The 102,601-nt window shown below is 33.0% G+C and overlaps 5 protein-coding genes and 1 long non-coding RNA gene across 20 annotated transcripts; 3 read left to right on the top strand and 3 right to left on the bottom strand.

The window, feature by feature from the left end:
• Positions 1 to 11,949: 11,949 nt before the first annotated feature.
• On the top strand, positions 11,950 to 13,652 carry LOC117151316 (mitochondrial import inner membrane translocase subunit Tim17-A-like). Its single transcript, XM_033319242.1, has 3 exons — positions 11,950 to 12,299; positions 12,885 to 13,170; positions 13,453 to 13,652. Exons 1-3 carry the CDS (start codon positions 12,207 to 12,209, stop codon positions 13,650 to 13,652), a joined length of 579 nt encoding a protein of 192 aa, XP_033175133.1. The 5' UTR covers positions 11,950 to 12,206.
• Positions 13,653 to 23,103: 9,451 nt separating this feature from the next.
• Positions 23,104 to 51,913, top strand: LOC117151314 (SKI family transcriptional corepressor 2). Of its 2 annotated transcripts, none has more exons than XM_033319235.1 (7): positions 23,104 to 23,548; positions 30,245 to 30,344; positions 31,006 to 31,298; positions 31,658 to 32,250; positions 33,572 to 33,897; positions 48,994 to 49,123; positions 51,691 to 51,913. In XM_033319235.1, exons 2-7 carry the CDS (start codon positions 30,249 to 30,251, stop codon positions 51,789 to 51,791), a joined length of 1,539 nt encoding a protein of 512 aa, XP_033175126.1. In that variant the 5' UTR covers positions 23,104 to 23,548; positions 30,245 to 30,248; the 3' UTR covers positions 51,792 to 51,913. The 2 variants fall into 2 exon arrangements, with proteins under 2 accessions (XP_033175126.1, XP_033175125.1); XM_033319234.1 differs by having other exon boundaries at positions 30,997 to 31,298.
• A 9,624-nt stretch (positions 51,914 to 61,537) lies between these two features.
• LOC100749237 (endophilin-A) lies at positions 61,538 to 89,659 on the bottom strand. Of its 11 annotated transcripts, none has more exons than XM_012382112.3 (14): positions 89,556 to 89,659; positions 81,042 to 81,139; positions 70,109 to 70,177; positions 69,619 to 69,835; positions 69,237 to 69,370; positions 69,010 to 69,076; positions 67,994 to 68,059; positions 67,310 to 67,410; positions 67,033 to 67,136; positions 66,372 to 66,490; positions 65,490 to 65,582; positions 65,383 to 65,391; positions 64,668 to 64,783; positions 61,538 to 64,255 (listed from the first exon to the last, which is right to left on the bottom strand). In XM_012382112.3, the coding sequence occupies exons 2-14, from the start codon at positions 81,084 to 81,086 to the stop codon at positions 64,136 to 64,138; spliced, it is 1,260 nt and encodes a 419-aa protein (XP_012237535.1). In that variant the 5' UTR covers positions 81,087 to 81,139; positions 89,556 to 89,659; the 3' UTR covers positions 61,538 to 64,135. The 11 variants fall into 11 exon arrangements, with proteins under 11 accessions (XP_012237535.1, XP_012237536.1, XP_024221392.1 ...); XM_012382113.3 differs by lacking the exon at positions 89,556 to 89,659 and adding an exon at positions 84,221 to 84,812; XM_024365624.2 differs by lacking the exon at positions 89,556 to 89,659 and adding an exon at positions 84,221 to 84,812 and having other exon boundaries at positions 67,310 to 67,395.
• A 577-nt stretch (positions 89,660 to 90,236) lies between these two features.
• LOC100748448 (importin-11) lies at positions 90,237 to 95,181 on the bottom strand. Of its 4 annotated transcripts, XM_003487172.4 has the most exons (18): positions 94,970 to 95,181; positions 94,752 to 94,878; positions 94,448 to 94,548; positions 94,244 to 94,357; positions 93,756 to 94,162; positions 93,409 to 93,672; positions 93,179 to 93,334; positions 93,052 to 93,092; positions 92,765 to 92,947; positions 92,580 to 92,691; positions 92,287 to 92,507; positions 92,039 to 92,203; positions 91,701 to 91,893; positions 91,390 to 91,627; positions 91,212 to 91,308; positions 90,853 to 91,130; positions 90,627 to 90,768; positions 90,412 to 90,516 (listed from the first exon to the last, which is right to left on the bottom strand). In XM_003487172.4, exons 2-18 carry the CDS (start codon positions 94,872 to 94,874, stop codon positions 90,412 to 90,414), a joined length of 2,940 nt encoding a protein of 979 aa, XP_003487220.1. In that variant the 5' UTR covers positions 94,875 to 94,878; positions 94,970 to 95,181. The 4 variants fall into 4 exon arrangements, with proteins under 4 accessions (XP_024221390.1, XP_024221389.1, XP_012237510.1 ...); XM_024365622.1 differs by lacking the exon at positions 94,970 to 95,181 and having other exon boundaries at positions 90,237 to 90,516; positions 94,244 to 94,346; XM_024365621.1 differs by lacking the exon at positions 94,970 to 95,181 and having other exon boundaries at positions 90,237 to 90,516; positions 94,752 to 94,874.
• Positions 95,182 to 95,602: 421 nt separating this feature from the next.
• Positions 95,603 to 101,053, top strand: LOC100741660 (40S ribosomal protein S6). Its single transcript, XM_003487115.4, has 5 exons — positions 95,603 to 95,751; positions 98,621 to 98,825; positions 98,940 to 99,085; positions 100,491 to 100,691; positions 100,792 to 101,053. Exons 1-5 carry the CDS (start codon positions 95,746 to 95,748, stop codon positions 100,987 to 100,989), a joined length of 756 nt encoding a protein of 251 aa, XP_003487163.1. The 5' UTR covers positions 95,603 to 95,745; the 3' UTR covers positions 100,990 to 101,053.
• A 117-nt stretch (positions 101,054 to 101,170) lies between these two features.
• Positions 101,171 to 101,691, bottom strand: LOC112212282. Its single transcript, XR_002946097.2, has 2 exons — positions 101,426 to 101,691; positions 101,171 to 101,380 (listed from the first exon to the last, which is right to left on the bottom strand). It is a non-coding gene; the product is annotated as an uncharacterized LOC112212282 (long non-coding RNA).
• Positions 101,692 to 102,601: the final 910 nt, after the last annotated feature.

The following is a 102,601-nucleotide window of genomic DNA, read 5'->3' as shown; positions in this document are numbered from 1 at the left end:
CGGCGCGACTCGCCGATGCTGCCCGGTTCTCTTATCTTTCGATACGAAGCTCGATATCATTGCCGGCGATCGAAGTCCAGCTGGAGAGACGAGACGATGTGTTTTGAGTAGCAAAGGACCCAAGTATGGGGTAAGTATACTTCCGGTTATTACACTGTCCTCCTTTGTTCCTTATTACATACCGCCGTTCTGACTGGTGACACTCTTGACACGAAATTCACTCAAGACAGCCGTCAAGATTTATTTGATATTATTATGGTCCAAAACAAAGAAAGAATTTCAACAGGAACCACGCATATTATTTCATTGATAAAGTCGTAAGTTGGAATAATGTCTTGTTAATGATAAAAGAAGGAAGAAAGAAACTATAATTAGCTTTGTAGCGGCATGATTAATTCATGTAATAGATATTGTAGCCAGTACTGTACCATGAATATTTTACACATTTTAGCGCACTGTACGCGTTCCCTGCAATTTTGCGATTTAAAATTTTTCATAAATTCGTAAAAATCCGCGGTCTAGTTACGATATATTGTGCGGATGAGCAACGAAGTTTTGTTGTACGATTATGTCGTGGGAAAGGTTTCGGTTTGGATGAAATTATGTGAGTGACTGGTATTGTGATAGATTTTTACTATACAAGGAATGTAGGTTGTAGCATGAAACTAATGTACGATGTGATTCTATCGTTATTGCGAATTAAAGAAAACTACAGGTGTAAAACAAATATAATTGCTTCAACTAAGTTCATAAAAATATGAATTTGTATAAATTTCCACAGTCTGATTATAATTTTCGACTTGTCGAAATTTGTCAACTTTCTACATTTGCTATGAAAAACTACCGAATATTATCGTAATTATAATCAGCTACATAAAATTGTAATAAATGTTTTTATATGGTTCTTAAAACTGTAGTAGAAACTAAGGTAGTTTCTAAACCAAGAACATTTCTTATAGGTACGGAAGTACCTACCTGTTCAGAAACACTTTCTTCCTTTCACACGTTGTTACTTCCGTTCCTTTAGAACGGATCTGAACACGTAACATTCTTTACTTATGTATTAATCTTCATACTCAACTAGGGAGTGTTTCATTACATAATTCTTACTAATGGCAAAGGTACTTTGTTTCTTTCCTCCGTAATTGTAACAAAAAGTCGAGTCTGTAAGTAATCACTCGAAGTTGATTTTGCTGCGTAATATTGTAATAATATATTTGCACCATGTAATATTAATGTAAATTAACAAATGAATTGCGAAAATATTAAATAATAAATAGTAATAATTATAGTAAATAAGCTGTTGCGAATGAGTATATGACGACTGCAATGTAGTCTTCTATTTTTGTTATTTCATGTTCATTACGAAGACATTTGATAAATACAATTATGATTACATAATTTGTTTCGTACCTAAGTGAAAAACTGATAGATCTAGAATTTGATGAATACGATTACGTATGTGTTTCCCATACTTAATGTTAGTTAAAATTTGGTGGGTATCACTTTTGGAATATAATATAAAGCGAAGAATCTATTTGGATGATAACTTTTCACACCACTGTACGTAGAGATAACAACGATTCCATATTATATGAAATGTATTCGTATATTTATGATTGCTGAATATCCGAGAGGGTACCTACTTGTATACCGTGACGAACAAATTTTAATCAATTCCCGTATTTCCAGCAGAGAAATCATTGCTTCATAACTTCGACCAAACTTCCAACTTCCAAATCACCTATTTAGTCACTGTGTTAGGTACCTAATTCAAAAAGGGGAGGGCCACTTTTCAGAATTCCCTCCACTTACCCGTAGCAACGAACACGGTCCCTCATTCACAGAGTCTTTTTCGTCTTTACATACGAACGCTACAACAAAAGACACAGAACTAGAGAGAGAGAGAGAGAGAGAGAAAGAAAAAGAGAGAGAGGCGCAGAAAGAGAGAGAAAAATGAACCGGTACGCGCATTTATATGGAGGCGCCGCCCTGCAACTATTTGTAAGCATCCGCCATGCTGGTTTCATATCTGCCGTTTCGGCTTGCACAAAAACACTATTTTTCACGAGCGGCCCAGCTGCAATATGGCGCGTTTACAGAACACGCTGACACGGCGTGCATCGACTCCGATTGCAATTGTTGCGTTTCATTGCAAATAACAGTTTCGCGCCCCTCCGCGACCCTCGTTTCACCCTTCTGCCCCCTTCACTGCCCCCTACCTCTTCATGATTCGTTGATATCGCCCCTACTACTGTCGCGTTCCCGCGTTCTTCCGTTTCCATGTATCGTCCACGGAAATACCGACTCGTGTCAATTGGAAGCAGCATATGCATCGAATGAAATCGGAATTTAACGAAGAATGGTCATTCGTTCAAACAGCGAACTGTCACCGTTTACCTTCGCGACAAAACCTACTTCACGAAAGGAAGAATTTGTTAACAAATCCAACATCCCATTTATCTCATCCCGATGTTCCAGTAACTCTATATTAGGACCGATCAGATACGGTTGTGAAATAGGAGTCATTCAAGTGTCCTTATTGCTATTTTCGCGGCAAAAAAACTCGTTCGGATAAAATCTCAAGGCAGTAGCCAAGGAAACAGTATCATTTGTCGTGAAGAAAGCAACGGTGGCCACACGAAACCTGCTGTCAAAACACAATAAAACGAGAGACGATCCACGAAAGAAGATCGCCGCTCGATTTTTGCCCTTGCTTCAGCTCCAACTCGCGCGATACGTATGTGAACAATTCTTATGCGCGCGCGCGCGTGTATGTGTTAGCTAAGTGTAGATATAGCAAGCATCGGCTGAATGTATATAGATACCGGTCCATTGTGTAGCGTGGCTAAAATGCTCTTCTCGCGGCGAATAATGGCGATAATTGTGACGAAATGGAGCGTCATTGTGGGAAAAAAGGTACTGTAACGATCGAGGCCGGGTAAGTGGCAGATGTATGGCGCTCGATTGACAGCTTCTCCCATTTCTTTCCTCGCGGTTGTTGCCGATTCGTGTTCTTCCTTTAATTTATTTTTTCCCCATGGAGTATATTGGTACTTTTCTAGACAGAGCATATTAGGGCGATATTTAAGTAAGCATTCTTTCGATAAGTATTTCTACTTATTTCGAAATAAGCGTATGTTGGAACTATTGCAAATCAGATACGAATAACATAATACAGAATACAAATATTAAAAAGGTTCAAACATTGAGCTCACGAAAATTTCGGCATAAAATTACATTAGACATTACGAAGCTTTCTTTTCCTTAATAAAACTAAAAGCGAATAAATTGTGTAACATTTTAATAATATGTACCTTGATGCGTCAGAAAATTTCGTAATCTAATGTCTTTGTTGTAATATTTTATATTTCAAGGATGTATTTAACTGACTGCATAAGAATGTCGTTCTCCTTTATAGTGCTATAATACAAGTATCATAAATACCTATTTTTCTCTTCATCTTGGACAATTTCCAAATAAATCACACAATTATATCATTTAAAATCTGGAATATAATGGAACACGATTTGGGACAATGAATTTTATCGTTCGATAGTGAGCTATTTGTAACTTCGTTAAACCACGTAAGTCGTTAATCTCTGCTTTGCCAATACTCTAGGTATGTAATCCAGGGGCAGAACAGATAGATACTGAGTAACTTCGATGGCAAGGTTAATAAATGTCGTGGTAGAGAGGCGACCAAGCAACTTCGAGGCATGGGCGGTCGAGTTTCGTGTAGCCGGACTGCACAAGGTATCTGTTAGTTTTGATGCTTCAAAATACACTCCTAATCGGTTTTCAAACTCCGTCTAAACGCTCGCGAAAACGTAGGATCCGATAAACCAAACTTGAAGATTTCCAGGCAACGGAAACGAGCTTTTGAAATCGTTGAGAATCCAAATAACAACGCGTGAATTAAATTCAATACATAGTATCGTACTTAGAATTGAAAGTATAGTTAGTGTATTATTCTAACTAAACTACGAATTTTTACTACGAATTCGTGTTTCTGTGAATAAAAGAAATGGAATGTAAATAATACTAAACTTTAAATAGTTTACATACCATTGCGATACCAGTCAGATTGGCTAACAGAACGCATCAAACTCACGAAACAGTTATATGTATTTGTTGGAAAATTAGAAAATATTATAGATGAATTATGTTTTCATGATTCGTTCAACTTGATATTTTCTACGGTAAAGCAAGTATACCAGCAATTTTATTAAAAAGTGTTTGTTCAAAGTTTCACTAAAAACGGGAGATGTTCTAGCACTTTTGAATGTCTCGAGGCAAGCAGATATTTCACAAAGCTATACTAGGTACAACTTCCTCCTTAAACTCCCATTTTCCATCTCATCCTCCTCGCAACCCATTCAATTCTCCCGAACAATATTCCAATTCCCTTTAACGTCTTATAACTACAGATATTATTTCCCATACAACCACCATCCTCCCTTCGCATAATTAACTTCACCTCCTCTCACATCCTCCATTCCGTTGAAAATCCTACTCTGAACCAAATCGAGCGACACCAGCAACATTTCTGCGGCTGCACGCGTGCTCAGACACGGCTCAGGAGTAGCACCACGCATCCATTAAATTCACTCCAGCACACCACGCAAAGAGAAAGAGCATTTAACAACGGTGCTTTATGCATATTCTAACGAGCTTGCAATCAACTGGTACTAAACATTAGCAGGGCTTCTGGCCTCGTCCCCCGTGACGCCCTTTATAACGAGAGAGAGAGAGAGAGAGCCATCCTAGAAAATGAAGAACCATATAGAGAATACAGGATGTTTCAGTATTGATGATACAGATATAAGACAGGGGTAGTTCTATATAAAAGGTAAGTCGAAGATGTAGAATAGTTTTTTTCACTTGACGTTTCGTTTTCGAGAAAATCAAGTTTGAAAGCATACTTAGACTCGACTAGTTCCGGACTGGATAGAAATGAATAATTGAGAAGAGGTTACTCTTCCGGTGAAAGTAAGTCTAACAAGGTAGAATCAAACGTTTCATAGGACGCTTCGTTTACGAAGAGAATGAAATTTGAAAATTAATCAGGTATAATTCTGTGTCAATTCTTAGCTAAACACGTCCAAACTCTATTATCTTGAAAATGAAGCCCCAAACGGGAGAATGTTACTCCACGTTTTTCGCCTATTTTGGCATTTAGAACAACCTCCTGCCAATTAGTCAAATTTACTCAATTTTCAGCCTCGCGGCACAGGGCAGGTGAACTTTACATTTACATATACATTTACATTGCACACATACCCATACAACGATCCGTTCGTCTCTCTTGTCTTTCCGCACCTAACAAGCTCTCGTCGATTATGCACTATTACCCATATCCAAATTCCCTTGCACTAAATAAATTTTCAAATTCGATTTTCTCGACAACGAAGCACCGTATGAAGAAATTGTATTCTATGTCTTCGGTGTATTTCTTCACGTTGAGTTGGCCCCTTGTCGATTCTACGACGATTACTGGAACACCCTGTGTACCGAAGAGAAAAGGAAGAGAGAAAACGGTACAAGAGGCGAAGAGAAACACGATAGAATCTTGTGGAGAAGAGAGAAGGTCCATTAGCTTTGACGCTGGCTCTCAAAGGGATGCTACCGTTTTAGTGACGTGTACCATCCTGTTTCCTAAGCATCCCTTTTACATTGCGCGACGTTATTGCACCGAGATAGGAAAATATCGTTTCAGGGAACGCTGCGCTCGCTGTCTCGCTCTCTGCTTAAATATTCATAATTTATAAACTCTATCGTGCTAGTCCCGTCGGGGGCTTCCCTGTTTCCCAGCATGAGATTTCACGAGATTCTTGGATCTTCTTTCGGGGATAATGTAGGTAAATGGTTATGTGGCAAATTGTGACAAGTTGTATGGGAGTTTAATGGATTTTGAAGTGTTTTACCCGTAACACGTTATATCTAATGTATACGTGGTATATATATGGGTGTGTGTGTTACATGCTATATTATACATATATCAACCGCGGATTTTTATGCATTTAGAGAAAATTTGGAGGTAGAAAAATGCACATGTTGTGCAAAGATACATCAAATATTTGAAGTATAGTACCGTTTATAGGACTTAGCACGTGAAATAATGCCTTACACAACTTAAAAATATGAATTTACATAAATCTGTAATCTAATTATACACATCGGAACGTATCTGCCGCTTTGTAACGAATCCTTCTATAATATCATTTTTAATTTCTGCAGCCCAACCCAATCTCCGAAAGAAATTTCATCTGTTAAAATCCTTTAACCCTTCAACGATCAATACAGATATTTACCAAACATCTTGAAGAAAGCGAAACTGCCAGCACGTGTACTCGAAAAATCCCGAAAGAAACGCTATTAACATCGATTAGTAGTTCGTTTTCAAGGCGTGAAACTGTCGAGAGTGAAGCACTCGAGAACACGGAGTACCCTCGAGAAGGCGATGACGCGCGCAACGATGAAATAACGAATCGCCACTTGAAAGCGGAAGCGAAGGAAGAAGGGAATCGCTCCACGGGATGCCATTTCTGTTTACATCTGTGGCCTTTCGAGATTTAACGAGACGTGATAGACGTGATAGAGTTTTCGAGGGTGAATGCTTCAAGGAAAGAATAAAGTTTCTGGTCAAATTTAAACGTTACACTCAAAATATTTGGAAAATGATTATTTAATGATATGGAGAAAGCCTTCTCAAACTTTGCAAAATTCGAAAATTATTATTTCAAATTACGATAATACGTGAAGGTTTTCGCTATCAAGTCAATCGATAGAGGTATCCTATATAAAATTGCACGCTCTCAGTCGAATCACACACAAGAGGAGTGTCATAACCATCTTTCGCCGACCAAATTACGAAGATAAAAGAGTAAAATTTTCATAATCAGTCGTATTGTTGCCTCTGTAACATCCTTACAGTGACAATTCGAACAACGCGTTTTTCAAATTATCCCACTTTCTGAATCGAACGTCGGATAAACATAAATATGTATAAAGTTTCGAAAGTATTCTATATATGAAAACTATTTCTCAAATACAGCACTGTCAGAGGTGAAAATGCACGATACAAGTGTTGATGGCTTCCACAGTTCACCAGGCTGCACATAGTACTATACCAACATTACAATTCAAAGACCGCTTCCTCGACAATCAGCCCAACGCCATAGAACTCAAACGTTCGAAGAGGCCACAAAAGTATGGCAAATTCGAGAGTCATCGGAACGCGTGCAGCGCAAATTAAGTATCGGGCCACAGGCCCTTTGTGGTTCGAAAAGGAGGCGCGTAAGGGACACGGGCGAAGAGAATGGAGGGGAAGGACAGAAGAAGGTGGCCGGTTCCTCTTTTCACGCGGCAACTCCACGCCCATCGTTTCACGCGACAATGGTCAGTGTCCCGCGACAAAGGCTAAACACCCAAAATATTGCCGAAAATCCTACTATTCCCTCCGATGAACATTGCCATACTAACAGAAAGAGTAGACGGGTGCAGCGGTCCGGCTAAATATCTCGAAATTTAATCTGTTCCCCTTCCTCTAATCCTGTTACACGGCCAAGCGGTCACGTTTCAGTGGACATCATCGACAACGAAATCAAGAAGGTTCGAGAGATCTCGAGGACTTCCGCTTGGGCTCTGGCGCGCTCCCGCGCGAAAATTTTGATTTAAACGTGGTCAGAGGTGTTGGTTTGCCCCCCTTTTTGGATTTTAACTGATTCAAATTTTAAGTTTCTCGGATCAGCGGAAACAAAGCGTAAAAAGGGTTCCAAAAAACTTCATCGATCGTTAATAACATAAATAAAATTTGTTCCTTCTTATTTGCAAATTTAATATGATTAGCTCGCGGATGTTTATACATTTCTGGAAAACTAAAAGGTGCGAAATTATATAGAATATTGCAAGTACAGCGACAAGCGTAATATTTGAAGGCTTAAGTTTGTATAAAAACGTGCGTTATCTAAGAAATGGTTAAAACCATCGTACGATATCTTCCACATACTAATTCTAAATAACCACGCAACAAAATCTCTTATTAAATTGAAAAAATTCTCCTAGTAGCGTGCAATCCTAGCAATTTCTAATTATCCCGAAATTATTTCCAAGACTATCCGCAAGAAACTAATACTCATCTGTAGAGTAGCAATCATTTTCAATTTGAAGACGACGGTAATTTGCTTTCATTTCCAAGCATGACACATTCATCTTTACATGAGGTTGTTGCTCCGCAGAGGAAACCCATAACCATCCACAACTAATTTTAAAAAAAGCCAGCGACCATTTAGCGACTACTTTTCACTGTGTCGAAATGTTTGTCAATAGTAATTTATTGCAAAATACGTACAAAAAGGCTACAGCGAATCATTAAGTTTCTCTTTTGAATTCGTTTTTAGTTTACGCTCATTTCGAAGAAATTTAATAGATATAATATTGATTACGCAATTTGTTTCATAAAAAAGAAAAATTTACTTTATAGACTTAGAACCTTAAGCAACACAGTTTTGTACTTAGCTTCCATATTATCTTCATTTCAAATAAAATGTGCGTAGCCCTGATTCTGTGAAACGAAGAGCTGCTTATTCGAAAGAATCATGACACCGTCGGCGTAGATACACGTTATTATTAGTGGACCAGGCCCAAGAACACAATGGCATTCAGAACGATCTGAAACATAGACAGGGTTGTGGACGGCTGTTGCAACAAGTCGAGTGTTTTCCTAGGTTCTCTAAATACGGACCATAGCAGAGGCTTCAGTTAGTGAACCGTGTCAACGTACATAGCCAAAGTCTGTAGAAAATAACAATTTCATGGCCCGCCACGAGCTTCACGTAACATTGTTAAAAATAATGCTAATTAACAATCGTTTTTTAAAGATGTAGGTCGTTAAAAATAAACGATATCAATTGACAGTCACTCTCGAAATAGAGCCTGTTCGAAGTAATATTAATCTCAAGACACGAATTATTTCTACTAACAGCGTTTGATAACAGAACTCGACATATTATTACAGTCGACATAAATACTAGGATGGACGATTAGCTATCAAAAAGATCGATGCAAGGGATTTGAAAAAATCACGGTTCTTTCCGATCGACAATCAGGAATACAAGATCAAAGCCACTCTACCGTCATGGTTAACGTCCAAATGTCGCCAACGTCAGCGAAGTTTCGAATGAATATTTTAGGGTAACCGCTGTCGATGGGATCCCGTTGATGTTGCAACCCTCCCGATGTTGTTCCCGCAAAGAGCATTTGTGTAATCTATCAGTACGTCCAGGAGTTTCGGGGATGAAACCCCTTTGTCGTTCGTGCGAGGTGCTTAAGCGGTTGGTTAAGTTAGAAATGGGGTGCCGTGTCTCCACACACGTAAATCACGAAGCGAATTATTGTTTCACATGATTTCCCATCGATTCCTTAATTAAACGTCTCTCTGTTATGTTATAATTAATATCACAATATTAATATTTACGGTAAAACCTTTAAATCTTATGTCAAGATCTTTATCACGGAGAGTCTAGAGCACAGAACAGAATTATATTTTAGTAATCAAACGTAAATTATTACAATCATCGATAATGTAACGATACTATTTATAGGATTGATATAGGTCTCAGTAAAAAAAGTTTGCGTTTTCTATTATTCTCGATATCTTCATCGATAACCTCGTTGCTCGTCCACACAAATCCACCAGTCATTTAATCGCTAATACTTCATGTTATACCTAATACTTCAATCTCATATTCCATTACAAAGAATACTATGCGTGGTTTGGCCGCACCCCGCGATACGACCGTTTACACGTACATATTTAACGTTACGTCGCGACTCGTCACAAGGACCCCTTTCAGTTTCCATTATGGAGAACGATTAACAAAACAGGGGATCCCCTTTGTTGCCGACTCCGGCCACGGAGACAACCACCACGCCACGCGACAGCTGTCCGATAATATCGATGTCTCTCGATCTTGATATCCCGATGTCTACTGCAAATTATTATTCCTTATTGTCATATAGATTCCTTTGTTCGTTATCCCTTATAGATTCTTATTGTTAGCTTCATCCTTTTTCGGAATTCGTTGGTTGTTTCGCGATTTTTCATTTCTGTTGTGAAATGGAATATTCTTATATTCGTTTGCACATAAGAATTTGTATACTTTTGTACGAAAAGTATTGAAACTGAACTAGGAATTTTTATAAAAAGAACAGTAGATAGTACTAGTATGTATAGCGATCGGATAACAGGATGCGTGTAATATTTACGTTTTTCTCGCAAAAGATAAGAAAAAGAAAAATAAACGAAAGTAAGTGAATTGAAATATTTGTATAAATTTATCTTATTACATAGAAATAATTCGAAAATGCATTTCTATGCGAGCATTCCGATGCAAAGTTATGATTGAAGAGCAGCGGTACAAATGACGTCAAAATACGAAAAATTCGTGGAAACAGTTGGCATGTGAAGGTTGGTGGTAAGGTGCTTATGCTCTTCAGGTTGGTGTTTCGTACAAAAGTGTAGGGTAGGTAGACTTTACGCAGAAGCGGATTGGATTAGGATTTGGCAGAAAGGGTAGCAGAGGAGGAGGTCGAACCCAATTTGCATGCCATAAACCACGTCGGCTCGTGAGATTCAATTTGAAAAAGAGTAGCGGAAAGCCTGGCCATGCACGCGCACATGTACTGCGTTTTCCTTCTTCGGACAATCCTTATTCTATATATCTACTTGAAATTGTAGCGAAATTTTGAATTGTGAAACGATTAAATTAATTGGGTGTTTCAAATAGATAAGTTTTGCGTATGTACTGTATGTATATGTACTATGCTTTTTTCACGTATCTTCAGATAATTTTAAATGATCTTCTTCGGTCTTTACCGAAATTAAAACGAATTAATTGTTGGTCAATATTAACTATAGCTCATACATATCTCGTTTTATCGTTGAAAGAGAAAGTCCAGTCAAATTACGTTAATAAGTTAAGGACAATATTACGAGTCAAGAATAATTATTTACGAAAGCAACTGGAGGGAAGCGACACCGAAAAGAATACTTATACGTACAGATGTACGAACATGTGTTTCGCGGCGTTAAATACGCGGTAACACTCGATGGATTTATTCAGTCTGTCATTGGACCCCGTGGCGACATGAAACTGCACACTTATTTCTCGTGTTACACCCACGTACCATTGGGTAATCATCGTATAATAGCCGAATAATCATTTGTACGAGAAGGGTCGCCACGATGAACGCTAGTCGGATAAATAAGAACCGAGGCCGGAGGCTAAGAGACCAATATGGCCACCTTAAACGCGCAACCCCGAGTGTCTAACCCCACTGAGATGTTTATTATTCACTTAGGATGCTCACGTATTATTTGTTCCCTGCTGAGCTTTTACCAAACTTAACCCCTTCGTTGAGAAAGCCAAGTTCTACCGAACAAGTGTTACGTGAAAATATTATGGCTCATAAAAGTATTTGGGCACTTGTTATCAGATAGCGGATTTTTACGCATTTGTACTTAATGTTGCAGGAATACATAGAATATGCAAAACTATATAAAACATTCAAAGTATAGGTAACGCTTGTTATAACGTTTAATGGATAAAACAAATTTCATCTGCTTATCATGGGAAGTTTTACGATGACTACAAAAGATGTCGACACGTCGTTGTATTTATTGTAACATTTACGTACTAATTAATTAGGTCGAAGTATATTAAATTCCATATTGTTTGGTAGAACTTTCATATAACAAAGAAAGATTTTATGAAAATGAAATATAGGACCTGATGCTGTCTACGTATCTTCAACTCTACATTAACATGTATATAATATTAATATATAATATAATAATATTATTATTATCATTATTATTATATTAATATTATATATATATATGTATATGCAAATTAATAGCCGGTAGAAATCGATAACATTCATTAATAGTTTCAAGTGATTTACGATAGTAGCCTAACTTCACGATAATCTTGTAAAAATATTTTACAATTATATTAATACTCTTTTTACAACCATTATAAGAAGACTTGTGAATAGACTTTGATTTATAATACGTAGCGTTACAGACGTAATCAAGGTAAAACCATGAGCGATAAATTTATGAAGAAATATTGTTAAGAATAGTACTGATCGGTTATGCTTACCATTATTGTCTCAAAGACAACTTGTAAGTAATTGACAACATGGAATATAATCGTGAACCGTGTCCCTGGAGAATAGTGGACGATTGCGGAGGTGCCTTCACCATGGGCGCCATTTGTGGCACACTTTTTCAAGTAAGTCATTTATACATATACAGTTGCTCACTGACTATTTGAACGCTTACCACAGGATTCTTGTGTGTGTATATTATGCGTGTGGTATATAATATATCCTGAAATTTCATTAACAGTATTATGAGTCATTACTGACGTGATTATTAGCAGAATTTAAAACCAGTTTGAAAATGTAATGTAAAAATGAATGAAAATATATTTAAGGACAGTAGAAAAGAAAAGAAAGAAAAGGTAAAAGAGGAATTATAAAACATTACAAACACGAAAGAGGAGGAGGGATAACGCAATGCTTTTTTGTTTATATTTTCCTTGTCTTTCGCTCCATTTGATGAAATTCTAAAAATATAAACTACACATTTCTAGATACAAGTATACTATTATTTTCGTTTAAAGAATCAAAGCACGCATCGATTAATCTATACAAAACCTTGTATAAATCTATTTAAAAGAATAACTGCAACCTTAAAATCTTTAAAGCGCGGTCGCTTCTAGAATGGATATATGTGTTACTTTTGTTCATTTAATTTTGTCCAATGATGCATGCAGTATACCAACTGAGAGCTAATCATTTTTCTCTTCAAGCAGAGCGCCATCGGTTTCCGAAACGCACCATCGGGATTCCAACGACGTCTCCACGGCGGCCTAACGACAGTAAAAAACCGTGTTCCTCAAATCTCCGGCAACTTTGCTGTTTGGGGCGGCCTTTTCTCTGCTATCGAGTGCACCTTGATCCGCTGTCGTCGTAAAGAAGACCCGTGGAATTCCATATTAAGCGGAGCGCTGACTGGAGGCGTTTTAGCCGCAAGAACCGGATTTGTATCGATGATAGGCAGCGCTACCGTTGGTGGCATCTTCTTAGCTCTCGTTGAAGGCAAGCATCGCAATCATTATAATCTAAATTAGCCATTAACGGTCGAAAATTACCGTAGTGGGAACATCACACTTATACCGTAGAGAAAGAAACACTCCGCTCGAAAGAAATACAAAGTATTTCATTTTCATTTCTATCTATCTATCATCTTTACGGTAGCTTAGCCGATATTCTGCCACTTAAACCGCTATTTTCCATTTAAACGAAAATTGACATTTATTCGATGATGTTCTCGTAAAAATTGTAAAAATAATCGTTACGTTTTATCTCTGATTCCGAAAGGATTCGGAATAATGGCGACGCGACTTCACGCAGATTCTTTCGCTCAACACATGCAGATGTACGAAATGGAGAATCTTCCGGAGTTCACCGGACTTGCGCCGAAAGCGAGGATAAGTTTCACTGGCGCGCCGATTAACGTGGATGTGCCGATGCAGATGAATGGTAATAGCGTGGAGGTTGATATGATCAAAGGTAGATGAGAACTTTTCTTAAGCTTCTTTATTTTCTATTGTATTTTTTAAGAGTGTTTTTAGAGGTTTGGCAGTGAGGTATAGTGGTTATGTATTTGTACAAATTGTATTTGCATCTTGCGAAAGAAATTCTTTGTGATTTTCGAAGCGTTTACAGCGGCGAGGAATATTTCGTTTAAGTTTTAACGCGGGAAATTTTGTTAGAAAGTAAGTTTTGTGAGAAACGATTTATATAGTTTTTAGAAGAAATTACTCATCCATTATCTGCGCGTGGCTGCTAAAAGTATGTGATATTTGTTTGTAACTGTATCTAGATTTTTATCTATTGTTATGTAATAAACTATTGAAGCAACTATAAAGTATTTTCTATTATAAAGTATTAGTGGCCAATTAAAAATATCAGCTAAAATTTCAACACGAGACAGCTTTAAATACAAACTCCAAAAATCTCTGTTCCCATCTTCCCACTCGAAAGAAACAAACCAGCGTCATTCTCTCTACCTTACACCTATTTGATTAAAGAACGAGCGTAGATTCCCAGATCGGCCGCGATAATCCAATTCCGAATTATCCATGGCTCGAATAGGGCAGCTTTCACGCGCGTGCACCGATGCATCGCGATCGTCATCCAGTTGAACACGCTACAATAACGATCGACGAAATTTCATATTGTTCGATGCTCGCCCCGTATAAATACCCAACCATGAGAGGACCTAACCTAACTCCTGGATTGAGGACCCTTTTTCAAAGGCGTGAAAAATCGTTCAAAAGCATAGGAGTGGCCTTTGGTCGTTTTGAGTACTTTTGAAAAAGACTACTTATATCGCTTAAACTGGCCTCGACCGAAACACACAGTTTTGAGTTGCTTCGAAAAAGACTGTTTAACAACGAACGCGTGTACGGGACCCTTTTCAAGCAAAATTTCTCAGTGAACGGTCGCTGACTATGCTGACTCAATCGAAAAAGGGTTGGAAGGATCGGTTGAGCCTCTGGTAATCCATGGCTTACACGAGCTTGAGTGTAAATATTGATTCCAATCGGTGTCGACGACAATGGGGCTGGAAGAGGCATCGTTCAGAACGGTTTATGATAGTCGAAGAGCGAGCCGCTGTCAAAACAGTCATTACCACCTTGCAATAAACGATCTAGACCTTTTCCGATTTATCTTACCAGATCTGTATTCATTGATGGCAAAGAAGAGATGTCGAAGATAATGTAGTAATGTAGACAATTACAAGGAACGCACAGTTCTGATTGGTCTTTCTTTCTACAAATGGATATAACACACTTGTTTCAAAATTCGAAAAACATATTTCTCAGGTTATCGTTATGAGAATGTGTAGAAACATTCCTCTAGCAATGATGGAATTGTTATTCCTTTACCTTGTTAATTCGGCCGGTAAAAGGTGGTTATGATACTGTTCCTGATTCGAGAAACACTGTCAAATTTTGTGTCAAATATGCAATCAGCGTAAAGAGAACACAGAAAAAATATGTACAATATTTTTAAAAACATTTATTTTGTACTTTTATTAACCCCTAATGCGTTCATTCTTAACAAACTTCATAATTAGGAAATTAAGTGTGTATTATTGTAGATACATCTCTTGACCAAGTACTAAGAACAAATCACTTACATCTTATGGTACTTATCGACTGAGCTCGATAAAGCATAAAAGTCTACGAATGTAAAATAATTTTTTTTTAATTCAATTTATTTAAAATATCGTTAAATTGTAAAATATAAAATAAATGTAATTGATGTGTTTAATTTGTGAGTACAAATGTATTATGCAAATGTCACCATTAAGTTACCGTTAGATACAATAGATATTTACCAATATGCGATAAACTAGCTTCTGGTACTTACCGACCAAACAGGTATCACCATTAACAAAATTAGTCAATGTTTTGACTGTACAGCACAACTTAACTATTTAATTATAAATTTATAATATTCACGCTAATAATTTATAACACTTAAGCCATTAATTTATAAAGTTTAAATAATCAATTTATAACATCTATACTATTAATTTATAACAATTAAGCTATTAACTGATAATTCGTCGTGGGACGCCGTGTAATATTGTAAGAATATCGTGGGTTGCATACCATACAAGACTTTAGTTTTAATTCAAACCACTAAATCGGTAATGTCGCATTTGACATAAAAACGGTAAGAGAGTCAGGTAATCCCTAAAATGTTGGGGGCGAAAGAGCATTACATGTCGCTCCTATTTTGTTCTTAATCAGTGGCACTAATTTACGTATCATTTTTTTTAAATTGACTGATCACAAACGAAATCTGAATTATCTACACTCAATCAATAAGACGCATTTTTTCCTTCGGTCGATAAATTCAGAAGTATTATATACAACTATTGGTAAATTATCTTGTATCAGCAATAAATTAAATATGTATCATATTCAAATTATCAACATCATTGCTAGTTGCTCTCGTCTTAAACGGTAGGTAACTCCATAACATGAAAATGTATCATCTCATGACAAAGAATTTTGTAAAAAAAGGACAGGAGGCCATCGCATCAATATCAATCAATTTGAGACAATGAAAGAAAAACTCTGCAGCGTCATATTGATTAGAAGTTAACGAAGAGCTTCATATATTTAATTTCTAAATATTATGTGTATCGAAAATTACACCATATCTTATTTTTAATAAAACGAATGTTTCTGAGAAGCGTTTGTAAAGTATAATTTATATTTCAAAATCTGTTTCAATATAACGTAGAGAAAAACATTTTTTTTATATTAAATATTTCTATCAATTTTCATATCTAATATAATACTCTATAAATAAATTTTTGCATTTATGACAAAAAAAATAAAAATTTTTTAATTCCACAAATTAATATTATTCTAATGACAAATAATACACATCAATTTATATATGTCACATACTAAAAAAAAAATAAAAAAAAATAAAAAGATATTAAGCAAATTCAAAGAATCCAAAGAGCATTAACAAAATATTCAAAGAAACCTATAATACATATGTATTGTAGAAGAAAATAACAAATTCCCCTGACAGGCATATTTATTTGATATTTCTCCGAAAACGTGTATAAATGAGCGCATAATAAAGCCATTATTGAGACGTTTATGTCCATGCCTCAACTCGACACGTTTTCGAGACGTCGTCGAAAACGGATCGAACAAAAGCCTGGCTCAATCTCTTTATACTTATGCCAGGACACGTGCCCCACATAATTTACCACCGATGGTTATATTCTATTGTACACGATACCTATTATAGCCTTTACGAGCAACCACGAACAAAACCTTGAAATAGTAAATACCTAGCCTAGTTGCGGCTAACTATTTTCCCAAACTCTCCTTCTATCCTATATTATTTTCAGGTATGATAAAACGTACACGTAGCAAATGCAATTACAGTATTTATTAAATTATTATGAATTTTAACGTACTCTATTATTATATTTAGCTTAATGATTGTTATGAATGATTAAATGAGAACATGAATGAACTTACGTCAATTGTCGTGTAGAGATGTTATATCAGTGATGACCACACTATGGCCTTCACATGAAATTACTTTTTACAAAATTTGGTATGCATTAGATCAGATCAATAGCACAGTATCACGCAGTTTAAACTACGTAACTTAATTCTTTGTTATCATACTGCAAAGATATTACTCGTTTCTACTCGCAAATTCACAAATCTTCTACTAATAAATAATTTAAAAAGCTATTATTATCATAATAGATACAAATAAAAGAAGTTCATTTCTAATAGCTCTAATTTCTCAGAGATTTTTTTTTAATATACCAAATTAGCGATGAGTCTTTTTTCTCTAGAAAGAGACATTGAAGTACTTGTATGTGAAAATATGTGATTAATTTAAAAGATATTTTTAGTTTTTCTATTGTGCTTTCTTCGTGTTTCATACAATACTACGTTTTAAAAAATTTAGATTGAAATATAAGTAAAATTTAAATTACTAAAAGTAAATATTAATGTTAAATGCGAAGTCTTCTCTTTTCTCTTCTATAGAATATTATTACCTCCATTTTATATTTTTTTTGGTGTACTTTTCCTTAAATTTTATTACATACTTTTCGAACAACCTAATACATATCCTATACTTTTTTCTTTAATATTCTTTAATCGAAATGAAACAGGTTTTCTATATAAATAGCTTTTTTAACAGGCCCGAAAAGGAAGAAACCTGCTGTACGGATATAAAATTCATATTTTAAGAAGAAGGAAATGTTTGCAGTGATTCGCTAGTCGACGGTTGATTCGCACGCGTGGAAAACGTTTAAAACGAGATCAGAAGTTTGTTTACGATCGTTTGAGTGGCGAGCTCTCTTGAGGTTCGAGTGTTCATAGGGTGGAAAGGGTCATCGTGTATTTTGCCACGTTGTAAGGGGTTGCGAAAGGAACAGGGTTTGTTGGCACAGTTAACACTTAACCGAGGGTTGCCTCCCTGTGTTCTCCTATTACGCACCTTTCCGAATTGGATATTTTGAAATTACGCAATTATACGCAACCTAACCATAATTAGTAAACTGCTAATAGTTTAAATTAGTCAAAATATTAACACTCACATTATTTATTAGTGCCATTTAAGTCAGATTTACATAGATATTATTTGAAATATCTATTATGTGCAACGACCTTTGTACACATTCATATTTTCATGAACACAACTAAAGAAGTTGGAATCCAGGAAGGCGAGTTAATTAGTCGCCAGAATTATCAATTTCTTGGATTAGTTTAACTTGGACATCTTTTTGACTCCAATAACCGTACTCTACTCTGTACGATATAACAAACTTTTACCGCTATCAATATTAGTATAAAAAAAAGAACAGAACTTATAAAGAACTTCTATCTATCAAAAAATGTAAAAAGAAAGATAAGACAAAGAAAGTATCATCTTGTAAACCCTAATCATTATATGCAATCTGGCCCACGGAAGAGAGAGAAATTCGCGATCGTGGAAACAGACGAATAATCGCGAATCGATTTCAGAGGAGGAAGAGTGCTGACCACGATGATACCTTATACGATTGCTTCGGAATTGTTTCAGATTGCTATTCGAGCAGCAAACACGTTCAGTTCAGACAAGCAGGTTTGGCTTTCAAGCTCGAAGGGTAGTTTCATTGGGAAGGAACGGAAGGGGGTTATAATCTGTATTATCCGTGGACTATTAGTGTCGAGAGGATCGGGGGTGCGCGGATTACACTTATTACAGTAGATACGCCGAATAACATTATGCATAACGCTTTGCGCGCAACGAACCTCTGCTGTCTCCCCTTTAATTAAAATCTCGCTTCCTGTTAAGACGTATTCTATCGTATGCTGTAGACCTTTCGCGTTAGTTCCACGTTGCAGAGATTCCTCTCTATTTTCTCGACCTCGTGGATTTCTTGGATTTGGCTTTTTCGATTTGTAAGATGGAAATATATGAATATGCGAGAGGCATTTTTTATCTTGCGGAGATATACCTTAATCAGGGATATTTAAATCTTTAAGAATAAGGTAACAAAATGATAATTAATAAAGATCGAACTGTGTCAGACAATTACATACAAGCGGAAAGGAGGTGATTCTAGGCGAGAAAAGAAGTCGAAAATATAGAATAAAAATTTTTCGTTTGAGGCTTTGTTTTCGAGAAAATCGACTTTGAATTTTCGCTCAGTACGCGTGCACTTTATCACGTCTCATTATAACGGATCTCACTGTAGATTTTAAAAAAAAATTTAAAAAAAAATTTTTTAAATTTTTATTCTACATTTTCGACTTCTTTTTTCGCGTAGAATCACCCCCTTTCCGCTTGTACCACCAGTTACCAACCACCCTGTATAATTTATACTTTTACTTTATATTATATTCATATTATATATAATATATATTTTTATTTATATATTGTGTATATATATATATATATATATATAATTTATAACGGTTATATGGCAAATTTCAAGAGTTGCAGAATTGGCATCCTGATTCAAATGATTTTGGTCAGGAATGACTTAAAAATCGCTAAAATTTTGTCTGTTACTGGTAGCCGTTATGAATGACAGAAATTACTTTAACCACGGGTAACGGCTATCGGCGGTCGAAAAATTCTTCATTTCCATCGATAATGGAATTAAATAGAAATTAATTTTTGTTCAATAACTTTTTGCGAAAAAATTTAAAAAATAACTATTGTTCTTAGTTTCTGATTACAAGCGAAAGTGAAGAAATCAAAGAGAATGCAAGGGATTTCGCGGATAAATCGATCAATTGGCGGTAATAGGATTCTTCAGGGGCGTGACAGTGGACGTGGGAGACACCCTTGCCTCCTCTAGTCGTGTAACAACTGTTGGACTATTAAACTAATTGACTGTGCAGTATGCCAGCGTGCCCGCAGCGATACTTGCACGGTTACACGATTGAAATGGTGTCTCTAGTCGTCGACGTTTCCCATATGTAACAAGGCGTTTTGACTATGAAACCTGCGTGTCTCGTGACGTCGTACAACCCTCGTGCAGAAATTAGCCACGCATCGTCGCCTCCGAACAAACGATCTTGAAATCGAAACTCGTTATGCTAATGCCGTATCGCAAGTACGACATACAAGTAGACGAGAACAAAATTGTGAATGACGTAGCTTTACTATATTTTTAGAGTCATCTTTTTAAAGATCTTAGACTTTCGAAGAGTTTATCGGAGAAAAATGCAGACTTTTGTTTTTTAACGCAGAGACGGTGATTTTGTAATCTTGATATTTATTCGTTTCTCTTTCTTTTTCCTTTTGCTTATTTGTAATATTTTTAATATCGATTAATGATCAATTAATTTGACTTCTGGGACGCTCAAATATAGAAACTTTATAATTTCGAAACTTTTCTTTCGTCGACCCTTAGATCGTGAAATATTCAAATTTTTGTCAATATTCATCTCGAAACTAAAGCAAGATTTTAACATAAAATGTCAAAAGAGGGTTAATCGCTCAATTATAGGTACAAATATCTTTCACAGACGATGAAATTATACCGAATTAATCTTCTGTTTTGTGAAACATAGATACTTACTGGTAAACGTGTAGAGGCTAGTCTACCACAAACTAGGTCCCGGACAAAAGAAGATGGAACGGTTAACTGTAGCCCTTGGTGGCCTATCGGTACTGAAAGGATCGCTTTGATGAGGCTGTGTGTCGGGTATTAAAGCCAGCTTCTTGTACCAGCTAAACGTGCGGCTGATTTGTACGAGACACGAGGCTTTCAGAGGGTTTCACGATACCGATCAAATCCGGCTGGATGCTGTTAAAAACCAATCGCGATACCGAAGATAAGTGGTAGTCGTGAGTAATTCGCTGTTGCTCGGATACGTTTTTAAGGATACAAAGCGTTAATGGTGGTTTATGGTCTGCACTGTTGGTGCGTAATTATAGCTACACGTTTGATTTGCCACTGTACTTTCCTTTTTCCATTATTTAAAACCGTAGGAATCGTTTTCACGGGTTATTAGCGACCTAAGAGAATGAAAATTTATGATTGTAGAGTGGTAGATTACGAATTTGTATGAAAATGCGAAAATCCATAGAACGAATGTGTTGTGCAAAAATATATAAAATATCTAAAGTATGAGAAAATGTTTGCATAGATGCCCAGCTTGTGTCCCGATTTTCCTACACTTATCCAACATTTACCTTATTTAATGCAAGTATACACATTTTTCGCACACGTGATAAAAGCATTTAAACGATCAATTAGCCCCAATATTAATAACTCTCAGTATCCAGTCCATCTTTAGCATTTATTATATGCTATCTATACCGCATATCAATTTTTCACCTAATACAACTTCTATATACATGTTCAGACTGGCTTCAAATTTTACTAATGCAATCATGACAGTCGCGTCTCGTTATAATGCTAATGAAATTTCAAAATGTTCCACGTAATACGCACAGTGCACACATTACAGTTTTCCGTGATAAGTTTACGAATACTTTATCGAACCACTGTATAAGTAGGTATTAAAAACTGAATAAAAAGAAAAACAAGAATCACGGAAAAGAATAGAAAAAAGGTCAGTGCGCATCTTTGCGAGTAACTGGCGTGATCCCTCTAACGAAATATCGTTTAACGAACCGCAAAGAGGCTGGTGCAGTTTATACCCCAGTTGGTCATTAGAATTTTTCCTACCCCTACGTGTAATAAATATTGTTGCGGACCCCTGCCAATTATATTATTCTTTCTCGCTCTGACACGCGTCCTTTCACGCTCGACACGCCTAGAAAGAGAGACGAGAGCGACGATGTACGAACATAAGGTCGCGTCTCAGTTTCACATCCCCCTTGGTTTCTCTCAACCAGCCCTGTGCATTCGAGTGTCCTGAAATCCGTGACTGCATTATTTTATTAATGTCACCAGTGACGTTACGGTGAACACACTGGGTATAGTCGATGGTTAAAAAATGATATTCCGTTATGATTGCTCCGACTAAGCGTGAAAGGTTGCTCGTGCTCTGTATACGGGCATCTGAGAGCAGCAAGAGAAATACGATTTTCGTATTTATTTTTTGAAGATAGACTTTTACGCAATTAAACCATGGATATTTACATAATTCCATATTTTAATAGACATGCATTGAATATTATAACGAGTATTTTATTTTAGATATTTCACATATTTTTGTATATTTTCTGCTTTTAAATTTCTTACCGCGGCCAGTAATGTGAGTCGGTTTAATGCGAGTTTATACTTCTATGAAGTTAGTTAAAAAACCGTAACCCAAGTATAAAATTGCTTTACATATTAGATATTACAACGAGCACTGTATTTTAGGTATTTTACATACACACTTTCGTATACTACATGTATATACTGCGTATTTTTGCGTTTTAAATGCTACTCATAAATGTATAAACGTTTGCAGTTTAATAATCACAAAACCAAATTTTTTCAAAATTATAACTCTTGCAAAAAATCAGAAAAACCATTCCAACACAAATCTCGTTTGATCATTTTTAAAAAGAATTTATCATTTTGGAAAACACCGTCTCCTTGAGTGCACGTTTATCGTGTCTCCCTCACTCATTCAGGAGTCCTTTCTGTGTGCGTGGCTCGAGTTCGAGTATGATCATAATGTTCGGTAAGTACGTGTTTGTAGTTACCCCTGAGGCGAGCCAGCCACCCCCGTCGGCCAAGTTACCCCAAGCTCCGCCTTCATCCCCGTTATCGTCGCTATGGGGTTGGTTGTTACGCGACGAGCTCATTCGGGGGCGGTTCTTCGCTACCCTCTTCTATCTCTGTCTTTTACGTTCAACCAACCCTTGTATCTTTCTCCCCTTTTCCCTACGTGCGACGAAGGAACGAGTTACAGCGAAGGAAAGAGACGACGAGAACGTTTCGGAAAGTGTAGCGAAACGTTGGACGCGGCCAGTCGCTCGTAGTCATCCCTAACGCGCTCCTTGATCTTCCGCGTCCGTTCCACTTTTTCGTGGGATCTCCGTTTCTTCGTGGTTCAGCGAGGTGAAAAGAGGAATATTTTCAACAGATCGAATTATTACAGGAACGAACCTAGGAAATTTTCGTGGTGATCCCTAAAGCCTTCTTCGATCTTCCGCGACGTTGCGTTTTATCGTGGAACTTATATTCCCTTATGGTTTGACGAGCTGGTCAGAAACATATTAGTAGATTTAGTTACTATGAAGAAACACATATCAGTAAGTTAGAAATTGTTATGTAGATTCGTGTGAACGCGACATTTCCAAATACAACGATTTGACAAATTGGAAGAGAGAGAAATAGGAAAAGAGGGTTGATTTTTGATTGCGGGATTTTCGTGGCCGGATTATACGTGACCCAGGATCAGTGATCGACGAAGGAGGAGATTTAGAAGGCTTGATTAAACAGGTATTTCTTTAATTGATTGAGTTTTTAGTGGACACAAGTATATGTTAATAGACTGCAGATTTTCATACGCTTATGAGAAATATAATTCTATTATTTTCCTTGCGTGATCTTTTTATTATTAAAAGAATGTCTCTGGTTTCAAAAAAATATAATAGAATCATTATTGATGTTGATTGATATTGATGATGAGAAATTCTTTTAGTTACTGACACAAGAGTGCGATTGGAATAGGAAAATTCGCGGACCACTGTAAAATTAAAAGTTCAGTAGTGCACAGAATGCACATAGAATGCAAAAATGTATAAAATCCAAACTGGGATATTCGTTACGATATTTGACAACTGAAATAAGTCTATTTTAAATTCATAAAAATTTAAATTTGCATGAATATCCGCATTTTATATATGGGAGATTGGTGATAGTGTGGAAGGAGTTGATTGTACAGAACTCAAGTGTGAGATGCACGTGTTTTGAATGGAGTTTCGTTGGGTTGATTTGTATTTGGCTCGGTTTTGTTACGATTTGTGGATATTTGTCGGTTTTGACAGAGTGAGTCGATTAGTTAACGAAAATTATCAAATTTTTCTCAAATTACAAAACGGGAAACTAAAAACTAAAAACTAAAACCGGTTAGCTTTGGTTTATTTAATAATTTTTATATTCGCAAACCTCGCGTGCTTCCTATAACGATTTTTGCAAATCAATTTAGTTAAATTCCTACAAAACCCACAAAAAAAATATTTTTCACAAATGTGAAGAATATTTGACTATTTCCTTTAGAACTAATTAAGTCAAATTCTTCCAAAGTTTGGTAAAACGTGTACCTTTTCTATGACTTTTAGAGAAGTCTAATTAAATTGATTTACTAAAATTGTCATAAGAAACAGGTGAGATACATACGTTTGGAAATGTGGAAATGATTAACCAAACCAAAGCTGTCGGGTTTTAGTTTCTCCTTTTTCGCAATTATTCAAAATATGTAAATGCTGTTGGCAAAACTAATATCAACACCTATGGCGATTAAATATGATTTGTATTTCAAACTATTTTATTTTCATTATATTTTGGATACTTTTTATAAATTGAAAGTAAAAAGATTGTACCTTCTGACATTCAATACTTTCAAACTAAATCAAAAACATCATTAACACAAAATATGAAAAATCAAAATCTCATTCACGGTATAAACACTATTTATCAAATATAATACTGGTAATCGTTAAATAAGACTCAACTCAAAGGATACTCAAAGCACTATAAAAATCTGCAGTTGAATATTTTCAAGGCCGTTTTTGAATAAATTGATACCAACTATGCGTTATTGTAAAATTTCGATCTTTTTGTTTTCCTTTAACAACAGTTCTAACCAACTCAAAGAATACGCAAAGCGTTATAAAAATCTGTAGCCTGACACTTCACGGCTGTTTCTAAGTAAATTGATAGCCGATTCACGAGTCGGGGGTAAACTGGTCCCGCGGGACATCGAGGGCTTACATCCAGCAGAAAGGGGGCTTGGTTTCCCCGTAGTACGTTGCATAGTCAAGCAAACACCATAAACTGTTTGCCCAGAGATTAGCCGTGCATCGCTTTGGATTTAACTCGCGAAAGATCTTGAAAACAACAACCTGTTTTAGAGGGTCCGAATTAATATTAGTCGAACGCCTTCGGGGCTCAGGTGACCCAGGGAAAAAGTTTCGCCAATATTACAAGCATCTGGGAGCAATTTCACGAGTTACTAAAGTTCCGCCGTGTTCCAGTAATTTTTCGCTTGGCTACTCGTAAACGATTGCTTCTTTTTTCGTCGAGACATCGAACCATCTGCATCGTCGAGAAATATGTCCGCCATCTTCTCGTGTGCATACCAATCATGCTTTTCGTTCGATTTATATACGAACAGCAAATACAGGAAAGAACATAATAAGTTCACCTTTTATGATTCTTTTGAACTTTAACTAAGATAATTACTTGTTAGGGTCATAAATCTTCTAAAAATAAACGATAAATCTATCAAATTTTACGTACCAAGATATAGTTATATAATTTTCAGATATCAGGGATATATTTAATATAACGTCTTTATAGCATTTTTATGGATAAAAGATAATGCACTAAAAGTCGAGGCAAATTTCCTCTAACAGATATTTAACCGTTGTTAGATGGTTGCAAAGATTACGGGCTGGTTGTTTCATTCTCTTTAAAAACTATAGGGGGCAACTTTTAAATATCTAAAATTTGTGAGTGTCCAGTTATCTGAACTTCGTTCTTTTCTCTCCTATTATTCTCGTATTTTTCATTAGGTACGCGGAATATAACAGGCGGCACTTGTTTAAATTACGTAATCCTCTTGGGAGATTGTCGAAGCAACGAGTCATCGTTTGACGTCTGTAAAGAGGAATTAAAATGCATCCCGTTTAGGATAACGTAAATATTTCTGACTACAAAAGAGACGCAATTTGTTACGCTGCTGCGACGGGTCAATCCTTCAATTGTAGCGAGCTGTTCTTTGAATCTTAATATAAATGTTTTTATACCAACGAATGAATTGCAAAGGAAACCTGATGTAAGACAAAAACAGTCTCGTGCTCGTGTTAAAATAAAAGCATTTAATATTGAATTGAAATATATAATTAATAATCTAGTGGTTATGTCGACTGATTTAAACATTTTATATTTGTTTGCTGATTACGTTTTACGAATTTTTAATTTGAAACTGCCGTTTGTCTGCGAGCTTATTAATTACTGCTAGCTTTTTCGTCTTTATTCGATAAAATCGTATACTTATGCTACTTACCAGTAACATACTATTATTATAGGCTAATAAAGTAGATAGATTGTTACATAAACTATATATACAGGCAATCAGCGAATATTCGAGAAAGAGATTTTGTTTTATCATTAATTTGAGCACTATGTTTGAGCTTTTGAATTCTATTTCAGTTATTTTATGTTCATCGTAAACGTATTCTATAAATACAATAAATACGATTTTGATTCATTATTCTCTAATCATCTACATACAAGACCTTATTTTATCCTTATTTTGCTATCACGTATTTACTATCTATCATCTATCTGACTATTAACCATATATACCTATTATCTGTTATAAATGTTTATCTAATTGCCTAATTTACCTACTTAACTGCATATCCTCTCTCTTTATTTGCACTTTCATTTTCCTTTTTTCCCAATTTCCTCACCCACAGCTCTGCACTTTCCGACTTCGTTTATTATCTCTTCTATATTAATTGCTCCCTTTCTAATTCCCTACTGGCCTAAGGAGCCTACATGCCACAAATTAAACAGTTATAGACCCAGAGCCGTAAGTACACGCTTCCGTACAGGTTTCCCACACAGCAACGAGGATACGATCTCACTATTTTCTTGTACCATGTCATAGCCAGTGAAAAATCTCTTTCTCCTCTGTTTACCTCTTTCCATCATATATACGTTTGTTTGTAACTGTATGGAATAATGTTTCCCGTTTCCACGGAAAAATAAGCACGCAAAAGCAGAGTGCACGTGAGACAAATGGACACGATACAAGATAAGGGATGGTTGTATGCAGTGGAGGGTAGTAGTCGGCGAACGAAGTCGCGAGGATAAGCGTACCCGCGGGCTCGCGGATTATTTAAATGCAAACACAATGTTGTACCGAGGCGCATTGTTCCCCTCTCGGTTATTTTACAATTCAATCTGCGATCCTCGGGCTTCTGGAGGCGGCGCGGCGGCAGGCTTCCGAGGGTCCAGAGACGGGCTCGGGGTAAGCTTGTTCGTTCATTGTAACGTTGTTAAATCTCTGCGCTTCCATTATGAGTACATCGTGCTCTCATTTCGTCTATCCACCTTCTCTCTCTCTCTCTCTCTCTCTCTCTTTCACTTTTGCCTCTGCAACCTCTTGCTATACCTTTCGACTCCTATCCTTGTACTCTTGTCTTATTTCTATCTCTATCCTGATTTTTTTGTTAGAATGCAATCGCGGTCTCGATCACGGTTTCATTGTGCAGAAATTATTATTATTTCTTTAGAAATCTTATTGGTTAGGTAACGAAGTGTATTTGCATACGCATACACTGTAGTTCATAAATATTAGAAGAGTTTTTGGTTTCATATAAAGTGCGATAATTCATTATAAACAAAATGGTTAACGAATCGCGATTTGTTGCATTCGTGCAAGGTAGCGACGTACAAATTTATAAAAGCTAAGAGTCGCAAGAGAAAGTCGATAAATGAGAAAACTGAGAAATGTTTGATCAAAATCTCAATTGAAATTTGGAATACGTATAATGACGACCGTATAAATCAATTGTGGGCACTTTTAGTGATATCGTCAAACACAGGTCTTAATTATTTCAGGTCCTTATTTTATTTCTACCATATTTTTATCTTGTGCTTCTATTCAGAAGTTCGAAATTGCTTACATTAGAAATATTTGCAAAATCGTGGAAATCTTGGAACTAACCTATCGAGCGTAACTTATATCGATCAATTTGAAAAGGTAGACAACGATTCTTTTTATCCAAGAACTTCCGCTTGTTCAATCTCATCGGATATAATTTCTGCCGCCAACAAAAAACCTACAGCAAGACTCGCTTCTCTTGATCGCGATTCAATTAGCTAATGAACGTGCCGCTAAGTAGGGAGAACAAACGCCACGACCATTAGTAGAACGTACGCGGCCGTTTCTAGTTTGTACTAATTGTAAGTAGCGAGTAATTAATGCGGTCGATTCGAGTCCGATCTGTCGAACCGCTGACCAACGGCATCCGGGTCTTCTCTATAGAGAAGAGGGGATTGCAATCGTGGAGGGTTGCAACGTTTCCAACCGTGCAGGTGAACTGAAGAGAGGGAGGTAGCTGAACTGGAAGTAGGGGGTTGTTCCGGCTCGGATACTGGCATTGTTTCACGGTGGATGAGAATTTAATTTGCGCGACGGAGAGAGACAACCTCTGCCATCATGCTAGAAAAGGTACAAGTAATACTGTGTGTGCGTGTATATATATATGTATATGTACATGAAGAACAGAAGGAAAGAACGAGGAAGATGGTAAAAATAGAGTGAAATACAGACACAACATACATATCCACGGACCAAAATGGAAGAAAAGGACAAATATAGAGAACAGAAGAAAAGAAAGAGGGAAAAGAAAGAAACATAGACAAAGAGCAGTATATATCTCGTATATAGAGGACAGGAAGAAAGACAGAGGAAGAGAGTTGAGGGCTGGATGGGTGCTGGCTTGTTTAAGCGTGGGTGGGGGTGTCAAATTGAATTACCCCCTCGTTCTACGGTCCCCGGGGACGTTTGCTGGAGCACTGGCGCTCTCTGTGCTTCTACGTCAGGGCTATGCCCGCTTGTAAATGGGTTTTATCTGCGTGCACCGTTGTACGTGTAGCCGTATACACACTATACCTTCATGGAGGCGTTTTCAATTAAAATCAACATCGAGGGTTCCTTCCATCTCTCTCTAGTTTCTATAGCATTCTGGTTGTCGTTGGTTTACTCTCTCGTTTCTGTCTGTTGGTTGAATCGATCATTCCTTCTCTTTCTATCCTGACTGCGCAAAATCAGATCGTTCCCTCTATTTCTCTTTTTTCTTTGTTATATCTACATCGCGTCTCCCTGGTTGCTTCTCTCTCTCTCTCTGTCTCTGTTTTTATTTTTGGAATCCTTTTTTCACCGGTTTATTTGGTAGGCGGACGGCTTCTCATGAAAAATTCACGGGCTCAATGAAATCTTCGCCGCGCGTTAAACTAATGGAAAGAGGCTCTGCTGGTAGCACTCGAGCACTTATTTCAGATCTCCATCTTCTGAGTGAGAGAAAAGAGTGTAAGAGGATAAGGAACCCGATGCGACCCGTTCTCCCATCGTATTTTCTTCTTCCTCTTCTGTACTTTTTATATTTTGTCACTGATTTCTTTTTGACGAGGCCACCTTTGCTTGGAGATAAAGCAGTGTTTGAAGAATTCTGAATTTCGTACATCGCGACGGAAAAGTTTGTCACGTATAGGTATTGGCAATGGGGAAGTTGTAGGAAATAACTGAAAGAATGCGATGATGTACTTTTTTATGTATTTAATTAATAAAAGTAGAGTTGATCGATTTGGCTTCTGCGAGACTCAATTACGATCGTGTATCAATACGATTTCAAACATAGCGTATTTCATTTTTCGTGATAATAACCACAACATAAAAAATTGTTAGATGAACTTATTATTATAAGACGCAATGTAGTGTTATTAACAGGTTAGACAGCCACAAAATAGTCACAACATGACAAAAATAATTTCATCAAACTAAATTGCATTTAATGATGTTCATTGGTCAATCGTTTCGATGTCAGATGATCAATAGAGCGTAATAAATATAATTACAATGGAAACACAAAACGGAAACAACTAAAGCGCAATAATATCATACAATAATGCCAACAATACAGAACAATAATAACATACGCCGTTTCATATTACATTTTTCCATTGAATAATAGTATTATTACATTCATATTGAAAAATATTACAGAATTTAAACCGATCGGTGTAATTCGAAAAGCATTCATTAGCGTGTACGTATATACATGTATGAGAGACAAAGAGAAAATAATTTATCAAGTGGGCTTTGCGAGATGAGTGCCTGTAAAAACTGAACTCGATTGTTATTTCAGGAATATTCTTCTGTTTTTATTTTTGTTGCAGTAGAATGGATGGGCCGGCGGTATTATCGATGCCGCCGATAACCGCGCCCCAAAAATCAGCACAATCGCCGCAGCCACAGTCGCATTCGAAATCCAATCAGGTATCGCATGTGTTTTTATATTATGGGATTTTACTTTTTAATTGTTTCCGGTGAACATTCCGCGATCACGAATTATCCGCGTTTATTTGAAGATAAAACGCATTATTTCTTTGGCGGTGGGAAGGTTTTAGTATTATTTTTGAACAATTTTTCCGAAGCCAAGGGAATTATTATTGTATATTATTTATTTGGATAGGGCAGATAAAACGCGATATTCCGAAACAAAGTAACGTTATTTCTTTGTCTCAGCGTTAGCCAATTAATTGTAAGTTGTCATTATATGAGATTTCGATTATATGTGAAATTGTAGAAATTAAAATATAGTGAAATTTCTGCGAAATCAAGGGAATTATTATTACATATTATTATATGGTATTATTTATTGGGATAGGGAAAATGAAACACTTTACAAACGAAATAACATTGCATATTTCTTTATTGTCGTGTTTGTCTCGCTCAATGTTGGCTAATTAATTGTAAATTATTATTATACAAGGATCGTATATAGAATTATAAAGATTCAAATAAAATCTGAAGATACATTTACTTTGGTTTATAATTTTCATCTTGTTTACTTCTTTCTTTGTAGTTCATATCTCGTATAGTATCGTTCTTAACATCGAAGAACCACGTTGTGAACCTAAACCATCAGGAGTTGCAGGTGGGCACTGTATCTCTCTATGGCATTCACATCGTGTCCCTGGTGATCGAGGGTCAAGAAAGGCTATGTTTGGCTCAGATAAGCAACACGTTGCTGAAACAGTTCAGTTACAACGAGATTCACAATCGCAGGGTAGCTTTGGGCATCACCTGCGTGCAATGCACTCCCGTCCAGTTAGAAATCCTCCGTCGAGCCGGCGCTATGCCCGTTTCCTCCAGAAGATGCGGCATGATTACGCGAAGGGAAGCCGAGCGTCTCTGCAAATCGTTCCTCGGCGACAATGCGCCGCCTAGGTTGGTTTACTTTTATCAAGCTATCTCACAAAATTGTTAGGAATCATATTGTTTCACTCCATAGAATGTGTTTTAACATGTAAAGGTGCCTCCTTTGACATAAAAACATATAATATAATAAATTCCTTAACTTAACGTATAAAGATTTTCAACGCTAGAACTATCAAATTCGACAAAGCAACGAATTTCAGAGTTCCTTTTTTTACGGCTATTGAAAATATGCACAATTTTAAACCTACCTAAACCTAATCATTTTGGTACATATCGAACTATAAATTTTCTTCTAACACATAGAATCTAAATTTCTCACATTTAGAATCGCCGCATCGCGAGTTCAAAGACACTCTGTTTTCTTCAAGATTACCAGAAGACTTCGCTTTCTCGGTGCACCACGAATGCGCCTGGGGCTGTCGAGGCGCGTTTCTACCAGCTCGCTATAACAGTTCGCGTGCGAAATGCATCAAGTGCGCCTACTGTGGCCTCTTCTTCTCCCCCAACAAGTTCATCTTCCATTCACACCGAATCGGCCCATCGGACAAATACGTGCAACCGGACGCGGCGAATTTCAATTCCTGGCGTCGTCACATGAAACTTTCCGGAAATCCGCCGGACGAGGTGGTGCACGCGTGGGAGGATGTGAAAGCAATGTTCAACGGCGGCACTAGAAAGCGATTGCTTAATAATCCAACGTCAAGGGAATCGCCAAGTCCTGCAAAGCAGCCGAGATCATCGCCTACGGCGCAAATTCCGACCCTCGTGCCGTCGCCCACGCATCCACGTGTCCCTCCATTTCCAGAATTACCTCTACCGTTGTCTAGAAGCTTGGTGATGGACTATGTGTGGCATCAACATCAACAGGCTGCCGCTGTTGCTGCCGCCAAAACACCCGGTTTTCCATTTTCACCCTACGCTCTCCCGTGGCTCGCTAAGAGAGGACCAGTGCTCTTTCCTGGTGAGTTCGTGATATCTTGGAGATTTGCTTTTTGGCATTGATAATGCATTTGATCTATTATCTTCGGTGCATTTAATTGCGCGTTTTAACGATATATTTCATTACACTTGATATATTTGACTGGTGTATTTCTGTGGAATATTTTAATTTGACATATTTTACTAGAACGTGTATATTTTATTATATTTAAATTAGCCCAAATTCTTCTATTCTATTAAATTCTAGAAATTTGCGTTTCTATAGTTAATAACGCAGTTTAGGCAGATTGTAATGCGTAATATGGCAGATTACACGCGTCGCGAGCAGAAATTACATTGCGGAGGCAGAGTTCATTAGTATAATTACAGGGAATATGTGAATGTGAAGAGTGCTACGAAAATTATTAATCGGTGCAACGATCATGTTCCCACGCGTGTAAGGTAATGGTCTTTGATAATAATTATTAATGCACGTTCCACTATGCAGTCATACATATGTGTATTCGCGCGATCGATTTAACATGGCTATTTCCATTTTCTTGTCAGAGTTAGTATTAATCACTTAAAATTGTTTTAACTAATAGCAGACAAAATTTCTCGTGCAAAGAGAACCGACCATTAATTCGAGTGGCGTGCAAAAGTTACCAGTGATACTAACGAATTTTAGCCGTAAATGCACAAGCTATTTAGAGGATTAGCTTAACCGTTGCTGCGAACAAATATCGTTAGTTAATGTTTTGAATTCATTGCCAGGATTACTCACAATATATGTGCAACTGTACCTATCTATTTGCCTAGTATATTTTGTGTGTATCTATTTCTATGAAATGTCATATAAAAGAAGCGCTGCTTCCTTGAGACGCTTTATACACATTTGAAGAACGTGGAAGGGAGAAAAGTTATTGAGTTTTTAATTTTTACGTAGAAGAACTTTTCATATAAGAATTGGAAAATTCAATTATGCATTCAGATGGCATGTTAGTAAAATTGTATTGTTATTTGATTTTCGAAGTTTTTATTTTTAAATATTTACTTTTGCCATTATTTTTTAATAATATTACATTTTGATTTTTTATACATCTTTATGGATTTATCGTCAAATGTTTTTCTTCATCTTTTTCTCTACATTATTCTACTACATTAATTTACATTATTCTAGAATTATTCTATCAACGACAAGTCAAAAGCCTTCCAACCACATATATCTTTTTCTCAGAGACTTATTCATATAGATTTGTCAGAAATATTTCTAATCGTTGTATTTTCTATTAACGTAATAATTAATATTCTTCATAAAGCTAACATAATACATTGCGTAACATAACATTTTTCCTTTCTTCAAGGTCCTCTACCACCGCCAATAAGCGGTTCCAATCCAACCGAACCGCTTATACCAACGGTGAATCCATCATTGCATCAGTCTGCCTTTCGTCCTGTGATTCGTGGACCACCGATAGTTGAATCGGTGACTCAAGAACAACCATCGGATACCTCGGTATCCCAAAAAGAAGATAATTCTGACGACGAAGTGGATATAGAGACAACAGAAGACGATCCAGTGACACCTTTAAACATTACTGCACAGAATCTTCATTCCGTTTCAAATTCAGCTACCAGTAGTCATAGTGGTCGTAATTCGCCACAGTGTTGGAGTCCTCCTCGAGAAACGGTGAGTGATTATTTATAATGGATAGTTAATATAGATTTTCAAAGACAATTGATCAAATAAAAAATCTTCGTCTACAATGGAAATAAATGATACGTTCTGCCGTTTTCAAATTCTTTAGAGAACTTAAAATCAACAAGAAAGCATTAGAATTATTTATGGATGCAAAAAGTAAATTTCGAATTTGAACAATTCGACATTGCTGAATTTTATTATTCATCACACGATTATTCTGCGCATAAATTAATTAGATTACAATTTATTTCGAAATTATTTATGTGCTAGGATTATTTACAGACCAGAGAACGAATCAGTTTTCCAGTATCATTCCTAAGAAACAAAATCGACAAATTAAAGAAGACCTAATCTCATCGATTTATATTAATGACTCGATTATACATTATCTATCATCGGTCTTAAACAAAAATAGAGAATAGAATAGAAACCAATATACTAAGGACATTTATAGGCGCAGTTTCAAGCATTGTATTAATTAATGGAGACTCCATTAACCCAGTATTAGAATCAAAAGCGTAGCAGTACAATGTTTTCGAACGACAGGCACGTGGCCATTGTTATACCCTTTGAGCATAACGAAATTACGAAAGGTTCCATCGTCACCCATTATCAGCACCGATAGGTCCGCAAACACTTGGCACTCTACGAGTCTTTCCTGAAAATATGTCGACTAACCCTTATGGTGTACACAAACTCGCGATCGGTAATTCGCAACAATCACGCCCTAATTCGAGTAGGTACTTCTGCACGTGGCCCATCCACACGAAATATAGGGTTAAAAAGCAATGCGAGTGAAATTAGTTTATCTACCACCTTGTTTCTTACATATGTTTCTTTAATTACGTGCGAACACAAAGCGAACTACCCTTATCGTTAATGCTACTAATATCACTATGTTTCTAGAATTTTTATTTAATAGAAACCGTTGTCTCGGAAGTCAGGTTTCATCTATCGGATATTCTTCAATGACTTACATCTTTGGACGTAACAGATTTATTTTCAACTGTGTCACATTAAAATTTCCTCGTTTAATCTTAAAAATTTATTAAAATTTCATTAAAATCGACGAAGTGTATAGATACTTATCATACCTTTCTTCTATATTAATCAGAGATACTTTTTCCATAATATATTACAAACCTCAATGAACGCTTCCGTCGAATCAAACAAATTTCAGCAATCTTCCACGAGTAACAAGCTGCCCGATTCATAAGTTCTCCCTTCACCATTCCTTCAGTTCAAACACCATCAACACCTTGAGTATCGGATTCGAAGGAGCGTCCCCTTTGACATAGCCAGAACTCGGTCCAATATTAATGATCGGTATACAGGAGTCCTGTGCCCTCTCGTTACCGTCGATACAAGCCGTCGAATCAAGTAAATCTGAGAGAGAAAGAGAGAGAAAGAGAGAACAGAGCAAAGAGGGTGAGAGTTTCCTGCCACGTAATACTACTCGACGTCCCTAGAATTTGCTCTGCGGTCTGACTGCTCGTGCGGCTGCCCCCGTCAATTGCGATAATTATTGTGTCAGTAAATACTCCGTAACCATACGAACTAACGGGCTCGCGCGATCGACTGGACATAATATGCTCACAGCGTGTAGATACACTTATGCCGGCGATATAATTAAATGAACGACCGCGATGTTATGTTGGCGTTATGCATGGAGTGTCATGCAACTTGACTACTGTCGTTTTGCGAGTCGAGCACATCGGAAATTAATTATCATATTAAGGAAATCACGGAAGTAATCGAAAGCAGGAATTGCAAAATAGCACGAGCCCACTTTTAGAAAACAAATTTCCTGTTTATCCTCTATAATTCGTTATTAATATTGTGGATTTTTCCTGCGAGCGCTGGTGGCTCGCAAAAGTATGTAACTAGACTAAACTTGATAAAACTAAAATTAAGATTGCGACTACTTAGTGAACATAGACGTAATATCCATTTACCATATCAAAACCAAAAATATACTGGGTACTCTTCTAAATGAAAATCATCCGAGTATCCGATCATTCTATTAATACCTCCACCAACGTATTTAAAAAGAGTGTATGTACTATGTTTTCTCAGAAAACATTGTTTCAGAAAGTAATACATTAGAGCGTCAGCGAGGATCTTTAATCATTGAGTAGTGAATAAAGGTATATATTCTGATCGTTTAATAACGGAGTATATTTGTGTTAGTAAAAAAAAAGAGTAGCTCCACCCGTGAACGCCGTCCCCTTCTGTAAACGAAAAACGAGATAACTCGGAGTTACGTGATACCTAGCAAACAAGTTTGCACCAAGTTAATCGAATTAAACCGAGTTGTAGCCAGCAATCTACTGTAATCGAGCCTGTCGGCTTCTAGATAATATTACTCTACATTTAGATCTTATTCTAAATATCATATACACGAAAGGCGTACATGCTACTTTTTATTCTAATTATAATTTATTGCAAATTGTATAATTATATATATTCTGCATAATATTCATGCAATTCCTCTAGTATACGGATTTAACCCAGAAGCCCCGAGCGACATCATAATCATACCAAAACATTTCTCTCGAAGCTGTATCCCATATTAATGAGACAACTCTATAATCTCAACTCTTCGTCGTTCCCTCTTTCTCTCATCTAAAAGAAGTATTAACAATTAGCAATAATTATCCATAAGAGTTAAATGAAGGGTGGAGAAATGAGTAACAGAGAGGAAGACATGAAAAAAGAGGTAGATACAGGAAGGTTAGGGTTCGACCGGGATAAGCTATCCGGATTGCCAGGCAGCTTTTCAATTCCCCCTTGTTGGTGTCGAGTGGGACAGATCCGTACTTTGTGAAGAGACTCACCAAAATCTCTCTCTCTCTCTCTCCTTCTCTCTCTCCCTTTCTCTTTTCTCATCTCGACGACATCAAGTGTGTATACGTTGGTTCACGTAGCCATAGATATATCAGTCACAAAGGTACCCACACGGACAAGAGGAGAAGTGGAAAACCCAGTTACTGCATCGCGCGACACACAGAGTCAGGGCCACAAGTGTATCACGGTAACTAAGTAATCCCCGAACGTTATTTGCAGTTATTTCTCGCTTGGACAGATCGGTCGAGGAAAGTAATCTACACGGAGATTTGGTATTTTCATTTTCGCCACACATCTGTGGTATGGTTAAGGTGGCGGTTAGTTGTGTACAACAGCTTACTATGCTTACAGTAAATATCTTGGAAACTTTTACCGTTTTCAGATTTGTTTCAAACTTTACTCTTGCTTTACTTGCGATCGTATCGTATGAAAGAATTGTTGTCTGTCCGTTGAACTAACAACAAGATCGAAATATCAAAATTAAAACGATCATAGTAGGGTTAAAGGGAAAGGAAGTATAGGAATGTAAATTTCCAAGCGAAATGTGACTACCCCGAGGAAAAGTACGCAATTTCTTTCCAAAAGCCGTCGCAATGGATTCATTCAGATAGTAATGAGGATAAAAGTGAAGCGAGAAACGTTTAATGTATTCGAACGCCACGAAATAAGGACGAGGCGATTATCGCTTCGCGAAGTTCCTCTGGTCAATTAAGATCCTTTTGGTCGATCGTGATTAACGAACATCCCTAGTTCGCGTCAATTCTCCTCGCATCGGGTTTTCGTTAAAGAGGAAACACACGAAGACATTCGCAGATCTTCTCCAACATTCATTTAAATGCAATTAAACGGTGTCACGTAGAAGCAGGAAGAGGAACAGCAGCCAGGAAACGTTTAAATCAAACTTCGGCTGGTTTAGTTAGTTTCGACCGCAACTTTTAATTGCGCTTCGACCGTCTGGAGAGCCATTAGATTTTCGAAGGAGCGCCAACTGTTATACAGACTTCTTTGGAATTCTTATTACGTGATGCCGTCTCACTCTTCGAGTAAAAGAAATTGACTTGTCGTCGTAAATAACCAAATTGAGATAACGATAATGCGAGAGTTGGTTGGAAACCTAACTATGAACATTTTGTAAAAATGTATATTTATAAAACATTAGTAAAATGTTACTACAAAGAACGATTATTTTTAGTCAGTTGTCAACTTTCGCGAAGGCGAAACGTCAGGGATATCAAACGTGAAAAGATATCAACCTCAGAAGAGAATGGATTAAAGGAAAATATGTATGTCTTGTAACTTTATTTGCAAGAAAACTTTTCCAGGAAGGGAAAAAGCAACTATGTACTGTTGAGAAACGTGTAACAGAAACCTATTTCTTTGTGTTTGAAATGTTTTAAAATATACCACACGTTAACAACATATAAATAAGCAATTATAGTTTAAACATATAGATTGCGATGAAAAATGTTAAAATAAATGGTTTTATGCAAAAAAATATGTTTTCATATCAAGCAATACTAGTCTAATGCTTTTCAAGTAAAGCAAGCATCAAACACCAAGTAAAAGAAGGAAAATTAACGTAAAAGAATAATTATATATATTTTCTTGATTGTTTAAACATACTAAATACTTAGGATATCACGTGTTATATCTTATCCTTAGCAAACGTTAATTAAGAAGGTCCAGCTGGCATTTTTAACAATCGTTGAGCACCATCAAAGTTTCTCCCTGCTTAGAATGAAATGCCAACGTTTGACCTTATATACTATGAAACCCTTCGGGACTCTGTGATTAAATTGACTATATCGCACGAATGTACGTACGTTATATCTATTCACGAGCATCTTCTAAAATAAGTTAACCCGGTAACATTTCACTTGATATGAACCTGCTACGTTCAAGTACCTATCGCTTTACATTGTTCAAAATCGCTTCATCTCAAACATTTATGAAATATATTAATCCAAGAGAGTCGTAGGTAATACAATTGAAAAAAATAATTTACTGTATGTATATAACAATAGCGACCATAAATATTGGCGTATATATTTCTTACATTTATTGGAAGACTAACACTTTATTTAGTTAGTTTAGTTTACTTTATTTAGTGGTAAAGTAATACAATTCTATTTATTCAAATGAAACAACGAAGAACACTCTTAGACAGCAAATCATGAAATGACAGCAGATATCTATTATAACAAAGTAAACTTGAAACAAGATGTTTGAGAAAATTATTAATTACACATATCTTCACCCTTAGAAATTTAAATTGACAGTATTACATATAGGATCAGTTAAGAAAGATTTTCCTTTGAAAAAGTACTTGAATTAAATAAACCTTTCACTAAAAATCATCTCACAAAACCCACATCAAACGTTCTTTTAAATTACTACATAGCTACTTTTAATGCAAATTAACCATCGCAATGAAAAGTTAATCGAGACAGTTCCCTTCCTTTTAAACAAAGTGTAGCGTTCAAAAGATGAAAACTTTCGGTGAAAACATTTTTAAATGGTAAGGGAAAAGGTAGAAACACTGAGTGAACCAGAGCAGAGGGGAAAATAAAGGGTGGAAGTTGGATTGAATTGAAGGGTGCTGGGCGGAGCTGACGATTATAATTAAATCAACAGTCACCGCCCACAACTTCCATAGCGGACCTTCGTTTCGTCCCACGATGACATTTCTCCACGGGCATCTCGCGCAAATCGCATTAGACCAACGAGAATATACACGAGAATATGTATGTAGCTTCGTTTCATGCAAGCGACGCGTGTAATTGCATGCCACGTGTCCTAACGCTGAATAATTTTCACCACGAATAGGGTTTTTTCAAAGGAGTTCCACTGTTCAGCTTGTTTCGTTTGCTCTTTTTCCGTTTGAAAGGTAAATGTGATAAATATAAGATATACAAGGTGTTCCAGTAATCATAATACAATCAGCAAGGAAGCGATTCTACGTGAAAAATATAAGTCAAAGATATAAGATTTGTTCACACGACGATTCATTTTCGAGAAAATTGGGTTTGAAAATTTGTCGAGTTTACTTAGACTTGGCTAATTGCTGGCTAATGTTGAACGCTTAATTAAAAATTTCGAACTTAAGCTTTGAAAGAAAACTATAAAATTATAAATATATTAAACTTAGAAAAAATGTAGAAAGATTAGCAATTTAATGGATAAAAATATTGTCTTATCCGTAAACACTAGCGCTATTCTTTCTAATTTTCCATTCCACTAGGCTCGAATCGATTGGAAATTGCCGATCGGTATGTAAAAAACATGATCCGGCCGCATTGAACACTGTCGAAAAATAAAATGTATTTGGGCGGACCATCGATGAAAAGGCGACGAAATTTTGGTGCATCGAGGATGAAACTCGTTAACCCCTGGTGCTGTGTTCACAGTACAGCTGTCTGAATAAGAGGGTTTCAGGGAAAAATTATTTCATAACTCCCATGCGAAATTGAGAATCTACAAATAATGTTCCACCACGATAAGCGGCAGCCACTACGCTCGCGTAATTTACATTTCCATATGCTACTACTCATCCCTCGAATTAAAATGTCATTATTCTCTTCTTTCCAACGCAAACGATTCATTTTCATAATTTTTTGGATATATTTTAAAAGGAAAGATTATTCGTATATGGGAATTTTTACGCTTTCTCGTTAATTATGTTTTGCTCTTTTTAATAATGATATTGAAATTTGAAGAATTTGTAAAGTTGCTTCTGTAATTTTAGTTTCATATATTTCTTTATTTTTTTAGTCTATAAGAATAGTTGCGAATAATAAATAATTATAATTACCAAATAACACATGTTTTATTTATAATATTAATTTTTATTCATACTAAGCTATTTTATTAGCTACTTGTTATGCTCTAAAATTACTTTCACTAGATATACAACTAACGAAGAAATATTACTCGATAACGATAATCAACGATATTTTTCTGTGGATAAAATGAACATTTATGCAGACTATAATCATCTAATTTATTACTGTTACTTTAATGGCGGCTGTGTTTTGTGCCGACATGTAATGAAGGCTCTATCATGATCAACTTATATTTGCATAAAAAACAACCATGACATCTGTTTAATATGTCAGTCTAATGTCTCTACTTCCATAACAATTTATAAAGACGTTTTCTATAAATCTGTCTAAAATCAAAGTAGGTAGGTATATCTTACATTGGCAAAATTTGAACAAAATTAAATTTCCAGTATTTATTAAAATTACAATACTTATATATTTCCCGACATCAGTAAATTTTCTTAATACCATAGGCTTAATAATTGTAAAATTTATTTCTATATCTCTAAGCGACATAATCACTGTTTTTTAATTTAAAATATCATTCCAAAAAAAAAGTTTTAATGGAATTCTTTTGTCAAGAAAATATCAATTTATGCCAATCTAATATGGCGTTCAAATTATATTTACCAAAATTATTCCACAAAGTCCGAAATTGTAAAAGAAATAATTTAAAAATACCCGAAATAAATCATTCTTAAGCATCAGCGAAATATATGTATATATAGGATTAAAGAGAATTATATTATTCGCAAAATTACATTGCAAAGTTCGAAATTGTAACAAAAATAATTAAAAAATACCCGAAATAAATATAATTATTATAATAAATTTAAATAAAACACACAAGGATTATAATTAAATGCGGACGTAGTAAAATGGTATGAATCAACGAGTGGATGAAATTAAAAAATTCCTCAGTGAAACAGAAGTAACGCGGACGAAGGGAATCCGATGGCGCGAGATCGGTCGGACAACGCTCTCGAATAAAGCCGACATTATAGGCAGCATAATCAATTCCCCGGCATAATTCCGCAACACGCTATGAATTTGGTCAAGATCGACCGACTGGAAGTGATTCGACTAACACGATTGCGTACTAACTTTGCACGCGACGAGCGGCTCACATTCCCGTTCCAAACTTGTACAAATCGCACTTATGTCCCATTATTTTAACCCCCTCGACAGAAAGATTCCTCCTTCATTTTACCAATCGCCTAAATATATCTACGTTTTCTACCGTTCTCCTCGCTGTTCTTCTTCTTCTTCTTTCTTTTAAAGGACATGGAACGTAACGAATAATGTTAGGCAGTTTAAAGTTTCATTATATTGGAAACCTACATAGGAAATAGTTAACGGTTCGTTAGAAGTAACCAATGTCTATTACTATTGTCTATTACTACAATGTCTATTATGGATATTTGTTAGATTGTTATTGAACAGAATTAATATTAATAATAACATGGCACAAGAATTTATAAACATTTACTATATAAAATTACTAAACATTTACTATATAACAACCCAACCTAACCAATTACGTAGCCAGGAAGCAGTAGCAGACTTATAAATCACCAGACGAAGACAAATCTTAGAATTAGCCAACCGATCCATCTAACGGCAAGCCAAAAACATAGAAAAGCACCAGTTGAGAATCCCCTCTCGCGGATGAGTTCCGCGTTCTCCCATTTGTAACTCCGTTCAACCGGAGCAAAGTAGGTAGAAATCCTTTCCCGCCCCCATCATCGGAGCCCAGCCTCGCTTATACACCCCCTCTATCTCGTCTCCACCCTTGCTTGCAACGCTTTACACGAAGTGAGGCCCATCGGCATCGCCAGACCGAAAACTCAACACGCTCGTCTGCCCCTGTACCAGCAGCCCATCCTCGCGTTATGGCTCGCTCAATTGTTTCAGCCCCGTTGATCCAATAAAGGATTACGGAGAAACAATCGTAGCGTGCGCCAACATCCCCCTCGTTCCACCTTCCTCCACCTCTTTCACCCTGTTTCCTCCTCCTACTCTCTCTACTCTCTACATTGGTTGTTCGTTTCTGTACAGCGATGGATTTTTGTTAGCCAGTAAACGTAAAAGCAAAAGTTTCGACCGATATGGATACGCAAAGGGGAGAATAGAGACGTTTTTTAGAGAGACGAACCGATTGTCGCACAATCAAATTGCGTGTCAGTGTGTAGTACTACAAAGCAGTTTTTGCGATTGGTTGTACGAAAAGGATTGCCTGAACGATTAAATTTTCATCTAGCTACGGTGAGTTTAATTGATACGGAAAGAGATGGAAAGATAGAGGTGAGTTACGTTGTGATGGGGGTGTTCATTTTTGTAAAAGGTTTTTGGGGAGTATTTTTTCGGAAACTGGGCGGGCTGAGGAAAGACTGAGTTCTATGGGTGAATTTTAATAATAAGCTTTCATCACGATGGAAATAGTCTTCCTTATAGTATCGTGCTTAAGTTCTTGTAAAGTACACGACGCCTTCTAGGTACTCGCACAAATAAAAATACTAATTTCCTCCTTGGTAATAGTACTAAATACGGTGAAGCTCTCGTACTAAATTACTGAATAATTGCATAGAATTCGCCTAAAATCGCTCTCTATCACTTGCCTATTTTCCTCTTTTAGGACATATAATAAGGATTTGAATTGCTCGGTTCTTCGCCTTTCTTGGGATAAAGGTCTTTTCCGAGAAGGTCTCAAGTGTGTTGTAGAGTGGTTATTATATATGATAATTTTCTTATGATGATTATTTAATAAATATCAGCTCGTGAATAATGGAATTGATATGAAATTGTATAATATAAATGGTGAATTTTATTCAAACATAATAGGTTTCAAATATGTTTCGTTATTTTTGAAGATTCAAGGGATGTAAATTTAATAAAAGAAACTATGAGATCGTTTCCCATATCTACTCGAGCAAATTTGGATTATTTGAAAAAGGAACGTATCTCGTATTCGCTGCTAACATGTAACTGGCCCATCTCTATGTTTTTCTTTCATTGAAGAAATCTTTATTTTAAGTGTTTGCTTTAACTGTTAGCTAGTATTTTTGGATCATAGATGGTTACAATAATCTGATTTACGTTTTAATTGCGTTGTTTAATTTTTAAATACTTAATTCTTTCATGTTAAATATTTTACATGGTATATATCATTAATGACAGATATTTATAATACTTTAATACACCTATTATTAAGAAATAATTGATCAGTTTGCCAATATTACGCTATAGATGTTCACAAAATTTTCTCCAAAAATCAATACATTTTTATCATACTTCTTTATCTTCATCTATGGATACCGTATTATTTACTTTTCGGTTTTATCCTATTTTTCTCTCACGAATCGTCCTCAAATTTTTTGGAACTCTCCAATGCCTGTAAAAGTACCGATAGCATCTATGCTTATCACGTACAAGCGATATAATAACAAGGTAATCTGCTAAGATACGTAGCTTGGTTCGTACACCTTGAATTTTCGCAATCGTCTCTACTTTTTCTAACCTCACCCTTTGTTTCTTGTCCGAGATCTATCATTCGGACAATTTACCCAAGGGGTTATGTGAGAACGTGCAGGGAAGTTGGAGAAAAAAAACGAAACACTATGTCATTCGTTGCGTCTTCAATGCGCAACTCCTACGATGATAAAACGCAGTTATTTATCTTTTGCTTGTACGTGAAAAGCATCCCAAAAGAATATAACAAAGTATCACGCTATTACGTCTACTATTTTATAGTAAATACCACAAATAATTTCCTATACCTTTTATATTTCTACATCTAATAATTTTCTACATTTTCTAATATTTCTTTTAATTAGTTTTAAAGTTAATAAAAAGGATGATACTGAGGTTGATCATTTCTATTGATTATGGAGCATACGGCGTTGAAATCCGCAAATTATCGTAACGAATCGATCGGTTACGAAAAGCCAGTTCATCGCTCAGATTTGCTCGCGCATGCAACGAGGTTGCACGGATGTTATAAACAACATATGTGCCAATTGTAAGGATACATGGGGTACCTTACTCCATCGAACACCTGTTCGTTGCCATACGCATTCCCAAACCATACTTCTCGCCAATCACGCTAGCAAGCTCTGTTCCGTTACAATTATGCGAATTTACGCGTGTACTACTATTTTTAGACTGCCGATGTTTTTTTGCAGTTATAGGAAATTTAAATACACGAAAATTTATAAAATACCCATATTATTCGAAAATAGAAAAAATATTCACAGTACCAATTATATATAACGTTTACAGAGTAGAAGAAATTTCTCTTTAAATCCAATCTTTGTACATGAATTGATAAAAATATGAATTTGTATAAACACCCATAGTTTAATTATTGGATAAAATGTGTTTTGTGCGATAGATATTTGCAAAGAAACAAGTATCCTTAACACTTGAATACCGAAATTATGAAATTTGTACATAGATACGATGGTAAACAAAAGTTTTGGCGCAAACTAGCTTTCCTTGTAAAATACCGCGAAAGATTATCTACCAAATATTGTAAGCATTATACTTTTGGTAGTTTAGATAACTTTTCGTATTGCCTACATATGTACACTTTGTGCAATTTTCAAATTCTCTATAAATACATAAAAATCCGCGATCTAATTAACTCTTTGATGCATAGTGGAATAAAGGGTCCTGCTGCTTTGATAGGTACTTATACATTCAAAGTGGAATGTTTCTCATCCCTCCTCAAATTATAAGATCGAAACACAGTAACACCATCGACTTCATCTTGCCATAGATATAACTAATGCATGTTTGATGGACGTACAGGTAAACGCATGTACTTACTTACTTACTGATTTGGTCAATACGTGTCCACAACACGTCCAGAACGATAGTAGTTATAAATAAATTTTCTGTGTGACTATGGTGTTTCTTCTTTTTTGTCTTAAAATTTTGCGCCCCAGACAGTTAAACGGTACAAATTACCAGTGGAGATTAGAACTAGAATCGCGCGGAACATGTGAATTTCGCAATCCGCATGGCATCGTGAGAATCGTGGCTCAAAATATAACGTGGAGCGCGTCACAGCAATCGCAGAGATGCACGATTCTAGATATCGAACAGGCAAAACCGATTGCAAAGCGTGATGCCTCCATCAGCCTCTAATGAAATATTCAACCCGGCCGTAGAACGATTATGTTGTCACGTAACGCCGCCACGGAAGCCACGCCGATTACATTTACTTTGTGATCCGCGAGAGATTGGTCACCGCTGTCTGTTAACAACCTTCATGTTGCCATTAATGCACGCTCCACGGAACCTCTATAGTATTGCGAGGAATTTTCTAGCAAATAGAAATTTCTCGAAGTAATATTGAAAATAGCCGAGCAGCGACCTCATCGCAGTAATAAACGACGATGATGATAGATTTATTGATTCCTCTATGACGCTACAGGAATTTTGGTTAACGTGTATCTCATCTAGCAAACTAACATAAACAGCTAACTTGCAATAAATATCTTACAACTGTAACTTCGGATTTTCGGCTAAATTTTGAATGTAGCTATTTTGTCAGTTTATTTAAGGATTACCTCAATTTTCATGAGATACAGGCTAAACATTATAAAAATTGGGAAAAGAAATTAAATAACAAATAATGTATAAATACAATAATAAATGAAAAGAAGTCACAAAAGTATGTTTTGGAGCAAAGTCTATCGATTAAAATCTACCCTTTCTAATGTTTCGACTCGTTGAATTATTTCACAATAGATAAATCGACCCTCTTATGCCCCTAGCGCGTCTCGTCAAGCTCCTGTGTACACAAAACGTAATTACTTGAAATCCCAAACACCATGAAAATTTTATCGGCGCCTTACTCGTCCTGATCTATTATAATATCGAATAACGACCAATGAACGACAAAATGGAATTAAAAATTTTAATTAAGAAGCCTCTTTTAACGTTCAATGGGTCATCTTTGTAAAAATCATATTATAAGAATCTATGATAGAAAAATGATCACCCTTATTTGCATAGTACTATTATTTAAATTAGCTTTCTTTAAAGTTTTCAAAGAAATAATGCAAGAGAAAATGAATATAGGAAATAAAAAATAATTTATTTTCCAGTAAAAATGTTATTCTTCATTTATTTTCTGTGTGATAAACGGCATGTAGGATAATACGTAAAATATAATTGAAATAGGCACATGTTTTTATAAGATAAAAATAGGAATTTAAAAATACAACATTAATAAATATTAAGTAGTTGAAATTAAACATTTTATTATATTCTCCGATAATGTTTCCAATCTTCCTACATTATAACGAAGCGTTATTATTAACCTTTTGTTTCATAAAAGAGAAATGGTGCTAACAAATGTGAAATATTAACTGATTAAAATTAATTGATTATACATTTTCCTCGATATACGAGTTCGTTCATTTAAGGCTTTTAATATCAACCGTCATAAATTTTGTTATTTCTCCTGCAATTTTACGATCTTCATTTAGTACAGTATTGTATTGTAAAGATAAATCAATATTTCATTGTTTTTATGATAGCTACAATAAAGATTCGAGCGTGCAAGAATATAATAAATATTAAGTGCAATTAAAATTATGATTGTTCATTTCTACTATACGTTCGTGCATCTAATAATCGACTTCTATCTTTATTTTATTACTTGATAAATATTTTTCAGATTGTATCTCTTTTAAAGTTTCTTTGTATAATCAATTTTATAATAAGATATAAAATATATTAATTAATAATAATTTTTCATATACATGTACAATTATCTACATTTAATACACCAATATTTGATATTACCAAGCAATAATTAACATTGGAACAATAGAACGGCCACTATGTTATATTTTCAATTTACTAAATTAGAACTGGGCATAAAAACTCATTTCCCAATCGAGTGTCTTATTTAAGTAAAATGTACGATTAGTATCTGATGTTAGTCAGAGAAGTCGATGCTCTGAAATTATACAGCAGGTTTGCTTGCAACACATTATGTGTCATCGATTTTTCTGATATGATTCAGTGATTAAATCAGTTCTATGAAACAGCCGCGTGACAGACATTATTTAAAAATCAGCGTATACCATGATCTCCGTTCATTTCGTGACACGAAGCACGCGAAAACTATGAATACTAGGCATTCGACACGCGAGGTTGTATTTTTAAAGAATCTTGTGTCTTTTACTAACGTAAATTACTATTTCATTTATTGTTTCAAAATATAAATAAATAATGTCAAACGAATCATTAGTTACAATTAATTATTATTGTTTGAAAATATGAGTAAATAAAATCGAATTATTATTTCATTTGTCGTATGACAAACATAAAATAAATGTACTATAGCAGCTACTGAAGTGTTCCCTGAAATAATTTTTAAATGGACTTAAATTACGCAAAAAACTATGCATAGACTATAACTTACATTAGGATAATTGAATTGCAAATGATAATAATGAAAAATACAAAAAATAGCACACTGACACTAATTTCTACTTTATATCCAAATATTTCCAAAACGCGAAAATGGTGGCATATAGTAAAAAGGGACGACAACTTCCGGAACCAGGAATAATTCACGCGAATTGATCGGCGCCGTGTCGAGGGATTAAATTAATTTAAGTAATTTGACGATTGCTATCGGCGGAAACATTAAATAAAGTACCACGTCCCGCTTGTACAGGTAGCTGCGTTTTAGATTATAGATCGTCGAGTAAACCAACGTTGGTCACAACACATCAACAGGATTGTGGCCATCGTTGCATAACTGAGTGGTCGTTCATGATGATTGGATGGTCATGTTCACGTTAGCTGTCCTTATTCCATTCAGTCATTTGTCATTAACGGGAAAAAGTGAACGTCACCTCTAGACACGTGTTTATGGCTGAAGTTTAACATCATTCTTCGATTTTTAAATCCGATTACTATGCTTCTAGTGGTTAACCCTTCTGAACGATTGAAAAATAAACGTCCTTTTGTCGTATGTATTCGTAATAATATAGTAATAATTTGAGAAATACTTTAATTACATAGAATTTTGTATAACTTTGTGTACAAAAGACAAGGAATGATAAGATAAGGATATATAAAAGAAATAGAAGATTTCATCTTTACAAATTACGGAAATATTGAGATTATTCTAAATCTCGAAAAATTTGACCACGAACAAAATGTTTCGCATCATAGGATGTTTTTTCGAACAAAACAATTCATTCCTTAAGCATTTCACCATATTAAAAATAACGGAAACAATGCTTTGTAATAGGTTTACTGAGCGCCCTAAATGTAATACGTTTTTCGTATTTGTAAAAAACATTTACTAAAATGAATACTTTGCTACTTATTAATGTGAAAAGATTTCGAAAAACTAAAATCGATATTCCGATTGATTCTGTCTTAGGAACGAGAAGCTGAAAAGGTAGCAGAGGAGACAGCAGCTATGCGTGACGTTAAACCAGAACTTCAACCTGCAAGAAGTCCCGACACCTGGCAAGGGAATAGCTTTTACCGGCATCTCAATGTAATAAAAGGTATGTAATATATGTATAGTCACATAATACCAAATAGATATTGTTTCTTTTTGCTTACAAAATGTTCTGTTTGTAGTATAATCTTTATAATTTATAAGTAATAATGTTGTAAGTAAAAATGTATGTGGGAATCGTGTTAACAGAATTTATCTAGGAAAGGAAAAATATATAAATTCATTTATTTAATTTCAGCAGTCGATAGTAAAATATATAATATACAAATACAAATTACATATAGCATCAATTATCAACTATTTAACCCGAAAATAATTCCTACTAAAATCCATGAAAATATCCTCGCCGTATTTTCAAAAATTCCAATGCATCATTATGATTATTTCCAATCAACTCCAGAAACCAAGCAGTAACGAAATTGCTGCCTAACATTTCTAACGTGATCGCTTGCCACTTAGAGAAAATCTTCCAAAATAATTACCATTCGACAACTAAGCAATAGAAATTATATCCAAATATCGTCGTTTAGAGACAATTCTATAAAATAATTACCATTCGACAGCTAAATAATATAAATGATAAACATCGCTTTGGTAAACGTTTAATCTGCTCGGTATTTTGGACTAGCTTCTCCTCTGTTATTAGCAATTAGTAATTAGCGTGGCACGAGTGGTGCAAAGGAAGCTCGGGAGTTTCAATTAATTAGAGTAATTAGTTGCGACCAGAGTGTTAACTGAGAACGGAGGGTTGCCTCGATATCAGACGCGGGGGTGGATCTTGGAGTTGGTAATAACAGGAAAAGGGGTTGAGGGTGAACTCCTCTCTCGACGAGGAGGCGTGATTTCCGACGACGCTTGCGCACTTTCGCTTCTCGAGTTCAAGTATGGCACGATGCAATCAAGTTTAACTTTGCTTCCGTTAGAAACGAATTCCTTCCTTGTTTCTAAAAAAAATGTCTAAATACAGTCTACAACTCTGTTTAAATTATAGAGTTCGTTGCAATTAATTTTCTTTAATATAATATAAATATAATATAATATAAATGGAATTATCTGGTTTGATTCCTTATATATTTTTACTATTATCTATATAATTTATATAATTTAATATTATATAATTTAGCATGCACATAATATAATTGTATATATTTGTTGAAAATGACAACGTGAGTTCGTGCTCGCCATCCATATGTAGATGCGTTAGTTATAAGAAATAGTAACTAGTTACAATCGATAGATTTAATCGATAGGCTTAAGATGCCTTTTTGTTTTTATCCCCAGTTTTTATAAGCGCATGCAATAAAAGTTTTTTTGGCTCAGAACGGTGTGATAGATTTATCCAGTCAATAAAATAATAACTATTCTGATCTTACCATTGAGTATAGAAATAACAACAATATTTTTGTGTATACATTATATTTTTTTCCTTTCTCTTGCAGTTGTTCTCTTCAAACATTAATACTAACATGTAAACATAGAGAAAACACAGAGATAAAGATACACAAATAATCAATGAAAAATATGTTTAGAATATTATGTATATGTGTGTTGCATACGTTTACTTATATGAAAGCATATAATACTTCGGCTGGAGCAGGAATCACGACATTGAAAACGACCGTAAGCTGAAAATAACGAGATAATCGATGTACCTTATATATGAATGCCAACATGAGATCATCGATAACAAACGAAAATGCTTTGACTAACGTAGACTTCTTGAAGAGAAAGCTTTTGTCCATTATATCGAATCCCTACAGGATATAATTTACCGTATTTACAATTATTCAATAATGTTCCATGAAATGTAATAAAAAATTCCATACAATGCAATGGAAAAGATAGAGAAATGAGCGAGGAAATGTTCAGAATGCAATGGTGGAACGTCTGAGCATTTGTTGCAGACAAAACAGTTTTTTATAAATTTATCCTATTATTTTTTTGTCCGCAATGATTCACGAAGGATCAATTAATGCAAATAAAATCATAGAGTTCCCTTTAAAAAAAAGTGCAATTGTACCTTATAACTACGCCGAGACACTTCTGAAAAAAATCGCACTGCATGATGATAGAACTTGACAAACGATGCAAAACTTGCCTCTACAATTTTATTCCATCTGCAATAGGAACAGAGTTATAGTTCGAGCCAGTTACTAGATTCAACCTGTATATGCACATCCATCGTGATACTTTTCCCATTAAAAATACTCAATTTCTTAGCGATGATCAAGTTCTAAAAAACAACAATCGACTTACCACAATCTAATACTATCTCTGATTCACAATATGTACTATGATTCTAATCTGCCACAAAACATAATTATTCCTTATTTCTAAAACTACATCGCTCTTATATTAAATTTTTCATAGAAAAAAATAGGAGAAAGAGAAAGATACCAATCGATATGACGGAACCGATCGAAAGAGTTCACCTTTAATCGCGCCCAACTTGCTCGACTAACTTTTCAATTTCGCCGGAGACCATTCGCCCGGTTCATTACCCATTCAATCTAAATGAATAAATGAAACGGTTTTTCGATTTTGTTTGTTTCCTTTGATTTGGCTTTGCACGCGGAGCGGAATTTTGTTAATTTTCAACAATGATGATTGCAGGAAGTGAGCCGAACGAGAGAACGAGTGCGGATTGTTCCGCTTGCCATCCACGAGGAATATTTTACGGCCAGATTCATAGCCCGTCTGCGCCCACTAATTAATCGACACGAGATGCAGTAGCAGCTGAAAGAGGATGAAGAGAAGTAGTGTGAGGGTTGGAGGTTAAAGAGAGAGAGGGAGAGAGGGAGAGAGAAAGGATGGAAAGAAAAAGAAGAGGAAAAGAGAGAACGGACGAGTAGATGAGGGAAAGAGAGGGAATGAGGTAGAGAGTAATTCAAAAAGACACTGTAAATTAGGGGTCTCCGTCGGCATTCAGCTTCGGATCCGGTGAATTCCAATTAGTTTAAAGCGCGTTGATCTGATGGCTCTCTTTTGCCTTTTTGTCTTTTTGTAAGTGTACAATGAGAAAATTGGGAATTTATAAATTTTAAGTTGAAAAATAAATGTCAAATATCCAGGATCTTTCTATAACAATATACTTGAAAATTTTTCATTTAAAGTACGTTGGCTTTTATAAGCGTTAAATGAAATTTCTAACTTACAAATGAAACTATATCCAGTAATAATTATAATTAATTTCAAAATTTTTCGATGGTAAAGTTAAAATTAATAAAAGTAAGAATTGATCGATACAATTCATTATATTTATTAATTGATAAATTATTGCGCAAGAAGGCCCAGAAAGTTAGACGATGGAGATTCTTATTTTAAATAATCATTTCACTTTCTAACCTCTCGATTTTTCCATTGACGCAATCTTTCACCAGGCGAATCTCATTCAATTTTCATCGCGGAGACGTAGCAAAACTAGTCTTAATCGAGTAGTGTGGATAAAAATGTTACGTATTTTTTATTATTGAGCAAACTCACGAAATGCACGAAGACACGAAAAAAACACAAAAAAAATTTGATCGTCGTCCTCGTTCTTACGCTCATAATTAATTTTGTAGATCAATTACGCTCGCACAAAAAACACTATTATAAATATTCGTATAACTAATTTCCACGATATAGATACATATACATAAAGAACTTCGCTCAAAACTTGTACGTATCTAGAGATATTTATTTTCGATTCTTATGGTGAACTATATGAATGCGTATAATCATCAAGTTTCGTGCAAATAGAGAATTGTTTGTATTACAAAACTTTGTAATTTTACGAACAATCGAAATGTACGTACGTGTGTAAATGGCAGGAAAAATGCAGTTAGTCACGAACTTCAAATACGATGACAGAAACTTGATTGTGGAAAGGACGATCAATAGTCAATTATACTTCTCCCTGGAATTAAAATAAATTATTCTTTGACGTTAACTAATTACAGAGAAATTACAGAGAAAAAAATGGAGTTCATATCAAAAACTATCTTTGACAACTTTTATCATTATCTGTTATAAAGATATTCCAGCATTTTTAGCTTTTGTCTAATCAATCTGCCCAATATTAATTCAATAATGATTATACATATATACAATGACAAGTGTATAAATATAGAAATGTAATTAATTATAAAATAAATTAAGGTAAATTTAATATTAGAAGAAAGAATCTTATATTAAATTTACCTTAATTTATTTTATAATTAGTTATTCGAAATAAAAGTTGAAACATTGTTCTTTATTTAGGTACAGCGTTTGAAAGTATAAGAAATTTTGTATCGTAGAAATAAATTCTTTCGTAATACAATTTATAACTGAATTATATAATAATATATAGTTGAATTTACGAGTAACATTTCTATATTTATACACTTGTCATTGTATATATGTATAATCATTATTGAATAAATAATATATATATACACAACCTGTGCGTGCTATTGTATATTTCACGCACATTATTTTATTCATGTGGCAATATGAAATTAATTAATGCCTACTTAACTTATTCATACTACGGAACTGAAGCATTTCTGCAACGAAACATATTTCGATTTCACGATCATTGGTATGAATTCCAGGGTTAAGTACGATTCACTAAGACGTGCATGCACAAACATGCATTCGAGGATTCCTTTACATTGTAATAATTACTCTACTTAGTGCACCGAGGAGCTAATGCAGCTTGAAATTGGCTTCTCTGCGCGAGTCGATATGCTGTGCAATATAGGTACTCCTTACGGTTATTAGCCTCTCGAGCGAATGGTTAGTCGTTGCGATCGCTTGTCCGATAAAAAAGATAGTGAAAATATGTATGGAGCGGATGTTCCTGAAAATTAACGTGAAGATATTAACAGATTCTCTTCATCGACACTTTTGGAATTGAAGACCATAGGGATAAAACATGATAAGTTACATTATTTGCGTTTCATGTCAATATTAGCTCATAACTGGTATACTTAAACCATTTGGGACCATAACAATTTAGGATTAGGTTACTTAACTTTGGAATTTTTCATTTAATTTCACTTTATTACTAGTTTCACTACTAGTTTATTTACTAGTTTCGTAGAGAATATGAAATACAAAATAAAGTGAAATAACCTAAACTTTATAAAACCATACTATTTAAGAATTAAAATTCTAATCACCCCGTTTTTAATTCACCCCTTTAATTACTTCTGAGAAGATTTTAGTTCTTCCCTCCTCTCCTTGAGACTCAAATTATCAAAATTCGACTATATATCATGTGTTTTTATCTTCAGATTCAACTGGTTGTTTTCGTCTTTTATTGTTTATCGTTTATCTCATGTGGTCTTCAGCTACGAATCTACATATAAAGGAAATGTATTACCTATACATGAAACATTACAGTCAATGGGGAGAATCTGTGTTATTATGTCGTATCATGAGGTACGGTATTCGATGAAAGTAATTTCCTCTGCTTTTTATCTCGTAGAATACCGGTGTATGCGCAACACTGCTGTAAAGGATGCCGTGTAGATGGTACGAAACGTATTGTTGATAAAGTACATAACAAGTGTAAGCGGCAGCATATGGAAACACTATGTGTAATCCGAATAACAATAAAAGTTCTGATCACTGGTGTATGTTGATTATGCTCTATTTATTCATAAATAGTATTTTATTTCATTGATTTGTTTTTTGTTCCTAACATATAAATTGTGAGAAATGAGGAGATAAGTTAACATTAAAACTCCAAAATTTTGAAGTGCACAACAATTTTTAACTGTTTTGCATATAATAAAAAAGCGTAAAAGAAACAAAATAGAACATTTGCATGGTATTGAGCAATGAAAGAAAAGTTTATTTTTAACTCTATTATATCTTTGCTACTTTTAATTTCGGAAATCTTCTTTATATAAAAATATCAATATAGATATATAATTAATGATAAGATTTTATATAATACACAGCAAAGTTAAATCAAATTATAAAACAGAAAACAAAAAGTACGAAGCAGTCACGTAAATATAACAAATACAAAGATACATTAAGCTGACCAGAAAAAAACAAATCTCTTTCGATTACTGGAGAAACTGGTGTATAGTAGAATGCACGGTGTAATTTTGGTCGTTGGATGTATCCTGGCTGTGAAATCCTCGGGGAGCACTCCCGCTTACACGAGGACGCTCCAATGAGCAGAAACCCTTAACAGATACAGCTTGTAGTCCCTGGACGATCGTCAGCAAAATTTCAGATTTCGACCACATATGGTACTCACGATACTATTTTCGTAAGCGTATCGGCAAAAGAAATATGAAGAACTCAATCGTCTTTTCATAAAATATACGCGATCGTATGTACTACTTACATACAGAGGAAAGTTATCTTTAACGTTCAGAAAAGAAGTTTATGCAACAGTCATATTATATATTTTTTCAAATACGAAATTTGAAAATTGTAATTTTCTTCTAAAATGTTTATTTACAGGAGAGTATAAAATATGTTTTTTTAAGACTTCTTCCGTAAGTAATTAAGATAATAAAAAATAATAAAAAAATAAGATTAATCGCTTTATTCGAAATTAAGTTCTCGAGTTTAATTGACTCTATGCTTGTAAATTTAACTATTATTCATAGTTTGTATAATGCAAATGAAGGTACTTGAATTTTGACATTAATCCGACACATATAAATCATTTTAATTCTATTTTAATTAAATACGGTTTCAGAAGAATTAATGTTTCTGGCTTTCAAAAATATCACATACATTTTATAATAATAAAATAAATTAAATATAAAATATAGCATTTAATATTCAGAATTTTATACCCAACTATAACAATGATAGCCATTAAAAACAAAAAAAAAATTTCGATAGTAATTATATAAAATTTGCATAATACACATACCTAATGTTAATATAAATCCTAATTAACCGTCAATTCCAGAAGACTAACTAAACGTTTCCTTTTTATATATATAATAGTTTGTTACACGTTCTGCAGGACACTCCATGTTCCTGAACGAAACAAACCTTTACAAATACTCCCGGTTTCAGAGTCTAGATGACCCTTTATAATGGCACATGAGCATGTATTGTCGGGACGTGAGGTAGTTACGGGAGAAGTCAGCGCGAGAAAAGCCAGTCGTACTTGTAGATTCCTCCCGAGAGGCAACGGTGTCTTCGTTCGCGAAGCCAATTTGCCGGAACATTAGCCGCAGACGGTGTTTCTTCAACGATGCCTATTATTGATATTGCCCGTTTGTGATCGACTATAATCGATAGAGATACTTCACGAAATTCCACTTGCTTCTTTTCCAACAATAAAAAAAAAATACAGATTAATCATCTATTTGATAAATACTACATTTTTCTTAACTGTTAACTGGTATCGTTAAATTATCAATTGTTGATATCGTATGAATAATACACAAAATAGAATCCACCCACAATGTGATCGATAAAGGTGACTTCGATTCTTGCGTGATACAGGAATTTTGAAGTAATTTTGTCCAATACACTGCCGAAATGATTTAACGTCAGTCTTCCAATCTTAAATGTTTGCATAATGAAACAATTAAAGTGATGACAATAGTAATAGCAATGTTACGCCATATGTTAACTTAACTCATTATAATTTAAATCGTCGCGTTGCATTAATTCTCATAAATAATTCTACCATATGACAAAATGTGTCATAATAAATGCAAAACATGTTTAAATATAATCGTTTCATTTAATATTATAAAAAACATTATGCAAGCGAATGTTACGAACTTTGAATCACAAACTATATTGGAAAAGAGAAGAGAGGAAAAACATGATGTTTTTACCTATGGCCCTCGTGCAGAGGCGAAGAATGTATCGGAAGCCAGTATAACAAGCAAGGATTTAAACACAACTTTCAGTCATCTACAATAAAGTCGACAAGCTGAGTATTTAAAGAAACATTTTAATTGCACGAGGTAAGCCGCTTACGTGGCCCCTCTCGCATGCATTAATAAAAACGACCCTCCTGTTATGGGATGCGAACAAGCAGCGGGTATTGTATCTGCCAGAAAGTAATTCGACTTTTCCCTCGAAGAAAAGCGTCCCTGAACGAATATTTCTTAAACTCTAGAAGAGGAACAATGAATGATATTCTGAAGGATGTTGCTTTGTCAAATCGTTGTCAATTGAAGTATCAAATTAAATTGGCATTCTCGATGAGATTAAAGATATTTATTTTTTGCAAATTTCTGGAACTCTTCCTTTCCCTCTTTCTTTTTTATTTTTTGTCAATTCTTACGTTCATTTAAAATAAAAATGTAAACATTTGTGAAACCTATTTAAAAGAATTACAAAAGGAACCTAAGCTAATAAAAAATTATTGAAAAGGACTCGTATAAAATAGATACAAAATTTAGAATAATTATCTCGATCTGTAAAAATTTTATAATTAAATTACATGCTTTTAGACGGTAGTTTACTTCAAGTATATCAATCCATATTGTATAATCCATAAATATCAACTTATTAACTTCTATAAATGTAAAAACTACTATTTCGTTGATCGATTTTATGTTCTGTGTATATTAATTAAACATTTCTTTATCCTTTTCGATGAATACCATAACCAAAAGAAATAAAAAAAGCCTACTTTTGAAACATCTTGTATAAAAAATTCTAATCTAATAAAACTTGAAATAAATATAAAATTAACCTACCTATTATTTCACATATAACTTAAATCCTTTAAAATATCCTGAGATTCATTTTGAGACTTTTCAGCTTGCTAAACACTGGTGAAAAAAATTCCACGACCAGGAGCACATAAAGAGAAACTAGCTCTGTAATTGGGCATGAAAAGGCTGTATTTTCCGTGGTTAACTTCGGGAAAAGCTGAGTTTGCGGTAGCCAGATAATAACGCAGCTCAAGAAAACGCGAATAGAGGCTCGATCTTGCGGCGCGAACTAGTATGTGCAAGCGACGCCACGTGGAGAGGATGCTTTATGAGGGTTCTTTTTGAGTTGATGGTATGCCTTGTTACCGGGAAGAACCGTGCTCCCTCGGGTAATATCATATACAATTATGTCCACCGAAGGGCAGATATGCATTATGGATGCAGCTTTTATGCCCAGTAAATCATGTCGCAGGCTTGGTTAACTCTGCAAATGATCTGCAGAATCACGCCTAACCACCTTCCCAAAGATAAGCAAGCCTTCTTTCTTTTTACGATTGATACTACTTTTTTTGGGGTTTCAAATGTGTATGAAATGAGGTTAAGAATGATATTTAATATAAATGAAGCAATTAATGTAACTGCTGAGATAAAGAAATATTGTTTTTATATTTGTTGGTTGTATCTACTAGAAAGTAAAAAATAGTAAATGTATTATAAAATGGAGGTATATTTTTGTATATTTTATTATTTATGTATTATGAATAAAAAATTGTAACAAATTTTAATAAATAATAAAAAGTATTAAATTAGTTAAAATAACTAAAATTTAATTTAGTAAAATATTTTACACTAGATTTTAGGGGACCCGTCATTTTGTTGCATTTTGAATTCCATGAGGAAAATTACACTTTCCGTTTATACTACACAAACCGTTTATACTTTTCTTCTACCATTTGTACTCACTTATCCATTTAAAGAGATAAATATATATCGAAATTCATTTTCTTCAAAGCTTTCTCGTTTTGAAGTTTTCTATGTGATATATCTATCTCTTTGGATACATGTCAATTTAACGCAATCGAAATGTCGGTAAATCTAGTGTTAAAATTAATTAAACTTTTATTGTACATTACTTTTTAGTATACATCATTATGTTTTTAACGTAATATATTTATTTCTATTATGCAATATATTTACTATATTTTACTTGATAATAAATTAGTTAACAGTACTCTTTAGGTTTTATGTAAATGAAGTTTAATTATGAAGTAGTTTAAAAAAAAAGCATTTAATTGTGCTGATTGAAATAAATAGAATAAATAGTTAGAAAATATATAGAAAATTTATTGAAATGAATTGTATAGTATGTTAAGTGTTATTAGATGTTTAACAAACTACTTTAAAATGCAAAAAATGAAAGATCTAAGAAATCATTGAAGACCGAAAGTAGCATGACATAGAGCACACTTTATTTCTTAATTAGTGATAATAATTATTTAGCATTGATCGAAATCGAGTACATATCGTATATTTCTCTTCGATCGAAGTTCAATAATCATAATAGATTAATTTATTAATATAAGTGTAATTAATTGTAATGTATTGTCTGAAAGTATCACTGCGTTGCATCCACTGGTCGTCTCTTCGCACTTCGTCAAGGACAACCAAACAAATTAACAAGAAAACGAGATCCAAGACAAGAAGCTTAAAAAACATAACCTACAAAAAGAACAAAGGAAGAAAAATATCCCGCTTCCTTTCGTGTTTCTCGATGAATTCCAAACATTTTGACGCTTACAAAATATAAGTGGACCAGAATCACGAGAAATTCGAAAGGAAGAGTTTCGAATAAAGAATGAGTTATAGAAGAACGATGAAAAGCTAAACTATACAAGATAGGAGGAAAAAAGAATAGCGTCTGTAATTCGAGTTTTCCAGACCAAGGATGCTCAGTGACTGCGGGGGGCGGTAGATTCAATGTCAGCCCGACCCCGAAATAGTTAGATTACAATTAAAATGCGGAGAGCTTGTCGTTTCGAACGAAATTTATGCGTTCGAAAATAAATTAACCTCTACATAAAATACACTACTTGAAATAATGTTTTTTTCAAAAAGTTCGTAGCATTTTTATTATAAATTTCTATTGAATAACGAAACGTTCGCTGCTCTTAGTTGAATACTAGAGAGAATTAAGGAGGAACACCGAAAATTCGTTAATAAAATAAGTGTCCTTTTTTCATTGAAAGGATGTTGAATCTCATACATTTAAGAAATTTTGAGTCGTAACTGATAGATTCACCTTTATCTCATTCACTGAATATAGTATAGTCTCATTGTTATTGCGCTCTTTGTAAAGCTTATTCGAAAGATAAAAAAGTGAAATACTCCGGAAGGCGGTAAAACCTATTTGAGAAAACCCATTACTGAACAAACAATTTTTTAAAAATAAATTCGTGAAATTATAGATTGCGAAAATTCCAATTTCAATGAAATCTTTCTTAACTTTCGCTAAGAATTTTCAGAACACCCTAAAATAGTAAATCTACCTACATATACATATTACAAATAACGCATTTCTATAAGAAATATAACCTAGTAAACGTACGCATACATATGTACTTATATATATATAAAATGCTTCTTCGTCGCCATTAAGAAAGGTAAAAAAAAGAAAAACAAGAATAACGATTACTAGACTGCAAGCATTTACACTCTTTTTAATATAATTAAGGAAATGAAATCTAAGCAAAGATCTGTTTCACTATACTTCGAGTATTTTATGTAATTTTGCACTTTGAGATTTCCATAAATATATAATATATATTCAATACATAAATATTCGCAGTCCAATAATCGCTATAAAACTATTAACATAATTTTTTAAAATGAACAGTCAATTCGAAGCTTCGAGCGTGCTCCATCGTTCGAAAAGGAGGCAAGCCCTCCGCAGAACAATATTCAACATTTAACAATAGCCAACATTTATAGAGTAAGATACCGATCTGTTTTTTTAGTTATTCATAGATCGTTTCATCTCGTTCTCCTTTTATTTTTCTCTACAATCGTCGATCGTATTATAATTCCCAGTTGACAGAGATTGTTGTTATAGGTCCGCGAGGGCAACAATAATTATCACTCAACGAGAATAAATCCCTCATGATACTCTTTTTTTAAACGTACATATGTATGTATGTACCAGTGCAGTGTTTCTCAAACCGCAAAAAGATAATCTCGATGATATGTCTCTCGTTCCAGAAAGATACTTATATTGCTATCGTTTGCATGTGGACGCAAGTTACAAGATTCCCAACCTTCTCAATCATGATTTTATCTAACTATATATCTCTCAACGATTCTCGACAACGCTTGGAAGATGAAACTCACGCCTCACTAATTCGCGTATTTTTATTAATTGACGAAATTCTTTAGCAGCGGCTAACGCTCGAAAGAACATAAGGTTATCACAACCTGTGGTTTTGTAGCTATAAGCTGTTACATTTTCGACAATTATAATTACGAATACATTCTCTGTATGGCACCTAGCCGCTACGATTGTTACGTTCTTTCGCGTCGTTTTGCTCTGCCGAAGACAAAAATCACAAAGAACGAGAGTTTTGTTCCTCTATTGCTCGAAAGAAGAAATACGTAATAAGATTACGCTTTCATTCGAAAGATCATTGATATCTAACATCGAAGGCATTTGTTTATTTACTATCAGATTTATCTTTTCCCTTTTCTTCAATCGTGCCTTTGAGAAACACTGATCCAGCGATTGTGACTTAAACAGCATGACGTTAAAATTTTAATATTGCACAACATCGATAACACTTCGATTTTTTTTTTGTCGGAAAAAGTTTTATGCGACTTATGATGAATTACAATAGATAAAATTATATGAATGTCTCTTCTTCTTCGTTTTCTTTTTTTCTCTTTCTGTTTCGTCTCCGCAATGACTGAACGCTGATGACGATAGTAGTGTGGTATTCAAATACATCAGCTGATAACTCGGAACGATTTTCATTTTCGTGGCAAATCAAACTATAGGTTTCGTTCTTAAGAATTTTAAATGTCGTAAGAACAACGTTCCAATTCATTTCTCCTCGATTCTTATATTTTGTATCTTCAAGAAATAAAATATGTTATAATTTATATCTTTTTTGAAGTTAGGATTCCCTTTTTCCTTTTTATCATCATGACAACTAAAAAAAGTTCAGAAAAAGATCAACAGGTAATAATTATTGATCTTTTCATTTCGCTCATAAAATAGACAGTAAAATTAGTTATATTATAAAAATTTATATAGGTTAAATTTTAATATTGGTTAAATTAAATGTAATGTGTATCACGGATATGTACATTAAATGGTTAATAATTAGATTGCAGACCTTATGCATTCGTAAGAAATGTATGTAATGCAAAAATATACAAAACATTTAAAGTATCGACGACAATATTTAGAGAATGAAAGAAGTCCTCATATCCAAATACACATAAAAATATGAATTTACATAAGCTATCGTAAATTATATGCGGATTTGAAATTTTATAATCTGTTATAATCTCTATATTAGGAAAGATCCCAGTCATAAAATTTTTAATCATGAAACGCACTCACATTGGAACGTCGTTCTTAGCGAGTTGTTATAATTCATAAAATACCAACTATATGAAACTGCTATTGGAACAGTTAAAAATATAAAGTAAGGCCAAGAACGTTTTTCATCATGGAAAATGTTTTCATTGTAACAGTAAATGGAAAAATATACGAGTACCAGTAATAATAATGCCATCGTCGTAGTCATCACTGTTGTCGCCGTCATCGACAACATATATGTATATATATTGTATATGTATATAATATGTAAGTTATATACTCTAACATTATTATATTATGCTTAGCAAATATTTTGTTTGAAGATTTTTTACCTAAAATCCACGTGGCAACAAATAACCAAGTTCCTTAATTACTTTCATTGTTCTGGCGGTTGAACTCTCGTACAAAGTCCAAGAAGAATAGAAATTAAAATATCTAATCTCTAAAATACTTAGTAAAGTAAAATCTATTTTATTCCGAAAATATCGCGTTTTACTAGTCATTCGAATTAATTTGCTAAGAAGTTACACTTAACAAGAACTAAAATCTTAAAAAAAAGAAGACAATTTGAGACTATAACACAGAAGGAGCTCAGAATTAACAAGTTTTAAATGAATTAGAAATGCTGACTGACAGAAATACATACATACGACTCGAAACAGTCAGAATGGAAAACATGGAATATTTCTAATTATTCATTAAATATTAATCGACGACTTCGTGGAAGAGGTTCGCCGCCATTTTGAAGATCGCTTAACTAAATTCTAACTCTCTAGTCAGTGTCACCTAAATGATTAAAAAAAAATGACAAATGATACGAGATAAACGTTGAAAAAATGATAGAGGAATGAAAAGGAATTACTATACAACATACGAATCCATATTAATAATACGAATTATGTGGCTTCTTTTTTGCTGCGCCGTGCGGACCAACGCAAAATGGATGACATGATTTCAATTACCTCTCTCTCTCTCTCTCTCTCTTTCTCTCTCTCTCTCTCTCTCTCTCCCCTTATATTAGGAACAATGCACTTGAGAACATGATGAACAAATAACAAATGTATGGAAAGAAATATACAACATGAAAACATGAACGTTGAATGAAATCATGAAATATGAACATGATATATCGAGTGATTCAAATACTTATGACTGAAAAATCGATTCCGAGCAGATCAACCATCACTTAATAGGCAATATTATTTTGTTCTATGTCTACTAAATGAATATATGATTGTTGATTGAATGAACGGGAAAATACTTGAGGTAAAAAGTATTTTGAAAAATTTCAATGCAGTCTTGGCGCTCTGATGTCTTTGTGCAATAAAACTTTGGTGAGAAATTAATGATATTAAATCGATGACATATGAAGCGACATTAAAAAGTGAGAAAAGAGCCGCCCTTGACAGTGGACTGCCATCGTAGGTACTTCATGATGTATAACATTGTGTGTACATGTATATCTCGTGTACGTGTATACGTATGTCATACTTAATTGTAGTACTGTAAGTCATGTGTTATATATATATGTATCTGCGCGCGCGAAGGTCCTTACGTCGATAAAAGACACTATAACATTATATATGTACATTAACATGCGTATAGAGCTATTCCTGGGGACAAAAGGAAAGAAATAAAATAAGTGAATAGAGTAGAACTTGAGGATTCATCCATTTCGAATAAGCGAACCATAACGCAATAAGTGATTTCAGTAGGGAAGAGAGTAATCTTGAAAGAGAGATTTTTAGGCTAATTGTTTGTTAATTTAAGGTAATTCTCGTGATAAACGCTGATGAACGAATGCAGGGTCTTTGGTTTCGAGACGCACCGCGTCTCCTTAAGGTAATGGCACTACGACTTGCACGTAAGTTACTGGGAAATAACCCGTACGACCGTTCAGGCTACCCTCGAACCAGTTCTCGTCAATCTTTTTGGTCAAAGTGATCGTATCATTTTCCTGAAATATAATACACCATTGTTAGATACATTACTTATTTAAAAACATTTATTTTTACATTTGAACAATTTTTCTAAACCTAATAGCTTCGGAGATATTTCGTCAAATATGTTTCCAACATCCAACTTCGGGAGCTGTTTTCACTCTTTCAACATGAATATCAGTACATAAAAAAGATATGTGTCAAATACTTTTTCAAGAACTACATCATACTACATAAGTTTTATTAAAATCTGTAATTTACATTTGAGAATGTTTCTATGTTAATTCACTTTTATTTTCAATGCCTCAATTACGATAACAAAAAATTAAGTTACAAAATATTTAATTAAATACATTTACCAATTCAGATTACTCACACAAAAAAACAATCAGAAATGGAAAATTGTATATATAATTGTATTATATTTACTTTAAAGCCGAGTTCTCCAGGATTTTCTGCCTCGAAATCGTACAAAGCTGTACAGCAAGGTTGTCTTGTCATCGGAGTCCTGGCTGGCGATTTGCTCGGTGATGGCAAGGGCGAAGCTAGAAACCATCAAGAATTTTAGAATTATATTAGATACAAATAGATAATGCAACAAAATATTAGGCTTGCTGCAACAGTCTTAAATTAGAGCACTACAGTATCTAAATAATTTGAATTTTATCTTCAATAAAATAAAACATAATGCAAAACTAAATGTATGATAATATCTGATGATCAACTTAAACAGCTATTCTCGCTAAAATCTAGATAAAATTATGAAGTACAGTGAATCACATTAATATTTAAATACGATAATGTCTGAGATTTATATATGCAGTGAAAATTAAATTAGAAAATTAGATTTCTATTGGTTCTAAGTAGACTTTTTATATAATTTTTATAGAGAAATCTACAACAATCCAATAAATACTATATTATTAAAAAATGATAGTAAACAACATAATGATCTTGACATTCAAGTTTTATTGTGAATCACTATATCTTATAAAATTAAGAAAAACAAAGTATTCCATAACAGTACACACAAAAAGAAGTGTATAACCATTACATAAACATGCATGTATATACTTAATGACCAGTAAATGGCTAAATTAGGATACATCGATAGAAGATACACAAGAAGCAAAATAGTAATTACTTTCTTGCCCTGTTTGCGGTGCACGAAAAGCGATAGAATTGAAATTGAATAATTAATCGATCGATCGAAACCTACGATAGGAGAAACCAACCCCATGCAAAATTTACCATTGGCAGATTGTGGCGGGTTTCCGGCTGGAAATAGCTCAAGCTGCGAGCGCTTCCCATCCCCATGAATCGGAGACCCGGCTCGACTTGCCCCTACATTGTGTCAAAAGGACAGACATTCAGGTATACGAGAGTATACACACAGAACAGTCGGATAACGTGTAATGAATGTGTTAGAGATGAGTTTCGCGAAATTACGTTGGTGTATCAATATATACATAGTTCATACTTGCGTACAATTATTTCTCGAAGTATCAAAAATACAAAAAAATTATTGCTTAGCTTGGAAACAGTAAAATAAAATGCATTCAAGGTGATAGGTAAGTAATTGTGTTAAATGTTTAATTAAGTGAAGCAATAATAATAAGTGAAGCAATTTCACCTTTTATCACCTTTAAATAGATAAATAAATAAATTTATATAGAATAACTTTCTAGCATTTGAAAAAACGAAATGCTAAACCCAGAAACATTATATAATATTATTTATCAAAATTAACATAAAACTGTAGGAAAATTTGTTATTCAATTTGTTAGCTCTATTACAATCTCGACGAAACCATAATAAAAAAGAAGATCAATCTCCACATTGAAGTTCAAATATGATTTCATCGACTTTTATATCTTACTATTATGTCATATTTTAGTGTGTATGTAATATATTCCTTTGAGTGCAAAAGATAACAAAAATTTAATGTCCGTTTGACAGTCAGAGTAATAGCGAGGGAAACTCAATTAGGAAAGAGTACAATGTATACGACTATAGTGTATAGTTGCAGGACACGCAGAAATGTTGCATGACAGAGGAAACAAGAAACAGACAGCCAATTCACCCGCAAGAGTCATTATCTTGGATGTGAACATATGTGTGAATGTGTTTTACCGTGGAAGGAGAAGTTCCCACCGTTCATAGCATCCGATGTAGGTAATGCATCGACGTGTAAATCGGCCAATGTCTTCGGTATGAATTCCATTTTTGGTTTGTTCGCTGCCTCGTCTTTCCTGTGATTAAAGATAAAAATACAATAGCATAATCATTACAAAATTATTGTGGATAATAAGTGGAAGATTATTTCATAGCATAAAATAATGTTATTAGGAACCTTAAAACTATAGAAATTAGAACAAATTCATATAATAAAGTAAAAGATGTATAGATATTGTTAATAAAGACCACTATAGTGCGATTCTACATCTTTAGATCGATAGAGATTCGTTAAAGAAGTTGTTACAAAATTGTCTTTAACTTCGAATTTCAAACCTCCACCGATCCAGAGGTATAATGTCGCACTGTGATGATCTTTAACAATAGTATTCATATACCCTGTACATAATATAATCACATTAAATTACACAAAGAATCAAAATTCTTTTTTAGAGCAATACAGAAAGTGAATTTCTTAAGTGAAAGTGAATTAATATATAAATTGCCATAATTTTTCAATTTATTAATTAACATTTATATTCTATATATTTTCTTGTAAAGAATTATAAGAAATAAAAGATGTTCTAAGTCTAGATATGTATACTGTATCAATACATACTTCTCCAAAAGTGTCTCTGTTAGTGTTCTTAGAATCTCAGTACACTGCTGATGGTACTCCAGGAGACCTTCACTGAATGTTGCCAACTGTGCCACTTGTTCAACCTAAGGAAAAAGCAATGAAAAGCAACAATATAGCAATATAACAATGATAAGCAAACATCTTTAAGTTTTTATCGTGTTAATTGCTCAATTCTTCCATGAAGAATTTGATACATCTCTATATAAGAACTTGTTCAAGTAAAAATTAACACACATTCAATTAGTTTTTTACTTACATCATTCTCCAAAAGGTTGAACATGCCCAATTGTGCCAGATGGAGACTCTCTGCAAATTTCTCTTCTGCTTGACGAATTTCGTCGTCTGAAACGTGAGAACCTGCTCGCAAAATTTGCGCCGGTGAAGGTATTAAAAATTGTACTACAGGGTTGCTTAAATGCCTATGTTTGATACATTATAAGATATACACACAACAAGGAGTAAAAGTTAGCGAAATTAAACCATATGAAATGCCTAAGTACTTTGATCGTGTACATTCCTTCTTTCTCGAAACACAAGCATTTATAATACAGATATTGAAGTTTCACTAGAAAATATATACAGAGTAAGTACAACACATTCAACATTCGCAGTACCTTTAGTGCACTTCTGAATATATTTATATTTGTTATACTTAGTATTTTTGATATAATCATCTGAAAGGATTGTGAATTACTATGATATAAATCTACATACATTTATTTTAGAAAAAATATACAAAGATACATCAAAGATGAAAAAAGAAAGATTATAACTTGGATTGTTATTTATATGCATATAATGTAACGTAATGATTATGGATTTAAAGGGAAATAATTAAAGGGTTGATTATTCTATATGTTTCTAAAAAAAGCAACTAAATCTAAAAAATTGGAAATAAAGTGAGGAATTTAATAACTATTGCACGTAGGAAATCACGTACCAGTGTATGGTGAAGAAGACTTCACTGGACTTCCAAAATGAGGACTGGCTGATCTTTTTCCAGTTGCTAATTATTAAGAATGCAGACAAACAAACGGAAAACAAATATTTTTCTCTCATACTAAACTGAAAAACTTAATGATTGATAATTTGCAAATAAATATGGACCTTCATACGCATTAAGATCATCTGCAATAAATAATCTGCATTTTAACTTGATGAAACACCCCATATAAACAAATAAAAAATTATCATGGTAACATCAACCAACTATAATTTATCTATGACAAAGTGCACATGCAGCAGAACATGCGAATGGAATGCCTGTAAACTAAGACAATGAACTGAAAATGAAGGAAGAACACGCATAAATCATTTAATAAAGCTGCATTTCTTGTCCGATTTTAGATTTTATCTTTACATGTTATCTTTATTTTTAGTAGAGTGACCCATGAAACTATTTGAATATTCATAGAAATCTTTTATGAATGTGTTATGTGTGTTATACAGAACTGTTTGAAATTGCATTAATACTGTAGTGAGATATGGCTATCATGACATAGAACTTTTACCTGTCACATATTAAAATATTCCTTCTTAATCATAAATTGTTATTACCATATAAAATATAACATAACGAAATCGAGTCTAAATAATTAGTAAGTAAATGCATAAATAATTAGTAAGTAATAATAAATACAATGACATGTAAATACTTTGTGTAGCCACTGTACATCTGTTTTATATTTTACCAACGTAAATCATGATACTTCTATCTTACTACAATACCAATGAAATTTCAAAATATGTAACAGGTATAATATATCCATAAGAGGTTTTCAGAAGTGTTCGAACGCTTTTGTGAGCCACTCTATGTGCGTATAATTGCAAACGACACGCATCAAGTTTTTGTACAAGGTGTGCAAGGACACAATGTGCGCGGCCCCAATGTGTTGTGCTTAAATAAATCAATAAATATCGCAGAGAAAGATAAAGTCAACTCGCGTCCAAGTATACCTTTCGCTTGACGTCTCCGCTTGCAATCGAAGTCCAGCCTTCGTCCCTGAAGCTTTTTCCGGTGATGCTGAAAACAAAAAGGGATATCAATTCCCGTTCTCGAATACATGCACTTTTCCCCTCTTTCTTTCTTTCTGTCTCGTCGCGTATTCTTGTCGCGTTAAACTGGGACAACGCTACTCAACGAGTCAAGTAGAAAAGCCAACTTTTTTTAGTAACCAACCTACCATCACTTCTTTCAAGTCTTTGGTCTGCAAATGGTGCAGAGGCTCCAGGAAGTTTTGTTTAATGTTGTCGTCCAGAGAATATTTCACGTCCGCCATCTGCTTCATCGCCTCGCCCATTTCAACCAGAGCCTGAGCTGCGAACAGAAATTAGGAAAGATTAATGAGCCGAATGTTTGCTTGTACTTAGATGCATAATTTATACGTCTGCTCTACTAGTTTCTTCGTTAGGTATGCAATTACGAAAGTTATGGGTTGAGATGCGAATGTCCTCCGAAAGTTAAAGTAGCGGCACAGCTTTTTGGTGATAGGAAGTGAATATGAATGTTTTAAAATAACAATTAATTATTAATTAAGTCTAACTATATGGACTGAACAAACGTACCGAAAATACTATCCTCTCCCAATTTCTTTCCATAAATAAGCATGCAATCGCCGAGAACACCTTCTGGTTGGGGGTAAGTCGAGGCTTTTGCCTGACCGCTGAGCTTACTGATGCCCTTGACCGCGGCCATCTTCGCTCTTGCAGTTGGATTTGGCTGAAGGAACTCTTTCGTTTTCATTTGTAACTCCTCCACCAGCTCATACGTGACATCCGTTTTCTACGATCAAAATTATATCATACTGTACGTTAGCTTAAATGATATTACATTATCAAATTTCTACTTTTATTTCGTTTTCTTATTTTCTTTTTCCTAAATTCTATTTCTAAATAATATTTCAAAGTACATAAGGAGTTCATTTCTTTGAAGTAAAAGAGGTGCGAACAAATTTCATCAAGAAGGTTTCATTGGCGAGAAGATTGATCGAAGGTTAAAGGCGATGCAATAAGAACACCTTCCGGAAACCTTAAAAATGTAGAAACGTGTACTCACCCTCTCCATATCCATGAAGTCAACGTCGAGCTTGGTTCCTTCCGCTCCGCCCATCTTCTCTGTCATATACTGGAAATACAAATTTCATTAGAATTAAATAATAAGATTAAACATTACAATTTTATCCTTCAAATAGTGCTGCTAGATTATGTATGTATAACTATTATAACTTATGTTAGATTACTGAAACTTAGCATATCTAATTTTATTTTATATTTTACATTCTTCAAACTAAGTAATCTAATTCCAAATTGTTATGGTTGCCTGTGATCTAATAATACCAGTTAAGAGTTAAGTACAGTCGATCCGTGGTAATTCGAAAATCGTGACAAGATTACATTTTGTTTATTCAGGAAGCCTTCAAATTCATGAAACATAAAAACCTTAAAATCTGCAGGTACACGCGAAAATAGCAAATGATTCTTTCCATTGTTGCTTTTCGAACTGAAGATCACAGGAATAATTTTAAAATTCTATGTTTCTAACTCTACCTTTTTATTTATTTCTGGGATTAAATATATGTTTTTATGGATACAGACGAGCCTTTATAACTCGAAAATGTCTACAAGATTACGGATTTATCCATTATAAAATTTATATGAATGAAAAATGTCTCATATCATGACAAATCTTTAGTGTTTTTTATAATAATTCACAAAAAAGATCGTAATGCAAGAGCATGAATGGATGAGCGTAACTATTTTTCCGAAAGTAATCCTTGGTTTTACCGTAAATAATTAAAAGGAAAGACTCTTGGTATACGTCTGCAGTAATCAAGAGGTGTGCTTGGAACCTATAAATAACGGTGTAATGCAGAGTTACTTAAATAAATGCAAAGTACATTTGCATTTATTGTTACTGAAATAAATGCAAAGTACATTTGACTTACATGCGACCATCCTGCAAATTATTAATTTCACAATAAATAATGTCGACTACTGATTACTAATAAATAGAATTTAAGTTATGAAACACATTTCTTTAATGTCTTTATTAGAGAAATTTTTATTGTTTTTAACTCTGTGTGTGAGAGATTGAATACTTGAAATTTTATAATTTAGTAATTTTTTAATAGATAAATTAATAACGAGTTTTTCATTAACTTAATAAACTTTCGCGATCTTCGTTTCCTCTCGGTCTTGTTTCCTTATATTATAATTACGTATATTACGTAAATATTCCCTGACACATTTAATAAAATTTTTCTTTTATTAACTTCATTTTATGAATGTTTACTACACTTTTATTTACACTTTTATTATATAATAAATTATTTAATGTATTATATAATAAATTATATAATAACCGGAACGTTAATGCATGTCATTTATGTATACTCATTATTGTTAAATGTATAAACGAACATTTGATTAAAAACAAAAAAAGCACTTTTGAACTGATTATAATTATGCAGGAACTGAATATTATTTGCGCATATTTTTAATTTCTTGAATAATACTCGTTAATTCATGTTGATTACTAAATAATACAAGAGAATTTATATTACCTATTTTTCGTAAAAATCACAAATTTGTTACTCTTGTAAGTTGAACGCAATGTCAATCAATTCCTTATTATTTTCAAACATTTATTTTTATTTTCATAATCTATAAAAAGAAAATATAAAAAAAAACAAATTTTTGTATTATTTCCTATCTTTTTAACGCTGCGTTAATAAGTAGTATAATTTCTACTTTAATTATCACGCTCTCTTTCATATTTTCTCTATTAATTATGTTTCAGGAAATTGATTGTACATAAACGAGCCGGATAAGCTGGTTAAATGAATTTCTACAGCAATAACAAAGTTATGAAGAACAATAATTATCTTCTTCATGATACACTTAAAACTGCATTTAAAATCTTCATAATGTGTCTCCAATCATATCTGAAACCTCAATGATGTACTTTACAATTTGTTAAACTTAGTTGATTTAATTTAGTTTAGTTTAGTCTGTTTAATTTTCAAACTGTAACTTTCGTATCAATTTTCTGCCTAAAATTGTAACTGGTTAGAAAAAGCAGTTGGATTTATAGAAATTACATTTAGCATATTTTTTATACTCATCAATTTATTAAAATTAATCAACTTTATATTATTTTTGTTGAAAGTTTTCTTATTCTTGACGTAACGCAAACTTATCTCTACTAATCAGAAATAGTGAAAGTAGGAAGAGTGAGGTCATTTTTCGTTTCGACCAGGTGAATAATCCACAATTCCTATTTTTAACTAGCACATCAAATATTTAATATTATCTAACATGAACATTTTCTGTTTGTAACCGTTCACTAAAAAATAAATACTCATTGTTTTGTTTTTCTTGTATTTTCATATTTCGTATTATATAGACATGCTTTTTATCTTATTCGATTTTTGCTCGTTAAATTCACCTTTGCTATTTAAGGAAAAGGAAGTACGTCAATTTAATCGCGCGATAGATTTTAATAGATTTAAATCTCTTGCTTTTTATTATTGTGTTCTGTTGCTCATAACGTTATACATTTGTATATGCAAGTTTATGTTAATGTTATTCAAGAACTTTCGTTCGATAATAAAAACAATGGAGATATTTATATTATACAGATACGATACAAAATGTATTTGTATAATATGACGACTAGATAAATCTAAAATGGAAACAGTCATATCAATAACTCATATAGTATAGACCACAATTATGTAATGAATTAATAGTTTCAAATATCTTTGTTTAATATTGATTATTGATCATTATGGCGGTGATGATTGTATGATAAAAATGGCTGAATATCGGTCGAGAGTTCCTTCGTGCTAGTTGCCAAAATTTCAGAGGTATACATCACTTTAGATCAATTGACGACGGGTATTATTGATCCGGAGAGCCTATCGTTTCTGGCAGTGGTATTTTCTTCCCTTTTCAAACATCTTACCATACTACATATATCCTTTGCCCTCGCCTCTGACCTACGGATATCTCTCGTTCATAGGAAATCTCGTTTCATCTTTCAAGATCATCTCGGTTTACGAGCAATTAACCAACATTGACCAATCGACTATCACAATATATGTGCTCGAGATTTCTACGATGCTTTCTTTTATGGCGACAGACGGGCCAGTTTCCGGTTGTCCATCATATCCGGCCTACAAACGAGCTTTCTAGAGCGGTTATATCTTTTTATCCCTTAAATGTATCGTTTTAAAGTTGGACATTACGGAAGTGAAGTTTTTTTATTATTTCTTCAAATGATTATACAAATATAATTTCTATTTCATTCGTTATTTATTTCATTTATTTTAACGCATCTAAAAGTTCGAGAAGATTTTCTTAATAAATACATTTCGTGCCATTCCTTGGTCTTCTCTCTTACTTTGCATATATGAATAAAGATTATCACGGTGGCTTAATTCTTTTCATTTGAGAAACACGCAAGTAATTTCAATGAAACGGGAACGTATGAATGAGGATTGCAAACATTACTACGCGCCCTTTCGCAATAACAAGCAAAATATTCTACACATCTTTTCTCGAAGAAGATGAATCGTCTACAATGTTTGAAACGCGAAATGAAAGCAATTCATTTTACATAATAACAACGCATATCGCATCGCGAACCCACCCACAATCTCTCTTTCTCTTCTCGTTTTTGTTCAGCTCTGTTTAATTCGAAATTATCTTCATTCACTATTCCATATAATGAATATAATAGAATTTCAAACAATATCGCGAGAGTGTTGTTAATCACATGTGTACTTTAATTCTTTTCCTATTGAACAATTCATGATTTATAGGTAGCATTTCTATTCGTGTATTTTTATATATGAAATTCATTTACATAATGAATAAGTTAAAAGTCTCTCATTTTTATGAAGTTATGCCGAGATAACTTTGGAAATAAATAATATCGTATCTATGTTTGCAGGAAGTCTAAAAAGCTAAAACTACTTTATCGTTATTAACTTTTAATCTTATAATTATAGAAGCTTCCGGTTTAAAGCTAAGTTGAAAATCGTTTATTTCTATTAAGTGATCGCGTAACTTAATATAGCAAATCTAAGATAATCGCGAATATCGAGTCGTTTGTAGTTGAATCGCAAGTTACAGACGAGAGCAACATTATGTCAAGATCCTTGAAAAGTGTAAAAGCCAAGCAACACGATTATTTGACGAAGGTCCCATACGACCGTGACCTATATTTAACAGTGACCCACTTGTGAAGCGGCATCACACGCAGAAACATAGGTAGCGCACCGTTGCCGATTACACGTTGTCCTAGAGTAAATCTGACCCACATCCGGTAGTTGCAATATCACATGCTGTTTGATTCGAATTTATGCACCGATTATATTGTAATGCTCGCGACGTTACAACTGCCGATGAAATATTCTGAGAATGGTTACCATGAAAATCCGGTTTCTTGGAATTATTCGGTAAATACAGTTACTCACGTTAAACTTTTCCTTACAGCGCACATGGCTGCGAATGTGGCTTTTGTACGTTTATTATTAAACAGTTTTCTTTTTAGAATTAGTATACAATATAAATAACCTTAAGCTAACGAACAAATTTCAAAGTAAAGTATATAGTAAAGAATAACAAAAAATAAAAACAGATAATTTGTAATTTTTCAACTCCGCTTATAAAATTTCATTTCTTTTGTTATCAAGTTTGTTACTGTTGTGCACGGATAAGTTCTTATTGATACTGGCAGCTTATAACTTGCCATTTTAAAATAGTATTAACAATATTTCGATCGTGCGCAAACAAGTTCATTTCTTGTAAGTCTTCTTCGTTTATGAAGGACGAAAAACGTTGACGTTAAGTACGAAAAAATCTTCCTCATATCCTGCATTAACCTTCTCTTTAAGGCGCACATGGCTGCGAGTATATTTCCTCTACTCGCCACGAATATTCACTTTGGATAAAAAAAGGGTTAGAATAAGATAAAAATGTAACCTTCACAACTGAAGAAATTAACAGATGTACAGATAGCTGGTTTGTTCCAATCTCTTTCCTCGAAGAAACTACATTATTAATACGTAATCAAACACAAAATCAAAACAATAATTTCAGATGTAATTAGAACCGAGCATATTATTATTTGAGCACCGACTATAATCGGAGTTAGTAGTTCTTTACTCTCAAATTTTCGAACTTCTTTCAAATTATTCTCAAACTTCTGAATTTTTCACTGTCCCTTAAATTATTATTTTGCAATTGATGATGATGATAAGATACCATGATAAGACTATTTTAATCTCTAATTAACACATACATTCTATCAAACATATTACCAAATGCTTAGTTAATTTACTTAATGCGTTGCACATACATACATACATTACATTAAAATGATATTTCCGGAAATTGATTATAAAGATGATTTCCTAATTTCTAATATAATAAAATTTCATATCTCTCTATGCTGGTTAATATATAACACAACACAATTAAGAATTAAAATATAATAGTAGCTTAGTATTATATATTTCATGTTTATAAAGGGCAAATGAGCATCTATTACCAATAGCACTTGCTAACGTAATTATTATTACCTATATGCAATAATTGCGATACTTTGAATAAATGTGTAATTCATGCAACATTTACGTTACACTGTTTCTATAATATTCGTAGTTAAAATATTCGTCATCAATCAATTACGTAAAATCCAAAACTATATAATTGTTAGACGCATGTCAAAATTAATATGTAAAGCTATGTTATATCTATAATAAAAGTGAACATTTTGTAAATTTTACATAATTTATACCACATCTAATATTTTAAATTTTTTATTTCTAAAAGAAGATCATTAGAATTCTTTTCATATTCCTTTTATTACAAGCATTTGATTCTTTAACGCAACAAATAAACCATTATATAGTTCCTGATTTTTTAATTATAAAAATAATACTTTGATATTTGTAATTAGTATATAAAAAAATAAACTGACAAACCTAAATTATTTAATATTACAGGATAATTTTATTTTGCAATTTTCTGTAGTATATTTAAAATTATTCTTTTTTTTGTTGGTCATTAAGAACAATAAGTGAGTAATAAACAGTAACTCTAAAAGTTAATTAATACATTGAAAAAAACCGTGCCATGATGAACTTTCAGAACTGCGACTTCAAAAGAATAAAAATACATTTACGCCCTTGGTTGGCGAATATAAATTTTCATGAATCGGATATTGTCTTTCTATGATTGAAATAAAAGTCGTTCTTGCAACCTCGAGTATCATTTCCCAGACTCGTTTAAAAAGCCGGTAAATCTGAATTAATACCCGTATAAAATACACAGAGAACTTCATTGAAACCGTACGCTATTTGCATTACTTCATAGAACAATCTTGCCATAAATTCTCTCTTTCTTTCTACACCATACATATGTATAACAAAATAATTACATTCATCTGTTTCACGATATAACGATTTCAATTAATTTTTCAATGAATATTTTCTTTTTAATTACACAGGAATAAATTGTTTGACACAGAAACACTGAGAAAAGAACTATATACAAATTGTTCTATAATAGTAACTGCAACTGAAAATGCCATAATGTACATATGTAAGTACAGTAGTACTTCATTTATCTAAATATACCTATGAATATCACTCATTGCAAAGCAACCCCTTTTATATAATATAATTTGTAATTATTAAAATTTTATAATTTTTCAAAAATTATATAAGATTACATTTATCCAATTATTGGTCTTTGCAATACTTATCTTGGTTTGAGAAAGTTTATCTTTAACCATGTAAAACTATGAACACGTCTCCCATCTCGCATTTAATAAGTGTCAGCCTAAATAAGAATTAATTGTTCCACTCAAGGCGCATTGTGACGAACGAGACCCCTGTTCACGGGTCAAAACACTGTACTAATGGTTGGAACGTCGATCGATATAAAATCGTAATTATTCTTAGTTACTTTCTCTATGGCCATACTTTACCTTTATTTAATATTGATCTTTTACGATTACGGACTAGAGGTTTAACGAATTAATTCATATTAATGTTGTACATTTGAAAAATGAAAAATGACAATAATAAGCTTCGAGAAGAGAGAATCAAACTCAAGTGGAGCCTAATGATATAACAGAGAGAAATCGATATTCAAAAGTAAATCACCTCGAATATTTATTTATTTTTAATCGTCAATGAAGGGAAACTTAGCAAGTATAAGTAAAATAATATCGTGATTACGTGAAGAAATAGAAAAGGGAGAAGTTTATTGGAAAAGAACAAATATAAATTATTGTCGATAGTAAGCCAGGCAAATTGAGTTTCAGGAAAGAAATAAATATTGTATTTCGATCTGCGTTGAAAATTCCACATTTTTTATCTGTTGGCTGAATTGAATTCAGTCAGCAATATCAGTTTAACTTCATCAAATTTCCACATTAAAAATGTTTGAATCGAATTTTGTGAAAACTTAAATATTTCTGATGTAGAAATTCAATTAAGTTAAACTAATGTATGCTTTTGATCTCATAAAATATACTAATAATATTTAATTAAAGTACTTCTATAAAATATTTCGTTGAACGTGAACGTATACAGAATTATTTTACGATAAAATCATGTATAACGGTAAAACTAATTATCGACAAGGACTATCCGATAAGCAGTTTAGGATACCGGTAAATTGATCATTAAAGAACGATATAACGATACAAATTGCACTGCAAGACTGATTTAATGTACTGTTTGTTATGTTCTTCGTATTGTTCCGAGGACAACTTGCTTGTTTCAGTTTTCTGTTAAAAGCGATTAAGAATCAATAAATTACATATTATGAATGCATGAAATAAATTGTATAATTGGTCATAGATAATCTTTCAATTCAATCAGTAAGATAAAGAAAAACCTAAAATTATATATTTATTTTCTGTAGTTTTTCTTTTCCAGGTTAGTACGGACTTGGTCTACTTTTCCAACCAGCAAACTTAACATCTCTCGTACTTAATATTTATATTAGGTCATCCCATAAGTTCGTGCCGTTTTTCGAACGGTTATATATGTTATTTTTTTTAAACATCTATGAATCGTTGTCTTAGGTATTTTCAGAACATTTGACATCTCTTGAACTGTCAAACTTCGTGATTTTTCAACAAGATCCCGAATTTTATCTTCGTCTGTCTGCGGAGGACGCCCGGAGCGTTCCTCGTCTTCTAAACAAAAATTCCCAGCTCTACGTTGGAACCACTTCCTACAGGTGCGAGATGAAAGCTCATTTTCTCCGTAAACAGCACATATGTTTTTCGTGGCAATTGTTACAGAATTTCCTTTCCGAAATTCATATAACATGAGATGTCGAAAATGGATACGCATTTCACTCATGACTTTTTACTGTTAGAAGTCACTGTGTTCACTATATTACGATCTTATATCCACGAAAATCTGCTCTAGCCTGTTCTTGATCAGCTAAGCTCAAGTGCATTGGCTCCTTATCGCCGTATGTTTATAAATCGACACATGAAATGTATACACAAAAGTCGCCACGAACTTATGGGATGACCTAATATAAAAGAGTATTTTCCTTTATCCTAATGAATAAGTTTAATAAGATATATTCTGTGGTACTATTTCAAGTGGAAACTTTATAATAATAATTTATTATATTATGGTAAACATATAAAATATAGTATTATTATATAAATAACTAACATAATATTATTTGAAGTTACAACGAATATAAATAAAAATTAAATTTAAAAGATTATTATGTTTTGAAATTTTTCAAAAAAAGAATAGTTTAAAATTGTTCTATTAATTATATTAGTTATATCAATTATATGTTAAATGTTATTATTTATTAACTAAAAATTGCGTAAACTTTCCCTTTTTCTAATGTTTACATATTATAATTAATGCTTCTATGGACAGTTTTCATAAATAACGATATGTTCCACTTGAACAAATTGTTAAAAGTACTTTGTAAAATATTATCGAAAATTAAAGTAAAAATAGCATTTGAACCTGCATTTGAAACCTCAATAGTGCATTTTAAAATCTATCCGTGCCGTTAGTTACCGCATTACGATCAATTTATATTTCGTTCGATAATTATATAAGACGAAACTTTGTTGCATCGTATAGGAATAATCATTATCGCCCACGGACAATCCATATATTTTCATGAATATCACTCTGATTTATTATGAAACTATAAAGCAGTAAAGGAAAGGAAAAAGTGATGATCCAATAATTCGAAAATATGGTTAATGTATACTTTATGACCAAAAATTATACTTCAAGAACTGAACATAAAAAATACAATAAAGAAGTATATCAAAATTTCTAATTTAAAAAAAATTTATTTTAAATTTAATTTAATTTTAAAATCTCAATTTAGCAAAGAGAAAGAAAGGAATATATATTCCATTCATTTACGTATGTATGTTTATATGTATTAACTATTTTGCTATAACTATAACTAAATTACAATAAAATAATATATATTAAATAGATATAGATAAGAATATATATATATATATATCCAAACCTCCAAACCCTAGTTTAACAAAAAGAAATATTCTACTCGTCTCTTTGTCATTGTAATACCGAAATATGCAATGTCTTCGAAATCATAATATGTGCATAAAAATGATTTATCAAACGGTGAAATGCAATTGAAATCATAGCGTGACCTAGTAAAAGTCAGCGATATACGTGCGACTACAAAGGGACAACTGTGATTCCCCGGTGGCGAAGCTTGAAAATCTGGCCTCAAAAAAACTCCACGAATCTCGGTCAGTTAACCGTGCGTAGGCGAGGATAACGCGACTTCGCCTCTCACATTCATAGCATACCGTAATTACATTACAAGAGACATTGAACACCGACACATAAGTAACATGCTATTCCATAGATTGTAAAGTGTGGATCGCGAAATGATTTTCAAAGGATAGTATTAAATATCAACATATAGAGTAATTAACATCCCTTCTACACGAAAAACAATTATTCGTTATCCTTTATCTCCCATTATTATTTGAAACAATGAAATATTTTATTTCATGTAAATAAATTATTTAGAAATAATTTACATTTCAAGTACGATTTTGAAATTTATTTGCAAATGGCTTTATTTTCAAATAAACTTTCTTACTATTTTATTTAGTGTAAATACTTGATTTTTTCGTCTATTATTTCTTTTCCAAGTAAAAAGTGATCAACTCTGATTCTGAATCAGTCACTGGTGGTCCGCGTACTAAAACAGGACTGCTAATTATGATAATATGTTCAACTGACTCCCTTGCGTATTCAGTGCTATACTAAATTGGGAACCTGTGCTAAAGACTTGAAATTCTTTTTGGATCGAAAAATTATCTAATTTGTAACATTGTAACATAGAGTTCTGTTTAATATTTGAATATATTAAATTTTACGTTCAATTTTTCATTCCACAGTATTTTACTACGTTATTAAATGTTCGTTTCATGAAAATTACGGTAGCAATAAAATTCGCGTTAATAAAAGGTCACCGATGAGGAATCGCGAAACGTAATAAAAATTTCAACATTCAAACCGATCATAACTGCTAATTATAGTACAATGAGATATAGAATGTTATAATAAAGTAGTTAACAAAAATAAAATTCATATCCAAGTTAATTAAACATGTTAAAACTCTATTTTCTTGAAAACAAGGCCTTAGATTCGAAAAAATTATATGTATTCTATATTTTTTACTTATTTTTCCACGTGGAATAACCTCTTGCTGGTTATGTTTACTCGTACCCAGACGATAAATAAACAAATTCACGTTATTAAGCAAACTTTTAAATTCAATTTTATCAAAAATGAGATGGAATATGAAAAGATTTTATTGTCTATTCCTGATTTATTTTTTCACATAGAATCACCCCCCCCCCTTGTTGATTGTACCATGAGAAATGCGATATAAACAAATATTAAATAAAGTTATACACTCACCTGATTTGCTTTGTTAATCTGTTTTTTTAACCCTGCGAACGCCATGGTGGTGTTGATGATACTTCTATTCTCTCTCTAGACAGAAATAAGCAGAAAGCCTGCAAGCAGAAAAAAGAGAAAAAAGGATAATCGATGTGTGTGTGTCGCGAAACGATCGCAGCAAATTTTCGAAAAACGAAGAGAGGAAGGGTTTGAATTTATGACTGGTCGGTTGGTTGCTCGCCAGATCCAGCCATCCACGGACGGATGATTTTCAATGTTATCGATCGACCACGTTTTCCAGCATCCTGACTTACTTCTGATGTAATAAACGCCGACACACATGTACATGCTAATCCTTTCCAATATTTCACACACGCGTATACAGAATCAGTGTGACGAAGAAATATCATCAGAAATGATTAACAAATTACGAATATATTTAAACGAGGGTATTCTGTTTTAAAATACCTACCTCGTTTCAAATATTTATTGAGATTTTTTTTCAAGAAATTGGAACACTTTCTGCATTGGCTTTTTGCATATATGTTTAGTAACGTTTGAGAAATATTCACGAATTTTTTCAAGTGAAAATTCTAAACAATCCTATTGCATTTCAATCATTTTCAACTTAATTGTATTCTTCTGATACTAAAAAATATCTCATTTGAACAAAATACAAAAAGAATATTATTATCTTAAGATAAACATCTTCTAAAAGAATAAAGAAATCTTTTCATTTTGCTGAGGTGAAAGTAAGTTTGAAATAATAAAATAAAAATTCATGGATGAAACTGACTGTATACTAGTGATAGCATCAAATTCAATATTATATACACATATGTAACTCATAAATCCTATAAATAATTTCATAGAATTTGAATAGTACTTGTAACATACAACGTTTCATTAATTCTACTTGCCAAATATTCGATCCTCACAAGCTGGCTTCGAACCCTGGAACGAGTACTCGAAACGAATAGTTCAATATCAGCAATCGAATTACGAGAATCAGAAAAACATTATCATCTTGTTGAATTTTTCTAAAAAAAGGAAAAATCTATAGAACTGTAGGTGATATATGGAATTCGTATAAATTTTATTTGAACGTTTTACACTTATAAGTATTTAAAAAATGACTTTAAGCGATTAGAGAATTTCCGGAAAGACGCTCGTATAGTTTCGAATTTATTTGATCAGTTCGATCGGTTCTACTTGGGACTATTCTATTATTTTTATTTGCTAAAGTACTCGTAGAAGATGCGAATCTGATGCGTTTAGGTTCGAATCTAGTTGAAAGTAGTTTCTTTCGAAATACTTATATGTAGAGTGTTCGAACCTCATTGATCAATGTTTGAACATACTTGTAATGTATACTTTCCAATATTGCATATATTTGCATGGATATGAAAATATAATAATAACTGTATCATAATATATTCATCATTTTACAAAACAATTACTATTTTGAAGAAACTGATACATAGGAAATGGAACAAAGGAACAATTTAGAAATATGATAATCACAGAAATAAACTTACAAGATATAAAATTGGAACTAGATATAAATTCATAAGTATTCAGTAGTATTAGGACACTTTCGAAAACATAAGTAAATCTGTAAGGCCTATTATCTGTTTAATTAGACAATTAATACCAGATTGTACCAAAAGTTCATACTGAATGTTAAGAAAAATTTATCTAGAATTAATCCTTTTACCATCTGTAGCTTTACGAAATGAATGTCGGCATGAAAAATTGTTCGTCTTGACTAATAAATCCCATCACATAGCTTTTATAGCCTTCTGGTATATTTCATTTCTCATCTATTTCTTTTGAATAAGATTTATAAAGGTCATGATAAACAATAACGAGACTCTGCCATATTTGTTGAATGAGACAGATAGAGGTGAACATGATAGCTACGATTCAACACTTCTTGGATATACAAATCTCAACGTTGTCTCACTTCAAAAGAAAAAGCTATTTCATTAACAAATTTTCGACATTTTTCTTTAATTCTCGTTAATTAAAAATTATCCAACTAAACACAATATTTGTTCGAAAGTTCCACTATTCCATAGAAATTCATATAATAGAAACGCTATCAACTTTTTGTATAACCTAATACACTTATACAGAGTTCGAATCTAATCGATGAATATGCTACTCGCAGTGTGTTCGGGCTCATCACTAATCCTGACGCAAATTTTCATAGAAAATTACATCATACGTTTTAGTCCTAGCGAGATTCTTATAAGGCCTTTCCGTCATGGAGCAAAGACTCCAAAAATAGAGTGTCACGTTCATAAAGAGGAATTAACGAGTGGCGTCCCTCTTAATAAGCCGCGCGCTTCTTCGAGGAGAACAGAACAAGTGTCAGACGAATAAGGGCAAAGGTTGCATTGGAGGGAAAATGATTCACCTATGCATTTAATAACGGGCTAATAATGACTGCTAACGGTTAACATCAAGAATAATACAAGTGTACACTGGTGTTACATAGAACTAAATTCCCTTCCAATTGACCCGGTGCTGACATGACAGCGCTGGTCTCCGCTCTACGTTCACCTTTATTTGTGACAGTGTTAAAAACACCCAAAATTCTATCTATTTAACTAAAATCTAGCATTTTTCTCATCTTTCAAAATATGTAGAAATATGTCAAAAATATCTCTCTTTTAGTATCCTCTATCTTATAAGTAAAGTTATGTCACACAATGTGTTCCGAAATAATAATATTAAAATTAAAATATGAGCAATTAATACTAAGATTAAAATACAACAAAAGTAACATTAAAATTAAAATACGAAAAGTTAATACTATATATTTGAAGTCGAATGAAGGGAACTTCAGTTTTCTGAGATTTTAGCTACAGAGGACATTCGCAATCTGAAAGTTAACCATCATGATAACGTTGGAAACACGAAGAAAGCAATAAAATATGTTCTCAACTATCCGCAAGCAAAATTGGTCAGAAAATGACCAATGAGCCAAAATTCGTGCAAAGAGGACCAAACGACTGGCAATTGCTCTAAATTCTAAATATTCCAGAATAATTTGTTTCCTTTCCATAAATAAAAGACACTCGGACCAAAGAAGCAACGTATATCGAGTATAATACACGGACTAACAGATAGATCGAACTTCTGAGGGATTCTTAACAGATGCAGATGTAACGATAGAGCAGACATCTCACCTTATACACGTCCTTGCGGCACTTTTCAAACCGTTGATGATCTGTGCCGTGGATAGTCCACAACTGAGGAAATCGCGATGAACACGCAAGTGAAAACTCTAGGAGCCTAAAGCGTAGAGATCCGCGTGGACCGCGATCACCACGAGCACCACCGACTCGTACGTAGTCGGTTTTGCACACTGCGCCTCCAACTCGAGGGGTAGTTTTCAACGCGACGATCGATACCCGGCGACCAAAATCAATCTGTCTCTCTCAAACCAACATAGTAGAGTATATCGCATTCTCCATCTCTTTCTACTTCCCCCACTCTTTCACGCGCACGCTTGCTAACTCCCTCTACCCTCACTCTCATGCCTTCCCTTTCCACGCGCATTGTCCATTCTTGTCGCATGCACAAAAATTACATGAGTATCTCTGTTCAACATTCGCTACATCGTATCCCCACTACTTGTCTCGTTTGCGATTCCTACTTCCACTTTGTCGTAATTGTCTCAAGCTTTTGTATTTACTACACTTTCCCTTATTCCCTTTTCGTTCCTTCCTTTAACCTGTTTTCTCATTTCCGTGGGTTTTTCTGGACTTCCAATAGGTTCCAAGTGCACACGCTTTTTCTCTTTCTACAGCTTTTTCTGCAAGTCGCTAGATTTACGCCCACGCACCGTCTAATCGCAACCCCTTACGGGATCAGCCACGTATTTTTGTCGTTTGCAAAGGCAGCAAAGGAAAGTGGCGCTGAGGATCGTGGAAATGAAGCGAAGAATGGTGTTCATTTTGACTCGATTCATTAATTCCATGCACAGTAATGTTAGATATAAATTAGATCAGGTTATGTTTGATCGCTTGTAAAACAGACAGAGTAGAAAGACATTGGAAATAATAGGCAGAAAACAAAAAACGATGTTTCTGTGGAATTAATAGAGTAATACTGGATAAAAATTAGGTTAGGTTAGGTTTGACCGTTTGTGAAATAAGCAAAATAGGAAAGTAACATTGAAGATCGCATAGGTTTGTAGATAAGTTGCACGAAAAACATATTAACAGTATCTATTTACATTGTATTTTTAAAATCATTGCCAATCAGTCCCGTATTAATATTTAGGTTCAAGCAGAAAATTCTGTTCGTAAGTCCTGGGACTATACAGAATAAAAACACTATGTGAAGTATTGTATTCCGAACCATTGTTTATTAAAAATCATTTAATCTTTTGGCAATAATAGTTGAAAGACGAAAATTGATGAATAAAGAAACTAAAATAAACATGACGATAATGGAAATAACTTTTACATATATTATCACGAGAAATATAAACTAAGCCACTTAGATGAAGATAGTATATAGAGTGTAAAACGTGTTTAATAAACATATTGGACATATGACAACTACACTGCCTGTGAATCCGAAATACTGGATGATTTTCAATATTATCGTTTTTAGTTTAGATCCGGGGTTAATATTGTATAATATATACGGTTTATCCAGCCAAAGGGCTAAAATCGAGAAGAGAAGAGATTTAATTTGCCGTTAATTTGAGCGCTATATTTAAACTTTTGAATTTTACTTTTGTTACTTTATGTTCATTGTAAAAACATTTAATAAATATAATTTTATTTACACAATTTGTTACATAAACTAAAAATTTATAGACCTAGAATCATAAGTATATCATTTTGTACGAATTTCCCATATTTATCTGATGGGAATTTCAACTTTGGTTAACTTTGAAGATTATTATTGAAGGTTATACGGCATAACATATGTTGAAAGTATGCAACAGAAACAACAAATCAACTAATTGGATACGAACCTCTACTTAGAACGATTTTATCGAGCAGAAAATACACGTAGCTTACAAGTTTTTGTTAGATTTTGCGCTGTTTCTTATTGATCCAGTTTGAACATTCGTCGAGGTATAATATCTTGCCAGCATATATTTGCCCATATTTACTATATTTTCTTCCTTTCTGTTTTTGCCTATGTAAGTGATGTAAATCAACGTGAATCTCCTGCTGTGTATGGGATATCTCAGAATAAGATTTTGAAAAACGTGTAAGAAGTTGTTGTTGAGAGCATTTATTATTTAGTTAGACAGAAAAAATTTATTATAGAAAAATAGCATATTGTAAGACACAATTCAACGTTTACTTCGATACGAAAATTTGACGTTTCTGCTTTCCAAAAAACAATAATATCTTATTACAATTCTTATGGTTTACAATTTTTGAAATCTTTTTATGAACAGGCTATTGACTCGAAACTTCGCGCCATCACATTATATACCTACAACACTAGTTTAGGCTTTCCCCCTACTCAGAATGTCGCGAAAAAAAGAAATGCACTACAAAATGTTCGATTCAAATTATTAAGTAATAAAAAATTACGAAAATGCGGAAAAATCGATCTTTAGTTCTTGAAACATTGCCGTTCTCTTCCGTTTTTATAATATAGCGAAATTTCTATTTTACAACTCGTTTCTATTTTTCGTTATCAAATACTATGCTTCTTTTGTAAGAGATAATTTAAAATATTTTGCTAAAATTTATTAAGCAAACCAATCGTTTCCAAATTATAAAACTGAACCTATAATTTCAATTATCGCTAATCTATTATAGTGATTGATGTAACTATATATAATCAATGAGAAGTAAACAAATACTAACAAGATTTTTGATACTCAATGAACAAGCTTGTGCATTTCTATTGCTAAAAATACATACCAAATAAAAACCACAGGAAAAGATGTGATAAATCCATTTTTGTTAGTTTTTTAGTTTGATAATATTTGGTAGCTAAAAGAATATATTTTAATATGAAATAGACGAAAACGGAATAATTATATACAAACCCATGAAAAAAACACTATCTAATACCTATCTAATTTCAATTAATTTTTCTGGTATGTCTATAACGAAATACGCATTATTGGCGTTCTTCGTTAGGACCGACACTAGCACCTCGGGGATTCAAAGGATTTTACATGAAAAGGTCACGGTGTTACATGCAACGAAAGGGGCGCGAGAAAATATATTTGTTTGAAAACTCATGACTCCCATTGACAAAGAAAGGGCAAAGAAGCGATACGAAATATTTTTATCGCAGTCCTAAATGAATATTTATCATGATATTTATCATGAACTCATTCTTCGAATTACTATTACCTTAATATAACAACAATAATTATAATTTCGGTAAAAAAATAAAATAAAAGTATCATCTATAAGTGAAGAAATTAAATGTTAAAATTTCGTAAATCTCAGACATTTGGTCAGCGAAGAATCATAAGAGAAATACGATTAGGTCATGGTACTGCTATCATTCGATAACATTCTGTCGCTTTGTACGCCCCCTATACTGAGTATGCATCCGCTATACAAACCACCCCCACGCGGGCCTCTTGAAAATAGTTCTAAAAATATATGCCGGTTCAGCAGGAGACAATATTAATCTGCCAAAATTGAAATAACTCTTACTTTCATTTTTCTAGAGCAGCTTTCCATTATGAACTCTCTTTAACGTTCATAAAATAAACACGGAAAAGGAAACAATGATATCGCAACGAAGCGTGAAATATCTCTGCAATTTTCTGTTAATTCTTTGTGTTCAAATAACATTTTTCTAGTTTGTTAAAAATATAGCTCCACGATCACGAATTTTATTTTAAAAAATTCAATATCATTTTCTTATTATGCAATTGATTTGTTTACAATTGTATCAACCATATAGCTTTATCATTCTATCATGAATATGGTAGGACACGATATAGGACACGATATTCATTTTATAATTAATTTCTTTGCAAAGATTATAAAGAAATTAATTATAAAGAAAAAACTAACCTATCTATAATATTTGTATTTATTTTATCTCTTGTGATTGTCACTTTATTATGTAAACAATAAATATGTATACAGATTAAAAAACAAACCTATGTTATGTCACTTATAACAATTTATCATTTATCAAAATCTATGCTAACAAAGATAAACCTGTACTTATCTATAATTAATTCCATCGGAAGATCTAGAATTGTACAAAAGTAATAGATAGCAAATTTTCAATTCATATATACGAATATTCATGCCAACGTATCATAGTTTTCTTTTTTTTTTTTTTTTATTAATGACCCTTTAATATAAGAAACATATGATAGCTATTTTGGTAAATAGCCTCCTTATACTGATTTTAGAAGTAGGATGCTAATGTTAAAAAGGTTAATGTTAAAAAATATAAAGAGTTTACATAAAAAGAATGAAATGAACATCTGCTACAGGGTGTCCTAGTAATCATAGTACAATCGGCAAGGGAAAGATTCTATGTGAAAAAAAGATTCGAAGACATTCGAAGAACAAGTTTTGTTCACGTAACGTTTCGTTTCCGAGAAAATGGAATTTGAAAATTTATCAAGTGCCAGATAAATTCTTAACTAAGCACATACAAACTCTATTTTCTTAAAAACGAAACCTTTACGATGACATTTTATTCTACATTTTTTACTTATCTATACAGGATAATGTCCTGCTGATTGTCTATTTGTACTCAGTCATGAATTAGCCAAATCACATGTACGAACCAAATCTCCAAATTTTATTTTATCGAAAAGGAAACACTATATGAACAAATTTTAATCTATATTTTCAATTCATTTTTCATGTGGAATCGCCTTCATGCCGATTGTACATTATTTCTGGAACACCCTGTATATACTTTGAATGCGCATCGTATACTACGATCATCAACAAATATTAAGTCATTCATAATTAATCAGTTATTAGCGACTAGAAAGTATATTTCTATATGTATAATGTACTTACTTATACATGTACATATCTTATTATTAGATATTCAGCGTAAAAACTATTTTATAGAACCAATAACATTGTCAATGTTTTTGTTGTAATTAAAAAAATACATTGACTTGTATATAATTTTTTTACAATTTAATCTTGCGTGTTTTGTGTATTGTCTGCAATTTAAATATTTCACCAAAAGTTAAAACAATAATAACAATGATACCACGCCATCAATCACAGATGTTACTGTAAGTAACCAAAAATGAACATGGCGTCCACTTAACATTTGTTTTCGCTTTAAACCTATTTTGTAATTTATGAAATCGCAATATCACTATACACGTGTTTATTGAATTGTTTATTGAATGTACAAAAAAACGTATAAAATCAATGAATATGTCAAACAAGTACACCGACCAATCGAATATTATATACAGTACATCCGTGTATTGAATAAAGATACTGATTCAAACATTTTTTTGCACAAAACATTAAAATTAGTTATTTTAAGGATAATAATGAATGTAATTTGTTTTAGAGTACTCACCTTGCCTCAATTTAGTGAGAACAGAGAACTATTTGAAACTGGAAATGGGCAAACCCCCTGCTACGATTTGACATAGACGACAGCTGTTTGTAGTTTGCAGCAGCAACGCTAGATTGCTCTTAATCATAATCACCAAGAAGCGGGAAAAATTATGAATTAAAAATGCCTTTTTCTACTTAAATATATAATTCTTATATATATTACGAAATTTAATAATTTTTGGAATAGAACAAATATGATTATAGTACTATTACATTCTTAACTGCAGATTATTAGATTATTAGAATATAATTCTTCATAATCAATTGCTATAATTATACTACTTAAATTATAGTATTTGTAATAATTTGAGTAAATCAGTTCAAAATCAAACAACTATTTGTATATGAAAGCCTTTCTTTCCCTTGTAATAAATACAATTTAGGTATGGTATTGATATATATATATATATATATATATACTTTATATATATATATCAATATATATATATATATATATATATATATATATATATATATATATATATATATATATATATATATATATATATATAATTGAAGTGTTCCCGCAATAATATATATATATATATATATATATATATATATATATATATATATATATATATATATATATATATATATATATATATATATATACTTTAAACAAATGAATAAGATAGAATTTTGAAATGTCAAGTCTTTTATTATCAACATTATTAGTACAGTGAAACAGCTAATATAATACAATAAAATAGTGCCGTTTTATAATAGAGCGCCGTAAAGCTTTTTTTTACACGTAGTGGGCGTTTAACATAATATTTTGTTTTTCTTCTCTTTCAATTAGACTTTCTCCTTTTTCATAAAGATACGTAAAGTTTAAGTTCTTTATCAATTTCTGGATGAAGGGTTAACATCAATTGATTGAACTGGTTATCCCCAATTAATCTGCGTAAAGTAAGTAACTGAAATAAAAACAAAGATTTTTAATATATAACAAATACATAATTGAATTAGGAGGTTTCTAGCATATAATAGGTACATAATTGTAACTAAAAGTAAACTATCTCTTTACCTGATTTTGTAATGTATCTTTCAAAGATATACTAGGCAAAGGATCACTAAAATCAAGTCTCCTTTTTCGCTGTTCGTGTTTATTTCCATATTCTTCATCATCATGCTGAGATGGACTAGACTGCCCACTAATTGACAAAGATCTAAAATAAGTAAAAATGCTAACTTTTATAGCAGTATGATTTTTTATTGCAATTATATGTATTGTACGAATAATTTCTACGTACTCAATGGCATATCCAATATTTTCGCATCTTATGTCGTCAAGTTTGGTGATGTCATTGAGAGTTCCGACGATATTAGATATTATTAGTGGAAAATAATGAAGAACGCAGGGAGGACTATCAGGTCCAAGAAGTGAACAAAGTGCAAGAGCTAATAATTTACGTCTTTCTAGTAGAGGAATATATGGCATTCGATTAACCCATATACGTATTATTTCTCCCAATACAACTTCTTCTCTAACTTCGTTTCCACCCATTTTTCTGGTTAATTCGCTTATTACCTAAACGATTATTTTAATGCTTACACAAATTATATTAACAAATTGACAAATATATAAATACAATATATGAAATGTTAATACCTGTATAAAAATATCTTTGTAAAACCATAAAACTCTTGCCACGATAGATAAATACATAGTCATCGTCATCGTAACTTCTTCTTCCTTATACATATTTCTATCAAAATTCAAATAAATATTAACTTGATATAACTGGGGTGTATAACTTGATATAACATACTGAAGCAACTATACTCACTCAAATATAGTTATTAAAACAGGTTTAATAAGTTCTGCACCTTGCCGAGGTGAAGCACATAAACATAGTTCAAACACTGTCATTATCATTACAACTCCTTCCGAGTTCAAATCTCCTAAAAGTGACCTAAGTGTTTCGATTATAATCGCTCCTCTTTGACTTAAAAATTCTTGGGGACTTAATATTACATATGCTTGAACTATATACAAACATAATTTTAAATGTTCAAATGATTTTTCTGAAAAATATAAAGAGCATCAAGTTTTCTGGATGCTTATAAGAATCATTATCAAATAGAATTATTTACTAACCTAATACAGCAGGCAAATTTTTAGCTAGTTCCATTATAGCTAATGTTGGCGCAGCTGCATTTTGCAGTAAAGCTAACCATAATTGCAAGCCATCTTCTAACAAATAAACGTGACAATTTTGATTGACGTCACAACTTAATGCAATAACACCTACTACTAATGGTTCTATAAGGACGCTTTCAGAACCTAAAGCCTAAAAAATAATTCAAATGTTATCTATTATTTAAAATTTTTAATAAAATCATTGAGTTATATATTTGATTTATCAATATCAAAGTCAATAATTTGATTTATATTAATATAGTTCAATTCATTAAACAATATAAAGAAAAATGTACCTTTTCCAGATGTACAAGTGTTGAAATTATAGCACATCTTAACATATTATGTTCTTCACATTCTTGCCAAAGTGCTGGCAAATATGAACTGAGGGCTCCAACAAGTGGGTTTATTTCACTACCAGCACGTTCAATCATAAATGATAATACGTATAATACATACATCTGAAAATTATTTAAAATATGTTTGTGAACTACAACAATATTTTGAAAGTAACATATAACAGTATATATATGTATATATATACCTTGGTATCACATTCTTTTACTTCTTTTAGGAGCGAAAATAACAAAGAGAATGCTGGTTCTAAATATGGCGAGAATTCTTCCGGATTAAATTGAAAATCATCTATCGCAAGTTTTAAAGCATCGCTTGCTGCTAAACGAACACCCAGATCTTCTTCAGGACTCAAAACTTCAACCATAAGTTTGTATAATTCTGGTCTTAACTCTGTACTTAACTTAACAGCTGCAATTTTGTTACAATACAAAATTATTACATAATAAATCCTACTTGTTTAAAAAGCTGCACTTTACTTACTTGTCCAGCGCCCAATAAGCCAACATACTCGTCTTCTAATAATTCTATAATTGTTACTTCGAATTTTCAACTCTTCTTTTAAGGTAGTTGAAAACCATTGATCAAAATTTACCTAATAAATAGAAGCATGATAAACTGGATGACTGACTATTTACACTGATTTTTTTGTGATATTTTGTTCTCACCTCATCATATAAATCAAATGCAGCCAAACCAACTGCATTATATACTGCATCTTTTACTAGAATAGCATGCAAATTATTCGGGTCAACTGGTTGATGATGTCTTTGCATTAATTCAACTAAAACTGGTACAAGAACTTCTCCAAAATGATGGAAAATTACTACAAACAGACACTCCGTACAAGGCTAAAGAAAATAAAATATTAATTATAAAGTAAATAAAAATGTATAATTTTACAATTATAATTCATTTATAAATATTTGTAAATAGTCGGCTATACAATATTTACCCTTAAACTATATTTCCATGATTCACCGCCATCATCGACAACTGAAAACAGTATAAATAAAAAATATAAAACATTGTATGTACATATATATATATTCATATATGTATGTATGTATACAAATATTTACCAAAACTTTCTGGATCTGTATCCCATAATTCCAATTCAGCAGGTGTTAGAAGAAAATAATGTGTTACGAGCCTTGAACAAATTTCTGCTAATGTTTCAGGTGTAAAAAATTCTTGTCTCAATTGATTTGCTCTCAACGTTAACGGATTTTTCGTATCTGTATTAACAAATTTTCAAGCTTAATAAATCACACCCATAAATTTACAAAATACCATTATCCATCATATATACCTTTAAGAACTTTAGCTGGTTTATAGTATGTAGATAATAAAATGCCTTTCATTAAATTTAAACACTGTATAACAAATCTTTCAAAAGCTAGGGCTTGACCAGCTTCAGTAAAACAATAAAAAACAGAAAATTCTAATGATGTTGGTATTAGTTCTACATAACAAAATGGATGCATTTCTAATACTCCTATTAATACTTTAGTTAAATGGATTATAAATTTATCGCATACTTCCATCTGTATACCTCTTGAAATTAATGTTTTTCCTAAAATTATATAAAAATCATTATTAAAAGAGACAAATATATAATTGATATTAAGGATAGTATCAGAGGAGAAATATACTAACGACATTCAAGACAAGTTCTTGCACGTTCAAAAACAATTTCTAAGAATGACATAGCATCATGGGATTCTGAAGGCTTATTAAACCCATTTACAATAAGTGTTCTAAGAATTCTCAATAGAAGCAATGCTTTTTCCAAAGCTTCCTGTATCTGATTTGTGTCTGCTCCATTTGATGCCATTATAAGAAAAGATTCTGTGTAAGTATTCCACACATTCAGAATAAAACTGAACACACTACTGGTTAATTCTTGGAAGAGTCGTCTGTCAGGAACTAAACGTTTAGAGGCTAAACACTTAACAACATGATGTAATATTAACAGTGCCCGATGCTGGGCCAAAGGATTTTGTCCTCTTATAACATCCAATAAGGTTGGAATTAATGAGCGCCATTCTCTAGGCCAATCATATCTGCACAACATTATTTCGTTTAACTTATTTTATGAATCAGAGAGAAAAATAAACACAAATTATTTAATCAATATCAATTACCTTGCAATTTTAGCAATGAGAGCTGCCAATTGGATAGCTAACTGATTTACAGGTTCTTCAAAGTTTACTATTAAACGTAGTCTAAGAAATTCCTTTTCGTCATCTGCAATTCCACTGTAGTAATAATGCATGTTATTTAATTATTAATTTACATTAAGATGTTAATACTATTAGTCAAATTTGATTGCGTTAAATAATACTTACTTTGGAGCATTCTTTCTCCAATATTTATCAACACCATTTTTGAAACATAAAATAGCCATCCATCTAATATTGATACTCAAGGAATGATTAGAAAACACATTCTGAAATAATTATTAATATTTTACTTACAATATAATAATTAGACTTTCGTTAGTAATGAAAATAAATAACCTAAAATAATCTTACATACATAAGCAAATAGTATATGCTTATATATGCTAGTTAAAATAAAAATGATCAAGAATAAATTTTTGCCTCCTTACAATCTAATCAAATTTATTTTACATTTATTTATACAACTTACATATAACGCAGTGTAGAATCCTCTTTCAGTTTCCCATTGTTTTAGAGTTTGTTCAGCTGGTTTCAAAATAGTGGGATCCTGACTACCCGCTTGTTGAAGGACTTCTATCACTGCGACATCCATCTTCCTACAAAAAATTAATATATTCATTGTTTTACATTAAATTCAAATAACTCATTATTATTTGTTTTCCTCTGAAAAGATCAACTAAACTTAACTTTTTTCGGAAATATCTATGTATTAAATCAATACATGACGAAAATCATCAAAGACACTCTACATCAAAATGTCACACACGCCCGCAAGTCGGCATTTCAGAACGCTGCCCCCCTCCTGCTCTCGTCTCTTTCTACAAAATGACAGTTATTGTTATAGTGTAAACCACCTTATTACACATAAAACTCGATTCTAATCTAGATTTACTTATCCATTATTCATATATCGTCATAAGATATGATCAACCTATTATGATAATGTTATTTATTCATGTACTTAAGCAAACATTCCAATTTTTGCAAAGAACTATCCCAGAACTAAAAACTAGTTCTTTCTAATAGACAACATTATAAATAATACTTTTGATAGAATATGTTTCAATATTTACTTATCTTCTAAAGATAAAGAAACAATAATGTTTCTTCTTGCATTTATATATTTTCTATATAATAAAATATCTACATACACATTAGTGATTTTAAATATTTGAAAGAAATGTTATTAATTTTCTTCATATCTGTTTGTCAGAGAAATGTAATTCGTTGGTGAATTAATTTACTACTAAAAATTTAAGTTATATTTTCTATGAAAACATAAATATTAATATGATTTGTTTACAGATTTATAAGGAGTTTGTTTATTGCTATTTTCACTTTAAAATTTCATTGGACTTAAACCGGATATCCGGTGTACGCACTCTACTACGCAGTCAGTGTCCGCTTGTGCAATATATGGTCTTTCTGTTTATAGCTCGCTGCATTGCTTGATACTTGTCACAATGAAAGTACGTATCCAATAATAATTTCAAAATCTAACAAATATTACAAACAGTTACTATAAAAATTTATATATTGAAATGCTATAAATAATTTTAGATATATATAATTTATGAAACATTCGTTTATCTGTATACTTAACCAATTTTAAAATATGACTTATTTTATTTATCTTCAACATAAATAGCATCAAGCAAGTCATATCCAAATGTAGAATACTTAACCCCTTATCCTGCGATATCGTGTAAGAGACATGGTACGTCGATCAGGCCAAATATAAATAATACGTGTGAGAGATATGGTAAGTCATTCGGACCAAAAGTAAATAATACGTGTGAGAGACGTGGTACGTTCTTCGGGCTACACGCGACAAATACTTACTAATTTTCTTGGCCGCATTCGGACATGCAGATATATTTTCTTGAAAAATATTAGAAAGGTACCCTCAAAAATGTCTTCAAAAAGAATATTAAGCGTTGTTGAGGACATTGAAAATTCAGCTAGCATTGCAAAAAGTGATTTGATAGATACTTTAAATAGTGATAGTGACAGTAGTGATATTTCACTTCCTGTACGAAAACGTTGTAAGCGACTGATTATTGAAGATGATACCGACGATGAAGACCACAGTAATCATCAACAATCAGAGCTATGGATTTGGAAAGAAGAAACTAATGATCCAAAAATCTGGAACTATACAGAGATTCCTGGCATAAAAGTGGCAATTTTGAATCAGTTAGGTGAAAACAAAAAAGAATTAGATTTTTTTAATATAATATTTGATAATATATTTTGGGAAAATATTGTCACGGAGACGAATCAATACGCAAACCAAATAATGAACAATGAAAATAAAAGACTAAAAATAGATAAAACTTGGTTTCCCGTAGACAGTGGTGAAATCAAAATATATTTTGCACTATGTATAATAATGGCTGAAGTTAAAAAACCAACAATTCAAATGAATTGGTCTAAGAAAGCAGTTATAGAAACTCCAATTTTCAGAAAAACAATGCCATTCAAAAGATTTCTGCAAATAACTAGGTGTTTGCATTTTTCAGATAACAATTCAGTTAACAATACAGATAAATTATATAAAATAAAACCTGTAATAAATTTTTTGAATCAAAGATTTAAAGAAGTATATACAATGCAAGAGAACATTACTATCGATGAATCATTGATGAAATATAAGGGACACTTATCCTACAAACAATTTAATCCGTCAGAAGGGTTTGGTATAAAATTTTATAAATTATGTGAGTCAAAATCAGGTTATTGCTATGATCTTAAAATATACACTAGTAGTGATAAAATAAATTCTGGTGACAGTGCATCTGAAAGTATTGTCAAAGAGCTATCACAGTCAATATTACATAAAGGACATACTTTATATTTAAGCAATTGTTCTCCAAAACTGTTTAAAACTTTAATTAACAGTAAAACTAATGTTGTTGGAACAGTGCACTCGAACAGAAATAATATGCCAAAAGATTTTTGTAAAGTAAAATTAAAAAAGGGTGAATATATAATAAGAAGCTGCAATGGAATATTGGCATTAAAATGGAAGGATATACGAGACATTTATATTCTTTCTTCAAAACACGAAACAGCAGAAATGACTGAAGCAGAAAAGAATCAATTCAATTGTACTTCAAAACCAAGATGTGTCATTGAGTACAATAAAGGAATGATTGGAATTGACCGGCAAGACCGAATGCTAGCGTGCTTTCCTGTGATGAGGAAATGTATGAAAGGATGCCGAAAAGTTTTCTTTTACCTCTTTGATATTGCTCTGTTTAACTCGTATATTTTATTCAACAAAATAGATACTAACAAAAAACAGACTTATGCTGAATATAGAATTGAAATAGCCCAATCATTACTAAAAAATATACCATTACCAGAGTATAAACGAAAAGGACGATTATCGAATGGAGATTTACCAGAGAGACTGCACGGGAAACATTGGGGTCATTTTCCCAAGCATATAGATCCAACACCATCGAAATCAAAGCCATCAAGAGCCTGTAAAGTTTGCACAAAACATAAAAAACGTAGTGAAACAACGTGGGAATGCAAAAGATGTAAAGTTGCATTACATGTACCAATATGCTTTGAAAGATACCACACAACTGAAGATTATTAAATTTTTATAAATTTTATTAAGACATTCATAATTTAAAACATATGTTTCTTTAGGAATTGTAATAAAAATGTTATTGATTTATTATTGACTTCAAGATAATAAATCTTGCTTGTCCAATGATCAGTTGGTAGTATTTATTTATCAAACATCCTGCAAAATAAAATTAATTGTGCCTTACACATGCATTTACAAAAAGACATGAACCATTTGCACAATTTCGAACACTCAGTCAAATTGTGAAATGGTTCGACATTTGACCAACCTTGTTATTGCTTATGGCACGCACTATTGGAACTTACATCATAAGGCCAGAAGCTAAATTTTCTTCATATGAAACATTAAAATTTACAATTTTCATTATTATACTATGAAAGTAAGCATAACATCATTAAAATGTCTTAGACGTTTAACTTATATGTCACTGTACAAGTATAAACGGCTGACCTTTGTGAATATATTTTATGGCTATTATCAAGGAAAATATGCTTTATAAATATAAGTCAATTGAAGTCTTATTACAAAGTGATATATCTACTGTTATTTTATAGCATAGTAATCACGAGTTTCTTACAATTCCCCTTGTAATTTGAATTTTTGTTCTAACTTTTTAATAAAGCTTTATGCAGCTATGTATATAGAACATTTTTTATTTGATTATGTACGTTGAATAAACTGACAAAAGCTGTTAAATCTTTGCATATTCTGTATGATATTTATGTGTTTTCTAGTTGAACGTATCATATCCTGCAACAGGATGTCAGAAACTGTTTGAAATCTCCGATGAGCATAAGCTGAGAATTTTTTATGAAAAGCGTATGGGCGCAGAAGTAGAGGCTGATGCTCTTGGTAACGAATGGAAAGGATATGTCGTTCGTATCTCAGGCGGCAATGATAAACAAGGATTTCCTATGAAACAGGGTGTTCTGACTAATGGTAACACAAGCATTTTCTATTTTAATTTCGTTTGTAACAACTTCATGTGTTTATGAATTTTATAGATTTGGTACAATGCATTGATTTTAATTTTTTAAAAATTCCTGTATCTAGGGCGTGTACGTTTACTGCTCTCAAAAGGACATTCATGCTACAGACCTAGACGGGATGGTGAGCGCAAACGTAAATCTGTCCGTGGATGCATCGTCGATTCCAACCTTTCAGTACTTGCTCTTGTCATTGTCAAAAAAGGAGAAAAGGTATTAATTTGACTGTACTTTCTATCTATAATCCATGTTTCAGGGTGTATCTTAGAATTGACTTATTATCTTACGATACTATCGTAAACATGGAAGATTAACTATCGTGTTGATTTGGGAGACTGTGTTATATAATTTACACTTTTTCTCAGTGTACAAGCGATACACTAAAAGTCAACATTTCTATGGCTGTAATGATCAGTGAGTTAAGTTATTAAGACGTTCACGCCGGCGCGTACCACCGGTGGCTCGCGCTCGATTTTCACATCAGGCGGCGTGCACCTGACCCACTTTTGGATGTTCCATCAGATGGTGTGTACCATTGAAAATGTAGTTCGTTTAGTAACTAGAAAAAGTCGCCATTTGAAATATTTGAAAACTTAAACGGAAATTTAACACCTATTAAATAAAAAAGAAGTAGGATTTATTTTATTTCATCTTAATATTATAAACGTATAAAAGAAAAATTCGATAGTAAACACAGCAATTCAATATTATAAACTTAACTTAATTGTTTATATATTTCTATGCAATTTTTAGAAGCATTTCAAACAAAGTGCTAGCTGGCTCTCACAACGATTGCAATATATCGTTACTTTTTTAGTTTTTTTTCGTGACATAGTCTCTAATCTAATGTTTTTTTATATAAGCATTTGTAACATTCCTTACATCTTGACTTTCTTACAGACCCTTTATGTGAATGGAGAAAATGTGAACATTTTGTGAAGGTATTTGCTTTTCAATAGCCATTTCTGCAATGTGGTGATTATTGATCAAAGATGAACAATAATTTTTTTCTCTAAATTGCAAAATATTAATATCTTTATTACATCGTCTTTGATACATGTACCACAAAAGTACGAGGCAAGTCCCTCACATTAATTGTATAATAATTTTTTTGTACTATTTAACGGTTTTCCATAAACAACTATAGTACGATGTCATTTGATAGGATAAGTCATCACCCTTTTTTGTATTATAATAAAAAAGATCATCAGGCTTTAGTTCGTCATTTTTTCCTTGAATAATTGTACACATGTGATTCTTGGAAGTAGTAAACATATAAACTGGTCTTTTGTCAGTCCATTTAAAAAATTTAACTCTGCTACGATTTTCAAAACTCACAATGTGATCCCGTTTTTGTTTTTGTATCGCCTGTGGCGGTAGAAATTTTTTGTTTATTTTTACAGTACCACAAATAAATGTTTTTTTCTGCAAATGTTCTTCAACCAAAGGGACACTCGTATAATAGCTATCTATAAACTGCATGTGGCCTTCAAATAATAATCCATATAAGCGCTGTCCCACGGCGAGAAATACAAAAAGCAGCGCCCACGTGAACATGTTAAAGAACATTTTCAATGCTAAGAAGCATTTAATGTATAAGTTGATTAAATTCTTACAGGATATCCCGGATTTAACTGACAAGGAAGTCCCACGCCGTTTAGGACCCAAGAGGGCGAGCAAAATTCGCAAGCTATTTAATTTATCCAAGGAAGATGATGTCCGTCGATTCGTTGTGAAACGACCAATTCAAAAAGAGGGCAAACCACAGCGGTCGAAAGCCCCTAAAATTCAACGTCTTATTACCCCACTTACACTCCAGGTTTGTACATATATGTATTTATATTGTATTGTTGTTTTGTTTCAGTTAAAATTTTCCAAAAGTAAGGAGTTTATGATAAAATAAAAATATGTTTATATAGAGAAAGAGGCATAGACTGGCTCTAAAGAGGAGGCGTTGCTTGGCTCGCAAGCAACAAGCAGCAGAGTATGCGAAGCTGTTAGCACAACGGCAAAAGGAAGCTAAGAATAGACGTCAAGAAGAACTAAAGCGAAGACGTAGCGCTTCTATGCGAGATTCCAAATCATCCAATCAGTCTGCACCTACCATTCAGAAGTAAAAGACTGCAATGATACGATCTAATACAATATGAAACTAATAAATTGTGTATAAATATGTTGTAATACTTTGTTGACCTCACTTATATGTTCCATATTCGTAATATTCATTTACTCACTATTATACTCATTTAAATTTATACAGCATATACGTAGGTAGAGGCTTATCATTTTAATTAATTAATAATTTTTAAAGATTCTGAAGTGATCTAGGCCGAGTTATAGTGTTTAGCAACATCAACGGTAATTTTAATAGTACTCCTATTTTAAGACGAATATCAAATTTAATTTCTTAACATTGTACTAAAGTTTAGTTCTAGCAGATCCTAAATTTATTAAATTCGGTAGAATTTTTTACTCCATGTTTACAGCAAAATAATCTTTTTTCTGATACTTTTTGCTTTAATTTCACGTACATTTTTTATATAAAGACATCACAATATATTCCATATCCTATTTAATATTCGATAATGAACCTAACTCTGCAATTGCGAATAATATATACAGAGATACATATGTAGATTGTAGATAAAGTATGTATAATCTGTAGCAGTCAAATAATGTTTACGTTTACTGCCTCGTCTCGTTGGATAGACACTATATATAAGCATAATCTACATAACCTCATTATTTGTACACTAAGTAACAATTTTATTGATGTTATCATTGATTGATCAATGAAAAGTCTATTATGAATTTAATTTTTAATTTCCCTATTTACTGTAAATATTGTTGATGATATAATTTAAAATTTTAATGAAGTACAAAATAATGATTTAATCATTATATTATAATCATATGTATGAATAGGACTGAAAATACATTAATAAAAACAACTTATCGCTATTCTTTCTCTTTCTACAAAATGTCAGTTATTGCCATAGTGTAAATCAGCTTATTACGCGTAAAACGCGATTCTACTCTCGATTTATTTATCCATTATTCATATATCGTCATATACGATCAATCTATTATAATAATGTTATTTACTCATGTACTCAAGCAAAAAATCCAATTTTTCCAAAGAACTATCCCAGAACTAAAAACCTAGTTCTTTCTAATAGACAACAATATAAATAATACTTTTGATAAAATATTTGGATATTTACTTATCTTTTAAAAATAAAGAAACAATAACGTTTTTCTTGTATTTATATATTTTCTATGTAATGTACGTACACATTAGTGGTTTTAAATATTTGAAAAAAATGTTATTGATTTTCATCACATCTGTCTGTTAGAGAAATATAATTCGTTGATGAACTAATTTAACATTAAAAAATTAAGTTTTAAGTAATTACTATATAAACATAAATATTAATATGATTTGTTTACAAATTTGTACAGAGTTTGTTTATTGTTATTTTCACTTTAATATTTCATTGGACTTAAACCGGATATCCGGTTAACGCACTCACAGTACGCACGCAGTGTCCGTTAATGCGACATCCCATCTTTCTGTTTGTAGATCGCAGTACTGTTTCATACTTGTCGAAATGAAGGTACGCATCCAGTAATAATTTCGGAATCTAACAAATATTACAAACAGTTACTATAAAAATTTATCTATTGAAATGCTATAAATAATTTTAGATATATATAATTTATGAAACA

The sequence above is a fragment of the Bombus impatiens genome, unplaced genomic scaffold (assembly GCF_000188095.3).
Source record: "Bombus impatiens unplaced genomic scaffold, BIMP_2.2 scf_0142, whole genome shotgun sequence".
NCBI lineage: Eukaryota > Metazoa > Arthropoda > Insecta > Hymenoptera > Apidae > Bombus > Bombus impatiens.
The sequence above is the reverse complement of the archived record's forward strand: the minus strand, read 5'-3'. Positions and strand labels throughout refer to the sequence as shown.

What these genes read in the sequence shown, in the direction of transcription:
- LOC117151316 (XM_033319242.1), top strand. Translation starts at nt 12,207, where the DNA reads ATGGAATATAATCGTGAACCGTGTCCCTGGAGAATAGTGGACGATTGC. An exon ending in TTTGTGGCACACTTTTTCAA is followed by an intron (nt 12,300 to 12,884) that starts GTAAGTCATTTA and finishes CTCTTCAAGCAG; the next exon opens with AGCGCCATCGGTTTCCGAAA. An exon ending in CTTCTTAGCTCTCGTTGAAG is followed by an intron (nt 13,171 to 13,452) that starts GCAAGCATCGCA and finishes TGATTCCGAAAG; the next exon opens with GATTCGGAATAATGGCGACG.
- LOC117151314 (XM_033319234.1), top strand. Translation starts at nt 30,249, where the DNA reads ATGGATGGGCCGGCGGTATTATCGATGCCGCCGATAACCGCGCCCCAA. An exon ending in GGAGTCCTCCTCGAGAAACG is followed by an intron (nt 33,898 to 48,993) that starts GTGAGTGATTAT and finishes ATTCTGTCTTAG; the next exon opens with GAACGAGAAGCTGAAAAGGT. An exon ending in GCATCTCAATGTAATAAAAG is followed by an intron (nt 49,124 to 51,690) that starts GTATGTAATATA and finishes TGATGATTGCAG; the next exon opens with GAAGTGAGCCGAACGAGAGA.
- LOC100749237 (XM_012382112.3), bottom strand. Translation starts at nt 81,086, where the DNA reads ATGGCGTTCGCAGGGTTAAAAAAACAGATTAACAAAGCAAATCAG. An exon ending in AAGACTTGAAAGAAGTGATG is followed by an intron (nt 69,077 to 69,236) that starts GTAGGTTGGTTA and finishes TTTTGTTTTCAG; the next exon opens with CATCACCGGAAAAAGCTTCA. An exon ending in ACAGAGACACTTTTGGAGAA is followed by an intron (nt 66,491 to 67,032) that starts GTATGTATTGAT and finishes CTTTAATCACAG; the next exon opens with GAAAGACGAGGCAGCGAACA.
- LOC100748448 (XM_003487172.4), bottom strand. Translation starts at nt 94,874, where the DNA reads ATGGATGTCGCAGTGATAGAAGTCCTTCAACAAGCGGGTAGTCAGGAT. An exon ending in GATTCTACACTGCGTTATAT is followed by an intron (nt 94,549 to 94,751) that starts GTAAGTTGTATA and finishes TAATTATTTCAG; the next exon opens with AATGTGTTTTCTAATCATTC. An exon ending in CACTTGTACATCTGGAAAAG is followed by an intron (nt 91,894 to 92,038) that starts GTACATTTTTCT and finishes ATTATTTTTTAG; the next exon opens with GCTTTAGGTTCTGAAAGCGT.
- LOC100741660 (XM_003487115.4), top strand. An exon ending in ACAGGGTGTTCTGACTAATG is followed by an intron (nt 98,826 to 98,939) that starts GTAACACAAGCA and finishes TCCTGTATCTAG; the next exon opens with GGCGTGTACGTTTACTGCTC. An exon ending in TTGTCAAAAAAGGAGAAAAG is followed by an intron (nt 99,086 to 100,490) that starts GTATTAATTTGA and finishes AAATTCTTACAG; the next exon opens with GATATCCCGGATTTAACTGA.